General features: G+C 43.1%; 1 pseudogene; it reads left to right on the forward strand.

Annotated features, from left to right (window-relative positions):
* Window positions 1-8,736: 8,736 nt before the first annotated feature.
* On the forward strand, window positions 8,737-73,693 carry LOC132390581 (general transcription factor II-I repeat domain-containing protein 2-like; annotated as a pseudogene).
* The last annotated feature ends 70,486 nt before the right edge of the window (window positions 73,694-144,179 follow it).

The raw sequence follows: 144,179 nt of genomic DNA on the forward strand, positions 1-144,179 counted from the left end.
GTGTATGAGATTACGAGAGTCATTGATCGTGTGGATAATCAGAGGTTTTTTTCCCAGGGTAAAATGGCTAGCACGAGAGGGCATAGTTTTAAGCTCCTTGGAAGTAGGTCCAGATGAGATGTCAGGGGTAAGTTGCTTTTTTTTAATGTTGGGAATGGTGAGTGCGTGGAAAGGGCTGCCGGATGCAATGGTGGAGGCAGAAACGGTCGGGTTTTTTAGGAGAAACCTGGATGAATACATGGGTCTAAGAAATGTAGAGGGCTATGGCTAAGCATAATTAGTTCTGAGTTAGGGACATGCTCCACCCAGCTTAGGGACCTAGGGGCCTGTATTGTGTTGTCGGATTTCTATTGTTCCAGGTATCTGACAAACTGGGGTTTTACGGAGCTGCAGCATTTCCTCGTTGCCTGTGAACATCGGTGCACACATAGGAACAACAGCCACTTGCATATCAGCTAACTTTTTGAGAATTAAACAATATAATACACTTATATCTGAAGTATGATCCGCTCCTTGGTGTCTGGTGTCTTTTATGTAAGAGAGCGAAATGTTTCTCCGCCTTCTCAGTGGCGACATTAATCCCAATCTCCATTGCATGAGATGTTTCTAATTACTTTGAAGTCGCAATCCCTGGTGTGGAGTTCACGGCATCAGGCGATAAGACATGTGTGCAAAATTGATCCGTTCGGCCCATCAGGTCACCTCACCCTTTTCATCATGCTTGATTAATCTCAAGGCTTACTAATCAAGAACCTTTCAACACTCCGTTTTAACATCGGGCCTTATTTCATCTATCTATTCTATCTGGCCATTGAGGTCCCTTCTGGAGATGTGTACAACATTGAACCATCAGCCCAGTCGTTATCCTCACTTCGCTGTGCCACGCGGATATCAGACCGGCACGTGCTCTCTATATGAAATCCAGACATATCCTTGATTGAAATGGCCACAGCCGCGACTCTTAAATGCACTGTGCGGCTGCACAGGGCACTCCTGTACTTACCCTCACTTTCAATAAAGCATAGCGTAGCACATGTCTTCCTAACTGCTCGATGCTTCAGAGTCCTATAAGTCCTGTGGAAGGATTAGTGTCGGAGAAGGTCACTATTTCTGCCTTTCCATCGATGCTGGCTGACAGGCTTTGTTCCTCCAGCAAGTTATCCGTGTTACTCTTAATTACCAGTAGCTGCAGATTTTCCTGTGTTACCTGTATCCTTGTTTCGTGTACACGGACTCCTTCCACCTTTCTTTATCGTGACCTATTTATTTATTAGCATGCGTTTGTCTAGGGTAAGTCAGCCTCCGGCCTGGACAGACTGAGATATCTCGGTTTATCTGGACGATGCGTGATGTGTTGCCGGGTTACATATCCGAACCGCAATATATCAGACAGTACACCATATGCAAGTTAGCTTTATAATTCTTAATCTGTAGTTAAAATAAAAGAAAAAGGGAACTTATAGTGAAACAATCTGATATACACTTTGGATCTCAGCTGCCCATCCATTCAATCCCCATTCGTCTCCTCCGAGCGTTGTCGGCTCATGGATTCTCACTCCAAGTCCACTCCGTTCTGACGACAAGCGGCTCTCTCCACGCGCATCATCTCCCTTCATCTCTTGCTGACAAAAAGCCCGAGAATACCATCTGTCAGACGCACTGGAAAAAAGAAATACAATACGCCGCTCATTGTATGACACACATTCCAAAGCCCCCGTTATCTCTCGTCTTAACCCAGCCTCTGCTGCTACAGTGAAACCATTACAGTAGTAGTGAAACATTACAGAGAGACCATTACATTAACAGTGAAACCTTTCAGACCATTACTCTCACGTTATTACCAATCTGATTTTTGGTTTATAAAAATTGAGAGTAACATCTCAATTATCATGTCCACATCTGGCACGCATCTGGCAGATCAACAATCCTGAATGGACCATATCGTAGGCGCTTTGCGTCCTGCTCACTGTTCCCCATCCCACGAGCAACAGTGCAGTTTCATGCCGTCTGCAAACGGGGAATGTGTCCACACCAAGACACGGTAGTGTAGCGGTTTGCGTCAGACTAACAAAGCTGCCGCTGCAAGAACGGGATTCAATTCCCACAGCTAACGGCAAAGTATCTGTTCGTTTTACCCCTGTCCGCGTGGGTTTCCCCCGGTACTCCGATTTCCACCAGCAGACGAAAGTCGTACGGGTTCCGGTTAATGAGTTGTTGGCATGCTCTGTTGGTTACAAACACTTGAGGGCTGCCCCGGCACAACGTTCGCTGATTTGACTTGACGCAAATAGCGAATTTCACTTGATGTTTATATATATATATAAATATATATATATATGTAACAATATAAATCTAATCTTTAAATGCTGTACTTCAGCTTCAAAGTTATCGCCGTACCCTGCAAAAATCTATGCTGGGTACTGAACTCCGCAAAACCGAATTTGTCACTTCCTTCCATCCAGCAGAAAGCCCTCATTTTCCTCTTCCCTGCTTCATTCGGCTTATTCATCTAAAAATGCCACGTGTGGGTTCGTATTCATTCCCACAGTCCTTGCTGTACTCTATCCACGGAAACTTTCCAAAATCCTTTTGAGTCACAACTTTTGATTGAAGAAGTTCCGCCTTAACTATTTAATATTTCACCATTTATCTATGACCTGTGGCTTCAACCTCAATGGAAAAGGCTTGCTTGCACTAATACGGTTTATACCCCTCATAATTTCGTATCGCTGGTTTCCTCTAACTCGCTGGGTTTCCCGGTTCCTTTGTGAAACTATGAGATTACGTTTAACACACCCCGTTCTGCAAGAACGTCTGCAAACGCGAAAATATTTGGAAAATGTTCATCTACTCAAACCCAATTATCCATGGTCATTTTCCGTATCTCAGTACAAATTCCTATTGATAGAGCTGAATTTCAGTCATACAGAAACACAAGACTGGAGAAACAGGGATTAGCCACTCAGTTTATCATCACTCCTTATCCATTCAATTTCTATGCCAAACAGAATCTTTCACCGTCCGCTCTAAAGCTGTGATCTGTAGTCGTCGTTGGTCCTTACCTGAGAGGGGAAAGCTTGCAGGCAGTGACCTACATATACAGCCCTCATAACTTCCTGTACATCTAAATTTCCCCCCTCATTCTTCTGTTATTCATTAGTCGTCGTCTGTTCAAACCTGAGGGGGCAACGCTTGCAGGCAGTGACCCACATATACAGCCCTCATAACTTCCTGTACTTCTAAATATCTTCCCTCGCTCTTCTGCGCTCCAATGTCTGAAGTTCTAAAACGTATCAATCAAGGGGCTCGTCCAGGATTTGAACCCGAGACCTCCCGCATGCTCGCAAATTCAGGCCCAAAGCGAGAATCATACCACTAGACCAACGAGCCAGTTCTGTGTTTATGTCATAACACTGCTGCCTCTCACTTTCTTAGTCACCTTTGTCAATGCATCTGGTGGTAATTTTACGTCTAAAGTAGATCAAGGACCAATGTTCAATACAAGGCACTGCAGGATCTTCGGCCTAGGAAGCTCAGTTCACCAGTTTAGCTCTACTCTGTCGATATTATAACTATTCTCTCCTAAAGAGACCATAATCCGCTATTTTCACGACAGCCATCTGTCTATCCAATTATCTTTTTAATATTCCTATTGTGAAAACGACGAACAGCACGTTCCTGCGAACTGTGTGTGGGAACGGTGCGTTCCCAGAACCCACCACACTGTGTACAAAAAAAATCTACCTACCTCTGACCTAACCTTTCCTCCACTTATCTTAATCGTATGCCTTCTGCTGTTGTCCAACCTGTCTGTGTCTCTTGTAATCTTATACACCTCCATCTGTAGAATCGAACAGAAAAGTTCCAGCTTCCTCAATCTTCCCCCACAAGACGTGTTCTAATCGCGGCAACGTTCTGCTGAACCTGCGGTGCACCTTCTCTAAAGGAGTTTTTCGCGCCAGACAGTGGCTCCGATCACCCATTCTATTTAGTAGCACCACCGCTCCCCCAAGCCCCTTCTACCAATCACCCCAGTCCCTGAAACACGATGTAATCTATTAAAAGCACATTTGTATCATTTAACATGGTAAGTACACGCTAGTTTCTGTGTTATTTATGCTCATTCTGTTCTATATCCGTACTGTATCCTCGGCATTTAGATATATTTATGATTTATCATCGGGAATTGTTTTTTTCTGTCACATATCGTCCCAACACTCCACGTCAATTACCGAATACACGTAAATGTACCGGCAAAAACGTTAATCATTGATCCTTCATCACTGATCTTCCCTATTCTGAGACGAGCTGAACTGGACACGATCCTCCAGGCGTGGTCTAACCTGAGTCTGAGAGAGTTACTTCACCTCGCGGCACTTGAACTCAATCTCTGACTAATGAAAGTCAGCGCACGACGTGATTTCAGAACCAGTCTGTCAACTTGCGCCGTGACATGAGTCCAAGGTTGTTCTGGATGTCAAATATAATAGACTTATTACTCGTGGTCGAGACCTAACGGTTAATACTTCTTTTGTTCTCTGTCCAGCGGGTTTTTAGGGGACTGCACCGTCCCCTTAAAGCAAACAGGGAAATCATAGAGGTGGGGATCTGGAGAAAAGAGAATGGTTAACGTTGAGGATCGAGATACTGCTCATGCATATCGACCGTTCCATATCTTGCATAACCTGCTGAGTCCATCCGGTAGCTTGTCTTTCCGGCAGGCTCCAGTATCTGCCTTCTCCAACATTCCGTCTAAACTTTCCTGTGTTCAGCCATCCACCATCCATGTAACCTCCGTGGAACTTTCAAACATTCTCTCTAGAATTTCATTTCCTGGCAACCCTCAGGATCGATGTTTTATTCTTGCTGGTAATTTAATGTCGCCTCTTTGGATGAACAGCTACTTGATAGATATGTTTTAGATGATAAGAGGGAGAGATCGAGAGTGAGACCTGCTTCACAGGCGGAAATGAGTATTCCGAAAATGAATATATGAAATGGGGGACTGTATAGGGTATTTCAGAAAGAAGTTCTTTACGGAGATAGTGGTGGGCCCCTGGACCGCTCTGTCGGGATCATGATAATCACAGATAGGTTAAGGTATTTTAAGGTACTTTTAGATAGGGAAATGTAGAGGTATATATCAAGGAAGAGATTGATCGATCTTGTACTACGTTAAATCGTCGACATAACGTCATTGGGTTGATGACATGCTCTGTGCTGTACTATTCAATGTTCTATGTTACGGTGCCCGCTCCTACCTATGTCGCACCGTTCCTCTACCTTCCCCTTATGAGCCAACTCAAGTGTTCCTGCTGCTTTCACTTCAGTGTCACAGCTGAATGAGACTGCGGAATACACGCAAGATGCTGGAGCATCAAAGCGTTTAGTGAAAACTTCCAGCACAGGTTTGATTTTTCACAGCATTACAGCTCTCCCTGATCTACATAGAAGGCCATTTCACATTCTTCGGTACGCGAACCCAGCTGCTCAGGACTAACCTACAAATGTTGCGAATCTTCAGATGAATTTATTGTCAACCGACGTAATATTCCGCCTTCTGTCTGCTTACATTACCACCTAGTTTAGACTCGTCGGAATATTTAATTTATGTGCCTTGTACATTTTCATCAAAATCATTTTTCTGAACTAAGATACAGACACAATAATCACAGCAGAGATCCACGTAGTACATCACAATTCGTGAGCCTCCCGTCCTGAAAGCAATCTTCCACCATCATCCATAAAGCCGGTGTCGTGTCCAGTTGGCTAGTGCGTCCTATACCTGAAGCTCTCTCCATATCCGGAGAAGCCGTCCATGCAGCGCCACGTTAAAAGACATGCTTCAGTCCGTATACTGCCCTACACACATCGATCCTCGAGTGCATCTCTCCAAAGTAGTCTAACAGCTTTGTGAGAGCCGATTTGCTGCTAACACGACGGGGCTGACCATATTAACCCCCCCTCCCCCAGTAACTTATCCATCACGAATGTCAGGCTCACTGGCTTGAATTTCCTTGGTGTACCTGTGCTACCCGTAAATGGTACGACATGAGCCGTTCTGCAGGCCTCTGGTACATACCTTGGCCGAAAGATGAAGCAAATGTGGCCGCAAGTGATTTCGTTTTATTTTACCCCCGTCTTCTCACAAGATCAGAAGATGCATCGGGTCAGGACATGCGAGTATGTGACACAATGTAGGGTTTATAGGAAGCATGTAGAAGTTTTAGAGAGGAGAATGATCGGGATACTGCCCAGATTATGAGGATTGGCTAAGCGAGCTGTTTGGAGAGAAAGAGGATGTGAGGCCACTTGATGTCGATGGTAAGATGCATAGATCTCTGGATAGCCAGGGAATTTTCCTAGGGCAATGAATGGGATCATTTCTATGTGATTTGAGACCCTCTAAAATCGTCCATACTCTTCGTAACCTTTTTCGAACAACCAGCGGAATTCACGAGAGGCTTTTTTTCCGCTCGAAATTCATGCTGACCATTCCCAAAAAGAGTTCGCCTCTCCAAATTCAGGTAGATCGTGTCTCTGAGAATCAGATGCAGGTAGTTTCCAATCAGTAATGTTGGGATTAAGAACTAATTGAACACTGTGTTTTTCCTGTAGCCTATCGTAACTAAAATCAGAACTTTGGGCACTTTCCGGACTCCAGTACCCCAAGTATTTGGCGATAATACAATTACCTCCGCCTTTGTTCCATTCATTTCTTCTTTAGGTTCCCGGAATGCTCTAGATGCATTTGGTCGCACTATACATCTTATTTTTGCCTTTAAGGCGGCCAGCCCTCAACCTTTGCAATGAGCACATGGTTCAGGGCAGGGCCGTCGCCTTCCCTGAATTTTCCCGCTTCCCTGATATCCTCCACGCTAAATGCGGGTGGGAAGTTATCATTTGACTCCACGTCCAACATCTCTGGCTCCACACAGATTACGGCGCTGATCCATTCACTCCTTGATCATGCAGTTCCAGCAATATATTTATATAATCCCGGAGTATTTTCCTCTGCCGTTCTAGATAGATCGATACCGTACCCTATTTTTGCCCTCCGGCTTTTCCTGTTAAATATCCTCGCCGAAGGATCCACTTGATCCTGAATAACTCAAGCTGAACTACGTTTCCTGTTAAACACAGGGGACTCTGAACTATCGGGCGGAAACGTCGACTGTGTTGTATCCTCCTTTCCAGTCAGACTTTATGAGTTTCTGCAGCATTTGCTATCTGTTACTCCTTATCCTTTTATCCAGACCAGTGTCTCAATATCTCTCGTCAACCAATGTTCCGTACTGTTGCCAGCTATGTCCATCACTCTGTTTGGAACACGAACTACCTGAACTCCGGATATCTCACCTTGAAAAACAAATGTCTCTTTACCACAAAATAAAATTAGCCTCTTCTCAACCATAAATCCTTGCAAATCCCCGCCTAATCGCCCTCAAACTGGAACTTCACTAAATTTGCACCTTAACTGTCGACCAGTCCTAACATTCTGCAGACCTACTTTCAAGCTGATGGAATTATGTTCACGGGTCGTAAAATGATCTCTTTTTCACTCTCCAATGTATTCGTCCTTAAAGATAAACGATACAGATTAGCTTTATATGTCACATATAATATAGCAACAATTATTGGGTAGTTAGCTGATTGGGAAGCTGTTAAAATTAGCAAAAGCTGGAAATGAGAAATGGAAACCATGCGATAATATCAAATGTATTTTATTTTCAGATATATAAAAATGTTACAAAGACGCGAGAGTATATACATCGGAGCGCCTGAAAATGACAGTTGAATGTTAGAAAGGGGGGAACAAATAATTAATAGCTATCGTGCACCAGTCCACAGTGGAAGATACTAGCAGTATCCCAGATATTCTAGAGTGTTCCGGGTAAGAAGTGACTCAGGTTTCCATTACTAAGGAGGAGCTGCGCAGGAAGCTGAATATTCTGAATTTAAAAAGTCACGCGGATCTGATGGATTACACACCAGTTTTCTGAAAGACGCATCTGAAGGGATTGTAGAGTCCGTCATAATGATCGTTCAAATATCACCATAAACCTAAGACATTGAGTTCCAACTTAGGTGGGGAAGTCCTGCTTCCTTTCATCCTGGTTTTACTCCTAATTTAGATATCTGGTTTGCTCTAATTTCCTGTGATTCTCAGTTTCTCTGTGAAAGTGCGTGGTTACATTTTCCAAGCTCTGCTCGGCTAGAATGTCTCCAGACGTCAGAGAATGTTTGGCAGACGATTATCTACTCAAATACTATTTTACACGTCCACTATCTTTATTTCATTTCAATGTTGAGACTATGGCACTCACTACATATGTTACTATAGAGCATATATGTCAAACTCAAGGCCCGCGGGCCAAATCTGGCCCGAGGTGGAATTATATTTGGCCCGCGAGCTAATATCTAATTACTATTAAAGCTGGCCCCAGTAGTCGAAGCGCCTATGGCGTATGATATGGCTAATGCTGCGTTTCTTCAGGTACCAGGTTTTCAGGGTTTTTAGTGCTTATTCGGTTTCCCTGGGTTATTTCCTGAATATCATTAATGAATATTTTTTTTCTATTAGAGCTGGCCCGCCGGTATATTGCATGCACCACTAATACTACAAATCCCGCAATTCACTGCCAGTGCATTGCTCGCGCTTGCCTTCCTCTCTCATCAGCATCCATATGGCGCTAGTCACGTATGGTCAACTTTCAGCTATCCCTCACCCCAAAAATGGCTGAACGAAAGGTGGACTTTGAAAACAAGGGTTTTCAAGGCAGGTTGGAGGCAGAGTATATGTTCGCAGATATAAAGGGCAAACCTATTTGTCTTGTGTGTGGAGACGGTGTGGCTCTAATTATAGAATATAACGTAAGACGACACTATGAAACGAAACACCACGACAAATACACGCATCTGGACAAGAAACAGAAGCTCCAGAAGGGAGAAGAGTTGAAAAGAAGTCTGGCGTCACAGCAGGCTATGTTCACAAAAGCCAAAACACAAAGCACAAAACACAAACACAAAACACATAGTTTTATTGTGGCAGCAGAGATCGCTAAATCAGCCCGGCCCTTTACCGAGGGAGAATTTGTTAAGAACTGCATGATGAAAGATTGTGACGTCGTGTGCCCAGATAAAAGGCACCCATTTTCAAATGTGAGCCTGAGCAGAAACACCGTTGCTGACCGTGGACGAGAGCTTGCCACCAATCTACAACAGCCGGTGGGGAAGGGAAGAAATTTCATCGCATATTTCCTTGCTGTGGATGAGAGCAGGGACACTTCTGATACTGCCCAATTGTCAATTTTCATTCGTGGAGTGGACTAAAGTCTGTGTGTAACAGAGGAACTTTTGGATTAAGATCAATGCATGGCACAACTACTGGAAAAGATCTCTTTGATGAGGTATCCAGATGTGTAAATATAATGAGGCTGCCTTGGGATAAACTGGTTGGACTGACGACAGATGGAGCGCCCGCGATGTGCGGTCAAAAGACTGGATTGGTGTGCAGGATCCGGGAGAAGATGCGGGAGGAAAACGGCGCAGGTGAGTAGACAGCTTATCACTGTATCATCCACCAGGAATCGTTGTGTGGCAAGCCTTGAAAATGGAACATATAATGAACACCATAACACGAGCAGTTAACTTCATGAGAGACATGGGTTAAATCGCCGCGAGTTCAAGTCGTTTCTGGAGGAGTTGGGTTCAGAATATAATGATTTGCCCTATCACACAGAGGTGCGATGGTTAAGCCAAGGAAAATTGCTGAAAAGATGTTTCGAGTTGCGTGAGGAGATCTGTCAGTACATGGAAAGCAAAGGGAAAGACACAACAGAGCTCCGCGATAAAAAGTTGCTCTGTGAAATGGCGTTTCTGTGTGACATCACGAGCCATCTCAATGCGCTCAACCTGCAGCTTCAGGGGCGGGGTCGTGTGATCACAGACATGTACGCTGCAGTGAGGGCTTTTAAAACCAAGCTGCGCCTGTGGGAGACGCAGATGCAGCAAAAAAACTTGAGCCATTTTCCGTGTTGCCAAACTATGAAAGAGCAGGTGTTCCCACATGCAAAGTTTGCTGAAAATCTTAGCATACTTAGTGCCGAATTCACACGGCAATTTGCCGACTTTGAAGCCCAAAATGCAGGCTTGAACTGCTCAGTAATCCATTTGCAGCCTCAGCTGATTTTTTTATTTATTTAATGTTCAATGTTGTTTTAGTAGGCAATAACCTAAGCTTTGTTAGTTCCAGGTTAATATGTGTAATAAATTCATTTCAGTATGTTTTGCAATAAACGCTGAACCAGTCCGGCCCTCGACTTGTACCTTTTTTTTTAAATTATTTTGGCATTTATTTCACTTTAAATCAGTTTAAACTTAAATTTACTTTAGTTTAAAGATTGACATTTAAATCAGTTGCATTTATTTTTTATGGCTTTATCTGCAGCTTTTCCGGATTAATTTCTAATGAAAACAATTTTCCAAAGGCCAACACTCTGTGATTCACACTAGTCGAAGCCAGATACTTAGCATCTCATCTTGGATGCAAGTTCATCAATGTTTCGAGGCAGGCTCTGAGCTGAGTAAATCCTCAGAACTGAGTGAAGGTGTTCATCAGAAAGACGACTCCTGTGTGATGTTTTGTTTATCTTCATCAAAGAGAACAGTTGTTCACACAGATATGTGCTGCCAAACATAGGGAGCATTTGAGCAGCTTGGGTACGCAGCTGGGGCATTGTGTCGGGAATGAAACGTAGAAACTGTGCAGCGCCCACCGAGTCATACTTTGCCTTGAGTGTGTCACTACACTGGAGTTTCATCAGCTCCATTTGTATGTTGGTTGGTGCGCTTTCCACGTCAGCTGCAAATGGATTACTGAGCAGTTCAAACCTGGTAGGACACTTGTAACGCCTGCAGTGATAAGTGCCAGAAAGGAGATCAGTTGGAAGGGATCGTGGACATGGGAGTAACGTGAAACCTGCAGAAATCGCAGACGGGTCTGGGGGCCGTGCAAGTAATTTTACCCTCGTAAGATTCCCGTTGAGGACGGAGGAAGTTACGGAGAAGAAATGCAGGAAGTACTTTGGGTAACAGCAGGAAGATTTCATTTTCCCAAGCTATAGGAAGTATGTGGAAAACACAGAAAGGTTGCAGAGAAGATTTATAATGATGCTGCCTGGATTGGGGAGCATACCTTATGAGAATAGCTTGAGTCAGCTCGGCCTTTCTTTCCTTGGAGCGACGTTTGGTGACCTGACGGAGGTGTGTAAGTTGATCAGAGGCTTTGATCGTGTGGATAGTCAGAGGCTTTTTTCCTAGGGCTGGAATTGCTAGCACGAAAGGGCACATTCTATATGCTTGAAAGTAGGTACAGAGGAGTTGTCAGGGGTATTTTTTTTACCAGAGCGTGGTGAGTGTGTTTAATGGGTTGGCGGCTACGCTGGTGAATACGGATACTACAGGGTCTTTTGAGAAAGGTATCGATATCTATTTCTCACATTCTCCAGAAAGTGAGGCAAAGATGTTGAGAAATATTTACTCTTTCAGGGGCATAATGTCGTTCAGTCAATCGAACGTCAGGCAAATGATTTGTAAAATCAAACAATGAAACTTGAAAAAATGACGATCACGAGATGAAGTAAATGGGAATGCAGGAAAACGACCAATTTTCAAAAGTGAGGATGGGTTTTCAGTATCTTCAAATGGAGTTACATAAGGGCTCGAGATAAACGGTATATTTACCTGCTATGAAGTGTTGTTCTGCCAACTCTGCAACAAAATTCCAAATGGTGTCTCCCGGTGTGTATAATCACTGTCATTCCCATCATGAAAATACTGATTTTGTACTGGTCAAATAAATACCCTAAACAATTAATATGCTAAATAGCATCAGCTACCACCAGCATTGAAGTACTCGCGGCTCAGTGAAACTTGGCTCTTCCACCTTCAGTAACGCATATACATATCCTTCATTCTACCGGTTTGAAAAAGTAACTCCCTGTCCTTTACAGGGAACTATTGTGCTCTGCCAAAGCTCAGAGTTGTTACTTATTTAGTGCACGTTGTACAAGCTCAGAAAGAGACTAATTATTTATATTTTTCAAATTAGCAGCTCAAGTTTCGTGCCAAAGTAGAATCTGCAAGACCCATTTAAAAATGTTATAAACGGTAACTTATTTGCGCCTCTGGTGGCGGGCCTGTCGTACTCTACCTGAAAGCAGCTCATCCACTATTATTTCACTCCTGACGCTCAGCTCTTATCGGTGGCTCCGAGTAACTGTTTGTATCGGACAGTGGCAAACCCTGGTCCGGCGCTTCGACAGACGGGCTGAACCAGGTGAGTGTAGCCGGGAAACACAAACACCTGTGAGTTAGAGATTTGCTTAACCCAGCATGTGCAGATAGTTCCCGGACTCGGCGGATGAGATCGACTACATGATCAAACACCCCAGAAGGCGGTGCAGCAACGCTTCATGGACAGCGAAGGGCAAAGCAAGGTACAAAAAGCGTCATGAATATCCGCCACAGCCCAGGAAATCTCCAAGTTTTTTTTCCTGCAATTGGATCAAGCATCTTGAGGCCGAGAAAGCAGAACTGCCTCGGCACAACGGACTTTTTTCACTGTGAAATTCATCCCTCAAAAGTTAAATCATCGTCGGAAACGACGGACAATCAACACCGGTAAAAAAAAGGAATTAGAAATAAAAGAAGAAACAAAATCAGCTGGGACATAACCCATTGATATTCTTCCAGTATTTTACTTTGCACGATTTTAACAATCATTTCAAGTATACATCCGTTTGCTCGTTCTGATTCTGCATATTCCATGGAAATTGTCAGCACGGCTATTTCAAAGAAAGACGTTTTCTGTTCATTGCCAATGGGGGCATATGAATTGACGATTAGATACTGAAATAGATATATAGATTGAGAAGGAAACACCAATGAAAATCTGATTCTCTCTCTCGGCTGTGGGGAGTCAAAAGGTGTTATTTCCTTGCTTCCAAATAATCCATAACTGCAATGAACAGGACTGTCACAGGTCTACAAGAACATCACTGACCACATGGTGTTTTCAGTGCTTATTCTGACATGTCAGCTACCACGTGGATAATGTTTCTGCTTGTCCGGATCCACCAATTCTACAACGTTACTATCACATCCCATTCGATCGCAGGATCTCTCACACAGAGAGTATCACTGATTATTCAGAAACATCTCCAAGTCTGCTGGTAAAGTAATTGCTTGTCCAACATCATGATGGACGCAGCGAAAGCAAGATGTATGACCATTAAACCATATTAATATCTCTCTCTATATAAAAAAATGCTCTTCAGCAGAAACCACACTACCAGTGATGATGCCCTGCAATCAATAATGACACTGTCGCTGGATATCAGAACATATTGGTTCTGTATTTATTTGTCATTGCCCGCTCCCTTGCAGCAAATAAAATAAAACAGGAATTCCAGTCTGCAGAATCAAAACTGCACATGTCTAATTATTAATGACATTTATAGTAGCATGCACAGCGGAGGATGGCTATGTGATATGAACAGAATACCCGTGCAACTTATCGTTCAGAGGGGAGAGTTAGGGAAGGTCAACGTACCAACGAGTGACTGAAACATCAGTGAACATAAAGACATTTAACCTCGGTTTTTGTTGTTATTTTCATATTCATATCAGGTGTGACCCATCGGATAAGGAGAAATATTCACTGTATTTTTCGATCATCATATTAGGCCATGTTTATATTTCCGGGCACCCACACATTTTTATTATTGTCGCTTTAAAATAAATTCAGTGCTATTTATTTGCAAGTCCTGGTACACACTAATATTTAGTGGGTTCGCGGGTAAAGAAGCTCAATGACAAAAATGGATGCAGCTTGTTTTCAGTAGGTTTGGATAATGGAAATCACTGGGGAACCTGAGAATGGCGAGCTTTCATCACCTTTACACAGCCGATATGATTTCCTCTGATGTCTCATACCAGCAATAAAATGGTGAATATAATTGTTGAAATACCCTGTATACGTGTAAATATACGTTAGGTATTCTTAAACTTTGGGAAAAAAACGTGCTTTATGCGGCAAATAAATGTGTAAGCATTCTGATGCTTCAAGCAGATGCTGTAGAATAAGGGAGAATTATTGTACATCACTAGTCAGATTAATTACAGTCAAGGTGAGGTGTAGTTAACCCGTTATAGTTCGGAACTTGCAGAATTACGAGATACGCTCAGTTATATGTTTGTGTACAATAAAATTGAGACTTTTTAAAAATACATTGAAATATATATTTTTTAAAATATTGTTCAAATGAGACAAAACTTTGCAAGTACCAGAAGAAAGCGGTCTCTGCAGGATGATCTGTAACCTGAAACACAACCGGATGAATATAGAAAGTGAGTGATGAAAACAGGTGGAGGAAAGATCCCCTTTTCGTTCAGCTCTTTGCCTTTTCCGCCTGCCATTTCCCAGCTTCCGACATACATTGTCCTTTGTAAGACCTAACGGAGTTTGGTACATTACAACGAAGTCCTCTCACAAACATTGTATTGACTATCCGTTCTAAGTTAAATCTGGACTCGTATGAAGATCCGAGGAAACAGAATCGGAGGTTGTATAAACATATGCCGCTTGTATTCAATGGCTAGAAGTAATTGTCTGGGAATCAAGAAGCGTTTTCATTGAATCACTTACTGTGCAATGATGGGTAGCGCTTGATATTTCACAGTAAACCGAAGTTTACTGTGGTTTCCTGTCATGAAGAATATTTTAATTGCTGTTTTTCCAGAACAATTCGTGGTTTCCTGTCATGAAGAATATTTTAATTGCTGTTTTTCCAGAACAATTCGTAGATACATTCTGACAATGTCATTGCTGACCATGATGATGAAGACATTGATAATCCAGGCCCATCCCTGGCCAGACTACTAATACTGCATTGCTTCTGCTGACTTACCAGCGTCAAGCAGTTTAGAGAGAATCATTTACTAATGGACATTGATTTAATGTGACGAGAGAGAATTAATAGGAAGTGGAGATACCACTTTAACAGATTATGTGGGTAGGTAAATAGAAAGAAGTACCCGAGAATGTGTTTGAGGGAAAACACTTTCAGAGCATTAAAAATGTATTTGGACAGTCCATGGATAGGAATCCCTTAACGGTATAAGGTCCAGAGTGCGGCAAATGAAGATAGCTTAGATGACATGAACAGCTTGGGCCGCCGTTTCTCCATCACGTAACTAAGACTATTTACTTTAAGAACGAGAACATGAACAACTTCTGTGATTCTGTACCTGAGTTGTGCTTCATTTCTGATTCTCGGCACTTGCAACAGTTGCATTTCTGTGATCTTTCATGGAGGGCAAATTATGCAAAATCACAACAATCACATGAGTTTATTTTACTTGTCAATATATACAAGGTCAGTTCGAAGCTTGAGACTGATGCATTGGGATAAATCCTGTCCTCTTAGACTACTGGTTTGTATACATGAAAGCAGCACCAGGTGCCATACTCCGGAGTCCTCACCCCGGAAAGGGATACTGCTTCCGACGACGACGATTCAGATGTGTGGCACCGCTTTCCGTTCGCTAATTCCCCAATACCGGAAGTAGAGGCTCCTGGCCCTTCCTCTGCTGTTGAAGAGGAGGGAGGGTGTTGAGGGGCAGAATGAGATACAGCCAGCATTGGGGGAGAGAGAGTGGAGGGGCAGACTGAGGTACAGTCAGCAGTAGGGGGGGCGAGAGAAGGTGGAACTTGAACACAAAACAGTGGGCTCTCGGGTGAAGAGGGAACCAGTGAGGGTACAACAGGTAGACCTGGGATGTCCCCCGTGGTGTCTGAGCCGGAAGGGTCGGCAGTGGATGTACGGAAGTCTCCGAGAATTAGGGACTCCACGGAGCGATTGACATATGCAGCACCGGGAGAACTGAATGTTGTGATCTCTACCGCCCTGCGAAGTTATGTCACTGTTTTCTGCACCTTGGTTGGGTTTCGTGTCTTGCAACATACTTTGGGGAACTCTGTGAATGTCATGAGGGCATGGCTTTTGTTGCTGGGTGAAGAGAGCAGGGAGTTTCTTATTTTACTGCGTATGTTAATCAAAACGGCTTCTTTGTTAAGTTAAAGTAGGAATGCTTTCTGCTGAGAGAGTGCTTTCTCTCGCAACCTGTTTGGGTTATACTTACTGATAATCAAAATTGTATTCATTTGTTAACCAATTGGGATAGATGTTAGTCTTACTTTTGTGACTGTGAGCTGTTGTTGGCGGGTTTTGGGGGAGTTAGAGAGGAGATCTCGAGGAAGGCGGACGGTGCTGGATGCGCACTGGTCGACCGCCGAGGTTGGTCTCAGGCGCTCGGGTCGTGGAGGTCGGAGAAGATTGAAGAGCATATTCTAGATCTAGTTGTCAAGTGTACTGAAGATCATACCTTCATTGAAGGTCATCTCCACACACTGCCTCATCAGCCTTCCCTTGGTTCGCCAGTGCTGAATCTATGCAGCCTGGTCCCACTAGATCCCAGGCTCTCTGTCTTTGTGAATGCTTGCACCAGAGTTAAGCATCATAACAATTAATATTCCAAAACTCAACTGTTCTGCCTCTTTCATGGAAATTACTCTGGCTCATAAGGGACGACATGTCCTCACAAAACCATGTTGTCTATTCCCAACCAGAATACGTTTCTCCAGGTACTCATAAACCCTGTCTCTAAGAACCCTTTCTTATAGCTTTCCCACGATTGAACTCTCAGAAATGCATTAGATTTCTTGAGAAAAAAAGAGGAATAAATTTGCCAATATGGTTAGGGTTCGGTGATGACGCAAATGTCATGTCCTAAACCGCAACAATATCTTCACTCACTTTCTAGAAATACCTGAATTACAAAGCTTGTAGCACCTTGGAAAGATATATTTTCATTTTTATTCCAATGTTCCAGCTTGTAATTCTAAGCGTCTGCATGCTCCGGCACATCTGTCCTTTTACCCTGTATTCATATTCATCAATGTCGCACTCTCGGGAGAGAATCAAAGCAAAGTATAAGTACGGACCTTCACTGCCTCCTTGCACTCCAGACACATGCTTCTTCTTTCATCGCTGATCTCTCCCACTCTCTATCTCGTCATCCTCCTGTTTTACACGTACCTGAATGGGACTTGAATTCTCATGTCCCCTTCGAACTCTAATAAGTTCATTGTTAAATCCCTTCTGGAAGCACTGTGACTTTCCATAGCCCTGCCTGATCCTTTCTTCTCACGCTTTTATTTCTTTCTTCTTCTTGAAGAGGTGTTCTTTATCTCTTAACAACCAGGGTTACTTCAGGAGCAATCCGTCCCCTGCCAGAATTAAACAAGGCTATACTGCACCCCAATCTAGTGTTCCATTAACTATCTCAATATTTCCGTTGTGTATTTGAAGTAACAAACCACGTCCCATATTCCACTAGCAAGTTCCTACCTTATAGCATCAATTAAATACATTCCATACTGTCTCCTCCTATCCCAGTATAAGGTATCTGTAAATGTCGAATAGCTGCGCTCTTTCGTTTTGAAATACTGATCCGCGGATCTGTTTCACTTTCCAATACTAGATCTAGGATGGACGGTTCGCTAGTCTGCCTGCCCGCTCATTGTGATAGGACTCCTTCCGGACGTAACCGAGAATTTCTGTCACATCTAAACTTTTGTAAACAAAGGAAATGCCATGAATATGAGTGAAGTTGAAATTGTCTGCCACAACAGCTGTGTGAAAATGGTACCTGTCCAAAATCTATCTTCCGATCTGTCACTTTTTGGGTGTTTTCTTTTCGTTTTGGTGATGGGAGCCCTGTACAGAATATTCTCAAACGAGTGTTTCTTCCCTTCCTACATCTGAGTTTCACTCACAATCTATTATCGTACAATCCCGTCACAGTGTCCTCCCTTTCCTCAGCGGTGATACTATCACACTCTCCCTGTGTTGAAAAGGTGTTCATTTAAACTCTTTTTCCCGACTATAAACATTTTGAAACTTCTGTCCCCCGAGATGACGGGAAGTCATTCCTTCCCTGGTGATTGAATTGACATTATTTCCTCCACATATATGAGAAATAAAAGTATTTAGGTTACATCTTCGTCTAAATGTACAATGTGCAATGCCAATCATTTATAATAAGTTAATATCAATGGAAAAGTCAATGTAGCATAGAAAACCATTCGAATCAGCGTGAGTTAATCATTCTGATGGCATGGTGGCTGAAGCTGTCCCGGAGACTGTTAGTCGTGCCTTCTATGCTGCATTACCGTTTCCCGGATGATTGAAAAGTCTCTGTGATAGTTTGGAATCAATTTATTTCAGGATGACTCGGGACACGAATGTTTGAGTATATGACATAATTTCCAAATCTACTCCTTTTGAAACCGTTTTATTCGAAAGCTGCACTGAGTTGTAATTGGAGTGGGCATTATCTACATAGATGACCATTTAATGTAAACATATACTTCATTCCTTTCCTCAATTCCTTTCTGAATTTTCTCTGAGTCAGTGTATAGATACAAGTATTGGTGCACATACTCAGAATTTGCAAGATGAACCCAAATTGCTGTAGTATATATACCGGGGAACTCAAATATTTGTCCTCAAAAAAAAAAGTTTTCCGCTTGCCATTTCAGGGAATGAACTACATAGGGCATCCAAAATAATATGTAATTAGCTGATATAGCAAACAACAGAATCATCGATTTTCTGCGGTTTTCAATCTCGGCATCCTTCTGATTATCACTGCCGTTTCGAAGGCCTCTGCGGACTCTATTTGCCGCAATGATATGTCTTACTGTTAACCCATTGGAAACTAGAATTAAGCCAATTGGTAGCAACGGTGTTAAAATGCTATCCAGTAATTCTAATCCTTTCCACACGGGTAAAATAGCGTATTCATCTGTGAAGGCGCAACGCCAAGGTATGTTGTCAATCATGACATAAGTTTCAATGGCGAAGTAAAACGGGGCACTTCTCCCGCAGCTCACTATAACCACCGTCACCATAATCACCGTAGCTGTTCTCTCAGTGCGGTATCGTTGCCCGAGCTTTCGACAACATATTGCGATGAAACGATCTAAGGTAAAGCTGACCGTAAACCAAACTGAACAATCCATCGTCACAACATATAATACAACTGTCACTGCGCATACAGGAGTGATGAGCAAGGATCTGGAATAAATGTAGATATTGTTGGTCTGTTGCACAAAAGCGAAAACTATAACCACCATCAGATCCGCTGTTGCCATTCCAACCAGGTAACGGATGATGCATTTGGAGAGTCCGCATTTTCCCCGAGATAGGATCACAATCGCCGTTAAATTAACTACAAGAAATTAGAAACAAAACAGGATTCTCGTTAGCTGCAACTGTCGGAATGCCTACCATTCCTCCAATACTATGCACGGTATGTTTTCTGGAAGTGTAAAGCAAAGGTTCAAAGTGAGCCTGCTCCATTGCTAGACTCCTACTGGGGAACAACAATGGACAGGCGACTTTTCGACAGTTTCGAGCGAGGCATCTGATATCCACGACTCACCTACCGGTCAATCGCTCCAGAAAACATCACCATAAGCAGCGGCATTTCCATTATAAGAAGTGGGACAGCTGAAGTGATCATTTGTAGTGAAATTCAGGAGGTTTACAGCATAAGTCATAATTTAGTGACTTATGGAAGAACAGATCTGCGTGTCGATATTCGACTGGTCATCATTAGAAAAAACTGCCGATCTGGAAAAGCGGCTACTGTTGCTGCAGAAAGCTGAGCAAGGCCCAACGATGAAACTATCGGCAAAAGCATATTTCACAACAGAGAAGAAAAAAACATCGTACCTGGAAAATAAGGAAACTGAATTAAAAAGAAATATCAGATGCTTGAATTCTCAATTCTGGAAACAGAATTCATGCAATGGTACCATCCTTGGTGTTCTCCGAACAGCGCAGCGGAACAAAACCAAGACGACTGCGCTATACATCGAGTGCCCAGCTCCAGTATCTTACCCGGGACACCGATCGCTACAAGTGTAGGGTAGAAAACACCCGCGATGTAGTAAATCGTTGGATATCCCATATTCCGTCTGAAGCAATGTTCCCGTGTACGGAAAGTTCCAAAGGTTCATATGAACCGGTGATCTGTTTTACAGGGTTATATGCAATTTAGCATAATTCCACTGAGGCAATTAGTGTGGTTATCACATAAGTCTCATTAGGCACAACCAGCTACACAAACACATGCATTAAATAGTTTTTTTTTCACTCTGTCATAGTGCCATGAATTCGTGTCCCCAAAGTTGTTACAAGTTGTTAGCTTTTAAACATAAATTAACATGAGCGTTGCCAGTTTAAATTCCAAGGTCCCAGGCTTCAGCTGTTGAAATGAGACATTTCTGATTGTGTTGTTTCTAACAAAGACAATCATCCCGAACAAATAACATCGACAATCACCTTCCAAAAGAATAATTTTGACACATCGGCGGAGTGCACTCGGTCCCAACGTTGGGGTCGGGACAGTAGCTCGGCAGGTGAAATGGAGTACACGTTATTGAAGGGGAAGATAGGTTCATTTTTTCTCGCTCGTTCTAGTCACTTCCGGTCATTTGAATGACGAAAGTCACAATAATAGCTTGTGGCATGTTTCACAAGATGTCCTACGTATGTTCTTCTAAGCAGATAAACGACGTCGAGAACAATATTCCAGGGACATTTCATAATAAAAATTTACGCGCCCATACGACTATATCTGCGGCATGTGAACGGATTGACGAACGTTCTTCTCTGGATTAGCAGAGAGTAGATGGTTGATTCTTTGATGGTGACAGGTGCATTGCAGGGATTGGTGTTAAGTCCGTTGTTATGTATCATGTATTTTATTGACTTAGATGTAGAAAAATGAATCATAACAATAATTAGGATGAATCTTAGATTGTGGGCGTTGTTCCAGCCAGGCACTCTATCCAAGTTTATAGCTTGATGTTGACTGCCTGGAAAATGGGTTGAAAAACGGCAGACGGAACTTAATCGAGTCAAGTATGAGTTCGCCTGCATTGTGAAGATAGATACAACAGGTTAAGAAGCGCTTTGATTAGGTGGAATTTAGTTTGCAGAAGGAGACCTGGGGATACAGATCGATAATTTCAGGGAAGCAGCGTCACGGCAGATCGGCTTGTATTGAGCTCCAATCACATTTACCTTCACAGTCAGTTCACTGAGCACAGGAGTTGCGACGTTAGGTTGAAGCTGTACAACACGCCGTAGATCGTGTTCAATAAGCTTCAAAGTGTGCAGAGATAATTTGAAAGCTGGACTTCGGGAACTGAGAACAAGAATTAGAAGGAACTGTCGAATTGGAATTTATTCCCTTGACGGCAGGACAGTGAATGGAGATCTTACATAAATAACACATTTGTGAGAGTTACGGACAGGGTGAATGCTCGCAGATTTTCCACATCCTCTGAGTGAATCTTAAACAACTTCATAGATGCGGGGTGAAAGCTGAAGTATTCAATATTCAGCTGAAATATGTGTTAAAGCTGACTCGGTAAGAAGTTCAAGAAATGTGGAAGGATCTTCCAGCGTCAGTGGTAGATGCGGATTCAATTGTATCATTATAGGGAAGACTGTCTAGTTAAGAGCATGAGAGACGGACCGAGGGTGCAGATAAATGGGACGAGGCGAAGAATCACAGAGGGATGATCCAGATGAGCGAAAGAGCCTACTTCTCTGTAGTAACAATCTATGACTGCATGACTCTCTCTGTCCCATTTTTCCATTCAGTGTCTTCTGATTTTCGCTTCGTCACAGAATGACGCTAGTCAAACTAAAAGGACAACAAAACAACCTCTCTATCTTTCAAGCAACTGCATCCACAAGGGAAAGGTCAGAGGAAGAAATTGAAGCTTTCAACTACTCCCTAGACATATTACTAGAACAATGCAAATTATAAGAATTCATCATAATCATGGGCGACGTCAATGCAAAAGACGTTGCGAGAAGAGAAGACCATATTGTTGGAGACCAGAGATTGGGGGAAAGAAACGAAAGAGGAGAAAAGCTTATATCATGATGTAAAACAAACTATCAGATAACCACCAAGACTTGGGTTAACCAACATCCAAGAAGGAAATGGACATGGAGAAGTCCAGATGGGAAAAACAAAAATCAAATCATTACATAGCAATCCATAACAGATTCTGTGGGAGCACCCACATACTAGTCATTTGCAAAGAGAAAATAAAGATGAGAAAATTAAAGAAACCAAAAATATCAGAGTTAATGAATTATCAACAACTACAAAACACCCCTCATCTGAAAACAGAATACACAATCAAGGTGAAAACCCGTTTTCAGTACTGCAGAATGAAGGAGGCATATCTTCCTGGGACATACTGAAAGAATCCATAGTTAAAGCTGCAAAACAAACCATCCCACGAAAACAGCGGAAAATTAAGAAGATAACAGAAAATATAATACAATCGATGCACAAAAACAGACCATCAAACCCAGAGACATCGAAGAATACAAACAACTTGATAAGATAATAAAAAAGAAAATGCAAAGAAGTTAAAGAAAGATGGCTAAATGCGTAATGCTGAGAGTTAGAAATGCTACAAACCCATAACTCTGGAACAAAGATGATGCACAGTAAGATTAAAGAACTAACGTGGAAATTTCCTTGCTCAGCAATTGGATGCATCGAGGCAAATGACGGCAACTTAATTATGAGTAAAGATGAATTCCTAAGCAGATGGACAGGATATATAAAATAACTTCTTGAAGACGAAAAAGAAGAAAAGAAACTGAACATAAAGAAGAATCTTGAAGGTACTAACATTGTAAAATCAGAAACTTAAACAGCCATAATCATAACAGAGCAACTGGTCCAGGCAACATCGCTGTTGGAATGATATTGGCCTCAGAAGGGTTTGGAATAGGGAAAATTACAGAAATGGCAAATGCAATCTGTGATCATGGGGAGATACCTGATTGTTTATTTAAATCAATGTTCATCACACTTCCAAAGAAAGAGGGAGCCACAGTCTGTGAAATACAGCGTACAATAAGCCTGATGAGCCAAATGGCAAAAACTATTCTCATAGCAATCATGATGACAGCAACACGTTATATAAATCCTAATATCAGTATGGAACACTGCGGCTTTGTGGAAAACACTGGAACCAGAAATGCAATTTTCATGCTACGAATGATCTGTGAACGAGCCATCCAGGTACAAAAAGCAATCTACCTATGTTTCATCGACGCTACAATAGCTTTTGACACTGTCAGACATCAAGATCTCCTGCAAATGGTTCAAGATCCTGACATAGTTAGGAAAGAGATTCGTTTCTTAAGAAACTTATACTGGGACCAGACCAGTGTTTACGGACGTCAGCACTTCCACGTTGCGTTATTTCATTGCAATTACATACCGTTGTCGAATCATAAAGGGAAACTAAATAGATTTTAAAATATATTCTTTTCAGCGAAACCAGTACAAGACCCCACTCTACAGCCGTAAAAAAAATAGTTCCGGAGTCTGGCACCTGATGCTACTCGCTCAGATGCAGAGAAGTAGGATGAAAGGACACGATTTATCCAGATGCATCATTGCCTTTCTTCAAATTAACCTTGTACATATTACGAAACAAAATTACCTCATTTGTCATCGTTGTAATTCATCACAATTTGCCCTTCATGACAGATCACAGAAATCCAACTGCCCCACAAGTGAGTGAAATCGGAAACAATGCTCAACTTATGTACAGATTCTCTGGTTTTTAATGTTCCAGTTCTGAAAGTAAATAGTCTTAGTGAACGGATATGGAAACGGTGGCCCAAGCGGTTCATACCATCTGAGCTATACTCATTTGCTCCGTTTTTGACCTTAGCCCGTTAAAGCATTCCTATCTGTGGGCTGTCCAATTACATTTTGAATGTTTTGAAAGTGTGTACGTACCTCAAACACATTGTCCGGCATCTCGTCCCATAAACATACTCACTTTATTGGTCGAAAGTTGTCCCTCCACTTCCCATTAATTCTCGTTCGTCACCTTAAATCAATGACCATTATTAAATGATGCTCATTGGTAAGTCTGCAGAGACAACAGTATTATTAGTCTGGTCAGTGATGGGCCTGGATTACTAATGTCGTCATCATCATGGTCAGCAATAACATTGTCAGAGTGTGTGCAGTAATTGTTCTAGAAAAACACCAATTAAAATATTCATCATGACAGGAAACCGCGTTCAAGTTCAGTGGTACATTATAAAGCTCTACACACCATTGCGCAGTAAGTGATTCACTTTTCAATTCCCAGATCGGAACCATTACCTCTTGCCACTGAATATAAGTGACACATCTTTATGGAGCTCCCAATTTAGGTTCCACTGATCCGCACAGGAGCCCAGATTTGAATTTGAACTGATTTAAATGACTGTGAGAGTACATCGGTGTCAATCTACCATACTGCGTTTAATCTTAGAAAATAAAGAATGTGTCCGAAGCTGGGAAATGACAGGAGGAAAAGAGAAAGAGCTAAACAAGAAGGATATCTCCTCCACCTATTTTCATTTCTCACGTTCCTGAGCTTGTGCATATTTATGAGGTTGCGTTTTAGGTTGCAACTTATTACAAAATCCTTAAAAACTCTCTCTATTTTATTGTACACAAACATGCAATTGAGCGTATTTTGCAACTCTGCAAGTGCCGATCTATAACGAGTTAACGACATCTCACATGACTGTAATTAATCTGACTAGTAATGCACAATAATTCCCTCTTGTTTTTCTAAACTATCTGCTAGAAACAACAAAAAGCTTAAACGTTTATTCCCTGCCCAATAAACATGGGCCATTATGATGATAGAAAAAAAAGAGTGGAACTTTCTCCTTCTCCGCTGGGTCACACCTGATATGACTACGAAATGAGTAGAAAAGCCAATGTTAAATGGTCTTTATGTCTACTGATGTTTCGGTCTCTCCTTGGTACATTGAGCAGACAACTCTCTCCTTTAAAAGACAAGTTGCACAGAAATTCTGTCCACATCGCAGAGTCATCTCCTGTTGTTGAGGGTACTACGAATGTCATTAATGATTACATATTTTAGCCATTGATTCTGCAGTTAATAATTTGTGTGTTATCAGCACTTTACTTGCTGCAAGAGAGTGGAAGTTGAAGAATAAACACATAAATAATATGTTCTGATTTTCAGCGATAGTGCGATATCTGATTGCAGGGAATCACCGCTAATATAGTGATTGTGCTGAAGAGTATTCTTATAAACATGGATGTTGATATGATTTTATGGTAATGCACACTGTTTATGCTGTCCATTATGAGATTGGACAGGCAATGAATTCAGCAGAATACATGAAGATGGTTCTGAAGAAGCAGTGATATTCTCTGTGGGAGAGATCATCGGAATGAATGTGATGTGATAATAACATTGCAGATTTGAGGGATCTAGAAAAGAAGTGACGTGACATGTGCTCGGGTGGGCAGTGATGTTCCTGTAGTCCTGTTCATTGTAGTGCTGGATCCCTTGGAAGGCGGGAAATAACCTCAGTTCCTCCTCACAGCTCAGAAAAATCAAATTATCTGTCTCGTTAATCTAATCCTTCTCAATCCAACTGCCTATATATTTATGAAACTATCTATCTATTTATATAAGCCCATTGGCGATAAACTGAAAATTTATTTCTTTGAAATAGCTGAGGTGAGAATTTCTATGGAATATGCAGAATTATAACTGGAAAACAGATGTATTGTAGAGATGATTGTGAAAACCGTGCAAAGAAAAATTCTGAAAGATTTATTTATTTATTTATGCATTCATTCATCCATCCATCCATCCATCCATCCATCCATCCATCCATCCATCCATCCATCCATCCATCCATCCATCCATCCATCCATCCATCTATTTATCTATCCATCTATCTATCTATCTATCTATCTATCTATCTATCTATCTATCTATCTATCTATCTATCTATCTATGTATTTATTTGCCTATTTATCATCTATTTATTTATTTGTTTGTTTGTTTGTTTGGCACTGGTGTTTGTCTGTCTTTCCGCTGATGGCGTAATTTGTTAAGGAAGAATTTCATAGCCAAAAAGCTATTGCTTTGGGGCAGTTCCACGCTCTCGGCCTCAAAGGTAGAACACTACAGCACAGAAGCAGGCCATTCGACCCTTCTAGTCTGTGCCGAAACTTTATTCCGCTACTCCCATTGACAAGCACCCTGTTGATAACCCTCCAGACCTCTCCCATCCATATACCTGTCCACTTTGTTCTTAAAACTTAAAACAAGTTCAGCTCTAATAGTACGAAAAAAAACGTGAAGATTGGAGAATGCCTCGGTTGCAGTGGTAGCCATGACGCCTTCTGTGCCTTGTTTTGCCATTCGCTCTCCATGAAGCTTTCTGCACCGCCTTCCTGGTGAATGCATCTTGTAATTGGTCTCATCCACCGAGATAGGGAAATGCCTTCAAATGCTGTGCTAAGCAAATCCTTAAACCACGAGGGTTCAAGTATCCAGAATACTCTCACCTGGCTTAGCCTTCCTGTCGAAGCGCCGTAATAGGTGTTGTCGCTTTCAGATGCAAACAGTAACTCGGAGTCACAGTTAGGAGCTGGATTTTAGGAGGGGGCGAAAGTGGACGATCTGCCTCTGGGCAGAGTACCACAGGCCCGCCACCAGATGTGCAAATAAGTAACTGTTTATTACATTTTATATTCAAGAGTCTTGGAGATGTTATTTTGTTACAATACATAAGCTGCTAATGGGAGAATTATTAATCATTTGTAAATTACATAGCATGTATATCATGCTATGAACACTATCGCTTAGCATTCACCCTCTAATACCCATGCTTTCCGACGTTGGGAAATAAACGTGTAAACATTCCCCAGAGCTCCTATCCAGACTGATCTGCGGCCAGACTGTAAGAATGATCAGTGGATGCCAGTAGACTGGTAAAATGAGTTTCAAACTGCCTTGCAACAGGATGCATAGATGCACTAAGTAAATAAGTATCTAGTGCACAATGGCTCTTAGCTAATGACAGGGAGTTTCTTTAAGCGGGTAATATAAAGTAACTGTATATTGTGCAAAAACCAACAATGAAACCTGCAAAACAATGATGATCACTATCGCAATTAAAGGAGAATGCAGGAAACTGACCCATATTTCAAGCGTGTGATGGAAGTTGATCAGGATCATCAGATGGAGTTACCTAGGGACACAGTCTATTTACTTGCTAGAAAGTCCTGTTCTGCCAATTCTGCGACAAGATTCCAGATGGCGTCTCCCCGGTGAATACAATTACTCTCCTTCCACCTTCAGGAACATATATTCATGTACTACATTTTACCTGCTTTAAAAGAAACAACAACAACTCCCTTTCATTAACAGAGAGCCGGTGTAATGTGTTCCTGATGAAGGAAGACCCACGATACACGAGCCGTTAGTAATTCAATGCTGGTTGCAGTTGATAATATTTAGCATAATAAATGTTTACGTTATTTATTTGACCGGTACAAAAGCATTTTCAGGATGACAATGACAGCAATTGTATTCACCGGAGATAAACTACCTGGAAACTTGTAGCAGTTGGCAGAAGAACACGTTCTGGCAAGTAAATACACCTGTGTCCTTAGATAACTCCCATTCAAGATCCTGAACAACCATCCTCACACTCTTCAAATTTGGTGCAGGTTCCTACATTCTCATTTAATTCCGATAGTAATCATTATTATTCTGCCGTTTTCATTGTTTGATTTTGCAACCATTTGCCTGACCTTTGCTTTACTGAACGATATTATCACCCTGAAAAAGTGACTATTTCTCGACATCTATGTCTCATTCTCTAGAATTTACACTTACCTTCCTCCAGCGTCATAGAAACATAGAAAACCTAAAGCACATTACGGGCTCTTCCTCCCACAATGCTCTGCCGACATTGCCCTTACCTTGGAAATTACCTGGGGTTACATATAGCTCTCTATTATTCTAAGCTCCGTGGACCTGTCCAGGGGTCTCTGAAAGAGCATATCGTATCGGCCTCCACCACCGTCGCCGGCACCCCATTCCACGCACTCACCACTCTCTGGGGATAAAATGCCGCTGACATCTCCAAAGTACCTACTTCCAACATAAAACTATACCCCCCGTGCTAGCCATTTAAGTTCTGGGAAAACCTCTGACTATACACATGATCAATGCTTTTCTTCATTTCATACACCTCTATCACCTCTCATTTCAGTCGCTGTAAAGGAATAAAAGGACAAGTTCACTGAACCAAATTTTACAAGGCATGCTCCCTGCTCCAGGAAACATATTTGTAAATTCACTCTGCATGCTTTCTATGGTTTCCACCTCCTTCCTATAGCTGGAGAGAGAGAAAAAAAACATCTTCATGTTGTTACCCAACACATCTCCAGCATTCCTCCTTCGTAACACCCTCCGTCTTCAAACGACTCGAAATAACTAAAACCAGCGACAAAGAAAATGAACCTATCTTCTCCCTCAATAAATTGTACCTTCTTTCACCCTCCGAGCTGGTTACCCGCCCTCAATGTCAGAAGCGAATGTTTTCATCTGAATTGGACAAAATAAATATGTTTGAAGTTGATTCTCCCTGTTGATTATACAAGATGATTGTATATGTTAAAAATAAGACTGATCAGAAAATGTCCCAGTTCAGCAGTTGACATCAGATCTCTTGGAATGTACAATGGTAACGTCCATATTATCCTTTGTTTAAAAGTTAAGAACTTGTAAAATCTTTTGGGGATGCGAATTCATGGCACGGTGACAAAGTGAGAAAAACAATTTAATGTAACGGTCTGGGTAGCTAATTGCCCCTCACGCGGCTGATGTCATAACCACACTAACTGCCTCGGTGGAATTACTCCGAATTGCATATAACTTTTAAAACCTGCCACCAGTCCATATAAGCAGTGGGGAAGATCCGTCCAACTAACGCTGCATCAGACGGAATATGGGATATCCAGCGATTTACTACATCACCGGCGTATTCTATCCTGCAATGGTAGCGATCGGTATCCCTGGTAAGATATCTGGAGCTGGTCACTCTATGTATGTAGCCGCCGTCTCCTTGTTTTTGTTCCACTGCACTGTTTGAATCTTTACTGAGCACAAATGCTACTGTCGTCTGAAATGTGATTCTAGAATTGAGGTTTCAATTATTATCTGATAGGAATCAACTTCAAGGAGATTTTTCTTTCACATTCAGAGGAGCACATTCGCTTCTGACATTGAGGGCGGGACATCAGCTCGGAGGGTGAAATAGGGTTGAATTTATTGAGGGAGAAGATAGGATCACTTTCTCTGTCGCTTGTCCTGACGAAGAGTCTCGGTCCGAAAAGTCGATAGTGTTTCTCCTTATAGATGCTGCCTGACCTGCTGTGTTTCAACAGCATTGTGTGTGTGTTGCTAATAGTATTGTTATTCAGTTTCCTTATTTTTTACTATGTGATGCCTATTTTTTTTTCTTTTGTCAATTGCGTTGGTGCCGAAATTGCCTTAATTTCATAGTTTCACCTTACTCGGTTCTCTGAACCGATATTGGTAGATTTTCCAGATTGGAAGATTTTTCAGTTGACCGGCCCGTCGAATATCGGCTCTCAGGTCTGCTCTTCCAAAAGCCACTAAATTATAATTTATGCATTGAATCTCATATTTTCACTACAAATAATCCCGTCAGCTATTTTAACTCAAATGATGGAAATGGTGTTGTTTATGGAGAGACCGACCGTTTTTCTGGTACATGAGTCGTGGAGATCAGATCCCGGCCTCTAAACTGTCTGAAAATCGCCACTTCTCTTCATTATAGTCCACCGGCAGGAGTGCATTGACGGAGTCCGCACACATTGAATTTATGCTTTTCACAGCTAAAAATTCCATACCCTGCATAGCAATCAGGCATTTGGAGCTGACGATAATACTGTGTTGTATCTTTTTCTCCAAATTTCCTGTAGTTAATTTAACGGCGATTGTGATCCTATCTCGGGGAAAATGCGGACTCTCCAAATGCATCACGCGTTACCTGGTCGGAATGGCAACAGCGGATCTGATGGTGGTTATCGTTTTCGGTTTACTGGAACAGACCAACCATATCTACATTTATTCCAGATCCCTTCTCATCACTCCTGTATGCGCAGTGACAACTGTATTATTTATTATGACGAGGGACTGTTCTGTCTGGTTTACGGTCAGCTTTACCTTCGATCGTTTCATCGCAATATGTTGTCGAAAGCTACAGGAAAGATACTGCACTGAGAGAACAGCTACGGTGATTATGGTGACTGTGGTTATAGTGAGCTGCGGCAGAAGTGCCCCGTTTTATTTTGCAGTTGAACCTTATGTCATGATTGACAACATACCGTGGCGTTGCGTCTTCTCATACGAATACACTACTTCCTCCGTGTGGAAAGGATACGAATTACTGGATAGCATTTTAACACCGTTGCTACCAATCGGCTTAATTGTCGTGTTCAATGGGTTAACAGTAAGACATATAATTGCAGCAAATAGAGTCCGCAGAGGGCTTCGGAACAACAGCGATAAAGAGAAAGATACTGAGGTGGAAAACCGTAGAAAATCGATGATTTTATTGTTTGCAATTTCAGCTAATTTCATATTATTTTGGATTCCCTATGTAACTTTTTCCATGAATTGGCAAACCGTAAATTATTTTTACGAAGACAGGTATTTCAGTTCCCGGATATATATTTTACAACAATTTGGGCTCATGCTCCAACTTCTGAGTATGTGCACCAACACTTGTATCTATACACTGACACAGAGGAAATTTAGAAAAGAGCTGAAGAATGGAATAAATTATGTGTTTACATTAAATGGCCATCTGTGTAGATAACGACCACGTCCAATTGCAACTGAGAGGAGTTTTCGAATAAAACAGTTATAAATGTGTGTGAGTTGGTCAGATATTCAGTCTGTCATTTGCCTGATAATCTAGAAGTTGCAAAATCCACGGAAGATTGCATACCTCCTGCAGTTAAGGTAGGAATCTGGACGAGCGTTAATTGTTCTGGCTTGATTGTTACATATGTTGTGGTACACTCCAATCTATCACAGAGACTCGACAACCACAAGGGTGGAGATGGCTTCTGAACCTCCCCGGGTTCAGATGTTTCAAAATGCACAGAGTCGGGTAAAGAGTGTAAAGGGAGTGCCACTGAAATACAGGGAGAGTATGATATTAACACAGCGGCAGAAAGGGATGAAACTGTGGAGACATTGGCTATTGATTGGCTGTAAGTTGATCTTAGAAGGAGAATTCTGTAGAGACTCCACCCCCTACCATCCAATCAAAAAAAAATATAAGGAGAAGCGAGGAACTATTCGGCAGCTGACATACTAAACAGTGACATACAGAGACGGTTGCTGTTATAGGCAACAATCTCCCTAATATTCATTGGCACTTCCACAAGGGGAAAAGGGTTTAGGTATGACAGAATTTCTCAGCTGCGTCTCGGAAGGTATCCCTGGACAATAAGAGGACTGGCGAAATTGAAAACTGTCCATCCACGATCACGTACCAGAAAATGAAATGGATCAGGTGACAGGTCTCATCGCGGGTCAACTATTCGACATTTACTGTAAACTTACACTGGGATAGGAGCTGATAGTATGGAATGTATTTAATTGATGCTTCTAGGTAGGATCTTGGGAGCCCAAATTGCGAAGTGGACAACCGTGTAGAAACTTCCAGGTCCAATTTTATGAAAAAGTAAGCTTGGCAAATATGTCATAAGTTCAAGCAATCATGTGCTTGGGGATATTGAAATGAATAAATTCCAAACTATCGCAGAGACTTGACAACAGTCCGGGAAACGGTACCTCGGCATAAATGCCAGGACCAGCAGTCTTCGGGAGAGCTTCAATCACCTGGCCATCATACTATTTAACGCAGGCTGAATTGAGTGTTTTTATATGTTCCATTTATTGTTTTATTTATTATAAATGAAGATGACTGCACATAGTACCTTGAGACGGCGATGTACCGTAAAGAGCTTTATACCTCATGTACGTGACGGATGTAAGAAATAGTGTCAATTCAATCACAAAGGAAGGAATGACTCTCGGACTTTTCGGGGTTCAGATGTTTCAAAGTGGTCATAGTCGGGTACAACAGTGTGTAAGAAGTTTCTTTGAAACAGAGGGAGAGTGTGATAGTGTCACAGCTGTGGCAAGGGGGGACACTGTGGGGGGATTGTACATTAATAAACTGCGAGTGGAACTCAGAGGTAGGAAGGGAACAAACACTCGTTTGAAAGTATTCTGTACAGAGCTCCCATCACCAAAATGAAAAGATCAGACAGACACAGTGACAGATCGAGAGATAGATTTTGTTCAGGTGCCATTTTAACAGCGTTGCTCTGACAGGTAACATAAACATCACTAATATTCATTGGCACTTTCTCAAGTTAAGGGACTAGATGTAACCGAATTTCTCTGTTGTGTCCAGGAAGGGTTCCGGGCATAATATCCGGCCAGGCAGACAACCGATCAGTCTATCCTGGATCTAGTACCAGAAAGCAAAACAGGTCAGCATTTCAGAACGAGACGAAACAGCTATTCCACATTTACTAATAGCTTACACTGGGATAGGAGGAGACAGAAAGGAATATATTTAATTGATGCTATTAGGTACGAACTTGGGAGCCGAGTTTGGGAAATGATGTGTTCTCTCAAATGAACAACTGAAATATGGAGATTGCTAATGGAGCACTTGATTGGGGTTCAGCATTGGCTTGTCTCAGTGACCCGGTGAACGGATGGCCCCGTGACGTATCCCTGTTTGACAAGAGATATGGAGCATCTCTTCAAGAAGAAGAAAGGAAAATACTTAGGTTTGGGAAGAAAGGATCAGACAGGGCTATGGAAAGTCACAATGCAGCTAGAAGGGATACAACAATGGACTTGGAAGGGGACCTGATAAGGCCTAACAGCCCATTCAGATCGGTGAAGAACAGGAGATGACGAAAGAGGGAGAGTGCGAGAGATCAGCGATAAAGGAGGTAATATGTGTCTGGAGTACAAGAAGCAGTGTATTCTTACTGATATTTTTCTTCGGTATTCACAAGTGACCGAGAGCTTGATGATTTAAATCCTAGCAAGAGGCGGAGAGGGAAGAGGTAAAAGCTCGTAGAGAAGCTTTTTTTTAATGATCACAGCAATAAGTCTAGTCTGCCGCAGAGGCGTGAGGTAGCACGACAAAGGATTAAAAAGAAAGACCGCCATATACTGCGTCCATCGTCGGAGTGGACTAAAGCAGAATGGGTCGGCTTTGGCTCAATCAGGCTTTGGCGAGAACAGGCAGAGGCGAGGTTTTAACGGGGCACAACTGCTCAAGCGCGTGAAACTCGCCCCTTGAGGCAACTGGAGAATTTAAACAGCGAGCAGAGGCTGAGTACAAGCTTCACTCCAGGAGAGGTAAGGCCGGGTAAACTCCTTTAATTAATCTAATTAGATTAGGAGTAGTTAATGGAGGCAGCAGTTAGGGCTGTCGAGTGCTCCGTTTGAAGTGTGTGGGAAGTCAGGGCGAGCACTGTTGTCCCTGATGACCTACGACAGGTGCATCCAGCTGCAGCTCCTGACAAACCGAGTTAGGGAATTGGAGCTGAAGCTGGATGAAATTCCGATCATTCTGGCGGCAGAGGCAGAAGTAGACAGGAGTTTCAGGGAGATAGTCACACCCTAGGGGTCAGGAAGCAAGTAGTTGGGTGACTGTCAGGAGAGGGAAGCGGGATAGACAGGAAGATCAGAGCATCCCGTGGCCGTCCCCATCAACAATAATTATACCGTTTGGGATACTGTTGGTGGGGACGACCTACCAGGGACAAGTTGCAGTGGTTGCGTTTCTGGCACCGAGACTGGACCCTTTGCTCAGAAGAGAAGGAGGAAAAAGAGGATAGCATTAGTGATAGGGCATTCGATAGTTAGGGGGACAGTTAGTAGTTTCTGTGGAAGACATCGAGAATCCCGGATGGTCTGTAGCCTCCCTGGTGCCAGGGTCCGCGATATCTCTGATCGAGTTCTCAGTATTCTCAAGAGGGAGGGGGAGAAGCCGGATGTCGTGGTCCATGTAGGGAACAATGACGTGGGTAGGAAGAGCGAAGAGGTCCTAAAAGGTGAGTTTAGGGAGCTAGGTGCCAAGTTAAAGGACAGAACTTCCAGGATAGTGATCTCAGGATTGCTACAAGTTCCACGTGCAGGTGGGTTTAGAAATAATAAGAAAGTGCAGATCAACACGTGGCTGTAAATAGGACGGAGGGCTTCAGATTTATGGATGACTGGGCAATTTTCCAGAGAAGGTGGGACCTGTAACGGCGGGACGGTATACGTCTGAACTGGAGGGGGACAAATATTCTTGCTAGAGCGGCTCCAGTGGATTTAAACTAGATATGAGAGCGGATGGAAACCAAAGTGTAGGAAAAGATGTATGGGAAAGGAAGAAAAGGAAGACAGTAAAGTTTTATGTACTGTTGGAGATAAACAGAGCGGAAGAGGTGGGGAATATCTTAAATACATTTACTTTGAGGCTAGGAGCATTATATGAAAGGTGGATGAGCTTAGAACATGGATTGATACCTGGAAATATGATGTTTTAGCTATTAGTGAAACGTTGTTGCAGGACGGCTGTGATTGGCAACAAAATATTATTTGATTTTGTTGTATCACGTGTGATAGAATCGGAAGGACAAGAGGGGGAGTGTTGCAATGCTTGTCAGAGGAAATATTACAATTCTGCTCTGGCAGGAGAGATTGGAGGTCTCATCTAGGGAGACTATTTGGGTGGCTTTGAGGATTGGGAAAGTTGTAATATTTATAGGGGTGTATTATAGACCACTTAATGGTGAGCGAGAATTGGAGGAGCAAATTTGCAAGGAGATAGCAGATATGTGTAGTAAGCACAGGATTGTGATTTTAGGAGATTTTAATTTTCCACACATAGACTGGGAAGCCCATACTCTAAAAGCGATGGATAATTTGGAGTTTGTAAAATGTGCGCAGGTTAGTTTATTGAGGCAATACATAGAGTTACCAAATAGAGAAGGGACAGCTTTGGATCTTCTGTTAGGGAATGAAATAGGTCAGGTGACGGAGGTATGTGTTGGCGGGCACTTCGTGTCCTGTGATCGCAATGCCATTAGTTTCAATATAATTATATTGAAGGAAAGGACCGGACCCAGTGTCGATATTTTTGATTGGAGAAAGGTTAACATTGAGGCGATGCTAAAGGATTTAGAAGTAGTGTCTTGGGAAGATGTGTTTTATGGGAAGGATGTAATAGAGAAATGACGGTCATTTAAAGGTGAAATTTTGAGGGTACAGTATCTTTATGTTCCTGTTAGGTTGAAAGGAAATGTTAAAAATTTGAGAGAGCCATGGTTTAGGTTGCTTTGGCAAGTAAGGAGAAAATAAATTCAAAGGGTTTCTACAGTTACATTTATAGCAAAATAATAGTGAGGAATAAAATCGGTTCCTTAGAGAATCCGAGAGGACAGCTATGTGTGGAGCCGAAAGAGATGGGGGAGATTTTGATCAATTTCTTTTCTTCGGTATTCACTAAGGAGAAGGATATTGAATTATGTAAGGTAAGGGAAACAAGTAGGGAAGTTACGGAAACTATGACGATTAAAGAGGAGGAAGTACTGGCGCTTTTAAGGAATATAAAAGTGGATAAATCTCAGGATCCTGACAGAATATTCCCTAGGACCTTGAGGGAGATTAGTGTAGAAATAGCAGGTGCTCTGACAGAAATATTTCAAATGTCATTAGAATCGGCGATGGTGTCGGACGTGGTTCCATTGTTTGAAAGGGGTTCTAACAGAGTAGGTAAATTAATGAAAAGTATTCTCAGAAATTATTTATATAATTATCTGGATAGATATGATCTTATTAGGAACAGTCAATTTGAATTTGTGCGTGTAAGATCATGTTTGACAAATCTTGTTAAATTTTTTGAAGAGGTTAGGAGGAAAATTGATGAGGGTAAAACAGTGGATGTTGTCTATATTGACTTCAGAAAGGCCTTTGAAAAGGTTCCGCACGGAAGGTTAGTTTGGACGGTTCAATCTTTAGGTACTTCAATTAATATTGAAGTACAAACGTTTGTAGTGAAATGGATTCAACAGTGGCTTGATGGGAGACGCCACAGAGTAGTGGTGGATAACCGTTTGTCAGATTGGAGGCCGGTGACTAGTGGTGTGCCTCAGGGATTTGTATTGGGTCCAATGTTGTTTGTCATATACGTTAATGAACTGGATGATGGGGTTGTAAATTGGATTAGTAAGTATGCAGATGATACTAAGGTAGGTGGCGTTGTGGATAATGAAGTAAGGTTTTCTAAGTTTGCAGAGAGATTTAGGCCAGTTATAAGAGTGGGCTGAGCGATGTGCAGATAGAGTTTAATGCTGGTAAGTGTGAGGTGCTACATTTTGGTAGGAATAATCCAAATAGTAAATGGCAAGACACTGAAGAATGCAGTAGAACACATTGATCTAGGAATAATGGTGCATAGTTCCCTGAATGTTGAATCGCATGTGGATACGGTGTTGAAGAAAGCTTATGCTACGCTGGCCTTTATAAATCAGAGCATTGAGTATAGAAGTTGGGATGTAATGTTAAAATTTACAAGGCATTGGTAATGCCGACTTTGGAGTATTGTGTACAGTTCTGGTCACCGAACTGTAGGAAAGATGGCAACAACATAGAGAGAGTACAGAGAACATTTACTAGATTGTTGCCTGGGTTTCAGCACCTAAGTTACAGTGAAAGATTGAACAAGGTAGGTCTTTATTGTGTGGAGCGTAGAAGATTGAGGGGGGACTTGATAGAGGTATTTAAAATTAGGGGGGGATAGATAGAGTTGACGTGGATAGGTTTTTTTTCCGTTGAAAGTAGGGGAGATTCAAATAAGAGGACGTGAGTTGAGTCTTAAGGGGCAAAAGTTTAAGGGTAACATGATGGGGAAATTCGTTACAGAGAGTGGTAGCTATGTGGAATGAGCTTCCAAAGGAAGTGGTCGAGGCAGGTTCGTATTGGCATTTAAAGGAAAGTTGGATAGGTACATGGACAAGAAAGGAATGGAGGGTTATGGGCTGAGTGTGGGTCAGTTGGATTAGGTGAGAGTAGGACTAGAAGCGCCGAGATTACCTGTTTCCTTGGTGTCATTTTTATATGATTATATGATTATAATAGTGCATTAAAGCTTATTTTGCAAAATACAGATGGGAACGAAACCATATACTTACATGCTTAAGGAAGGGGAATTGTAGAGTCTTGTTCTGGAGTCTTAGATTGAATGGCGGAGCTGACTCGATAGACCTACTTCTGCCCCTTTATCTTACTGTCTTACTTACATTTTGTCTGATAACTCCTCATGGGCGTGTCGTTAAAGTTATTCGAATTAACGGTTTGGGTGAATTTGTGCCAGAAGAAATGTGTAACGTCCTGAGAAATGTTTTCGTGTTCTACAACAGACGCGGCGATAACATACAGGACTAAAACAGGCCATTTAGCGATTCCTTGGTGTGAATCGGCCAGATTCTAAACTAAGTTCTTTTCCTCGTTTTACATGTAGAGGACAACACTTACAACCTAATATTGAACACGCTGCACAAAGAAGTGTCCGTACTCATTGAGCAATAAAATGACACAACAAGCAAAAACAAAGTTAATTGTGCTTGGTCAGTGAATTGTGTCTGATTGCAATAATGAGTTGTTCCCCGGATTGTCCCAGTGGATCTCCCTTCTACTGTATAAAAGCTGGTTTAGCACTTTGCCAGAACGTAGGGCATTTCTAACAGCTTTGAAGAACTGCTCGCAGATTCTTACTGAAAATGCCGTACTTAACAATTTACAATGTAGCACGCATCTATTATCCGATCCTTGCAGCGCTCGGCATTCCAGGTAAGATATTGCGTCTAGTTGCTATTTGAGTGTTTTCATCGTCCTATTCCTCAGGGCACTTACAGCAATTTGACCAGGTTGCCGTCCAGTTGTCAATTTTACCACTTTAGTTCGTGGTAATGCTGAGTACTTTTTTCGATTACGAATCAGACTTGAAAATCGGAGAAACATTTTGGATGCATATCTTCAGTCTTGGTCCCCATTAAGGACGTAAAAATTGTTATTTTAGGGATAAATCATTAATATGCAACCATAGCAGAGCTAACAAACAGATTTACTGTTAGCTGCCGAATTGTGGATACATCTGCCGTAAAACAACAAATTATTCCTTCTTTCATCGCCGTCAGGTAACTACACAAGACCGAACTAAATTTCTACTAGATTGGCACTTCTCTTCCAAACTACGTCATTTCGAGTACAGAGGAATCCCGGTCGATATATCCATCCGTCAGACATACTCCGGGTTTGCTCGGGATGAAACATTGGATGCTTTGGACTTGTATGAAGTGGCAGACCTCCACAAACACGAAGATAGCCAAAACCATCATCTAACCTTGGTTCTCACTTACGGCGATCAAAGTGATCAGATCCGAGTGATCAGAGACAGTCCATCGTTTTCGAAAAGAAAATCAGAACATGGCAAATGCAAACAAAATGGAAATTAAAAAAAAAATGAAAAAACAAATGATATAGGAAGGAGAATGCAGAGTACACGAAACTTTTCAGATGGAAAAAGGACTAAGTGCTGGAGATGATAAACTTCGTCAGCACTGGTCAAGCGAGAAAACTTGTTTCCTGAACAGGAGAATGGAAAGATAAATGGGCTGATATTTTTGCATTAGGAAACACCAGGGCGACTGTAAATGAGGCTAGCCGATGATTTTGTTCACCGTGTTTTCTACAAATATGAAAACTTTAATGTTATTGCAAACACACAGTACAAGTAGAGTGCAAGTTAGAGGAATGTGACGGTTGTAAAATGCAGAGCTGCCGGATGTGCCTTTGACCGACCGTGCCAGTGGAGAGGGATAGCTGAGTGAATGTCACAGATAGATGAATGTTCATTAATATCAGATGGAGAATGGGACAATTTGCCGCTGAGTAGTAAAATCCTTTCCAGTGTTACATGCTATAGTTGTACGGTGGAGAGCATTTTGACAGGCTGGTATGGAGGGGCTACTGCACAGGACCGAGTGAAACTGCAGAAGATTGTAAATCTAGTGTGCTCTATCTTGGGCACTAGCCGACAATGTACCGAGGACGTCTTTATGGAGCGGTTCTTTAGAAAGGCAACGTCCTTTATTAAAGACATCCAGTACACAGGGTACGCCGTTTTCTCAAAATTACCATCAGGTAGGAGAGAGCGAAGCCTGAAGGCACACACTCAGCGATTCAGTAACAGCGTCTTCCACTCCGCCATCCGATTCCGAAATGCACATTGAAGCTTTGGACTCTACCTCACTTTTATTCTATGCACTAGTTCTGTTTTCTGCACATTTAAAAAATCTATTCAATACATGTAATACATTTACTTGTTTATTTCTTATAATGTTTTATTTTATTTATTTATTTTTATTTTTCTCTCTGCTAGAACCTGTATGGCAATGAACTGCTGCTGCTAAGTGGACACATTTCTTTTCTCATGCCGGTAATTATAAGCCTAATTCTGATTCTGACATTCTGTCTATTTCATATTTTGAAAATCTCTGTCTGTGGTGTCATGGCTCGTTTGGACGAGGCTCAACTGAAGCCACACCGTACCGGGAACAGCCGCAGCACATCTTCCGCTTCAGCAACACTACAGCCTTTACGAACAAATATGACATTTCTGATTCCAGTTCTCTCGGACTCCCGCCTATACCGCATTAATCTTTCTACCGCAGTCCGGTCACCTGCAATATTGAACCAGTTTCTTTCGTTTTCTTGCTCTATCAGCACAAACGCAATATCAGGTGAGTTGGCAGCTTTGTGTCCTGAAACTCTTGGAGTCGGTTTTTATTTTTAATTGTGTTTTCACAGCATTTAAACACTTTGAGAGCAAATGAACCTGTTCTGACAGTTCGGTTGAATCCACCAGACAAAAATATTCCTGCACCGTAGGCTTCACGGGGTCGAAGACACCCTCTCTAGGTCTTTTATTGCTCTCTCTAGCTCAACTTAATCCGGCTGTAAAAAAAGCAACGACACGTTTCCTATCGCTTCGTATTTTGTTCACGGATTTATCCCCTGAAACATTAGTCATTTATCAACATGAAATTAACCATTTATTGGACTTCAGAAATATTTTTCCGAAGGCCACCCCACTGCTCATTCTACAAACCCGTGTAACTAATCTCCACTTGAATTCGCATTAGCCACATCAGTTATTTGCATTCAGATTTCTTTGGCACAAATACGGCGGTAAAACAGGTGAGGATACTGCTACTGGCGTGCGCTCAGTGCAATCTGCATCTTTCTCATTTATCAATTGCGCGAAATGATTCGTTTGAACTTCTGGAAAAGTAAGCTATTTTTCCTCTTTATATATTGCAGTGAATTTAACAACGATTGTGATCCTGTCTCGGAGAAAATGCGGACTCTCCAAATATATCGCTCGCTCCCTGGTGGGAATGGCTGTGTCAGATCTCATAGTGGTTGTCATTGCAGTTATTGGGCAGGATATCAATAATCTCTACTTGTACGCCAACTTCTTGCACCTTACTCCGGTTTGCACTCTGACGCTTGTGCTTAAAATTGAAAGCCTGGACTGCTCCGTGTGGCTAACAGTTGTTTTTACAATCGCTCGCTACGTTACGATCTGCTGTCAAAATCTTCGGAAAGGATACTGTACCGAGTGAGCAGTAATCCTACCCCTGTCGTGTCCCCAGTCCTGGTTAATTCCATCACAAAAAGAAAACATTTGCATTCAGAATTAAAACTGTAACACACAAGGGTAAGCTGTGTGATGTGTTTCCATCAGTGTGCATTGGTTGATTTTGGTAGGTCAAATATGATAGCAGTGTGCAGGATCAGAGGGATCTTGAGTCCGATACATCAGGACGTTTAACGTAGCTGCGCTGGTTGACACTGAGTTTAAGTAGGCATACGGTGTATTGGCCTTCATCAATAGTAGAATTGAATTTAGAAGCCAAGAGGTAATGTTACTGCTATATAGGACCCTGGTCAGAAACCCTTGGAGTACTGTGCTCAGTTCTGGTCGCCTCACTACAGGAAGGATGTGGAAGCCATAGAAAGGCTGCAGAGGAGATTTACTAGGATTTGGCGGTATACCTTACGAAAACAGATGCCTTTTCTCCTTGGAGCGATGGAGGATGAGAGGGGACCTGATAGAGGTGTAGGAGATGATGAGAGGCATTGATCCTGTGAATGGCCAAAGGCTTTTTCCCAGGGCTGAAGTAGTTGCCAGAAGAGAACACAGATTTAAGGTTTTAGGGAGTAGGTATAATGGAGATGTCAGCAGTAAATTGTTTTTTTTTAATCAGGGAGTCATGAGTGTGTTGAATGGGCAGCCGGCAACGATGGTGGAGGCCAATACGACAGTATATTTTAAGAGACTTTCTGATAGGTACCTGGAGCTTAGGAAAGTAGAGGGCGATGTGTAAGTTTGTAATTTTATGGTAGGGACATGTTCAGCACAACTTTGTGGGCCGAAGGGCATGTATTTTGCTGTAGGTTTTCTATGTTTCTCTGTTTAATATGTACTCATATTTCCTGCTTAAATTTTATAATATCGTTGTCCATTTTTTCTCTTTGGTTTTTGTTACACTATACAACGCAGCTTCCGAATTTTCTTTCAACTCAAGATTTTCATTTTTCCTCACCCAATTTTGTTACAGGATGGGAGAGAGAGCTCTGGCATATTCTCTATTCCTTTTATTTCTTGAAAAAAAATGCCGTTGTTCGCTGACGAGGAAACTGATAAAAACATCACCTTGATAGGATCTGTCTCCATCTTCTTGGAAGAGTTGCTCCATCCTGGATACTCCCGAATCGGGACATTATACATATCAATTTATATGTGTCAATGCTGATAATTGCATGAAGCAGTGTACTGTCAGAATCGTAAGCGGAATAAGTTGCTCTTACTTCCGAAATTTTGTACCGCCCAGAAAACAGCTAGCACCTTTTTCACATATTGTATACCCCTATTCTACGGGAGAGAGCATGCCCACCTTATTGGTCTGAAATTCCCAAGTGTTTCCCGAAATAGCACCGCTGAGAGAATGCTATCAGGTGTGCCCCCCTGCAAAGATTCGGGATTTTTAGCGCAGGAGGAGTGGCCAATTACTTCTTCAGAGCTATAATAGCCAGGGTGTGATCTGATTTCCAATCCCATGACACATTACTTTTCAGTGGCTCCATTAAAGCAGCGTTGTTAGTGGAAAATAAATCAATGTGATTCTTTCAGTATCCTGGAAAACCTTGAAAAGACCGCAGCCCTTTCACATCTCAGGGAATTGCTTGTGGCTTAACCTCTTGTAATCTACGCTTTTCATTTTCTCATGTCAAGGTCATTTCCAAATAACTAGTTTCCTGCTTCATCACATGCGCTTTTTGAGGGTTTACCTTTCGTCCCAACGCAAGTAATTATCGCAACAGTTCTGTCAATAGCTAATAATGCTTCTGCTTGCTTTCAATCTTCAGGAGTTGATAATCTACCAATTGTACCAAACAATGGGGTTTGAAAACTGTTTTAAACCTTCCCCAAAGCACTCGTGAAACATAGATGGGGAATTATCGATCTGCAGTAGGGAAGTCCCTGTATATTGCTGTCCCTGAAAGGTAAACACAAATGTGCTCTGACACTCTCGTTCCAGCGGGATAGACTGAAACCCATTACTTATGTTTAGAACTGTGAATTATTGCTCTCTTTCATTCTGTTTGACTACTGTTTCTGTGTAAGTTGCTCCAGTTGCACTCACTAACAATGCTATTTAATTCAGTTTTCGATAGCCTGTTGTCCATGTCCGGATACCATCTGGATTCCATTCTGGCTAAATGATTGAGTTGTTAATAGAGGGTAACGATATTAATACCCCTTATAGGACAAGACTCTACTGCCTTACCTACAACTTCCTTTGTTCTTTTTGTGAAAACCATATTATTTTTGTGCTTTCTGGTCTGTACCTTGTATGGACACACTACTAGCCATCTTTCCGCAGACATGCTTGTGCCTTGCAAATGTACTTGAGTACTTTGTAATTATTTGATGGATCTTCTGAACATTACACATTTCTTGAGGTTTTATTCAGTTTTCACCCATTATGCATATATTTCCTGATATTCTTCTTGTGGGTCCTCCGTATGGTAGACGTTATTCATGCAAGTTGGCTAGTGCCAAATCGTACAATTAATTAAATCAAAACAAAACCCAATTTTAGTCATGTAATCACTCCCCAGTAATTCCTTGGGTAATTCAACTAGTACTATTGAATCTTCGCATGTTATGTTTCCGATTTAAACTTCAAATGGTGCACTCAGATGTCCCACTTGTGAATGTCCTGTGAATTCACCAAAGATTATTTTACCTTGTATATCCCAGCTTGCTTTATTTATGATGGCGAGTCAGGATCCTTCATTGTCCCATAAAAAGGAAACAGAGTGGCCACCAAATGGACCAAACCCCAGAGGTCTTCCGGTTTCGTCCCACCTATTATCACACACCCACGTTGATGAGCCTGAGATGGTCATTGAGGCTCAGCGTGAAACGCCCTGCTGGTGGCGTTTCCACCTTGTTATTTTGTGGGCTCAACACAAAGGACACTGCAGATGCTGTGGTAAAAGCAATATGAACAACAGCCTGGAGGAACTCAGCAGGTACAGCAACATCCGTGGAAACGAACAGTCAACATTTCGGGTTGAGTCTGAAGAACTGAAGAAGGAGGGGGCAAGGGCACTAAAAGAAGGTGGGGGGGTGTGGGAAGAAGAGGCTGGTAGGTGCCAGGTGAAAAACCAATCAGATGAAAGATCAAGGAGTGGAGGAGTGGAAGCAGGGAGGGGATAGGCAGGAAAGGTGAAGAAGGAATGTAAGAGGTAAGGGGTAGTAGAAGAAGGCAGAATTCTGAGACAGGTGATTGGCAGCTGGAAGAGGAAGCAGAGTGAAAGTGGGATGGGGGATGTAAGAAGGAGGGAATCGCCGGAAGTTGGAGAATTCGATGTTCATACCAAGGGGCTGGAGACAACCCAGACGGTATATGAAGTGTTGCTCCTCCACCCTGCGTCTGCAGCCAAACCTGAGACCAGATGACTCCGCAGAAAGCAAAATGATTCCAACGTGTTGGCATCCGCATATGCACTCAGCTTTCCCCAGATACAGAACGATATAATGGCGGGGAAATTGAGGAATTACATAATGCAACATTAACGGTTATTGGTATTAACTTGAGGCAAGGGACCCTGCAGCCAAAATCACCAGGGCTTTGGAGAGGTGAACCAATTATGCAAGGATGTATGGAACAGCATTGCATTGAAAAAAATTACGGTCCCAGGGCTCAAATAAATGGTTGAAAGCATCCAAGACTGCAGTGAAAATGTGAACCTACAGATACAGAGATATGGTTACTGAGGAAAACGTGCAGATCATGGGAAAAGGAGACACAGCTACCAAATAAACTCTCTGTTGGTGAAGTAGTGCTTATTAAAAGACAGGCGACTGCTTGAAGAAGTATGTTTAGGGGCCTCCTCTTATTGTGGACACTTCCCCAACACTGTTCTGGAGGTATCCCCTCTAATCAAGAAAATGCAGGTACTTCGGAATTGCAGGATTTCCAGAATATTTCGTTCTTGGTCAGTAGCCGTTAACTACCCAGCAGCAGATCATTTTGCCCCTCCCCAACGTTTTCCGATTCTGTTATCCCGCTGAACGAATAGATTTACCATCGAATCCCGTTAGGGGCGCCAATTCCATGATCTACCCGTTAGTAAAACAAATGCTCAGAGAGGCACAGAACGAATTTGTGTTTGCCATAAAATACCCTTCATTACCTAAGCTAAAAACCCCGTGTGCATCCACACTAGAATGTTCCTCTCACTCCATGGAAACTAAATGAAGTGAAGAGGTTTTACCCGGGCAAGGAGTCTGCGGGTTCCTTCTGGTTCTGATCTCCACGTGTCAGTACGATCCGCCTCTTATGCAAAGGTTGTTCTCTGGTTATTGAAGATTCACCGCTGTTAAGTATTTGGAAATTCTGATCCATATAGGATTCCCCAGTAGCTGAACTGGTGTATCACCATCCCAATGTTTCAATGTCATCAGAACTACCTGGGACTCCACGTACTGCTTCTAGTCCAGGGGGACAATCAACGGAGTCTCTGGTTTCTTCTGCTAGAATTGTGCCTTTGTTAAATTCAAATGTGACCGTTTAAAACACTAAGTAAATCAAACGCTGTCTAACGAGATTACCGGTCAATTCCATCGTAGGTGTTACCATTTTACATAATGGTTATCCCAGATCAAGAATCGGTTCATAAGGGGGAAATAAAAATAATTACTTTGGCTGCTACAACTGATTCATCGGAATCCACTAATTTGTAGCCTTTAGTTCCTTTTGTCGACTTCCACTGTCCCGATGTTGTCAAATCTACCAATTTGTGCACTGTGGCTCTTTCTGGACAACAAAATTGCAATGCTCGGCGAAGTATTAATTAATTTGAAAGTTCTCGCCCGGAAACATCGAAGTTTATTAATTTACATTGATGCTAGACTGTTGAGCACTTCCAAACTTTAGTGTATGTTGCCGTTAATTTAATACGAGTGGTATGCGTTCAGTATCTTCGTAAGCCAGCATGCTCTATTTCATTAAGATTCTTCATTATATTTATAGAACGTAAAGTCAACATGCTCTTTTAATATATTACTATGGCAAAATGTGTAACGAGACTCGTCTCAGAGTGAAACACAGCAGCCCAGTGACAGGAGAGCACTGGTCTCTGTTAACAAAGTCTGTGGGGTCAAGGAATGAAGAAGCTCAACAAGATAAATTATGAAACAGAGAGGTGAATCTGAGAGTGCTTGTCAACAATTCTCACACACATCTCAAATCGTTGTTTTTCGTCTTCAAGACTTTGCAATTTTGTGTCATGCTGTGCATACCACATCACAATTGGGATTGTATCTGAATAACACCATATTTATTTTTACCCGAACTGCTGGAAGACACGTCAGCCTTCTGTAGTATTGAATACTCAGTGTATCGGAGCGAATATAAATTAATAACCGTAGATATCCATCAGCTCAGAGTTTCTTCAGCAACATCGCGGGTAGTTAAAAAGACGGAGTCAACTTCAGACACCATGCTTGAAATTTTTTACAGTGTGCGAAATATATATTACATGATAATTGCCGTTATTGGTATTCCTGGTAAGAACAGAGGCGATTTGCGGCGCTGTATTTGCGGTCTTTATGCTTGTTCATTTACGGATAACATTTAGATGCCGATGTATCAGTAAGTGCCGTTGCAGGCATTGTGACAAAACTCTGTGTTTAAGAAATTGTGTTGTAGTTTCATACGTGGTTTCAGTTGCTAATAAATTGTCAGGTGAGACAGACGTGAAGTTGAACATCCCGGAAATGGATTAATTTTGTGGACTAATGACAGGCAGTTTTGATTTATCAACGCAAAGCCGCTGTCGAATTAAACTCCAATAACCCCGTTCGCTCGATCCCTTCACTGGCTACTTGGTGCTATTCTGTATCAATAACGCAATTGCAATTTAAACATGTTGCATTGTTTTAAGAAATGGTTGCAAGTTTGAAGGGAACGCAGAAAGCAAATCACCGATATGAATCAGGGAATAGTGTTAGTAACAACTTGTGAGTTAGATTCCGAACCATCGGGAGTTACGAAAATTCAAGTAAGCGTTTCCACGCTTACTTAATGATAATGCTAATGATTCGTTTCAACGCATCATTATCTCCGAAGTGATAAGGTAGTCAAGAATCAACCAGCGGTGTCTATTAGAGGTCAGACGGGGTAAGGTACATGCGAAACTTCACTCTGGAATAATAAGGTCGAAATATTCGGAATGATGCTACATTAATTTGAAGCAACTTCTAAAGATGTTTCAAACTTTCTTTAATAACTTTCCTTTGGAAATTGGATGGGTTAAGCACCAGTGTGCAAAATAACTGAAACGTTCAGAGGTATGCGCTGAATTTTTATACGCGAAAATGAGAAAGTCAGATCGAATTCCTTACCACAGCTTGACGGAATCCCGAGTAGGTACAGTTGCAGAAATTAAAAGAAGCTTATCAAGCAGCGCAGATATAGGCAGGTGACTACCGGGGAGCGGAGGAGGTGACGAGGACATGCGACAAGGGGAGATATTTTTCATTTGGATTATGAACTTGTAAATGGACAGATGGCGTAGGAGCGGGGCTTCTTTCTATGTCAAGCGTGTCAGAACTTCGTTGGCAATCACCGCCGCTGATAAAGATATCCATGCTTTGATATCAGACGAAAGCCTAATGGAAGGAGATTTATTTTGATTTCTCCAAAGCGACCTCGGTGATCAGCAGACACTGCCTCTTCCCAATTGCTGCTCCTCTTCCAGTGCCGAGTACCGTGCCCCTTCACCCAGCATGTACATGTAATACAACAGCGACAACCGCTTTACATATTTTAAAGCTCCAGAACTGAATTGACCTCAGAGTTTTATTGTTCTTAATTCTCAGATTATCTCTGCACTAAGAACCACGGAGCGCAGAGATAGTAATTAGTTCATTCTTTTTACTGTTCCCCTAGTGAATTTGTCGGCGATTGTGATCCTATCCCGGGGAAAGTGCGGCCTCTCCACCTGCACTACTCTCTACCTGGTGGCCATGGCAACTACGGATCTATTGACCATTACTTGTGGGGTCGTATTGTGGCGGATTAGTTATTATTACTTCCCAGGGACGTTCCTGGACATCACCCCCGTGTGCAGTGTGATCTCTGCGTTGGGTCTGGCAGCCACGGATTGTTCTGTCTGGTTCACCGTCACTTTTACGTTTGACCGGTTTGTCACCATCCGTTCTCAGAAGTGGAAAGCAAAGTATCGGACGAGGAAAACTGCTGCTGTGGTTCTGTCAATAACCGGTGTTCGGCTCTGTTTTAAAAATGTCCCCATCTTTTTTTTATGTATCATCCTTTGAGAGTGATTGACAACATACCCTGGGATTGTCTCACAGAAGCCGGTTACTATAGGGATCCCGGGTGGGAGGGATATGAGTGGCTTACTAGCGCTCTGACGCCGTTGCTCCCGTTCGTGTTAATATTACTGCTCAATGCTTTGACAGGCAGACACATTTGAGAAACTAGTCGCGTCCGTAAGGGGCTAAAGGGACAGAGCAAGGCGAAAAACAGCAGTGACCCAGAGACAGAGAGCAGGAGGAGGTCTGTGATCCTGCTTGTCACCATCTCTGGGAGCTTCATCATCCTGTGGTCGCTAGAATTTACTGGAAATACTGCGCGGACTGACAGAGCGGTCGGAATTAACAGTGAGCTCGCCGGAGATCAGATCTGACCTGATCCATCTCCGAGACAGTTGGCAGGACCGCAAAACGATTCTGCTGATAGCATCCAACATCTACACTTCTCTGAACACGCGATGTGCAGCGAACACCCACGTGTTCAGAGACCTTAACTTTAACGGTGAGTGTACTTGTTTCAAATGAGTTGGTATCAGTTTTGTGAGATGTGTACCAGCACAGGGAATGTCTCAATGATTTTCATTTGCCTTCTGTGGAAAGTCAATTTCTAAAGGTGGCTGTTATGCCATTGCGAGGAAGGAGTCTATCTTCCTCATTTCCCTGTCTACGGAGATGTTGAATTTAATTGTACGTGTACCTGTGTCACTAAGTTGGTATCAACACTATCACGAAAAAATCTGCAGATCCAGGAAATGCAAGGAAACAAACACAAACTGCTGGAGAAACTCAGCAGGCCAGACAGCATTTCTGGAAAATGAGTCTCAGCCCGAAACGCCAAATGTTTATTCTTTTCAATGGAAGTTGTTTGGCCCGCTAGGTCCCTCCAGCGTTATTTGTGTGTTGTGTTATGTTGGTATCAAGTTAGTCGGAAGTTCAGATGCACAGAGAGTGCGTCGACAATGTTCAATCGACGTCTGCATGAAGTCTATTTTAAAGGTGTTTTGCATGACTTAGTGAGGGAGGAGTTTCTTCCTGTTTGTCTTGACGGTTTTTTTTCATGTAGTAGAAAAGAAACATAATGAACGCAACATTGCAGAAGCTGCCGAAAGACATTTTATGAAGGCTCTGGGAGAAGGCCCGATACTTCATTCAGACTGTCGAATGACATGCCACTAAAACACAGGATATAAAATTGGGCTATTCGTTCCATCGAGCTCTTCTGCCGTTATTTTGTTTCTCAAACCTTATTTCCTTCCTTACCCAAGAAACTGTTAACCCCCTCACCAATAAATAACCTGTTAACTATCTTCTTAACTACACCCAATGACTTGTCCTCCAGCCAATCTCTGCATATAATTCAAGTAATCGGGAAATGAATGCCACTATTGAATTTATCTCTTTTGCTACTGAATTGATCTGCATGCTGGCATTCGGTATATCCATTGCACGGACTCATGTTCATTTGAATCTCTTATTTTAGAAACTTTTTTGTGCAGTAATCCTTCTTTCCAAAGCCCTTCCCACACCTCTATACGCGATATCCACATGCCACTTCCCGACCACTGTCAAACTGACCGCCTGCCACCGACGCCTCTTGTTTCTGCAAGTAAATTCTGCTCATGCGAATCTCATCGGTTCCCTCCCCGCTATAAAGCTCATCTAGCAGTAGTTCCCTGACTTCCCGATGTAACGACGAAACGTTAGCTATCTGCCTGAATCATCTCAATCCCGCAATGGTTAGCTTACACTCCTGTTCTTCTTCCAACCGGATATCTGTAACGGCTCTAAGTGTGTCTGCCTTAACTGTATCCACCCTGCTGTGAAATAAACACGCTTCTGGCCCGCGGGACCACCGTGCTCATAAGCGCGTGGCCCCACATCGAATTCATTTTGCCATTCCTCGTCCGCGTCTCTACTTTCCTCTCAATGCTCTTTGCTGAATAGTAGCATTGGTCTCACTGCACACCACACACTGCCCACCCCCGCATGCCACAGACACACAATTGGAATTTAGTGAGGCAAGAGTCCCAACAATAGACTCAGGCAGCAAGACTGGAGGCCAGGGATTGATGGAAACTTGACATACTGAATTTGGAACTATCTTGCCCGGAGAATAAGGGACTAACGCTAAATGTGATCTGTTCTGTAACCATGCTCTTTCTGATTTTTGTAAACGACTTGAACGAGGAACTGAATATGTGTGTCGGTAAATTGCAGGTTTGGACGCCACGTGACGTAGCAGTGACAGCGGCACTATTCCAGCTCGGGAGGATGGAGTTCAGTTACGGTTTCATCTGTACAGAGTTCGTTCATCCTCCTCCTGACACCTGCGGGTTTCTCCCAAGTCCGACAACGGGGGATTAATCGTTTATTATAAATTGTACTGCCATTGGGCTAAGGTTAAATTGACGAAGGGCGCCGCCGCTCCTTGTCACTGCTGCATCTCTAAATAAAGTAAATTACACGAAAGGGGTGTTTTTGTGTGGATAGTGTAGAGTCTGTTCATAGATTACAATCGGATATCGACACGGTGCAGAGGTGGTATGAATAGTGGCAGATGGATTTTCCAACCGGAAAAGAGTGAGGTGATCCACAATAAAACAAATCTAACTACATTACAGAGTATAAATGGGACATCTCATCGCAATGTGGAGAAACAAGGGTCTCGTGCTGTGCCAACCCGAGATCCCTCAAAATTACCAAGCAATCAACTGAATGTTTAAGACGGTTTATAGGCTGAGAGGTACGAACACCGGGGTTTTGACCTCGGATTACCTCCGACGTCACAATATTGCCAAAGTAAGAGATAGTGAGTTACCACAGTTAAATATGTGGCTAACTATCCGGTGCAATAGAGAGGGTATTAGGCACACAGATCACGGTGCTCTCTACCAGGATAGATGGAGGATGAGTGAAAACTGTACTGAAGTGGAGATAATTCCCTCACTCAGCGAAGTTTTCGGGAGTTGCGTTGGGATAAGCTTAATCTATGGCATGCCCGGAGAAGGGAGTGTGCGGTGTGCAGGGAGAACAATGCTACATTTCAGCAAATGTCGTTGAGCGGAAAATAGAGACGTGGACGAGGCTTGCCAAAATGAAGTCGAAGTGGGGCCGTGCGTTTATGACCACGGCGATCCCGCGGGCCAGAAGTGTGTTTATTTCACAGCAGGGTGGATAACATTTAAGGCAATTACATTTAGAACCATTACAGATATCCGGTGCAAAGCAGGTCAGGACTGGTAGCTAAACATTGCGGGATTGAGATGATTCGGACAGTTCACAGTGAGGTATAGCAGTTTGGGCTGCTTCCCTGCTGATCAGGCAGTACGACACAGGGGCACGGTCATCCCACAGGCTCAATCAGTATGCCTAGGTGGGTAGAGCTCAAAAATAAGAAAGATGAAGTCGCTATTATGTGATTATACTAGTAGTCCTCCCAATATCCTGTAAGAGAGAGGAACCGATATGTCAGCAGTTTATGGACTGATTTAAGAATAATTTAGGACGTGAATAACCTTCGGTGAATGAATAGGAATCCCCGTCTACTGAGGCCTGGATGGGGCTTTATGAGTTCGATGTTTTCAGGAAGTTTTCCTGAAACAGCATGTAAATGAACCACAACGGAGGGAGAGCCACGATCTTGTATTGGGAAAAAAAAAGATTAGCGACTTGATTGGACTTTCGTTGGGAATTCTGGAGGTATTCAAATGTTTATTGATAAGGAATAGACTAGACCTGTAGTCGAATAAATGCAAATTTGGAGAAGACTAATTACAGAAGAAATAGTTTGGAATCGCAGAGAGCACTCTGGTTGCCGGTGTTATGTCAGACATGTGAGAGTCACTTACCGTCAAGCCGGTCAGACTTCAGTACTCGCCCGTTGCTTTGAAGAAATTGGAGAATGATGGGTTATTCAGGAACTTAGGATGATATGGTATTCAGGTCAACAATTAAGCCGAGTCATATGCAAGCCTTGGAATCTGAGACTGTGTATGTTTTTGTAGGAACATTTAGGAACCCAGAAACAAGTCCCACAGTGAATCAGGAGACTGAGCAGTCAGCAGGAGATGTCACAGAGAATCGTGGGTACGTGGAATGCACTGCCGGTAGCGGTGGTGAAAGCTGATACAATCCGGCTTTTTAAGAACCTATTCAGTAGTTCATCGAGTTTGGGAAACTAGATGGTTGTGCGCTAGGGAAATTCTACGCAGGCTGTAGATCAGGTTACATGGTTGGCACTACATTGTAGGCGGAATGTTTCTATGTTCTATGATCACCGTGAAGAGGATTAACTTGAGTCCCAAAGCAACGTATGTATACTGCGAAAACAACAGTTTACTGGGAGAGTTTACAGGACAAAGCAAGAACAAAAATGGAGTCTATGCCTGCTGACAGGGTTAACATGTCATGTAAAAAATTTATTCATTTGCACTCGTTGATGTTCACTACGGAGAATGACATGGAGGAAAGCGAGATCAGGGATGTGATGTGGTGATATGTTCAGACGGACAGATACTGTGGAGGAGATGGTGCTGTGCATTAAGATGTGCAAATCCTGTGGGTGATTCAGTCCACTAGGGACACACGCTACATTCAGGCAAACATGCTGTATTAATGTTCATCATGGTCTGCTCACAGACAGTGTGCAGAAGGGGTTTGTTCCTGAGCTGTACTGTTCACAGTTTATTGCTCAATGAATTGCAGCCCAGTGGGCAAAAGGAAGAATGGGGCCTGTGACAGTGGTTTTCGACTGGGACACAGTGGCTGTAGGGTTGGGTGAACAAACAATCAGAGGAAATGTGCACGTTCTTCAGGAAAATAAACCTGTCATGCTCTCCGAAGAAAGTGGGGAACTGGACGGTAGGAATGTTGTAGCAGGAGCTAGTATGGGTTTGATAGGCTGGATGATCTACCCCGCCCGCAGTGATCTCGTGGCTACCAATGATATCAACACTTAGTCCGATCTCCTGGAGAATTGTAAACTATCTGTGCCTGCAAGATCAGTTTATTAAATAAGGGCACACCTCTATAAATTTTCTTACACTGTATTCGAAGCATACCCAGCTGCCAGAGGATGCACCCTTCAGTAAGGGCACAGACCAGTACAAGAGTCCAATACAAGGGAGAATTTTTTAAAAGCATAACACTGAATACCAATATCTGGACAATCTCTGTTTTGCACTGCAACTGGGATTAAAAAAAGAAACACCATCAGTATTGTGTTGTAATGGCACAAGCCTTTGCAACATCATGCACGATGTGGGAAGAACACAGACATCTAAAAGAGCTGACACCAGACTAAAGACAGCCATCTCTGCAATAGTCGCCAAAATTCTGTAAGGCCATTGATCCTTACAACAGTTTGCCCCGCACTGCAAGGTACACATGTTTACAGCAAATGACAACGTTCTGTAAGGACAGAGATCTTTACTACAACGGCATCTTAATATAAGAGTTGAGACCTTACTAATACCAGCACCATGCCCCAAGGGCTGACACCTCGGCAAGAGCTGGCACTGGACTGTAAGGTGAGAGATCTTTTTAATTGTTGACAACATGTTCTGAGTTGACGGACCTTTACAACAACTAGACAGAAAATGTCTTGCACAGCCGCGGATAAGGTGGATGCGCGACGATATTTCTAGTGGTGGGTGTGTCCCGAACTAAACGGGACAACCTCAGAATTGAGAGGCTAACTTTTACAAAGGACGTAAGGAGGACATTTTTATTGAGACAGTAGTAAATGTGTGGATCACCCTATCACAGACAGGTGCATAGCCCAGGTCCGTAGGTAAATTTAAAGCAAAAAGCCGGCAGTTTACTGAATCGTCAGGGCATCAAATTTCATGGAGAGAAGACAGGAGTTTGGAAGGAGCGAGGTATGGAATCAACCATGATGGAATGGATGAGCGGACTCGATGGGCTAAATCGATATGGCCTGTTCCTATGTTTCAAAAGCTTCTTCAAAGGAAAATGTAATGATAGAGAATTTCATATAATATACATACTGAAATCCTTTTTCTTCGCAAACATTCACGAAAAATGGAATCCCCCAAAGAATAAAAGACATTCAAATGTTAGAATCCCAAAGTCTCCACGTATAATCGGGAGCAAACAACGACCAACCTCTTCCACACCAGCAAAAAGTACATCGCACCGGCGACCGAGCACTCAAGCGTGAGCAAAGTAACAGCAAAGACACAGACTTGCAGTACACCAAAGATGCTCGTTCACCCGGTATTCAACGTATCAGTTTCTCTCTCTCCCCCAAGAAAGGAGAAGGGTGTCTCCGATCCGCAGCTAGAGGGGGGATATAACAAACAGCTCGATGGTTTACGAGATAAAAGTCGGTTGCGTCGTTTGTTGGTTTGTTTTTCTTTTCCACGAGTTCTGCGCCCAAAGAACTCGGGTCTCTCTGGGCACACAGACTTGTAACTTCTATCTCCCACTGCAAAACAGTCTCCAGCCTGGACACCGACCTCCGATTCCCCGTCTCCAGTGCCACTAAATCCCGAACCACACAGATGTATCCCCTGATATTGTCCCTGATTAAAAGTCCAGCTCCTCGTTCTTCTACATTGACCTCTGTGTTTTATAAACTTAGAAAAACCTGTTACAGTCATCATACATTCTAGCCCTCCTCTCCACCTGGGCTCTGTAATGTAATCGCTTTAAATTGCAAATTTAAAACAAATTTGCATCCTAATTGAACTTTGCCCTCTGAGAATTTCCCTTACATCTGTCGTTTTTCTTTTTTCTTTGATCTGGTGCCCTGGTTCGTAGCCCACGGGAAAATTAGTTTAAACCCTCCCTCAATAAGCACTATCTAACCTTCCGGCCAGGATATTAGTTCCCCTCCAGTTCAGATGCAACCCGTCCCACTTGCACGAATCACTCATTCCCCGAAGAGAAAGTGCTCCAATGACCCAAGGACTTGACACCCTGCAGCCGGCACCATCATCTCCTCAGCCACCCATCCATACCATCCCTACTTGCGCTAGCTCTTGCCAGCGGAAGTAATCCGGAGATAAGTTCCTTGCTGGTCCTTCTCTTCAGTCACTTTCCTAACTCTATATACTCACTCCGTGAAGCTCTTCCTCATTTTGCCTGTATGCCACTCATGCCAACTGTTCAGCCTTCATCTTGAAAATACCCTTGAGCTACTCCAATGCACTTATAGACAATAGACAATAGGTGCAGAAGTAGAGCATTCGGCCCTTCGAGCCTGCACCGCAATTTTGAGATCATGGCTGATCATCTACTATAAAGACCCGGTTCCTGTCTTGTCCCCATATCCCTTGATTCCCTTATCCATAAGATACCTGTCCAGCTCCTTCTTGAAAGCATGCAGAGAATTGGCCTCCACTGCCTTCCGAGGCAGTACATTCCAGATCCCCACAAGTCTCTGGGAGAAGAAGTTTTTCATTAACTCTGTCCTAAATGACCTGCCCCTTATTCTCAAACCATGCCCTCTGGTACTGGACTCTCCCAGTATCTGGAACATATTTCCTACCTCTATCTTGCCCAATCCCTTAATAATCTTATATGTTGCAATCAGATCCCCTCTCAATCATCTTAATTCCAGCGTGTACAAGCCCAGTCTCTCTAACCTTTCTGCGTAATACTGTCCTGATATCCCAGGAATTAGGCTTTTGTATCTACGTTGCACTTCCTCTACACCAGGATGTCCTTCCTTAACCCTGATAAACAAAACTGTACACAATACTCCAGGTGTGGTCTCACTAGGGCGCTGTACAAATGCAAGAGGATTTCCTTGCTCTTGTACTCAATTCCCTTTTTAATAAAGACCAACATTCCATCAGCCTTCTGCACAGCCTGCTGCATTTTCTCATTCACCTTCAGTGACTGATGAACAAGGACTGCTGGATCTCTTTGTATTTCTACATTACCTAACTTTACACCGTTCAGATAATAATCTGCCTTCCTGTTCTGACACCCAAAGTGGATAATCTCACACTTATTCACACTTGTGCCCTGATGGTCCCTGATAGGTGACAGAAGAAGGAAAGTGGCGATGGGCGATAGGGAAATTACCGTGTTCAGCGTCAGAGCCATATCCGTGGCTGTTATGTCCTTCTGAGACGGAGACCCTGTTCATGTTCAGAATCGAACCTTTTCTCTTGTATGCGGAGCAGCAAGAGCCGGTGCCAGATTCCAGGAACAACTTTTTGCAATTCCGGGACCAGGTGAATTGCTCCACTGTGGCTGAATGGGACTGGTGTACTGGGAATGCGATTCATTCACAGTGGGTTGTTCTGCCATTCCGCCACCTGTGTGGAAAGGAGCTCTCCGTAGAACGAAAACTATTCCTCATTTCTAATCAATCCTGTTGGAACAGTAACTTCGTTATCAAGAGTCCTGTGAGATTATGTTACATTGGAAAGAGATGTTTAGATCTCCCACTCAGTATGTACAACTTACAACAACTCGCTGCTTTTCTGATCGCAGGGTCCTTTTGCCTACCGTCACGGGAGCTCGCAGCTTTTGCCTACTCGCCATGCACTATGACAGAATTCAACCATCTTGCAAACACCATCTATATAGGGCAATGTAGACGGGCTGAATTACATTCCCTCCAAAAGGTGATCTTTCAGAGTTAGTATTCTGATATGATATGAATTTTAATATTTGAGTATTATTCGCCAAGTGATAGTTTGTTTTTTTTGGAGAGGAGGAGGGTATGGTCGATGTTTGAAATTTTAAAAACGTCATGAAGATCACAGATAGAAGTAAAACGAGAAACTTTTTCCAATGAATCTGGAGGATACATGACAATGCAAAAGTGAGGCAATGCAGGCAAAATGTCTACGTTAGGCCAGGAGATCCATATCAAATGGTGGAGTATGAAGAAAGAAGGTGGGCTGGAGGGATCCCGGAAAGCACGTGGACAGATCTCTGAAGACAGGGGCCTAGTTCGGTCGGAAACTCAGCAGACGAATGGAGATCTGATTCTGTTGACTGACGGTACTGAATGCCAGAGAGGTAGCTCTGCAGGCTGTATAGAAACACTTGTCTGCATAATCTGCATAAAGTGTTGTGCGCAGTCCTGTCCATTACGCCAAAGGTACATACAGACATAGAAACATTAAAATTAGGAGTATGAGATGTGCAAGCGCACTTCTACTTTCAATGTCAAGCATGAATTCACAAGAATCCAAACTCGATATCCCGATATACATTCTGAAAACGTTTAACACTTTATTTGTGAAATATCTGCTGACAGCTGTCTGAAAATACACAAATCAACGCTCTTTTCTCTATTTTGTGAGGGAAAATCAAAGATATAGAAGTGAACATGACATCACCCTGAAAACACGTATTACGGAGCTTAATTACAACATTTCTTGCACTATGATAGGATTAGTATTTTATGATGTGCTGTTGGCTTCACAATCTACCTAACTATGAAGTTGCACCTTCTCATCTACCTTTCTCTACAGCGGTTATACTTCACTTTGCATTCCGTTATTGTTTCAACTACTACGACCACAGTTACATAATTGAATAGTGTAGAACTGTTGCGAAACTTTTTCTTTCTTTCCCAGGGCGGAAATGCCTGAACCAGAAGGCATAGTTTGATGGTGCTTGGAAGGAGGTACAGATGAGATGTTAGTTGTTTTTTTATGCAAAAAGCGGCGATTGCGGGGAATGGGCTGCCAGCGGCGGTGGTGGAGGCGGAAACGATAGGTTCTTTTAAGAGTTTCCTGGATAGGTGCATGGAACTTAGAAAATTTGAGAGCTATGGGTAAGCCTAGGCAATTACTAAGTTAAGGATATGTTCGGCACAGCTTTGAGGGCTGATTTGCCTGTCGGTTGTGCTGTAGGTTTTCTATGTTTCTATGTTTGTCGTTTCATGGTTACGAACACTGTGAAATGTATTCTATTATGTCTATATCTGACACTGTGACATACACGGGACTGTGGCACCGAGATCATTGCAGGACACAGAATTCCTCTGGTGATGGATTCTATGGGATGAGTCATGTCTGTCTGTGCGGCTGGGTCAGACTGCGCTGTCTCTGTTGGAATCAGTCAATGTTCGTTTGCAAACTGTGAGACGGCAAATTGGGGAATAGGAAACACACACGGGGAATTCGAAAAGCACTACGCTCCAGACAGCCCGTATGGAAAGAGAAACCAGTTAACACTCGGGTCAGCTTTCTGTCCGAGAACAATTCTGAGAAAGGACTCTTTACCTCGTTTTCAACATATTCTGTTTTTTCTGGATGAGTGTTCCCAGCATTTCCTGTTTTTTTTTTTTTTTTTTTTTTGTTCATTCCTTCGGCTGTTCTGTTGCTGACAGGGAGCGTCAAGGAAAATGAAGGATGTGAAATAGAAAACTCTCACCATCATCTTCGGATTTATTGATTTCATACACACGAGATTCGGAATGTGCCTACATGAAGTGGTTCATTTAGCATTGACTACAGAAAGTAGTTTCCCAGTTTTCACTGTCCTTGCCACTTCACATTTCCGTCATCAGTGAGAAATCTGTAATCAGACTGTACTAATTTTACTTTACTGATAAACTTCCGTGTCTCCGCCCGCTCTGCATTCTGTATCGATCCACAACCGCTAAATGCAACAATAAAGCGGAAATATTACACGATCCACTCAAACCGTTGCATTCGCTGCTGCTCAATATTTTCTGAACTTTTCCAACGAACCTGGTGGCGATTCTGATCCTGTCCCGGGGAAAGTGCGGTCTCTCCAAATGTGTCACTCGCTACCTGGTGGGAATGGCCGCGGCCGGTCTATTGGCCGTTATTTTGAATCCGCTGTTGAAGTGGACTGCTGGGATTTACTTTCCCAGATGATGCCTGCGGATCACTGCGGATTACAGGTGTGTGTAGACCGCTTATGGTTAAGTTTTGCCAGCACTGTGACCTCCGTCTGGGTGACTGTCGCTTTCACCGTCGATTGATTTGTGACTATATGCTATGAGAAGCTGAAAACAAAATATTGCACCGAGAGAACGGCGGTTGTGGTTGTAGGGACTGTGAGTATGCTGGATTGTTTGGAGAGTGTCCCCTGGGGCTTTGCATACGAGCCTGAAGAAATAATTGACGGTGTTCCCTGGGGCTGTGTTGCTACAGCGAGCTACAGAAACTCTCCTTCAAGGTTGGCATTTACACTGATTTACTGCATTTTAACCCCTTGTGTACCATATATTCTGATCTTGCTGTTCAATATTCAGACTGTCAGGAGGATTCCAGCGGCAAGTCGAGCCCGTAGAGGGCTCCGGGGACAAAAGAGTGGGAGAGAATAACAGGGACCGGGAGATTGAGACCCGTCGCAAATCCATTATTTTACTCTTCTCCAATTCTCTGACATCATTGGATAAAAGAACTGTTTCTTTCCCTAATTATTCACTAACTTGAACGCTGACTCTCAATGACTTGTTTCCAAGCACCCTATGTACCTCTGAACCGTTATCCCTTCCCCAAAGTTAAAAACAAACAAAAAAAATCCAGTTTGTTCCTCTCGGAGTGGATGGAATCACGTTTTCCCACATGCTGTCGAATTGGAGTTGCTCACTCAATCACTTCTGTCTGCATCCACACACTCTCACTACCTATCGCAATACTGATTCTGACACCAAGCTCTGTAACTACAGGAGACACAAATATAATACACTTGGCCCCATATCCAAACTTCGATGTCGACAGCAAACAGTTGGGGACCAAGACCCAATCCACCAGTTTCCGTTCTAACCACAGAATCCCAAATTGAAAGAGCCCCTTTTATTCCCATTTCTGCCTTTGAACTGCTGCTAGTTGTCAGTCCACACAAACGCCTTATCCAGAACACCATGTGCATGTCAGTATCTTTCCACTCACACCTGAAACATCGTTTCCCAATTTCCCATCTGATTGTCCTTTCCTGCACCGCACTGACACTACGAAACCTCGCGTGGGTAAATGGTGTCCAGGTCTGTGTCTCCTCCTGTAGGACACTGGTATGGTATACAATGAAAATAATTGCCACCTCTGTTTGCGTGTAACAGCTGTATTAAAAACGTGCATCTGGTGTTTGTGCTCAGTGTGGGACTGAATATCTCTTCTGTCTGTGAATGTGCAACCCATGAGCTGTCAGCACTTCTCTGTTCTCTAACACACCTTGCCAGTGAGAGAGGGGAGGCTGTTCTGTGCCTTGGGCCTCGATCGGAGGAAAGTCGGAGGTGGGTGGGAGAAGGAAACAGGGCCAGCGAGGGAGCAGGTAATAGTCAGACGGTTCTGCGAAGTGGACACTGCAGTCAATGCAAGAGTCAACCTGTCTGTCTCTTTGACGCTGTCTTCTGTCCCTGAATCTATTCATCTCCACATATAGAGTACCATTTTTATTAATTAATCGGACTACCATTTCTCTGCCGGTTGAAAGAAATATTTTCAATGTTCGTTTGACCTCTGGCTGATTTGAGACGCTCATGAAAGTCTGTTAGATCAGCAACGTCAAAAAGGGCGAGAGGAACCGCAGAGTTTATGCAGCATTCTGTGTCTTTTTGTTGTCCACAATTCCAGGATCTGCAGATTTTATCCAACATGGTCATCTGACCGTTGCTGTGACGACATTGTTCCGTCTATTTTATCTCTGTTCGCGCGCGCGCGCGCGTGTGTGTGTGTGTGTGTGTGTGTGTGTGTACGTGAGTGTGTGTGATGTGTGTCTTTCTATCTTCGTGCACGTGTATGTGTGTTGTACAATGTGTGTGGCCAGGAGGGATGTGAAGTACTGAAGGAGAGTTTAAACTGGGGAATCGCAAAGAAAGACGTTAGGGATCGGACAGTATTGGTGAATTCCTTACAGATGAATATCAAACATCAAAAGCGTGAACTCAGTGAACGTGGCTGCTTGGTGACAACACTCAGCCTTTGGCATTAAAGCTCCACCACATGAGTGGAAAATGGCCAAGGTAACGCCCGCGAATTTTGATGCGCTTATCTTCAATCAGCCCGGTATTTACATCAGAGTCAATGGTGCAGAATTCAAGTGTTCGTTCAAGTGACTGTAACGAAATGAAATAGTCAGGGGCATAATCGTATCTCTGGAGACCGATCCTCTGTATAAATCGAGGTGTTTGGAAAGGATCAGCTCAGAGTGTCTGCCGGAGCTGTAGATTCAGCGCCCACACATTCTCACGGAAATGGTGTATCCAGTCATCTGGCGGATAGAGGGCGTCTACTATCCTTTTATTTCAGCCTTTGGAATTCCCGGTAAGCCGCAGTGGTAGCAATTCTAATATTGTGATTACTTCTGTCGCTGGTTTCTACTGTTTCCACAGTTCGCAAATATTCCAATTTTCAGGAATTGAATGTAAGCACAAAGAATGTGGATTGTGGCATTTGGATCTGAAGACCGCTGCAGAAATGTCGCTATTCCCCCAAAACCTGTGGAACGCAACGGGTCAGGCAGTGATCTCTCAGTTGCCTGTGTTCGATGGTCGTTTTTTGTAGCAGGTGACCTGCATTTGGAAATATCGTTCCGCATAGATTATACCATCAGTAGGAATCTGTATTCAGATCATATTCTTCTTATTTTACTGCATAAACTCCTCTCCGTCTCCGTCAGTTCTGCGACTTCACTCCACCTTCCCACCGGTAAAGGCAACAATAAAGTGAAAACATGAAAGGATCCGGTCACACTGCTGCATTGCTCTTTGTTCAGTATATTCCCTACAAACTTTTCCCTGTTTCTTTTCCAGTAAACTTGGTGGCGATTGTGATCCTGTCCCGGGGAAAGTGCGGTCTCTCCAAATGTGTCACTCGGTACATGGTTGGAATGGCAGCGGCCGATCTCCTGGTCGTTATCTCCGACCCGCTGCTGAGGTGGACAGCTTTGATTTATTTTCCCCGTTCATTCCTGGACATCACTCCTGTGTGTAGACTCGGTGAATGGTTGATATTTGCGAGCACTGCGACCTCTGTCTGGCTGACTGTCGCTTTCACCGTCGATCGATTTGTGGCTATTTGCTGTGAGAAGCTGAAAACAAAATATTGCACCGAGAGAACGGCGGCCGTGGTTATCGGGGCAGTGAGTGTGCTGGCCTGTTTGGAGTGTGTTCCCTGGGGCTTTATACACGAGCCTAGAGAGATAGTTGATGGTGTTCCCTGGTACTGTGTTTATACCGCGAGCTACAAATCCTCTCCCTCATGGACGGTATTTACGATGTTTCACCGCATTTTAACCCCTTGTGTCCCATTCTTTCTGATTTTACTGTTCAATATTCTGACTGTCAGGCGGATTCTAGCGGCCAGTCGAGCCCGCAGGGTGCTGCGGGGACAAAAGAGTGGAGAGAATGACAAGGACCGGGAGATGGAGAACAGACGCAAATCCATTATTTTGCTCTTCAGCATAACCGGTAGTTTCATTATGTTGTGGGTTACACAGCTGGTATTTTATATCTATCAACAAATTTCAAGGAGTTTTGTTTACTCTGTCACGGATCCCCGTTACGTCACAGAACACACATCGGGAATGCTGCAGGTTCTCATTTCCTGCATCAACACGTGTATTTATGCCCTGACTCAGAGCAAATTCCGAGGGGAACTGAAGAATACGGTGAAATACCCAATAAGTCGGATTTTGAAATTCATTAAACATTAGAAACAAATGGTGTACGTTATGAGGTTTCAGCTACTATCCTGTCCCCTATTCTGCATCCCCAACCCCCCACTAACGGGTAAATAAATATATAACCATTTAACCATCACAGGCCATCTCGGCCCTCCTAGTCTGTGCCGAACTCTTAATCTCACCTAGTCCCACCTACCCGCTCTCAGCCCATAACCCTCCACTCCTTTCCTGTCCATATACCTATCCAATTTTTCCTTAAATGACACAACTGAACTGGCCTCTACTGCTTCTACAGGAAGCTCATTCCACAAAGCTATCACTCTCTGAGTAAATAAATACCCCCTCGTGTTCCCCTTAACTTTCTGCCCCCGAACTCTCAAATCATGTCCTCTCGTTTGAATCTCCCCTACTCTCAATGGAAACAGCCTATTCACGTCAACTCTATCTATCCCTCTCAAAATTTTAAATACCTCGATCAAATCCCCCCTCAACCTTCTACGCCCCAATGAATAGAGACATAACTTTCCAACCTTTCTCTGTAACTTATGTGCTGAAACCCAGGTAACATCCTAGTAAATCGTCTCTGCACTCGCTCTAATTTATTGATATATTTCCTATAAATTTTATTGATATCTTTCCTATAAAATGTATTGATATATTTTCTATAAAATTTATTGATATCTTTCCTATAAACAATGTAAACAATTTGATGAACAGTACAACACAACAAACACGAGAAAATCTGCAGATGCTCCAAATGCAAAATAACGCACACAGTCAGAGTCCTGCTGAGGCGTCTCGACCCGAAACGTCGACTGTGTTCTCTTCTCAACAGCTACTGCGTTGTCTGATGAATTTCCTCAGCATTTTGGGTGTGTGGATTAGAGTTTGCAATGACTGTTAACAGCCGATCCCGACGGTGTCACTGGCCCTAGAATCCCAGAGTAATTTCCTACCCCCACCAAACACGCCCCCCCCCGCAAACTTCCGATCCAATTAAATTGAAGTTTGAATCTAACCCTATACCGTTGATTCACAGTTCTATTGAAGCTGCCTGATCTGCAGATTATTTCCGTCTGTAACGAGTGCTCCTACTCACGCCTGGGCGGTTCCTTCTTGCAGACACTCCTTATCCTCTTGCTGTATCTGCAGGCTTTTCTTCTCTCTCAACTTGGTGTCAGCCAGAAATAGAATTCAGAGCTTCAACTGGTTTATACATGTCGAGAGAGAGAGAGAGAGAGAGAGAGAGAGAGAGAGAGAGAGAGAGAGAGAGAGAGAGAGAGAGAGAGAGAGAGAGAGAGAGAATGAAATTTGTCTTCAATGGGTTCTTTGTTTCCTGACGGACTGCATAGAGACGGATTTCAAGGATGCATATAGAAAATATTCTTTGAAAATAAATTTACTTTGAACATTTGAAATCTGATTTTGTTCTTTTTTAATTTAAAAGCCAAACATATCGCTTCCCACCTTATACTGTTTTTGCAATTTATATGCCCCCAATTTTAACTGACATATCTCAACTCTGTCTTCTGCAATAATCCCAGGAATTCCAACAGTGACGTACACTGAATCACTGAAGGTGCACAAACAAGTGGAAAGAATGAAGGCATCCAATGGGATACCTGTCTTCTGTTGCCGGGCACAAGAAGATGAGTGTGAGTTTCTGTGGCGTTCCGAGGAATGTATGCTTCATAAAGTAAAAATCCGGAACACAGAGCCTTTGCGGATTATGCAGACAGGTATTTAAGGACCATTTTCTTGAACACTTGATTCATCAAAATAGCTGGCAACAGACCAAATGCTGAATTGAAAGAGAGAGATTTTCGATGATCAGCTTTCACACGATGGGCTCTGTCTCTGCATTGGGAATCTGCAACAGAGAACTTCAACCGAACTGACCTGAAACATTCGAAAACATTGTAATAAATTTCTATTGATCGAGGGTAAAATAATGAAACATCATTTTACATGGGAAAGGGGTGAGGCATAGTGGATAATACTGGAGAGAATTCTGAAAGATTGGTCAACGGATGGGATCAACCACTGTACAGCATAGAAACAGGCCCATCGGTCAATCATATGTGTGCGCCCACTATCAGATCTATCTATACTAATTAATTCCTTGCTCATTGAAATGTCTGTGCAAATGCTTCAAGAGTTGTAGGGTCATAAAACACTACTGCATATAACCATGCACATTATCCTACCTAGAAACCCCGAAGTATTAATCTGTCAACTCCTATCAACTGGAGCCGATCCAGAGAGCGAGCGAGAGAGTGAGAGATCGTAAGGTAGAACTCAAGGTAGAGAAAACGAGTTTGGGAGCTAAAGTGAAAGAGCGAGAGAGAGAGAGAGAAAGAGAGAGAGACAGAGGGAGAGAGAGGGGAGAGACAGAGAAAATTTCAGAGGCAGACGGACAGGCAGCCAAATGGACAAACAGATATTAATGTTTTGAACCTAACAACAACATACACCGTTTAGGGAAATAGGACCTAATCTGATCTTATCCTGATATCTATCAATATGATATTTGGCTGTGCCAACACTGTTCCTATGCAAAGAACTCTTGAATAGTGGCTAAAAATACTGTAAAAATATAGCAAAAATAAAACAGAAGCAGAAACGTGATGACAAACAAGAGAAAATCTGTAGACGGCATAAATTCGAGCAACTCACACAAAATGCTGAAGGAGCTCAGCAGGCCAGGCAGCATCTAGGTAAATTTATCAAATGCACGGAAAATCCGCTGAGTACCTCCAGCATTTTGTGTGTTACAACAGAAACAAAATAATTAATGAAACAGCGTTTCTGTTAATTCTGAAATCATGTTCGTTGGAGGATAATTAGAAAGAAGTCACAAAAAGCAACGATTTATATACAGAACGACCTGCTCGAGATGAAAGTGATTTGAGGAAAAGTTCTAACACGAGGGCAGGGTGAAAGTTAGAGGCATAGTTAATGAAGTCAACGAGCTCAGCATGCGTGCATGAGGCAGCACCAATGCTGTCGTCGCCTCTTTCTATTTTTTCTTTTCAGCTAGTCCTGACGAAGAGTCTCGGCCCGAAACGTCGATAGTGCTTCTCCCTATAGATACTGCCTAGCCCAGGCATGGGCAAACTACGGCCCGCGGGCCATATGCGGCCCGTTAAGCTTTTTAATCCGGCCCGCAGAACTTGATGAAATTATATTAATAAACCTTGTTAACATTTTTTCCACGCAATTCTGGCGTTTTCCCAACGGATGACGCACTCTATATACATTGACCTTTGTTGAGGTGCAGCGTATGACTCCACATTTGCGCTTTACTCTTGTTCGGCTCGACCTATTTGTGTGAACAGGCGTTCAGCGTCATGAACATCAACAAAGCTAGCCACAGATCCAAGTTAACAGACCAAAACCTCAGATCCATACTGAGAATCGCCACAACAATACTAAATCCAGACTTTGATGCGCTGGCTAAAAAGGGAGATCAACAACACTATTCCCACTGAAATTAAAAATAAGTTTATTCGTTGTGTTATGTAAAAAATGCATTTGAAAATATCTTTTTCAATAAGTCTTACATGTTACATGTCATTTCTGTTAAGTGATGGACATGAGTAGTGTGCAGGTGCACGTACGTTCTCAAAATAAAAAAATGCGCTCCAGATCAAATAATGCGCTCCGCATACTGGCACACTATCATCGTTCTGTCTTTGTGCTGGTCGTTGTTGAGTTTTGGCACAGGGGACAATTGAATAAGAAGGAGCAGGACAAGTAGACCTGCATCTCCTACCGTATTTGAAATAAAGACAGTCAGGAGGAGAGTGATGATGATAAAATCTTGAAGGACAACAGAACTTTCAGTGCATTAAAATAATAACTGTTACTATTTTAAAAAGCTGTATTTTATTCATTTAATTTTCAGTGTTTTAAAAGTCATTTCAATAAATAGCTAAATACCATGGGACTTCAAAGACAGATATTTTGTTGTAATGCTTTTATTCATTTTCAATTGAAATTAAAGCACATGTTTTCTACATATCCCATGATATTTTAGTTTCTCTTATGAGGTGTATTTCCAAAACACTCCGTCCATCTGCTCCTGGTCCGGCCCCCCTGTCAAATTTTAGAACCCTTTGTGGCCCACACGTCAAGGATACACATTATACCGAAGGATAGGCAGAAAGATAGAGGGACGGCTTTGTTCTGTTGTCTAAAGATTAAATCAAATCATTAGAAAGAGGACCTATAGAATCGGAAGGTGTCGATTTATTTTAGATAGACCTGTGATCGAATTCATCCTGAAACAAGAAGGAAAAGCTGATGACGGATGTATCAGAATGTCAGTGGAACAAAGGAAATTACAGACGCACGAGAGGAGTTACCAGAATTGATTGGGGGGGGGGGATTCTAACAGTCGTACCAATGACTGCTATTACGGAAAGGTTTTAGAAGGCACGCAATACATGTGTTACAAAGAGAAGAAGTATCATAAAGGGGAAATGACAGAACTGTGTCGAAAAAGAGAAGACAAAGCCAACTTATTAGTCAAACACTAGTCACGTAAAAGAGAAAGAATTAGTGGGGTTAGAGAACTGGGATGTTCTTAAACTGAAGGCAACCCAAAAAAGTCAATAAGAAGGCATTGAACAAATAAGAAATTACGCCAGCCAATCATATTAAAGGAGATACCAGCATTTATTTCGATATACAAAGTGAAAGCGAAAGAGTCGAGAGTAGATATCGGACAGCTGTAAAGCGATGCTGCACAGACAGTAAATGGGAACAATGAAATGGCGGTCGCGCTTTAACATATTGCATGAGTTTTCGCCGTGGAAGACAGTAACAGTGTGGTGGAAGTTCCAGATGTCAGGATTCATGAAAAATTCCACAATCAGAGTTGTTATGTTTCATTATGTTCTGCATACGTACGAGTAATTTTCCTGTCACATTAGACGTACTTCAATGCTACCTGATCCTTCATGGCAGCAATCGTTTAGTAGTCTCTTTATCATAGTAGGACATTAGCTGGTGCTCGGTGTTTAGCCCTCTGAGATTTAGGATATTTAGAAATGCTTTCCGCAGACATGCCAAGGGAAAGGACTCAGCGACTAAGAATAGGAAGCAAGTGTTCGGAAATAGAGCGGGTAAATTGGACAGCAGGGTGGAAGCTGTTGACTTGTCCGTGCTCCACATGGGTGCCGGAAGTAGCATCAATAGAGCCGTCGATATACCGCTGAAGAATTTTGTAATGTCACGAGTGTAGGCCTGGAACATGGACTGCCCCACCTAACCAATGAAACCAGGACATTACTGAAGCCCATGCGGTGACCATGGTGTGAAGAAGGTTAATGAAGCAGAAGGCAAATTTAGAGTTGGAAATAGTTCTCGCAGAACAAGAAGTGTTGGCCATGAAGAAATGAAAATATGGTGGAAGAAGACATAAAGCTGGAATCAGGAAAGGAAGGTCGATGTAGACTAAGAAAATATCTTTGGTTTTGCCATCTTATTGGATAAAATAGGGATCCGAAATTATTCAGACTGTGATGCAATCTTCATTTTCTGATCTGTCTTTTGATCTGTCTATTTACATATACTCTGTCCAGCCGGCTGACTGTTTGAAAATGTTCCTTTTATTCTTGTGAATACAGACAACAAAACATGAGAATTTTACCTGTGTTCTGGCTGGTGCTGAACCTAGAGAAAACGGGAATAAATGCTGCACTGGAAGCTGGGTCAGTGAATGTTTGGAGATCTTGACTCTTGCTGAATACTGGGTGTTCAGTACTTTCTCAGCAACTGGGGTTGAGACGGCGCAAAGCAGGGGCCTGGTCCTGGGCGGGTGGGCTGAGCTCAGTTCGCAGCTTTTTTTTTTAAGAACCGGACTACTGAGGTGACTGGATCTTTCAACGAGCTCTTTCACTGCTCCCTGAACACGGACTGAGTCACTGCGTAGTTAAAGGTATCGGTGCTGTAACTTAAGTTCGCTAACACGTAGCCAACTTGTGTCAAAATATTTCCGGAACCAATGCTCTCCTCTTTTGCCCATTTGCGCGGTTACAGACGAATTATACGACAACCGTCAGCCACAGGAGGTTAAAGCTTCCAGAGAGGGTGAAGAGCAAAACCACAGACCTCTTCCTGTTCTCCATCTCTGGGTCTCTACTGTTCGCTCATTTACTCTGACCTCTGAGTCCCCTCGGGACACGACTGGCGACTAATAAGTGCCTGACCATCAGAATTATAGCGAATGGCAGCAGTGGTGTTAAAGCGGTATCGAACTAGTCAGGTCCAACACTACATTTGTCAGTGAAATAACTTGGCTTGGGATCGCAGTATCACGGGATATTTTCAATAATTCCCCATGTTCCGTTGTGAAGTAAAACGGAATATTTTTCAAATAATTATTCCAGTTGTTGTTTGCAAAACAGCCGCAGTTTTCTCGGTGCAACTTTTAGTTTTCAGCTTCTGGCAACGTATGGCACAAATCGATCAAATGTAAAAGTGACGGTGAACCAGACTGAGCAATTTGTGGTTATTGGACTCAATATGGGTATAACAACGCACACTGGAGTGATGTCCAGGAAACTCAGTGAGAAGTAATGATAATTAATTTGAATCAAGATAACTTCAGTAACAATGACCAACAGATCCGCCACCTCCATGTCCACCAGGTAGCGTCTGCAGATACCGCATTTACCCCGGGACAGGATGATAAACGCCATTAAATTTATTGGGGTGTCAAAAACGAAAAAAAAAACAGACATCTGTTGAACTGTCATTCATTGGATCTGAGGGCACATTCAGATCTCTTTGTGAAATAATATGCATCAGTGCAGGAAGTATTTTAGTTCAGAAATACCAAGGTGTCATTGGTATGTTGGACTTATAGCCAAAGGGAGAAGATGAATGCTTTGATCGAATCAGCAGAAAGCATCAATAATTACAATGGGTCAGAGGGGCAGCTTCAATACTAACAAGAGGTTACAGGGAAAGCACGAATATATGATGCAGTTCATTTAATATTTAATATTTATTGAGATTCAGTATGACAGCATCAAAATGTAAACGGGGGAGAGCGAGAGAGAGAGAGTGAGAGAGAGAGAGAGAGAGAGAGAGAGAGAGAGAGAGAGAGAGAGAGAGAGAGAGAGAGAGAGAGAGAGAGAGAGAGAGAGAGAGAGAGAGAGAGAGAGAGAGAGAGAGAGAGAGAGAGAGAGAGAGAAAGAGAGATGGGAGTGAATATTTAAAGTACGTCAGAAGGAGATCGCAAGTCAACGAGATAGCGTAAATATTTCTGAGGGCTCACCGTGAAAGGGTCAATGTTTAGGGGCAGTCCGGAATGAGCGTTAAAATATACAACTGTTCACAGAGTGCGTATCAACATTTTCAGGGGATTACCCAGACAACGCTGATCTTTACTGACTGTCATCGGGAACACAACAACTTTCAGACGGCATTACCCTGGAGAGCGACAATATATGCAGACAGGGAAGATGCTGTGAGCAACCTATGCATCAGAGAATGACATGTGATGGTCTGGGGAGAGACAAATGTCCTTACACAGCCGCAGAACATAGGGACGTCCCTTTAGAACGGAGAGGATGAAGAATTTAATTAGCCAGAGAGTGGAGAATCTGTGGAACTCTTTGCCACGGTCAGCTGTGGAATTCAACTTGTTGTATATATTTACGGTAGATTTGGAGAGATTTTTGATTGTTCAGGGCATGGATGGATACGGGAAGAAGGCGGATAGATTAGAGTCGAGAGAAAGCTTAAATCAGCCAGAATGAAAAGGCGAATGCAGACTTATTGGGCCAAATGGCCTGATTCTGCTCCTATACCTTATGGTCAAACAATGAGCTCAGATCAGCTGGCATATCCAGAGGTTGCAAAAGGAAAAGGGTAAGGTTGAAGAGCGGGTATTTACTGGGGTCTCACGATCAGAAATGATCTACAGGAGCTGTCTGATAAATCGTTTTAATTGATGTTTATAATTTCACAGGAGGAAACTGAGGAAGAGTTTTGTTGAGAAGAAGAGTGATCCAGGAGGATACCCAGAAGTGAGCAAATCAGACATGGTATCAGGAGAGTGACCGTGACGTGGTTTCCTGTGTCACGGGTACAGACAGTCGTCCCAAGTGAGGAGTTCGTGTGGAGATGCAGCTTCCCTGGAGGTGGAGGAAAGAGAACACACCAACAGATGGTACCAGCTGTGAGAAAGCTTGTCAGCTTTGACCACGAGCCAAATGTACCATAACCTTCAGAATTAATTAAAAAATCATTCTGAGTGTTTTTGAAATTTCAGAAGCAGGAGAGATGTGATCACATGTGCAGAGGGCAGGGGTTGGGTCTCCACCAGACCCTCAGTGAGATGGTTCAAGTTTATATATTACCTGGACAGAAACAGAATTTAGCAGTGGCGACAAATGATGCAGTCTGGTTTATTCCAAGTTGGGGAGGGGTGTGGAATTGGAACTCAATGCCTTGCAGTACCACCATCGTTAATTTGTCATGTCCGGAGTGGTGGATCGCACAGCATGGAAATAGGCCTTTGGCCGTCCATACCTGTTCTGACCATCCTCTTACTGTCTACACTGGTCCTGTTTATCAGCACTGGGTTCATAGCCCACTGCTCCTCTGCAGGTTAAATGCCCTTTCACGGCTTCCCCCACCACCTCGGGTAGATTGTTCTAAATTTTAACTACCCTTTGGCTAAAAGTTTTTATCCTCAGCTCCTCTGCTTAAATCTATTCTCTTTGACGTTGAGACCCTGCAGGAATATGGCTTATATGGCAGCGGTGAGGCCTTTGGTAACGTGTAGCATGAAAAGTTGCTGTTGAAAGTCAGATGGCATGGGGTCCAGGGAGAGGTGGATAACTGGATGCACAGTTGGCTTGATGGTAGGAAGCAGAGAGTGATGGTGGGAAATTGTCTATTGGATTTGAAACCTGTGCCTATTGATGCTTCCCAGCGTTACGCCCATTGCTACTTATCATCTATATCACTAATTTGGTTGTGAATGTTCCGGGTATGGGCAGTAGGTTTGCAGTAAGTAAGCTCAAGTATTTTTTTTTTTTTGAAATATGGTAAGTATAAACAAACCGTTCGGTTTCCCTCTCCACACTTGGCCTCTTCCTTTCTCTACCATTATCTCGTCCTTCCGGCACCTGCCCCTCGACACCCGCTTTCTTTTTCAAACCATCTTCTACCTTCTTCCTCCAGATTAGTATGGATGTGATTTATTTTAAGGGAAATTGAGGAGGGAGCTTCTTCACTCAAAGCTGGTGAGAGTGCGGAATGAGCTCCCTGTGGAAATGGTGGATGCGGGTTCGATTTCGACACTTCAGAGAACGTCAGGTAAGCACATTGATGGGAGGTGGCGAGAGGACCTTTGTGCAGGCAGATGGGACGAGGCAGAAAATCAATTCGGCATTAATCAGAAGGATCGAAGGGTGTGTTTCTGTGAGTTTGTGCTCTGTGACTCTAATAATATTCTGATTTGTAATTTCCACAGTTCTTTGTTGCTAATGACTGAACCCAGAAATTTACAGAATAGGTGAGAAGGCTGCCCAGTGACTGTTCCTGTGCTCAAAGTCCGACGTCCCATCACTGAGCTGATATTTGTTTTTTAATTTCCATTTTTCTTCACTCTGTCTTTCACTCAACAAGTTCATTGTTCACAGGAAATCACAGAGCTCACAGAGAAGGGAACCCCGACAGAGGATTCCCGGCTCTTCCTCGGCCTGGTGATGGGGAAAGGTTCCCAGTCGCTGGAGTTGACTTGGGTGTGGAAATCGTTTCTGGAAGTGAGGAATGGGTCGGCAAAGTTGAACAAAATGCTGAAAGAAGTTTTGGAGTTCCGTATGGCAAACAATAAAAATAACACATGCTGAACTGAATATCGCATTGAAACATTGTAAAGTGAACAATGTTACAGAACATAGTCATAGAACATGTATCTGCCTCAACACCACACCTGGTGCGTATTCCAGCCACCCAACATTATGTGTCAAAGAACTTGCCTCATCCATCCTTTGAGCGTATCTCCTCTCATATAAAATTCCTGGCTTCTGGTAGTAGATATTTCAACACTGGGAACAAATTAGCGTTTGTCTACTTTGTCTATGTCTCTCAAACATCGTTAAAACCTCTTCCAAAACTACCCGCATTCCCCACTACGCCACTTCGAGAAAAGAACGTAAGTTTGGCCAAACAATCATTATAGCATGCGCCCTCCAATCCAGGCAACATACTGGTAAATCTCATCGAGAACCCTCTCCAAACCCTTGACATTTATATATAATGGGGTGAGGAGAACTGTATGAAATACTGCAGATGTGACGTAACTTCAGTTTTATAAATCTGCAACATAAACTCCTGACAATTAAACTCAATTTCTTGACTAGCAAATGCGAAGATGCTATATGTCTTCTTCACCACTTGATCAAATGATGTAGCCACTTAAAGGGAATTATGAACTTGGTCATTGAACTTGATCTTTCTGCTCATCACCACTTTTAAGATTCTTTCATTTAACAGAGTAATGTCTCTTCACACTTGCTATAAGTAGTAGTAGACAGGCGTCGGTCCCAGGGGACAGTCGGGTAGCGTCTCTGGTGTATTGTGTGCTCTCCAGGGCGCAAGCCTGGGCTGGAAGTTTGGACACGCAGGGTCCTCCCCCTTTGCACATCGCTGATGTAGTCCAAGGGAAAGGCAGGCGTCGGTACAGCTTGGCACCAGTGTCATCGCAGAGGCTAATGTTGTAGGTAACATAAATCTGCCTTAGGGACCCCGGCTCCGGATTTCTTCCTCGGGGTTTAATCCCGAATAGTTTCTCACGGGTGGGTGTGGCTGTAAGGATGCAGAGTTTTAAAATCAGCGTTCTTCTCCTAGGCGGGCTGCTGCCCAAGGCTGACAAGCCGCATTTTCCCGAAGTAAATGGTTTTGAGGTGCCAGTGGTCCGTCTTTGCCTCTTCTCTTGTCAGCAGTAACAATTCCACCGGGCCTAATAACTAAGTCAAACGTTGAGACTAAGAGTACATAGAGGCTGTTAGTGACGCACGCCAGTTGGAACACTTTATAGGTAATGGGAGCTTATCCCCACTATGACTCCCGGCTCTGAGAATCCGTGTCGAATTGCAACGTTTAATATTTGGCTAGGTACTACTCCAACTGCCACTTCCCCAACAATATCTGCAACTGCAGAGGTTCCAAATCAGATCCCTTCGGAACACTACTAACCACAGACCTGCAGCTCGAATAAGTCAATTCGTTTACATCCCTCTGTCTGTTTCGGCATCGCCAGTTATGAATCCAAATGGCCAACACATCTTACATGTTTGGTTGAGGCTCTGATATCACTGGCCACAGAAGTAGCTTCAGAGATTTCGAGCGTGGAACATATTAGACCTTGGTTCACAAAAGGCTGTAGGAATAAGCTTGTAAATTAATGCCCAGTGAGTCTTACTTCAATGTTGACAAAATATTGAACAGTATTCCTAGAAATAGGATTTCCGACAATTTGGAGAACCATAACCTGATTATGGATAGTTAGTGCTGCTTTGCGAAAGCAGGTTATGCTTTGCACACTCGCTGAATTCTCTGACGTTTTGACAAAGCATAGAACCATAGAACACTACAACACAGAATAGACCCTTCAGCACTCCATGTTGTGCCGACCAATATAATAATTAAAAATTGTACTAAACCCACACTACCTCATAAACCTCCATTTCTCTTTCATCCATGTTGGATGACCCAGGGTAAGACAAGTGAAGGGATTGCTGGGGACTTGCTCAATTTCTATATGACCTCTCTAGCCACCGGCGAGTTACGTAAGGACTCGTGAGAACCCATCCATTATTCCAAACGGGAATGAGGGAAAAACCTGCAAAATACAAAAAGGTTGAGTTGTCGTCAGTGCTAGGGAAGTTATAAAGCACTGGTGAGGCCTCACCTTGAGTGTTGTGATCACATTCGGGCCCCTCGTCTTAGAAAAGTTGTGCTGCCATTTGAGAGGGTCCAGAGGAGGTTCACAAAGATGATTGCAGGAATAAACAGGTTATCATATGAGGAACTTTGATGGTTCGCGCTCTGTTTCTCCTCATCCTTCTGAATGCCCGTGAACACAGGCCCAGAGCCATCAAGCGCAGTCTGACAAGGCCTTTTCTTGGCCCTTTCTGGCTCTCCTAATATCATTCTTAAGCTCCTTCCTGCAAACCTTATAATCTTCTAGATTCATATCATTAACTAGTTTTCTAAACTTTTCGTAAGTTCTTCTTTTCTTCTTGACTAGATTTGCAACAACCTTTGTGCACCACGGATCTTGTACCGTACCATCCTTTCGATGTCTTATTGGAACGTACCTGTTCAGAACCCCAGGCAAATATCCCCTGAAGAGTTGCCACATTTCTTCGATACGTTTCCCTGGGAATATTTGTTTCCAATTTAAGCTTCCATGTTCCTGCCTGATAGCCTCATATTTCCCCTTACTCCAATTAAACTTTTTCCCTAATTTGTCTGCTCATATCCCTCTCCAATGCTATGGTAAAGGAGAGAGAATTGTGATCAATCTCTCAACAATGCTTACTCACGGACAGAGTATTGACACCTGACCAAATTCATCTCCCAATACCAGATCAAGTGCAGCCTCTCATCTTGTAGTCCAATCTACCTATTGTGTCAAGAAACCTTCGTGAACGCACCTAACAAACTCTACCCCTTCTAACACAATCACTCAATGGAGATGCCCATCAATATTTTGGAAATTAAAATCTCCAAGCACAGCAACCCTGTTGTTATTACTATTCCTTTCGAGAATCTCTCTCCCCCTCTGCTCCTCGATATCCCTGTTCGGGTTGTCTATAGAAAACACCCAGTTGAGTTATTGACACCTTCCTATTCGTAACATTCGCCCATAGAGACTCCATAGACAACCGCTACATGACTTCCGCCTTTTCTGCAACCATGACACTGTCCCTGATCAACAGTGCCACGCCCGTACCTCTATTGCCTCCCTCCCTATCCATCCTGAAATATTTAAAGTCTGGCATTTGAAGTAACCATTCCAGCCGCTGAACCATCCAAGACTCCGTGATGACAGCAACTTCATAGCTCTAAGCGCTGATGCACGCTCTGAGCTCATCCGCTTTATTCACAACACTCCTCGCATTACGATAGACACATCTCAAACCATCGGAATGAGCTCGCCCCTTCTCTATCACCTGCCTATCCTCCCTTTCGCACTGTCTCCAAACCTTCTCTGTGAGCCAAGCTCCCTCTCCACCGTCACTGCAGTTCGGTTCCCAGCTCCCAGAAATTCCAGTATAACCTCAACCCAATAGCCTTAGCAAAGCTTCCCGCAGGGGTATTTACCCCTGAGATTTAACTGCAACCCGTCTTTTTTGTAAGATCACATCTGTACGAGAAGGGGTCCCAATCGTTTAGAAATCTGAATCCCTGCCCTCCGCTCCAATCCCTCAGAAATGCATTTATACTCCACCACGTTTTATTCCAATACTCACTGTTAGGTGGCACAGGCAGCAATTTCGAGATTACTACCTGTAAGGTTTGCTTCTCAACTTCTTTCCTAACTCTCTGTAGTCTTTTTTTCAGGACCTCCTCTATTTTCCTACCCATGTCGTTGGTATCAATATGTACCACGACCTCTGGTTGTTGTCTTTCCTACTTTAATATTCTGTGGACGCGATCAGAAACATCCCGGATCCTGGCAGGATTATCGCTGTATTGCAGCTGGTGCTGTTCTGCTGGGTGTAAAGTGTCGGTTATATTTAAAATTGTCCTTCCCGGATTCTGATCGATGGCAGAACCGGCTTTAATCTAGGGGCATCATTGGCAAGCAAAGGTGACGCTCTAACTTTGAACAATTTAGCCTCCGTTGAAGATCACAGAAAAACAAACCCAAAAAAAAACACCAGAGTTCTAAAGCAGTTATTAGGATAAGTGTGTTATTCTGTTAATTGAGCAGTAACCTATTCACATCTTATTTGTAAATACTTGCTAACTGGTCTTGTTTTCATTTTCTCCAGACTAATACCATAGCATATCTGCGAGCGTGCAGAGATCGAAAAGAAACTGGTGAAGCACATCTCCTCTGGACAATTATTAATCTCTTTTGTGGTTTGCAATGAGCTGCTGTTAAATCATAGGAATGTCGAAAGTGCGGAGGTGTCACATTGATTGGATTTGTTCTTCGCAATATATTTGAAAGAAAGGTTTTTAAAGGGGCTAAATGTTTGTTTGAAAGTATATAGGTTACATTAAAATATATTTCTTTTTCACACAAAATGTCAGGCAAGCGGCGTTGTGTAATGTTCTATAGATCATTCCACAGTCAGAGTCGAAGTAAAGATATTGTTAGATTCTCCTGTCGGATTCTTCCCCAACATCTTGGGAGTTTACTGATATTCTTGTGAAAACAAAATAAAATCATATAATCTTAATGTTAATGCGCTAGAAATCTCGTCAGTGATGCCAGATTTGAGGCATCGTCTGTGCAGTTTTGTATTATTGCTAAACGAATAATCGTTATATTTGCTGGTGTGAGCGGGCATTAACAATTCAATATAATACGAATGTTGTCACACTAACCGTGCATAACGGGCGAAAATGCGATCAATGATAATTGAAAGCAATCAAGAGGAAATCTGCAGATGCTGGAAATTCAAGCAACACACACATAATGCTGGTGGAACACAGCAGGCCAGGCAGAATCTATAGGGAGAAGCGCTGTCAATGATAATTGAAAATCGACTTTGGTTTTATAGTTGTGCTGAGTGACGTGTTTACAGACAGACTTTCACTTTGTAACTGATGGTGATCGAGTAGCAGCGACATTACTAGAAAGCTGTCACGTTTTGATTATTTCTACCACTAATAATGCTTATCCCGTGTACACGATTATGCTACAGGCGTGGATATTGCAATATTGACTGCACAGAAGCTAAATTAGAAATGTTCAACCTCTGTGCCTCCAAATTACATTACTGCGTTCTTCAGTCGCTCTGATCCGCCGTCCGAGCGATAAAAACAAGTTATTTCTCTTGGTGTTCATATCATGCAGTTCCCGCTCTGCTGTGTAGTGTCTTACCCATATGGAAACCAGACCAGATGCAGACCAGATGCATATCACTGAGACCACGACGTAGCCTGGAAGACCACTTCGCCTAGCACCTACATTCCGTCTGCCCGAACAGGCGGGATCACCAAGTGGCAAACCATTTTAATTCTCCTTCCCATTCTGATATGTCCATCCATGACTTCGTAACTGTCGCGTTAAGGCCACACTTACGTTGGAGGAAGAATAGCTAATATTCCGTTTGGGAAGGTTTCAACCTGATGGAATGAATATTGATTTCTCAAAGTTCCAGTAATGCCTCCCCCTTCAACATTTCCAGCCTTTCTCCCTCAGACATATTAGCTCCTTACACGCCACACCTCCCTCTGGTCCTCATCCCCACACCCGTTTTTGTCTTTCTTCCATGGCCTTCTGCCTTTCCACCAATCAACTTCCTATCTCTTTACTTCATCCCTCCACCTACAAGTTTCACCTATTGTCTGTCGTTTCTGTTTCCCCTCATCCCACCTTTCGAATCTACTCAGCATATTTTACCTCCAGTCTTGTCGAAGGGTTTCGGCCCGAAATGTCGACTGTACTCTATACCATAGATATTGCCTGGCCTGCTGATATTTCCATAATTTTGTTTGTGCTGCTGGGATTTCAGCATCTGCAGACTTTCTCTTGTGCAGGTGCATTTTGACAAATTGCAATCTATTGGCTTTGCAGCAAAAACACATCAGTTGCACCTTTAACATAAATAAAGCAAACTGGTGTACGGCGTAAGCGGTGATCCTGCCTTTGAGATTAGCGCTGAAGCTATAGGAGAGTAGCATTTGGACTAATTCTCCCACTGTTTTGTGAACTATTCAGTTATATGGGGCAGTAATACACAGAATACAGGACGGCATTTACTGGCGACTTTGATCCAGTTCATCATTATCAGCTGAATGAAGGAGATGCTTAATCTCCAATTGAATTTCATGCACAGGGGAGGGCTTTAAAATGTGGGTGTCTAAGGAATGCATTTCAGTGAATGATAGGGACATGCTGTTCCATCATCATTGTGGTCAGTAGTAAGGCTCCAGAGACAAATCATTGTGGTCAGTATTAAGGCTCCAGAGACAACAACGTTATCATCGTCACGATGGACGTCGGTATCTTGACCGGTCAAGATTTCATCATCTCAGCTCACTGAGCTGGCTGACTTCCAAAATTACAATGACAACATCGGTACGGTCGGTGACGTGTTTTCAAAGTGCAGACCATTCTACACATCGCATACAATAACCCGTCATTGTTCTGACTTACCAGCATTGCATTCAATGTGCCTGTTCGTGTCCGCTGTTCGGCAGTTCCATTCCAGGGATTGACTCTCCTGGAGGCCAGAGAAATGACTCTGAGTGTGATTAATGGAGATTTCGGGCAGATTCATCAAGGCTGTGTCTCAAATCCGTCCCCATCTGCAGAGAACTCTGCATTGAAATGTTTACTCCTATTGGACCAAGTATTTCAAATTATTGCAAAATCTTTAATAATCACATCTCTTATTGTCATCTTATAGGAGCACGTGGCGTATTACATATTTCTGCCTGTGCAGGACTACAATTAGTTAACTGCATCTATTTCTGACTGCAATTAATCGGATTTGCGATGTGCAATAATTCTCTTTGTTGTTGTACACAGCCTGGTTGAAACAACACAGCCCTGAACAATTATTTGCGGCAATCGTTTCAATATTTTAAGTGTTTATGTATGTTTCAGGGCATAGAGTATATTTAGACAATTCTGTTTACTGTGGTACTGCCATTTTGTGAGATCAGAATAAGCAGCAGCTCTATAAAGCTGCAGGTGCTGGAGACTCAATATTCTTCGGATCCCCAGTGTGTTCCATTATCCGCATCACTGAATACAAGCTGCACCTCTTTTCATACTTTCTCTTCTTCATCCACTCTGAGAAAAAGTTCGAAATTATTTTGAGCAGATAGACCAAATAAAAATGTTGTAAATCGCTGCTTCACTCTGCTAGCCTTCAGGTGACACTTGAGCAAGCTGTAGCCCCTGATCATGGAAAAACCCCAGACCACCAGTCACGTCCACGTGCAGCCATGGGAGCTGATGAAGGATGGCCGTTGTTCTACATATCACAAGTACTGGGTTAACGACCACTGACGCCAGACAGACAGTCTCTGTAGGGTCCTAAACATCGCTCGGGTCATCGAACACAGGGGTGATTTGTTTCCGTATTGATCAGCGGCATTAACGATTTTGAATGAGATTGTGGAGGCGATTCGTGGTAGGGTACGACCAGGACAAAAGGGACGGGTTACTCTTGAACCCGCGAGGTGAAACGTCCTTTGTTAGAACGTTGTCTGATTGGTCGGAGGCAGAGAGTGGGAATAAAAGGATCCTTTTCTATTTGGCTGCCATTGACTAGTCGTGTTCCGCAGGTGGCGTTGTTGGGACCGCTTTTTTTATACTGTATATAAATGATTTAGATGATGGAATTGTTGCCGCGTTTGTGGAGGATACGAGGATTGGTGAAGGGTCATGCAGTTTTGAGGAAACAGGATGCAAAAGATTAGGAGAATGGGCAAGAATGTGACAAAAGGAACATATTCAGGGCATGCATGGTCATGCACTTTAATAGTAGAAATAGCCGTGCGGGCCACTGTCTTCACGGGGAATCTGAGATGCAGAGGGAATTGCGAGTCCTTGAGCAGAACTCCCTGCACGGGAACTTGCAAGTTGAGTCGGTGGTGAAGAAGGCGTATGCCATGTTAGCAGTGATTTCAAGAGCTCTCGAATATAAGAGCAACAGCGTGATGCTGAGGCTTTATAAGACATGGCTGAGGCCTCAACTGGAGGATCGTGAACAGTTTTGTTACCCAAATCTTAGACAAGATGCGCTGGCGTTGGAGAGCGTCCAGCGAATATTCACATGAATGATTCCAGGATTGAAAGAGTTATCATACGAGGAACGTTTGAAAGCTCTGGGTCGGTACTCGCTGGAAATCAGAAAGATGGTAAATAGGATCAGCCACGATTGAATAGCGAAGCACACTCGGTGGGCCAGATTACCTAATTCTGCTCCTATCTTTTATTGGTCTGATAACCTTGCGGGCAGGTAGGCCGTCTGTTTTGTGCGGGTTTCAGTTAATTTGTCAGTGGACTGTGAACCGCCATGATAATGCTGAAGAAACAGTAGTAATTTGACAAATCAGATGGAGTGTATAGTGAGACCCCGAACAAGGAAGTGCTGTTGTTTCGGCAAATTGCAAGCAAGGGGATGAGTTGAAACTTAATAGTTGGACAAAATCGAAATGGCAGACTTAAGGCGTGAAATTTGAATGCGCGAGTTATACAAAACATGGCAGAAGATCTTGTAACACAGTCACAGACTGGCGTACGTGCATGTGATGTTGTATGTTTCAGGAGAAAATAGCTAGGAGCTATATGCCTCAAATCGTTGTTTTTTACACACTGGATATACTACCCGTGTTGGTGCCGCCTTTCATTGTTTCTACAATGGTTAATGGTTTGATTGAATATGCTGGCCAGCAAATGTATCTCACTCTTCTACATTTATGGTGACATACATGTTCATTGTTAATAAGTTTACATTGTAATTTTAAATATCGTAAAATTGCAATTTGGGTGATTCATTTTTAAATTGGACAGAGAAGAGAGGGTCGTTTTCTCCATAGATATATCTTCTGTAAACAACCATGAAGTCCTCCACAGTCACGCGTGAAACACTTCCCCTCACTTAATTTAACCTTTAGCTTCATGTTCATATCCTGGAAGCCTGAGATGCCAATCGTGTGCATACATCAACCATACCTCCACAAAAAAAGTACCCGCAATTGTTATAACTCACAAACGCCTGAAGATTTCGGAGGATTCACTGATCAAACTCTCTCGGTGATGAAGAAAATAACGTTAGTAGTCTCAAGAAAAGCAAGGGCAATAAAGTACTGTAAATAATTGCAGGATCTTAAAAGCACGATGAGTGTAAGGACACTTTACTTTCAATACAGAGACCAGGCTGCAGGGTGTGCAGGATTGGGAATTAAATAGTCAGGGATATTGGTCAATACGGAAGGACAGACAGGAATTAAGTGAAGTGGGTAAGTGCGGTTAATTAAAGATGAGTTTGGGGCGGTGATGAGAGACCATATAAGAACTAAGGAGCAGAATGTTGATTCCATTTGGGTGGAGATTAGGAATAGTAAAGCAAAAAAAAACAAACAAACAAACACCGGTGGGTGTTGTCCATTGGTCACCGAATAATTACATTACAATGGCACAGGGAATAGACGGAGAAATATATGAAACATTTAAAATTTGAATGGATGGTATCATTGGGGCTTCAACTTGCACATAGATAGGGGAGGGACGTCTTGAAGAGGACTTCATAGAATGCGTCCGTGATAGCTTTCTTGAACAGCATGTGACTGAACCTACAAGATCATAGATCTGGCCCGTGAAATGAGACAGATATTATTAGAGATGATCTAGTTAGGGATCCTGTTGGAAAGTGTGATCACAGTATGATTGATATTCGCAGGCAAATGGAATGTGTAATAGTCCGATCAAAAGCCAATGTATTAAGACTAAACACAGGAGGCACCAATGGGATGAGGAGGGCTTTGGTTAGAGTGGACTGGGAACACAGTCTATATGCTGGGAATTCTGAGGAACAGAGGAAGTCATTCGCAGAGAGTTTTATCGCTGCTCAAGAAAAGTATATTCCAGTTAGAAGCAAGAATATCAAGGCTGGGCAGGGACAGACTTGGATAAGTAAGGAAATAAAAGAAAGCATCGAATTAAGAGCTCTTGTATCCAAAGTCGCAAAGAGTATTGAGAAATTGGAGTATTGGCAAAACCTAAAAAAGCAACAGAGAAGACAAAGTAAGCAATAAAAAAAGCTAGATTATGAAAATAACTCGCAGAAATATTCTTATGAATATATAAAGCCGGAAAGGGTTTTAAATGTGAACATAGGTTCCTTGGAAGACGAGTACGGGAACTGATATTGGGTAATGAAAAAAATGACAGAGGCTTTGAATGACTATTTAATGTCGGTTTTCACGGTAGACGAAACGTCCACCATGCAAATGGAGATGTTATGGATGTTATGATGAGGTAGTTCCTCAGCAAACTTGTAGGTCAGTTAATACATAAAGCCCCTGATCCTTTTCGAGTGCATCGGAGAATACTGAAAGAAGTGGCAGAAGTTACAGTGGAGGCTTTATTGATAATTCACGATTTAAATTAACCATCTGGAAGAGGAGTCCGACTGTAGTATATCTAAGTTTGATGATGATACAAAATTGAGTGCAAATTCAAATTGTACAGAAGATAGGGATTTTCTGCAGAGAGATATAGATAGGTTGTTAGTGGGCAAGGGTCTGTTAGATGAAGTGAATATTTAAATAGTGAATAGATGAAGTGTTGACGTGAATAGGCTGTTTGTTGACGTGAATAGGCAGTTTAGTTGACGTGAATAGGCTGTAAGTTGACGTGAATAAGCTGTTTCCATTGAGAGTAGGGGAGATTCAAACGAGAGGACGTGATTTGAGAGTTGGGGGCAGAAGTTTAAGGGAAACACGAGGGGGTATTTATCTACTCAGAGAGTGATAGCTGTGTGGAATGTGCTTCCTATAGATTTAGTAGAGGTCAGTTCAGTTGTGTCATTTAAGGTAAAATTGGATAGGTATATGGACAGGAAAGGAATGGAGGGTTATGGGCTGAGTGCGGGTAGGTGGGACTAGGTGAGATTAAGGTTCGGCACGGATAAGGAGGGCCGAGATGGCTTGTTTCCGTGCTGTGATTGTTATATGGTTATATGGCTATAAGTACAATATTGGTAACTGCGAAGTCATCCATCTTGATAGGAAACATGAAAGAGCATATTATTGTTAAATGTTAAAAGAAAATGAACCATGTCGATGTGCTGGGGACTTGCGAGTGGTTGTGCATGAATCACAAGAGGTTGGTTTGCCGCTGTAATGGACTATCAAGAAGGTAAGCGAAACCATCCTCGCATTTTTGTACTAAATATATTAACTAATTTTACCAAGATTTTCTTGATTTATAGTTTGAATTGTTATGTATTGCAAAGTACTGCTGCCGCCTAACAACACATTTCACAACAAATGCCACTGAGATTAAACATCATTGTAGTTCTAATTTTGCATATTTAGCGATTTGCATCTGAGATCCGGGGCTGATAGAATTATTGATATGGAAGATCCGTTTACGAAATAATCTACGCCCGTGAAAGCTGTCAGGTTCCCGAAGGGAAAGCAAGTTGCCTTTCTCCTACTTGGTAACCTTCCCAATTGAATATTTCTCAGTAGTTTGTGTTCACCCGCTACAACATTCACTTTATTCTTTGCGTTCCAGTTTACTTCTGACCCATGTTTAGAAAAGATTTTCCTCAGAGCCCTCTATAGTATCAATTCCTTTGCACAATTTTATTGTCTAAACACGTCTCGCAGGGTGAGAATGCTGTCCCGTGTTGATTATTTCCACCGCCGGATATGATGAAGAAAATGTTGATTATGATTTATCTAGTGCATAAGTTTATGGAACACACGTAGAGTTTGAAACATTATCGGAGCGGAGGCTAAAGTTGAAATGAGTAACGTGTCTACAACAAATTGCATTACTGCGATCTTCAGTCATTTGTTCCGTCGTCGATCTGTAAAAGCATGATCAATCTATTGTTATTCATTTGATATAATTTCAGAACTATTCCGTCGTTGTTTATCTATATAGAAACAACAACAGATGCATTTTGGCAAATTACAATCTATTGGCATCATAATACCCCAAATGAGTTGCACCTTCAAGGTAAAAGCCACAATAGCATATAGGTTGTATCCTACTTCAGAGATTAGTGGCGAAGCGGCAGTACAGCAGCATCTGGAATAATTTTCTAACGGTGTTGCTAGTTACATTGTCATTTTGGGTCGTTTTGCCATTGCAGTCCACGCAGTGAACAACGAAAGAAGTAATGTACAGAAAACAGTATTACACTTAGCTTATCACTTTTATCTGGATAATCGAACATCAGCTGGCTGCAGGGATCACAAAAGGAGAGGATAATTCTCCAACTAAATTCTGTGCACGGAGGTGAAATTTAAAATATTGGTGCCTTTGGAAGGCATTTCAGTCAGTGACCAGGATACGTTGTGACATAATCACTGTGGTCAGATTTATGACTCCAGAGACAACAACATCATTAACATGGTCAACGATGGTCGGGGAATAGCAATGACGTCAGCAGATTGGCCAGTTCTCAGATTATCATTTCTGTACAATGGGCTAAGGTCCTACATCAGTGAGAGTGATGTTGTCATTGAAGCAATGACAACATTAGTGTGAGCAGTGGCCTGTTTTGAAAGTACAGAATATTTTGCTTATTGAAATCAAGAACCAGTAATCGGAACCATAATCGTAATTCCGCTGTCCTCTAGTTCCATTCTAGGGAGTGACTGTCCAAGAGGTTGGAGAGATGTGTCTGATAGTGATTAGCGGAGACTTCGGTCCGATTCATCAAGGCTGTGTTTCACATCCTGCCCCTTTTGCAGAGACCTCTTCATAGGAATATTTATTCCTATTAGAGCAAAAATATTGATTATTGCAAACTCTTTATAATAATGTATGTTATTTTATTTCATACACGTGTGGCGTATTCCATATTTCTGCATGTGCTGAACTAGAACGGGATAACTACATTTATTTCTGACTGTAATTAAACTGATTTGTAACGTTCAGTAATTCTGTCTGTTGTTGTACACGGCCTGGTTGAAGCAACGCGAACCTGAATATTTATTTGTAGCATTCCCCACAATATTGCGTGTTTGAATGAGTTAAACGTTTTTACATGCATTCTGTATTTGTTATCAACTATAATTACTATATTAATGACAGCTCGGAAAATCTTATAATAATACATCTCATAAAGCTGTGAGTGAGGTGGACTCCAAATTCTTACGTTCCCCGGGGTGTTCCATTACCTGCACCACTGAATACAAGCTGCACCTCATCTCAGACTTTAGGTTATCTATCCACTTATCCACTGACCAATGTCCGGAATTATTTTTCTGCAAATAGACCAAATAAAAGAGATGCAGGGCGCTCCTTTCCTCCGCTGTCCTGCAGGTCACACTTGAACATGGTTAACCCACTACTTCCATCAAGTTCACATGCGGTCATGGAGGGTGCTGGAGGATGGCCGTATGAGCAGCTGGTACATACCACACGTCATGGTTACGCGATCATTGAATGCAGACGGCAATTATTGCTGGGGTCCTCGAACACAGAGGCAATTTATTGCCGATTTGCTCATTGACATTACAGATTAAAGTGCGATTATATGTGAGGTTGTGCAGGAGATTCTCGAGAGATGACAACCTGTACCAAAGGAACGTACATTTCAACGGAATCCAAAGGGTCTAATGTCCTTTGCGGCCAGGTAGGCTGGAGTTTTCCGGTGGGTTTAAACAAAATTGCATTCAAGAAGATGAGTCGTAATGTAAAAGCAGGACAAAACAGAAATGAGTGAATACTGGACTGAAGGCCTTATATTTGAATGCACGTACTATCCCGGATATGGTTGAAGAAATTCTAGCACTGTTGCGTATTGGCATACGAGTTTAAGGTGTTTGCAAGAATCATTGAATTCTTTCTGAAAGAAGGTTATAGCTAGGAGCTTAATGTCAATGATACACATTGGAGCAAAAGGCCAGGCAAGAAGTTATTTTGGGCGGTGTTACTCTGATAGTTCAAAATGTAATCCTATCATTGCAAAGCCTTAAAAACATTGAATCAGTGCGAATGAAGCTAACGAAGTGTAAGGGCTAAAGACTTTGATGTGAGTTAGATACAGACCATCCAAATAAGAGTAAGAATGCGGTCTAGAAATTACAAAATGAGATAGAAGATGTCTACCAAAAGGGCAATTTATTAAGGGTCTTTGGTGAAAATGATCACAATGTGTTCGAATTCAATCTGGAATTTGAGAAACAGGTGCTGAAGTGGAATGCATCAAAATTACAGTAGAGTAGAGGGAATCATCAAGCCACCAGAGAGGAGTTGGCCAGAATTCATTGGAAAAGAACACTGGCAGCTGTGACAGTAGAACAAAGTTGGCTGTAATTTTCGAAAGGAATTTGAAAGCACAGGATATATACTTCCGAAAGAAAAGATGAGTTTTAACGGCAAGATGATAAAACTGTGACGAAGAAGAGAAGTCAAAGCCAACGTAATAGGCATAGAAAAATAATGCAACAGAGGAGGAATTTGTGCGAAGCCAGATGACCGGCACATTTGTAAATGCTAACAGAAGGCAACTGTTAAAAGTCATAAAGAATTTAGAGAATGAGTAGGAAGTTATGCTCGCCAATAATACTGAAGAGGATGTCAAAGGATTCTTTAGATATAGACGGTGTAAAAGAGAGGCGAGAGTGCATATTGGACGGCTGGAAAGCGATGATCGAGAGTTAGTAATGAGTGATAATGAAATGACGGACAGACTAAATAAGTATTTTGCATAGAAGTGGTATGATGGAAATTACAGGTGTCAGGGATCATGAAGAGAAACAAACACTGTACACAATAATGCCAAAATCAGAGCTACTGAGCGATAATTTTCTGCATACCTACGAATACATATCCTGTCACATTACGAACACTGCAGTGCAACCTGAACCGTCATGGTAGCGATCGTTCAGTAGTCCCTTTATCATAGTAGCTCATTAGCTAATGCATGGGTTATTAAATTTGCAGATGTTGTGAAGATTTATTCGAACGGAGAACATTATATATTGGATAGCCCATTCGGTGCATGATGCTTTGCCTTCGATGGCACCAATTTATACTGCGTGAAGGATTGTCCCTTAATGATAATGATCAGTTAGGCAGAGACACATTCTGTACTTACTGTATCAACTAAAACACAAGTCCGTTTACACAACCGAAAAGCTGTATATACAACTACTAATTTACCCAGACGCACTCTTCCCTCCCCCCAGCAATAATCAGCTAAAGAATAGAAAATATAATACCTGGCGAAGATGTATACGCTGGCCAGGTACCCTTCCTTGACCCGAACTAATACCCATGTGGCCAATCTGTGTTGCTTTACCTGAGGAGAGGTGTTGCTCCTTTGCATTCGAAGCCTCTCTCTGGAATCTACACTAACTGGAGACAGAGGATGGAGGTAACATGCCACCAGCGGAATCCTGTTTCGTTTGCTCTATCACAGAAGGAGGTTCACCTGCGACGCTGGTGAAATAAGAGCACAAATAACTAGATATATCTGCCGAATAGATATATCAGCCAGCTATACTTCAATCGCCAGTGGTAATTACGTTTTCCTGTGTCCGGAGCCTTGGTCCCCAGCTGGACATCAACGTCCACCCCAAAAAAAAAATAGTTGGAGTCCTTGACTCCGTGGTGAATCCTACCGAGTCTGCTTAAAGATGATTAACTTTGTACCCATACTTTTCTCAGATTCTGCCTTGCAATCAATGATCCTCGTTGAAAGCTTTCTCTTTGTCAACGCTATGCATTGCCCTGACAGATATATTTGTATTGCAGCGAGCTGACAACGGCAAACGTTATCCTGTGTCTGAATGTCCCATTCTACTCATGTACTGGGCTTCAAAATGATGTTCTGACTTTTCATTTCTGATATCACTCATCCCTCACCAACGCTCACTCCACTGCTAACCATCCAATAACTGTACTGGACCAGCAACTAGAAATGTCGCTCGGCCACGCACGTTTGTGCTTATTGTGAAGTTGCTAAATATCATGGGTCAGGGAGTGATGACCGTGCCACGTAAGGTTAAAATCTCTTAGCAGCGTTGCTTTGAATTTAGTTCAATAATTTTAATTGAATAATCTAGTCTCAGAAACAGCGAAAAATCTCCTCGTAAAAGTCCTCGAATGCGGCCAACTATAGTTTCGTTTGTGCGTTTTCGGCATTATTTTTCCCTCTTTCATCAATCTGTACCTTTCTGTGACTACAACCCTATATCATTTCTCAAGATTTGGGATTGGTTATTGCCATTCCTCAGCCCACGAGCGTTAAGGAAAACGAAACGGGTATTACTCGAAACCGATGAGCTTTATAAAGTACATTACGTATAAAACCACAATAAATGCAAAATATAAACGCAATACTATAAAATACAGTGTAGAAGTCACTCTTAATGTGCTGTTAAATACATTAGATTAACTATATAAATAGACTGATTGTACGTACACAACGGTTCAAAAGTGGGGAAAACTTACGTTCAAATAGTACTAGCAGAGTTATCTGCTCCATCAATCAGTGCCGTCACCCAACAAGGACAAATTTCCATCCTTCTGCTGAGGGACAGACCGAACAATACCCGGATTTACAGAAATCTGTCCACGTGCTTCCCAGGGTTCCTCGGGTCCTCCAAATTTCTTCACATTACACCATGTGTTCGGTGCCACGCAGCCTTTCGTAGATTTTCTGCCAACATCACCTCACTTCTGCAGAGACATTTACCCTCCTGATTTAAATGGAAGGGGCTCCCATTATCCTTCTAGCTATGAAGTTCACGCCTCGTTCAATCTCAAACATCACCATACGAAGTCACAGAATAGACCGTCTATTAAAATATTAATTAGTAGCACATCAGTAATGATAATAAAATACTTGTACAGAATGAGAACGGGGAAGGTGAAAATTTAATTCAGCCCCTGTCCATCGCCCTGTATAAATGGCGGTTGCGTCGTGTCCGAAATGTGGGATAGTACATGACCAGCAGGAAGAAGCCGCGAGTTCGAGTGACCGTGGGTAAAGTGACGAAGTAACCATAAGACCAGCAAACGTAAGAGCAGATTGAGGATATGTAATACATCGTGTCTGCTCCGCTGTTCCGTCATGCCTAGTCCCGGAACCCACTCAAAACCCATGCTCCTGCCTTGTCGCCAGGTCTTTCGATACACTGACCAATCAGGAAACGAACCACTTCCGCTTTAAGTCTACCCACGTATTTCGCGGAATTGGCATTCGCCGCCGACTGTGGCAGAGAATTTCACTATTCTGCGGCTATAAAAAAAAACTCTCAATTCTGAGGCTGTGTTCAGTATATCTGAACACAACACCATACATTGGAAACAACCTCTCGATATCCATCTCATCGTGTCCTTTCTGCATACCAGAAGTTTCAGTGAGACACTCCTGAACATATTCTTCTACATTCCAGTGACTACGGGCGCAACGTTGCCTAACGTCCTTCACATGTTCACAATTTTATTCCCAGAATCGTCCTCGTGACACCCCTCTGGAATGTGTACAATGACAATACATCCTTTCTGAGATATGCGGTCCAAAACCAGTTAACAATACTTCAACTGTGACCTGACTGGTGTCTTATAACATCTCAGCATTATCTCCTTGCCCTTATCTCATGTTCCTCTTGATATACATTAGAACATTTCATTTGCCTTCTTTACCACAGACTTAATTTGTAAATTTAACTTACTGGAGTCCTGTACGAGGACTCCTAGGTCACTCCAGCTGTCTGATGTTTGTAAATTCACCCCATTTAGATAATAGTCCGCACCATTGTTCCATTTACCAAAATACATAATCTTACATTTTCCTACACTGTATTCCATCTGCCACTTTCTGACCGTACTTCCAATAAGTCCTTCTGCGATCGCATTTTTCTCAGCACGACCTAAAACTCCAACTATATCGGTATCGTCTGCAAACATTGCCACAAAGCCAGCTATTCGATTATCTAAATCATGAACGAACAACGTGAAAATTTGCGGTCCCAATACTGACCACTGAGGAACACCACTATTCACCGGCAGCCAACAAGAAAAGGCCACTTCACTCACACCCGCTGCCTCCGGCCTGTCCGCTATTCCGATACCTGAGCCAGTAACATTGCTCTAACGCCGCAAGAAGCAGGCTCATGTGCGGCACCTTATCAATTACCTTCTGAAAGTCCAAGTAAATGACATCCGCTGCCTCGTCTTTTTGCTTTCTGTTTATCAATTCCTCGAAGAACTCTAACTTAATATTCAGACAAGATTTCCTTTTACATAAACAATTCTGACCTCGACTTATTGTACCATTACTTTCCAAGTTCCCCGAATCCTCATCCTTAATGATAGACTCCTACAGTTTCCCAAGCAGTGAGGTGAAGCTGTGGCCAGTAATTTCCTTTCTTTTGACTTTCTCTCTGCTTAAAGAGTGCAGTGACATTTAAAATTCTCCAGTCCTCCGGGAACCTGCCATAATCAAATGTTTCCGGAGAGGCCATGACCAGTGCACCAGTTAGCTCTTCAAAACCCTCTCTCAGGACTCCGGAATTCTGTCGATCTGTTCTAATAGACCTTTGAGTTTGCCTCACACAATTTCCCGTTGTGATAGCACTGGCACTCACTGCTGTGAAGGCAAGTGTAAAGTACCCACGAGGAAATTTGCAGATGCAGGAAATTCGAACGATACACTCAAAATGCTTGTGGAACACAGCAGGCCAGGCAGCATCTAAAAGGAAAGATACTAAGAGATTTGAAAAAAAGGAGGGGGGGGGGAATGCGAAAAGATAGGAGAAGAACGGAGGGGGTGGGATGAAGCTAAATGCTGGAAAGGTGATTGACAAAAGTGATACAGAGCTGGAGAAGGTAAAGGATCATGGGACGTGAGGCCCAGTGAGAATGAAAGGGGGACGGGAGCACCAGAGGGAGATGGCGAACAGGCAGAGTGATGGGCAGAGAGACAAAAAAAAAACAACTAAATATGTCAGGGATGGGGTAAGAAGGGGAGGAGGGTCATTAATGGAAGTTAGAGAAGTCAATGTACATGCCATTATGTTGGAGGCTACGCAGCCGGTATATAAGGTGCCGTTCCTCCACACCGAGTGTGACTTCATCTTGATAGTGGAGGAGGCCATAAATAGACATATCGATGGGAATGAGACGAGAAAATAAAATGTGTGGCCACTGGAAGATCCTGCTTTCTCTGCCGGACAGAGCGTAGATGTTCAGCGAAACGGTCTCCCTGTTATGGTCCGGTCGGGAGACGGCATTCCGGGACTTGTTCCGGTCAGCGGACTCCGGACTCCGGGTCTTGCATACGTCAGTCCTGTCACCATTAAGCCAAATAGGATCATCTTGGCTTACGAAGGCGCACCTGTGGCCTATCAGCTGGCAGGTGAATATAAGGGACTCAGCGACTGAGTCCAGTTGGGGGGTGGGGGCGGGGTCGTGCTGCTCTGAACCTATTTTGTCCTGTTTGCCACGTTCTGACGTTCTGATCTGTGTCGTCCGAATGGCTTTGTTCGTTCCGGTCGTACCGGCTTGGAGTGCCCCACTGTTCATCGTCAGGCTCGGAGTCATCCTGGACCTAGTTCCCTTCCGTTCCCTTTCCTCTATCGGGTAAGCAGGCCGGACTGCCGTTGCCAGGCGGGGCGATTCTGACCCTTTCCTACCCCTCTCCTCTGGAGGGTTGACCACTGCAGCTGCCCAGTTTTTCCGCACCTTGCCCAGGCCTCCGTGTTCTTGCCTGTGAGGCGGCCCTGCAGTCCACACTGAGGTTTCTGCCCCTTCCTAACCCTTGCTCCCGACGGGTTGTCCCCGGTCCTGCGCAGGTGTTCCGCATCTTCCCGGGCCTCCTTGTTCCCGCCAGCGAGGTGACCCTGCTCAGGAGTTATGCGGCCACCCGGGGGGATCTCCTGCATTGCCTCGGACTCCGAGTTCCTGCCTTGCCCGGAACTCTCTATGAACCCCAGGATTACCTGGTCTCCACATCAGGTTCTACACTTTATTCATTCCTGTCCAGCCGCTAGTACTTCAGTGCTACGTCCTGCACTTGAGTCCAGCCTCCTGTCCCCCGTGACGCAACGACCCCCCCCCCCCCCAGCATGGACCAAACAACGCAGGCACTGGAGTCTATATCCCGTCACCCTGGGGTCTCTCTGATCTGAACATTCCCCCCCAGCCACACACCCGTAACGTCCCTAGCCCTACAAACCCTCTTTGGTCAATAGGAGGCGCCATTTGATGGGGCGGCTGTGGGGATATACTATCCTGGTCCGGTCCGATGCCCGCATTCCTGTTCTTGATCCGGTCCGTGATCCAGGACTCCCGATTTTGCAGCCGTTCCTACCGTCACCCTTAAGCCAATTAGGATCCTTTCGGCTTAAGGAGGCACACCTGTTGCCTATTCCGCTGGCTAGTGTTTATTAGTGTCCTGGAACTGAACCCAGGCGGGGCTGTGGGATGGGTGTTTGTCCTGCTCTGGAACTGTTACCCTTCTCGGAACCTGTTCGCACGTTTGTCCCGTATGCAGTGATCCCGCTGCTAGTTCCGGTTCGCCTAAAGTGCGCCGCTCGCTTGTCTGCCCTGTTCCAACCCTGGTAGTCCTTTTCGCGCTGGTCGCCCAGTTTCTGCGCTGCCTGAACTCCGAGGTCCAGCCTCGTCTGACTAAACCCAAGCATTACCCCTGCACGCTACGTCCCCCCTGCACGCCATGGTCTCCCCATCTTGTTCGATCCTTCAGTTGTTCCTGTCCTGCCCCTAGTACATCAGTATCTGCGCCCTGCACTTCGGTCCGGTCCATGTCTCCATGTGACACACTCATACCTACAATTCCCGCTGACCGTAAAGCTCTGCACAAATCTCAACAGGTCACGCAAATCCCCATACGTTTTCTCTGAGACCATAATGACTGTGCGTTCAAAAGAACATCACAGGTCTTCTGCCAGTCCCCAGTGGCCCCACATATCTCCAAGTCTCAACGACCCCACATGTGTCCTGCAGTTCCCATTGACCCCACATTGCTCCATTTCCCCAATAACATAAACCCACTAGTCTTCCCGCTGAGCACATAATTCCTGAATGTTCCAATTAAAACTATATCTCCACCAGCAGTTCCCAATGATACCACATGTTTCTACGTTTCCAATGACGTCACACATTCAACGTATTTCGCGCTGACCAAGGCCCAGAATGACGCGTTATCCTCCACTAGCTCCTATTGACATGACACTTTCCTCGCATTATACCGGCACCACACCACTACCATGGGCCCCCAGTGACCTCACAGATTTCCACGTCCCCAGTGATCGTACTACATCCTAGCAGTTTCCACTGCTTCTAAACCTCCCACACGGTCCCATTGCCTTCACAATATTTCCACGGACCTCACTTCTCCACGTTTCCAGCGTCTACTCGTCTCCTATGCTCTATCGGTGTACACTACTCCACATCAACTCACACTGCGACCATATCTCCCGAGCAGACCAGGACGCTCTCTGGCGTCTGACATTGACCACGCATCCATTCAGCCTTTACCTCGACCCACAGATTTAAATGGTTTCCATTGCTCCCCAGCAATACTACAGCTGTACATCAGCTCCCGCGTTGTGAGTACCAGCGGAACAGGACTACTGTTCCTAACAATCCCATGCCCCCATACGTCACCATAAGCCGCTCCGTGACACTAAGTAAACGCCTCGTACTCAGTAACCAGAAACTCCCACAGGGATCTTTAACATCAGCAGAAATTCAAAACACTAACCTTTCCGCTCCCCGGCCCAGTACAACACACACACACAACACTTACCTAACTTACCTGCACTGCCCTCTTCGAATCTGATATATGTCAATGCTTGAGAGGATGCCTCTCGCTATTTTCACTTGGTGCTGATTTGCGCGGCATTCTGCGAATCTCATATCGGCAGTAGAAACCAACGCCGATTGGATGAGCATAAACCAGGTATAGCAAAGCGATTAAAGAGAGACTAACCCAATTCGGAATTGGGATAAAGATGACAAAGAGAGAAGGTCAATTTTCCGTCGCAGCACACAATCGCATCGAGAATACGGATCGAGCAGCGTCTGCAGAGGGAAAAAGAATGCCGACGTTTTCAATCGCATCCCGGTTTCAGGACTGAGGATTCATCACGATTTATGTTGTTCACATCTGTTGACTTACCTTTTTCCTTGCCGACATATCAAAATTCTCGCGCTCTGGGTCTGGTGGATACGGAATTATTTGAGATAGACGAAGTTCTTTGTATTATGTAAATCACTCACAATCCTTCTTTCTGGATGTCAGTTTGCGGCGTGTCTCTAAGGAAAGTCTCAATTTTCAGGATTAAACTCAGCGGATTGTTACGTAATGGTCCATTGAAGAGGATGAGACTGGAACGCAGAGACCACGGCCTCCAGAGCCCGCGCTGTTTGCCAAATTGACAAGGAGAGAAACTGTCACGACTGGGAAGGAAGAGGTTCGGACAATTGCATCTTTACCACACCCACGACGGTTTATTTTTCCCACCTTGTGTCCACTCTCCAGAAGTGCCGAGTCCCTCTTTGACATCAGCTCTACCTGATTATGTCTCCTTTCCAAACTGATCTCAATCTCCTGGCGACAATGACTTCCCGGGCTGGGGTGCGATTCAGCGTCTCGCAACTCAGGGGTGTGGAGTCACCTTGTTTTCTCATAGACTATTGAATCTATTTGGGCATTTGTGGTCGGAATCCCAGATTCATGATGCTGGTTTAGGGGAATAAGCACTAACCTGCTTCCAAGTGTGACAGGTTTACTAACCTGACAGCAATGTACGCTGACAGGCCGCTGTGCAGGAAGGCGAGGCTGATGCTCTGCAGGATGATGGTCAGGTTATGTAGATACTGCACAGGAATCGCGACACACAGGGAAAAGAGCGCGAGGGGCGTGAAGGTGACGACGAGAGAGTGTACGTCGCACGTCAGCCAGTCTCTGGGTGCGGGGCAGCCGAGCCTGAGCAATAGAGGTGAGAAGCACAGATGGACGGCGGTTGGCAATTCCGAAGAATGGTAGAGGAAGGATTCAGAAAGAGACGGACCACCATGAGGCACGTGAGACAGAAATACGGAGAACCAGAGACTGGCGATACCTAAAAGCATAAAGACCGATCCAGTCGAAAGAAACGAGGGAAAAATAAAGAAAGAGTCGTTCCGTCAACATAATGCATGAAATATGCCTTTGATTTTATTCTGACAAAATATTTGCGAAATTGTAATCCTCGAAGATGTGGCATGAGTGTGGGAGAGCACAGGGGGATTCTTTGCTGGGAGACGACTAGCAATATTTATGTGCAGAGGCTGAGGTACCTGATGAGGACGGGTTAGGACGCAAAGCGCTAGATTGGGACATCACACCGCAAAGCGAATCGGGATATAGATCTTTTGCTTGGTAAACATATCTGAATGTGGAGTTGCGTTTGTGATTGTTGAGGATGGGAATGAGGGAATTTATTTCGACAGGGCCACATATCTACCGTACATTCTCCCACATTACACTTGCCTTGCACGCAAATCACAACTTCCTCACCAGCTTATCATTAGCGTTTGGCCACAGGGGCCTTATCTTGCTCGTGATCACAGTTCGACAGGGAGTCCAGCATCGAATTCATGGTCCTGATAAACAGGATAAATCACAACTTGATAACTTGATGAACGAGGACCAAGGGGAGTACGAGGAAGAACCTGAAAGAAATACAATTCCGAAAGGACTGAACTTCCTCCTTCTTTCTGGTCACTGACACAGCGAATGCGGAAACATGGAGAAATTCTCAAATAAAAGCACCGACTCGTCAACAAGGACAATTTTTCTGTGTTCCAGTATTAACAATCAATCACAATAACAATTACAATCAATCACAGCACGGAAACAGGCCATCTTGGCCCTCCTAGTCCGTGCCGAACCCTTAATCTCACCTAGTCCCACCTACCCGCACTCAGCCCATAACCCTCCACTCCTTTCCTGTCCATATACCTATCCAATTTTACCTTAAATGACACAACTGAACTGGCCTCTACTACTTCTACAGGAAGCTCATTCCACACAGCTATCACTCTCTGAGTAAAACAATACCCCCTCGTGTTTCCCTTAGACTTCTGCCCCCTAATTCTCAAATCATGTCCTCTAGTTTGAATCTCCCCTACTCTCAATGGAAACAGCCTGTTCACGTCAACTCTATCTATCCCTCTCAAAATTTTAAATACTTCGATCAAATCCCCCCTCAACCTTCTACGCTCCAATGAATAGAGACCTAACTTGTTCAACCTTTCTCTGTAACTTAAGTGCTGAAACCCAGGTAACATCCTAGTAAATCTTCTCCGCACTCTCTCTAATTTATTGATATCTTTCCTATAATTCGGTGACCAGAACTGCACACAATATTCCAAATTTGGCCTTACCAATGCCTTGTACAACTTTAGCATTACATCCCAACTTCTGTACTCAATGCTTTGATTTATAAAGGCCAGCGTTCCAAAAGCCCTCTTCTCCACCCTATCTACATGAGACTCCACTTTCAGGGAACTATGCACAGTTATTCCTAGATCTCTCTGTTCCTCTGCATTCCTCAATGCCCTACCATTTACTCTGTATGTTCTATTTGGATTATTCCTGCCAAAATGTAGAACCTCACACTTCTCAGCATTAAACTCCATCTGCCAACGTTCAGTCCATTCTTCTAACCGGCATAAATCTCCCTGCAAGCTTTGAAAATCCACCTCATTATCTACAACACCTCCTACCTTAGTATCATCGCCATACATACTAATCCAATTTACCACCCCATCATCCAGATCATTTATGTATATTACAAACAACATTGGGCCCAAAACAGATCCCTGAGGCACCCCGCCAGTCACCGGCCTCCATCCCGATAAACAATTAACCACCACTACTCTCTGGCATCTCCCATCTAGCCACTGTTGAATCCATTTTGTTACTCCAGCATTAATACCTAACGACTGAACCTTCTTAACTAACCTTCCATGTGGAACTTTGTCAAAGGCTTTGCTGAAGTCCATATAGACTGCCTTACATCCACTGACTTACCCTCGTCAACATTCCTCGTAACTTCTTCAAACAATTCAATAAGGTTTGTCAAACATGACCTTCCACGCACAAATCCATGCTGGCTACATCTAATCAGATCCCGTTTATCCGGATAATTATAAATACTATCTCTTAGAATAATTTCCATTAATATACCCACCACTGATGTCAAACTGACAGGTCTATAATTGCTAGGCTTCCTTATAGAACCCTTTTTAAACAATGGAACCACATGAGCAATACGCCAATCCTCCGGCACAATCGCCGTTTCTAATGACATATTAATGATCTCCGTCAGAGCTCCTGCTATTTCTACACAAACTTCCCTCAAGGTCCTGGGGAATATCCTGTCATGTCCCGGAGATTTATCCACTTTTAAATTTCTTAAAAGCGCCAGTACCTCCACCTCTTTAATTGTCATAGGTTCCATAACTTCCTTACTTGTTTCCCACACCTTAGTCAATTCAATATCCTTCTCCTTAGTGAATACCGAAGAGAAGAAATCATTCAAAATCTCTCCCATCTCCTTCGGTTCCACACATAGCTGACCACTTTGATTCTCTAAGGGGCCAATTTTATCCCTCACTATCCTCTTGTTTTTAATATAACTGTAGAAACCTTTCGGATTTACTTTCACCTTATTTGCCAAACCAACCTCGTATCTTCTTTTAGCTTTTCTAATCTCCTTCTTAAGATTCCTTTTACATTCTTTATATTCCTCGAACAATTCCTTTACTCCATGCTGCCTATATCTATTGTAGACATCCCTCTTCTTTCTGAACCAAATTTCTAATATCCCTTGAAAATCATGGTGCTCTCAAACCTTTAACCTTTCCTTTCACCCTAACAGGATCATAAAGATTCTGTACCCTCATAATTTCACCCTTAAATGACCTCCATTTCTCTATTACATCCTTCCCATAAAACAACTTGACCCAATCCACTCTCTCTAAATCCCTTCGCATCCCCTTAAAGTTAGCCTTTCTCCAATCAAAAATCTCAACTCTAGGTCCCGTCCTGTCTTACTCCATAATTATATTGAAGCTAATGCTATTGTGATCACTGGACCCGAAGTGCTCCCCAGCATATACATCTGTCAGCTGACCTATCGCATTCCCTAACAGGAGATCCAACACTGCCCCATCTCGAGTCGGTACTTCTATGTATTGTTGCAAAAAGCTATCCTGCACACATTTCACAAACTCTAAACCATCCAGCCCTTTTACAGAATGAGCTTCCCAGTCTACGTGTGGAAAATTAAAATCTCCCACAATCCAGCTAATCCAGTATTCCAGCTAAACATTTCAGTCGATGATGAATGGTGCTTGTTCTGTGAGGCTGTCAGTGCGTTCGGCACGTGATTGGTGCGCGCGCATGCCTGTGTGCCGGTGAGTGACTGTCATGAGGTGTGGAATTTGTAGCGTTTGTGTGTGTTGCGTTTATCTATGCCTGTGTATTGCAGTATGGAGAGAGGGGGGAGGGAAGGACGGAGAGAGAGAGAGAGAGAGAGAGAGAGAGAGAGAGACGGAAACACAGAAATATAATTCTCTATGACTAATGTTGTCTACAAGAATATGCAATTTCACCATTAAAATGCTGTCATCTCTGTCTATCAATCAATTAAAGAAAAACTCTGACCTACGCCCTGCCCCAACTCCTCGAAAAAATGTTTATATCCCAGACATCACAGGCTTGCGAATCTATTTTCAGGAACCTAACGCATGCAATTGGATCCAAGGCTGTGACTCTTTTAACCTAAGCCGACCTTGATCAGTTTACAGGCTGTGATGCAAGTTCGCCCGTATTTCCATACCTTCCCATTCTTCGTCCTGGTCACGGTTATTGCGAACGCAGAGGCGCTTCTGTACTCACTGATGATGCCAGCTTCCTTCAGCTTCTATAGATGATACCGAATGTCTTCCTGCTCTGTAGGAGCCTGTTGCCGCGACCTTTCGCTGAACGGGGTGTCCTCGGTTATCCGGAGACGTGGAGAGTGCTCTTGGAAGAACCCACATCAGACTCGTCAAAGAAATTACACTTTCCAGGCTCAAAATCTTCTTTCAAACTCCTGGTAGCCGGGAGTCACAAAAGCTGAATGACTAGGGAATCAACTTTTCGTTTTTCGGTAAGGTTTTCTCCCTGGCTTGTCTCACAGAGACGTTAGACATTTCCGTAACCAGAAACAGAGGTGCCAAAGGCATCCCCCTCCTGAGTCTGCCGTTCCTCTCAGAAGTCTTCCTGACAATCACTGCCATCCCGTTCACCTGTTTAACCGAGGGCTTCTGCCGTATTCCATCCGGTAAGCATGAGCCCTCTTCGTGGTCTTTTGGAGCATCCAAGAAGAGGACCTCGGCGTCAGGGTATTCCGGGAGATTTGGGTTTTCCAGTCACTGTAGCTACAGTACTTCCCCAGACCGTAACACGACCGATTGGGACTGAGTGTTTCACAGAATCCCCCCTTTATGCTCATCATCCTGCCTAGCAAATCCACGCAATTCCTCAAAAGCAGCTCGGAACACAGGGTGATGGAGAATGTTTTCAGAAAGTTCTCTCCAACTTCCTCCTGAAGCTTGTCCTGAAACCCACTGGGCTTCCTGTCGCGCCAAACACGCTGTCTATCGCTTCCATGTAGCTTGCAGAGGTAGCAAAGGTTTTCTGTGTCTGTACGATTCTCCCTCCGTCAGCAGCCGGCCCATTTCAAACTTTCAACCAATCGCTGTGTTTGATGTCATTAGAGCACTGTCACTCAACCGGCTTCTGATAGGTCTGCTCCGTCCAAGTCTCAGACTCCTCTTCCCCCTCGGGGGAAGTCTTCACTATTGAGAACATAAAGGCTTTTATAGCTAGGATTCAAGGCATGTGCAATTAGCCTTTTATGGGCCAAGGAGGTAAGGGCTGACTCCAACTCAGAATCCTCATTCCTCGTTCGAGATTTATTCGACATTCTAAATCAGACCATTCCTTCCCCTCGCTCCGGCAAATAAACGAGAGCAACCTGTCTTTGAAATCCGGTTCCCCGCTATGGGAGACTCGGCTTGTGATTCCGCACGCTCGCCAACACTCCCTTCCTCATGGGAATTATAGTCAGCTGATGACCCTTCCCTTCCTGCAGCATCCATAACCACGTATCGGAGAAATTAACGGAGGATAGTTTAACATAGGGTTAAACACACAACACACTCTATCAATGCTCAGGGCGATCACAAATTATCGAACTAAATTGATCCCGGACAAACCCCCTGGTTTCCTTGGCTTCCTAAGGCTAGGGAATACCGTCTTCCGGTCCGGAACAACTGGAGAGATTGAGACAGTCCTCACATTAAACATCGGTTTGCGTAGATGCTATGTAATGTGCTACTTGTTACAAATTAGTGGAACAAAATAACAGACAGGACACTGCATACGATTAAAGAAATTATATTTATGAATCTTAAATTAAGGGTCAGTAAATAAAGGACAAAATAAAAGGAACTATTAAAAACAGTCAAATATTTACAAGTACGAGCTCATCGTGAACGACTCGGCACTCACGGACTGGTCCGTCGGTTGCGTGAAAGTTCATACCACCTTCCCAAAGTCGGTCGCAATCCATCTCGAACAAACGGGGTCGTATCCTACGATCGGTTTTCCCCAGCGTTTTCTCTCTTCATGTCCCACCGAAAAAAAACCTCAAGACCGACCCTAGTGGCCCTGAACAAAAATCTCCCTCCAGTTCTTGCATCGTATTTGGATGGCCCAGATTCCTCATCATCCCTTACTTTCAACAGTAAACCAAACAGGTTGGAAGCAGAAGAGACTGTTCTTACAAACTAATAAAGTAAATATATATATATTAGAAGTTGGGGGAAAGACAGGAAGAATCGCAGGGGATATATGAAACCAGGATGCGGGCATTGGAGAGGTAAAGATCTGGGAGTTGATCGCTGAAAGTAGTGCAGGGTGGAGAAGGGGAGTCTATTAGGAGAGGATACAATACCATTTAAGAAAGAAAAGGGGGAGAGGAAACCAGAGAGGGGTGACGGGCAGTTGTGGAGATAAGTTTAGAGAGGGAAATGGGAATAGGAACTGCTGAAGACGGAGAACATTACTGGTAATTCGAGAAACTGACGTTCCTGCCATCACGTTGGATGCGCCCCATATAGAATATAAGGTGATGGTCCACCAAAACGACTGTGGCCTCATCCCGAGGGTAGAGAAGTCCATGGACAGACATGTCGGAATGGGAATGGTAGTGAAATTTAAGTGGGAGGTCTCCCTTTTTCTGATGGACGAAGCGTATGTTCTCGGTGAAGCAGTCTCCTAATAAACGTCGTGTCACACCGACATACAGGAGATCACACCGAAGCAGCATATACAATCGATGACCACAACAGACTCAGAGTTGAAGTGTCGTCTCACCTGGAAGGACAGTTTGATGACCTAAATGTCAGTCAGAGACAGGGTGTATGTAGGGGTAGGTGTAGCACTTGTTTAGCTTGCAAGGATAATCGACAGGAGGGAGTTCAGTGGCGAGGGGCGAATGGACAACGGAGTCTCATCCCTGTGGAAATCGAAGATTGTGGAGGGGGAAGGGAAGATGCGCATGGCGGTGTGATTCCGTTGGAGATGACTGAAGTTACGGATAATTATGTGCTGGACGCCGAGGCTGGAGGGATGGCCGGTGAGGACAAGCTGTTCCTGTCCTAGGTGGGGCAGCGGCAGGGTGGCAGTGAAAGGGGCTGGCATTTTCACAAGTAACAGAATGGGAAGAGGTATAGTCCAAGTAGCTGTGAGAGACGATGGATTTACAGTAGACAACGGTAGATATGATGTCTCTGGAAATAGAGACAGAGACCGAGAAAAGGACGGGAGATATCGGAAATGGGCCAAGTAAATTTGAGGCCAGGGTCTAAGTTGGAGGCGAAGTTGATGACGATGAGCTCCGCATGCATGCAGCAGACAGACCAATGCAGTAGCCGATGCAGCGCAGGACAGTTGGGGAGTAACACCAGTGTAGCTCGGAACAGACACTGTTCCACGTAGCCGACCAAGTGGAAGGCATACCTGAGATCCATGTGAGTGTCCATGCTACAATGGTATTCCCAGTGTGGGGGAGTGAATACTTCTACAGGCACTGTACTTGTTACCGGATAAGCCAGAATTGCAAATTCAATACATTTAATCGAAAATAATCTGAGTTGGGACTGGAGAACCAGTGTCATTCCTGCTGGTGATATCTGCGATACGTCTTTAGTAGTATTGTTCAGCTGTCGGACGTGTTTAAACTAAGATATTGTCGTTATGTTAGTGATGCGACAGGATAAGGAGCAACGTTATTGTGAAGACCAAAAATATTACAGCGAGATTTTCTGTCAGCCGTCAAGGTCATTCCCGATAATATTTCAATAACAAAAGTGAATGATAATTGCCTCTATCTTCCTCAGTAAGTGAGGTCACTCGATGGGGCCCTTGTCCCTAATTAACTCTCTCTAAGCTCATGACGACTTTCAGAACAACTTTGTCCGCGGCCCCGATTATATTTTGGTCTGACAGGGATTATAAATGACATAATTGCTCATAATGGGTTTTGTAGATTGTAGCTGGATGGATAATCGACATTTTAATTTTCGCAAAGGAGCAAACGCTGTAAATGAGTTGTGTTACCAATGTGGTCTCCGTTATTCTTCAATAGCCAGAGCCCGTGTGGAAATAATGTCTAGAGAATGGAGACAGGAATAGGTGAGAATAGTGGACAACTACGAGTAAACAGTGGGGTCATGTGGAGAGCGATCTTCGGAGAAGGATGTAGGGGAGGGAATGTCGTGCCTAGTGGTAGAGTCGCTATGGAGGTGGTGGACGTTACGTGACAATATTTTTCATGCAGAGACTTGTGACTTGTTGACTGAAGGCAAAGAAATCCAATCCCTTCTATTATTCTGGGTGGGATGGAGTGATGTTACCTGCAGGAAGCGCAACAGACGTTGCTGAAGGCAGCATTGATCGGGCTGAAGGGAGCCACCGTTTACTATAAAATATCTTGAGAGGATATGCTCATCCAAGGAAATGATAGAATGGAACAGCACTTGGGCGATTGTCCATGTGGCTGGTGGTATCGTCACTATAACTGTGGGAGTCGGTAGCTTGGCTTTGTTAAAGATGTCTTGAATGATCTATCTCTGGAATTGGGGACAGAGAGATTGAGAGACAAGAGCGGAGAAAAAATAGGACAGACTGATCTGAGGGCGGTGTGGGAAGTTGTAAGCAACGTAAATGAAATTGACAAGCTCAGCGTGGGTGCAGGGAGCTGCACTAATTGAGTCTTCAATGGTTTGTCGTACCAATTCAGTCACCACTGTCGAGAATGAACGGGTTGTTTCGGGAACACTGAAGCCCTCGCAAGAGTACGGCATTTGCAGATAGACCAATGTATCCGGGCAGTCAGAAGTGGGGAAAAATGTACTGAGATCTGTTGGGCAGAAATGGGAGGATGGACGGGCGAATGAGGGAAGTGCATTGTGCACCTGCTATGTTATGGGCCCTTGAGAGAAGTGAATGGAAGAAGGACAACGCCGGTTCCAGAGGAACAGGAAGTCGCCACAATATATGGAACTTTGGTTGGAATTGGGGCAGGGAGGCATTGGGCGGGTTGGGTGTCGGGAGACACCGCTAAGTCACCACTTCCTCACTACAAAGAGAGCGAACGGAGATTTTACCACATTAGTTAGTTGCACCCTGAACTTGGTCTGTGTAAAGGCGTAAAGGGCCGTGTTTGTACAGCAGCTCAGAAGCTGCAAAATGATGCCAATTTCTCGCAGAGATTCAGGCGGAAGCACAAAATTGGTAAGATCGCATATCCGATCCCACGCAGAGAACACAGTGAAAGGTGCCCACAGCAGGATGAAATTACCCGAGACGATCAGCAATAAAACGAGGGATTTCCTGCGTTTCTCCATCTCCGGGTCTCTGACACTCTGTCCGTTTCCGGGAACCCTGAGTCTCCTGCGAGTTCTGCTCGTGACCAAGACGTGCCTGACGGTGAAAGCATTCGTTACTAGAACCAGCAGAAATGGGAATACAGGGGTGAGGAAGTAATAAAATAAGTCAACCTGAAAAGTGAAATCCAAATAATCATCTCTCTCTTTACAAATGAATGGATTGATTGCCCATGTGTATATTTCTGAGAGCCGAAAATACCAGTAAATATTCTTCAAACAGCTGATTGCAGTAACTGTCCCCAAAACGACAGCCGCAGTTTTCCCGGTGCAATATTTTGTTTTCAGCTTTTGGCAACAAATGGCGATAAACCGATCAAAGGTGAACGTGACGGTGAACCAGACTGAACAGTCGGTGACGGTGTAAATCAGAGCAGCGTGGATATTGCACACCTTGGGCATTGAGAAGATGAAAACGAGGAATGGCGTGTACATAAGTGGAATCTTGCTCAATGTCAGGTCCAGAATAAGAACCAGAAGATCCGCCACTGCCATCGCAATCAGGTAGCAAGTGACAACTCTGGAGAGGCCGCACTTTCCCCGAGACAGAATAAATATGGTCACCGTGTTGACTGCCAAGCAAAATAAACAATCACTGTAAACACAGAAGGCAGAGTTCTCTTAAAGCAAGTATATAACGTGTACTAATGTTAGAAATGTGTCTACTTGACAGAATAACATAATTGTAAAGAATACCAATCAATAAATCTAAACGGTTTGGCAAAGCAGCGGAAACTCAGTTCAATTTGATCGATCGAATATCGGCAGCGAAACAGACAGCGACAAACACAGATGAAGACGGCTGATGATTGGGAAATTCCGTCCGTGTTGAGGGGAAAGAGCTGAATGATACATCTGCGGAATCTCTGAAATCTCACATCGTGAAATAAGTGTCATTGACACCTACCAGATTTAGCTGAAGCGCAGATCCCCGTCCCTGATCGTTTCCCGCGGACGGCTGGATTAGCAAATGGGGTAGCAGACCAGAGCCTTATTATTGCATCTCTAATCATGTTTGGCGACATCACCTTCAAGTCACACCGCGAGTCTTACGGTTTGCATCTTGTACTTTCGCCTTTACATTTGAATGTCATTCATTGAAGTCTCGATGATGCGTTATTTTTTCAGCAACAATGAAGGTGATTTGTCACCGACACAAGTCATGATCACCGACAGGCTGCTGTGTGCAACGATTGTCTATAAGTGAACTCATCAGCAATTTAACCATTGCATCCGCAGCATTTACTAAGGCAGCCTCACCAAGCATGCGATCATAAGCCATTCAACCATTATTGATATATTTCATCCCAACACTGTTCTCTTGCCTTCTCTCCATAAACTTTGATATCCCTGTTAATTACGTACCTATTAACCTCTGTTTGAAATACACCCAATCATTTGGCCTCGGCAACCGTCCAAGGCAATGAGATCCACAGACACACTGCCTCTGCAAATAGAAATTTCTCGGCAGCTCTCTTCCAAGTGGAATTCATCCGTGTTGAGTTTGCGCTGTCTGGCCCTAGACTCTCACACTGTTGGACGCATCTTTGGCGCGACGGCTCAATCTGAGACTTTCAGCTACAGGTAAGCTTCCCCAATCTTTCTGCCCTATTCCCATAAACTCCTGCTAATCCAGGCAATAGGCTATCAAACACGCTTCAAACATTAAATGTTTTATTTTCTGAGTCATTCTCGTAAACCTGATCTGGATCATCACAACTGTCAGAACATATTTTCTTAGACAGGTATCATCAGAACAGTAAAATGCCAAAGATCATAGGGTAATGATTTGCTTAATCAACAGCTGGGATGTCCGACAGCAGCCTTAATTATTATTATGAAAGGAAAACGTGACAAGGAAAACGTGCGGTTCAATGCTGTTTCATAAGTTATCTTTGGAAAGAGACTCACCGGGAAGAGCAATGATAGCGAGGACGGGGAAGAAAATCACTTGAATGGTGATAAACACATTCATCATTCGAAAATCTACCGTTAGTGAATCATCATCTGCCAAAATATGTGGAACCATCCAGAAAATATTTTTCTCATTTCTTGTTATATTCCAAGCTGTCCATTCCGGTGTGTGATCCATGACAGAACCAAACAGTCTGTTCTAACTGTCCCACTTGGTGCCGCCCCGGATCTCTGTCCGTGGCAGGAGAGGCTGCTCTCGCTGAAACTGGGGGAACTGAGTGAAAGGGACTCTTATTAATAAGAGAGAGAACTCCCCGCTGACTTCAGCAGCCAACCCTGAATTGACGCAATTTATTTTCCACGAAATGACAATAACAGTTAACTGTTGTTTTACCCAGTAGCTGAGGGAGATGTGTGTAGATAAGTTCTGCTGTTATCACATATATTGGAATTACAAAAGAAAACAAATCACACGGTATTTCGGTAGCTTTTACTGTTTAAAGCAGAACAACATGTTCCTTAAATAAGAAATACATATGTATTTTCTTTAGAAGTCCGTTGTATGGAAAGAAGTAAATTAGTTAAAAATCACATATGAATCCGCTTTGGCGGGCGTAAAATGAGAAACTCAAAACGGTGGTGCTGAAACAGAGCTGCATTAGCTTGGAACGTGGAACATAGAACATAGAATAGTACAGCACATTACAGGACCTCGGCCCACAATGTTGTGCCGACCCTCAAACCCTGCCTCCCATATAACCCCCCCACCTTAAATTCCTCCATATACCCGTCTAATAGGCTCTTAAAATTCACTAGTTTATCTGCATCCACCACTGACTCAGGCTGTGCATTCCACGCACCAAACACTCTGAGTGAACAGCCTTCCTCTCATATCCCCCTTGGTCTTCCCTCCCCTTGCCTCAAAGCCATGTCTTCTTATACTGGGCAGTGAAGCCCTGGGAAAGAGGCGCTGGCTATCCATGCTATCTATTCCTCTTAATATTTTGTAAACCTCTATAAAATCTCCTCCCATCCTCCTTCTCTCCAAAGGATAAAGCCTTAGCTTCCTTAATCTCTGATCATAATCCATACAGATTAAACCAGGTAGCATCCTGGTAAATCTACTCTGTACCCTTTCCAATGCTTCCACATCCTTCCTATAGTGAGACGACCAGAACTGGACACAGTGCTCCAAGTGTGGTCTAACCATTGTTTTGTAGAGCTGCATCATTACATGGCGTCTCTTAAAATATATCCCTTGACTTATGAAAGCTAACACCCCATAATCTTTCTTAACTAAGATATCTACTTGTGAAGCAACTTTCAAGGATCTGTGGACATGTACCACCCAGATCCCTCTGCTCTTCTGCACTCCCAAGTACTGTGTACTCTCGCCATGGCTTTTGACCTTTTAAGGTGCACCACCTCACACTTCCCTGGGTTGAACTCCATCTGCCACTTCTCAGCCCACTTCTGCATCCTATCAATGTCTCTCTGCAATCATCGACAATCCTCCACACTATCTACAACGCCACAAACATTTGTGTTGTCTGCAAACCTGCCAGCCCTCCCTTCGGACTTCAAGTTCAGGTCGTTAATAAAAATCACTAAAAGGACAGGTCCCAGAGCAGATCCTTGTGGGACACCACTACTCACAACCATCTAATCGGAATGTACTCCCTCCACCACAACCCTCTGACCTCTTCAGGCAAACATATTCTGAATCCACCTGGCTAAACTACCCTGGAGCCCATGTCCTCTGACTTTCTGAATAAGCCTACAGCGTGGAACTTTGTCAAATGTCTTAATAAAATCCATGTGGATCACATGCACTGCACTACCCCAATCTATATGCCTGGTCACCTCCTCAATGGACTCTATCAGGCTTCTTTGACACGTTCTGCCCTTCACAAAGCCATGCTGGCTGTCCCTGATTAGACCATGATTCTCTGAATTCCCATCGATCCTAACTCCAGGAATCTTTTCCAACAGCTTCTCCACCACAGACGTGAGGCTCACTGGTCTATAATTACCCAGGCTAACCTCACTAACTTTTTTGAACAAGGTGACAACATTCGCCTTCCTCCAGTCCTCCGGTACCATTCTCGTGGACAACGAGGACATAAAGATCCTAGCCAGAGGCTCAGAAATCTCTTCCTTCGCCTCGTGGAGCAGCCTGGGGAGTATTCCGTCAGGCCTTGGGGTCTTATCCGTCCTAATGTATTTTAATAAATCCAACACCTCCTCTCCTTCAATATCAACATGCTCCAGAACATCAAGCTCAGTCATATTGTCCTCACCGTCATCAAGTACCTTCTCATTGTTGAATACCGAAGAGAAGTATTCACTGAGGACCTCGCTCACTTCCACAGCCTCCAGGCACCTCTTCCCACTTTTATCTCTAATCGTTCCTATCTTCACTCCTGTCATCATTTTGTTCTTCACATAACTGGAGAATGCCTTGGGGTTTTCCCTTACCCTACTCGCCAAGGCCTTCTCATGCACCCTTCTTGCTCTTCTCAGACCCTTCTTAAGCTCCTTTCTTGCTACCCTATATTACTCAATAGACCCATCTGATCATTGCTTCCTAAACCTCAGGTATGCTGCCTTCTTCCAGCTGACTGGATTTTCCACCTCACTTGCACCAATGCTTCCTTCAGCCAGCATTCTTTATCTTCCTCATCGGGACAAATTTATCCCTAACTTCCTGAAAGTGATCCTTAAACATCGACCACATGTCCATAGTACATTTTCCTGCAGAAACATCATCCCAATTCACACCCGCAAGTTCCAGCCTGATAACCTTTTAATTTGCCATTCTGCAATTAATTTTATACTGTTTTCTTTGATTCTATCCTTTTCCATGATAATGCTAAAGGCCAGGGAGCGGTGATCACTGTCCCCCCGATGCTCACCCACTGAGAGATCCGTGACCAGACCCGGTTCGTTACCTAATACTAGATCTAATATGGCATTCACCCTAGTCGGCCCGTCAACATATTGTGACAGGAATCTTTCCTGGACACACTTAACAAACTCTGTCCCATCTAAACACTTGGAACTTATCAGGTGCCAATGAATATTAGGGAAGTTACAGTCACCCATGATAATAACCCTGTTATGTTTGCATCTTTCTAAACTCTGCCTCTCAATCTGCTCCACTGTATCTCTGCTGTTATCAGCGGGCCGATAGAATACCCACAGCAGAGTAACTGCTCTTTTCCTGTTCCTGTCGTCCACCCATACTGACTCAAAAGAGCATCCCGCTACGTTACCCACTCTTTCTGTAGCTGTAATAGTATCCCTGACCAATAATACCACATCTCCTCCCCTTCCCGCCCCCCATCTCTTGTAAAGCACTGAAATCCAGGAATATTTTAAATCCATTCCTGCCCTGGTGCCAGCCAAGTCTATGTAATGGCCACTACATCATACTTCCATGTATGTATCCAAGCTCTCAGTAAATCACCTTTGTTCCTGTTGCTTCTTGCATTGAAGAAAACACACTTCTGCCCTTCTAACTTACTAACTTTACAACCTTTATTCTGCTTCTCTTTCCTCAAAGCCTCTCCATATGTTAGATCTGGCTTTACTCCATGCACTTCTTTCACTGCTCTATCTCTCCGTGTCCCACCCCACTTGCAAATTAGTTTAAACCTTCCCGAAACATGCTAGCAAACCTACCTACAAGGATGTCCCTCCCCCTCGAGTTCAGGTGCAACCCATCAAATCTGTACAGGTCCCACCTTTCCCAGAAGAGATCCCAATGCTCCAAAAATCGAAAATCCTGCCCCCTGCACCAACTCCTCAGCCACGCATCTAAATGCCATCTCCTCCAATTCTTACCATCACTATGACGTAGCATTGGCAGCAATCCTGAGAACGCCACCCTTGAGGTCCTTTTCTTCAGCTTTCTACCTAGTTCCCGAACCTCGTACATCAGGACCTCATCCCTATCTTGCGTATTTCGTTGGTACCAACATGTATCACGACTTCAGGTTGCTTTTGCTCTCGTACCAGGAAGTCATGCACCCGGTCAGAGACATGCCGGACCGTGGCACCCATTCGGATGTCCTTCCCACATCCACAAAATCTCCTGTCTGCTCCCCTGTCTATCGAGTCTCCATTCATAACATAACCTTCAATACCAGGGCTCAGACATATAAAACGCCGAACATAGTGCAATGAGCACATAGATCTATGCACGCCCAATACACTGCGCCGAAGCTAAACACTAGTATAAACACAAACCTTCAAGGATTGAGACCTATTTAACCCTGACACTGAAGTGTAATTCATGGACACCGTCAATAACGTGCCTCCCTCTGGGCATCTTTCAAGATGTAACGTAGAGTTGATAAAGGGGAGCTTTGAAATGCTGTGTGCCTCAATTTCCAAATGTTTTGAAGTGCAAGCAGGAGAAATAGGAACAGAAGCGTAGGCAGGTTATGGAAAGTTGTAAAAGTACCAGAGTGGTGTGTGACTATAATTTCCCCAAAATGGACTTGGATTCTTAGTGTAGAGGCTTTAAAGTTCAGAATCGGTTTGCAGTAATACTGCTTGCAGTATCCTAGGAAGGTTTACCAGCACTTACAGATTATTTATGTCATTTTGTGCAGATTTTCCATGTCGTCCTGACTGGTCGCCTCTTGGTCCCGTTGGGAAATAACAATGCTCTTGAGTGGAATAACCATGGAATAGCTTTTGATACCGTGAGTCCATCACAGGTACAGATCTCCCTACCAATGAGTCCATCGACAAGAACTCTCGCTCAGAAGTAATTGACACTCTTGTAAAAGTTTGATCATGCACCGAATGTAAGATGCAAAAACAACGTCATGCAAAGTTGTATGTCTTGTTATCTAAATAAGGGCTATGTATAACCTAGAAACCAGAGCTCTGGTGGCGGTGGAGACCGCTGCAGACTCTCCATGACATCGTATCAATAAACTATTAAAACGAAACTCGAAGTCTTTCTGGTGTCCTTAGTTAAAATTTCCACGACAGAATCTGGCGACGTGGAAGGGATCTCCATTAAACGAGATCCGAATAAAGGCTAGCTAAGAGAGCAGAGTTCAATAGGGACAGCTCTAGCTGAAAGGAGATAGCGTCCGAATTACTACAGTCCTGTTCTAGCAGGAACGGGGTAGTTGCCAGAGACCTCCCTGTGAGGAGAGGAGATAATCGATAGCCTGGCGTCCGGCCGGTGACTCAGAATAAGCCAAGACGCCTGCACGGCTGAGGCTGGTGGGACACCTCAGTCAAGCGAGGATTACAAAAGGAAAAAAAAACACGGAAGGAAAAATGTAGGAGGAGCTTTCGTCTACCCAGATTGAGATTCAGTGGGCGCTCATTGTGAACATAATCTGTATAAAGAAACGTTCTGTCTTAACTGTAATTGAAATCATAAACATGAAACGCCAGGAGTCGGCCAGCTAGCGTTGATCCTGCCAATAAACCGACAAGGTTCGGAAGTAAGGAGAAGATTTTGAACACAATTGCAGGCAGGAAAGAACACCGCCAAAAAGATTAAGACGAGAAAGCGGCCCCGACGTCCAGAGAGTTTCCACCTCCGGCTGCGGGATCAGCAAATTTTCCTTTTAGTCGGCCTAGGGGTGCCGCGGAGAAATTTGTACAGCCGGTGGTGATCAGTTTGTCCAAGAAAATGAAAGAAGAACCCATGACCTCTGTAAGAATAGGGAATAGTTATTTGAATTGTCGGATTGATACGGGTGCCACGATGCCCTCTGTAAGCCATTCCATGGACATCCTCTTGAGTGATACAATTGTTGAAACCACTGAATTTCCATGACTGAGCCTATCTCAACGACAGCCTTACTGCAGGTGAAGAGTAAGTTTTTAGCAAACACCTTCATTATATCTAAAACAGATCCGCTTCACCTGTTGGGTCGACAGACCCTTTGTGAATTAGGGGGAAAAGTGCACTGCACGGCTAAAGGTACATATATGGAGTTTTCCTCAAATTAGGGACGGTAAAATTAAAGAAAGGTCGGGCAATGGAAAGAACAGCACTCAGGTTATACTGTTACAGCTGGATAGCAATCCACATGCTATGCAAGTCCGGATACCGTATGACACAATCTTAGGACAAGCAAAATCAGCAATATTTGATTAATTGAAGCCGAGAAAAGAAGCAGCTCCATTGTACATTGCAAACTGACGGGCACTGCAATCATGCTGTACACCATTATTTAAACGGTAAAGAAAAGCTTAAGGCAACAGCTCATGTGTATTTTGGACCCGAGGTATTAGGAGTCCTGAAGACTTAGTGGAGGATCGGGATGTCAGATTCCGACTAGGGCACTCTTCAAACCCTCATTTGACAGTGGCCATAAAGCCACCAGCAAAACCCAATGGTATCGGGACGATCACAAGACAAACAAACTAATGCTGTTTCTACTACAGCTCTGCCCGTACTGGGTCAAAAAGCGTGAATAGATTTGACGAAAAGGAGTGACAGATTATGTTAAGGACCTAGAGCTGGAAAGCACCTGTTGAAAAACAGCAGCCACCAGCATGAAGACCCCTTACTGCTCCCTACAGCCTTAGCGCGGGAACCAGTGGAGCTATGGGCCCAATATAAAATTCATGTGGGAAAATTCCAAACAGTTCCGGAGAATAAAGTTACTCCACAACGAATTGTTCCACTGCCCTGCATTAAACAGTACCGTATAGCTAGTGAAGCCTAAGAAGGTATCACTCCAGCAACTAAGTGATACTTATTAAGAACCATTAATAAGATAGTCATCCCTATCGCTTCGCTGGTGCCGGACAGCAACACTATTCTTACTTCCATACCTGCAGAAACTAATACCTTTATAGTAATCAATCTGTGCTCAGCATTTTCTCCAGCCCTTTGCACAAGGATAGCCCGTATTTATTTGCCTTTAATGATAAGAACCAGCAACATACGTAGACACGTCTGCCACCGGGGTATACCGAAAGCCCGCAGTTTATGCCGCAGCAGTTAAAACTGATTGGGCCGAATGCCAGCTGTCCGAATATTCAACGCTCATTCTGTATGCAGACGATATCCTGATAGCTTCTGTTACAGGGCCATATTGTCTGCCGGACTATTAAATACTCCTTGAAAATTTGACGAGAATTGGGCACGAGGAGTCTTTGGAGGAATTGTGGTTTTGCCGTCTGTCCAGAACCTTAGTCTCCAGCTCAGTGAAGGTTCTACTGCCCCAAAGTGGTCCCAATGATTCAGAAATCTGAATCGCTGTCCACTGCTCCAATCCCTCGTTCACGCATTGATCCTGCACCTATACTCACCTTCACGCGGCACAGACAGTAATCCAGAGATTACTACCTTTGAGGTCCTGCTTCTCAACTACCTTCCTAACTCCCTGTAATCTGTTTGCAGGTTCATTCTCCCTTTTCCTACCTATGTCGTTGGTACCAATATGTACCACGACCTCTGGCTGTCTCCCTCCCATTTCACGATATCGTGGACGCGATCAGAAACATACTAGACCCCGGCAACTGGGAGTCTGACTACCATCCCTGTTACTTTCCTGCGTCCACAGGATCGCCACAGAACATAACTAAGGCTACGCCGTCGTTCTGCAAGCGCCGAACTACGTCACAGCTTGACTGTAATTCATCTGACCAGCGATGTGCAATAATTCCCTCCTGTTGTTCCAGACCGCTTGCTTGAAACTATATAAACCATGCACTTTTATTCGCAGCAACCCGCACAATTTTTCAAAGGTTAAGTATACCTGGCGTAAGATCACATGTACACATGTATTAACAATGATATTTACTATTTTATTCTTGGTATGAGATATCAGAGAATAACATATCGTTTGTGTAAGTGATGAAGGCGCGGTACTCTGACTTTTCCCGGTGGTTTCCTTCATCTGAATCCACTGAATGCAAGTTGAACCTATTCTCGTCATTGAAGTTCTTTATCTGCGAAACCACTGAACATGATTTGTGCGGTCTGACTAAATGAAAGTGTGTCTTAAGACTTGCAAATAAATAACACCGAATTTTATTTGATACATGAAAATAAAAAAAAGGGCTTCGAAGTATAAACACATCCCAATGTGATTAATGAAAAAGAAAGGAGCGAATATCTCTCCTTAACCTTCGGGTCACTCTTGATATCAGTATGAAAATAACAACAAAACCCAAGGTTCAATGTTTCTTTTATGTTCCACTGCTGTTTCGGTGACTCGTTGGTACTTTCACTGTACGTCTGAACTGCATCACAGTTAAAATGAAATCCAAAATGATACGAAGCACATAAAATCTGTTCACATCAGGTAGCTGTCCACTGCTCAGCAGTGTACTGTGAGTGGCATTATTGACTGCACATTTGAGCTATTGATTCTGCAGTTTGTAATCTGCATTTCATTTGCTCCAAGGGAGCGGCCATTTGCAAATAAAGACATGAGTAATATGCTCTGATATCCAGTGACAGTGTAGCCAGGGGTGTTTGGGCATCATCACTGGCAGTGCTATTGTGCTGAGGAACATTTCTTTAAAGAGGGGTATTGTTAGGGTTTAGGATCTTTTGGTCGTACTTGTTTTCGTTGTGTCCATGTTAAGGCTGGAAAAACAATGAGATTTTCAGCATACTTATTGATGGCTCTAAATGAAGTGATATTCTCTGTGTGAGGTGCCGTGGGACCGAATGAGCTGAGATAATAACATTGCAATATTGAGTGGACTGGCGAAGCTAAGCCGTTATCCATGTTGTCGGTGGCATGTCAGAGTAAGCGCTGATAACATCAGTGTGGTCAGTGATGTGCCGGTAGACCTGTTATAGTCTTGTTACTTGCAGTCATGGATCGCTAGTGAGGAGGGAATACCCCATTGGCCTATATATCTATCTATTTATACAGGTGCCTTGGCGATAAACTGAAAACTCTTCCCTTGAAATAGACATGGTGACAATTTATTCGGAATATATGGGATCACAACTAGAAAATAAATGCATACCAGCATGATTCTGAAAATCATGCAAGATGAAATACCGGGTTTATCAATGTTAGCACTTCGTATTTTTCCAAACTGGTTTGATCTGTTATTTTATTTCTATTTCATCTTAAATTATTCTTTGCTGGTGTTGGTTGTCCCTCATGGCCAATGATGAGGTGGGGAAGAATTTCATAGTGAAAAAGCCGCACTGAGGCAGTTCCACTCTCGACCTCAAAAACATTGACCCACTGGCACGAAAAATCGTCGAGATTGGAGACTACCTCAGCGTCAGTGAATAGCCATGACATTCTATAGCATTCTGTGCATTGTTTTACCCTACGCCCACTACTAATCGTTGCAGCACAGCATTCCGGGGCGTTAGATCTTGCGGTTGATCTCATCCGCACCTTCCGGGATCTGGTATTGCATGTTAAGTTAAGGAATTCCCTCTCTCTCCAGGTTTGAATGTTCCCGGCTACTGTCACCTGGTTTAGCCCACATGTCGAAGTGGCGTACCAGGGTGTTGCCATAGTAGCATGCAAACAGTTACTTGGAACCACAACTGAGAGCTCGGTGACAGGTGGGGAACAAAGCCCGCCACAGGAAGTGCCAAACAAAATATTGCCTATAACAATTTTAAAAACGGAAGGTATTGGAGGTTTTATTTTGACACTGAGCATAAGCTGCCAAATTTGAGAAATTTTAATAGTCATTTTTATAACATGAACAATCAGCAACAAATGAGTATCAGTTCTTCTCTTTGAAAGAGCACAATGGATCTCTGTTAGAGGAAGTAAAGCTTTTGGCAGGTAAAATGAAGTAAATGAAAACCTGTTCCTGAAAGTGGAATACACTGAGCCGTCATTAATTCAATGCCGGTTGTAGTTGATGATATTTAGCTTAATAAATATTTATGGTATTTACCTGACCAGTACAAGATCAATATATACACGCCGTCAATGAAAGTAATATATTCGACGCCAGATACACCACCTGAAAATTTTGCAGAGTTGGCAGAACAACACACTCTTGCAATAAGTTGGCCAGTCGGTCAGAAACACTTTCATATCTCCTATTGAGATCCACACAAACCATTCTCTCACGCGTGAGTTTGGCGCGGTCGACGGTACTTTCATCCAAGTGACTCGAAATGACTAGAACAAGCGAAAGAAAAAATGATCCTATCTCCCCCTTAAATAAAGTGAACCCCATTTCACCCGCCGATCTAATCCCCGGCCCTCCATGTCAGAAGCGAATGTGCTCTGCGAATGTGACAAAATAAATCTGTTTAAAGTTTATTGCCTTCGTTGATTACTCAGGAGGATTGTCTATGAAGAGAAACAACACTGATCAGAAAACAACACGTCAGCAACTGAATCCGGGTGTCTTGGAAATTAAATTGGCAATCCTCATGTTTTGCTTAAAAATTAAAAACCTGTAACATCCTTTCGGGAGACAGAGTGAGAAAAACATTTTAATTTATGTTTGTGTGTAGCTGAATGTTCCTAATAGAACTGACGTGATAAACACACTAATTACCTCAGTGGAATTACTCTGAGTTGTATATAATTCTGTAAAATCGATCGCCGGTCCAGATGAACATTTGGAAAGTTCCGTACACCTGAACGCTACCTCTGATGGAATATGGGATATCCAGCGATTTACTACATCGCGGGTGTTTTCTATCCTGCAATTGTAGCGATCAGTATCCCTGGTAAGATACTGGAGCTGGTCACCATGTGTTGGGTGCCGTGGTTTTGCTTTTGTTCTGCTGCACTGTTCGGACTTTTAATCAACACAGATGCAAACGTCGCCTGAAATGTGTTTGCAGAATTCACTATTCAAGGATCCGAAAGGTTCTTTGTTTTACATTTTCCATATTTTTTCAATGTGATGTGGGTTTTTTTTGTCAATTACATTGTTGCCGATATTAGCATACTTTCATATTTGACACTTCACATCTTTCTTAAACGACACTGGTCGCTTTTCCAGATCGGCAGCTTTTTCAACTGACCGCCCTGTCAAATATCGACACGCAGGTCAGTTCTTCCATAATCACACAATTATAACCCATGACTTAAAATTTGTTGATCTCATTACAAATAAACCATACAACAGTTTCACCTCTAATGATGGAAATGGCGTTGTTCATGGATCGATCGACCACTCACCGGTGGGTGAGTCGAGGAAAGCAGATGCCCAGTTCTAAACTGTCGGAAAGTCGCCAGTCCATTATGGTCCTCCAGCAGGAGTGTACCATTGGGGCCGGCACACATTGAATTTCACCTTCATTTGAAGAACGGTCAGCATTCAGACATTTGTAAAGAACGATAATTCTTTTTTTTTTCTTCCAAATTTCCTGTAGTTAATTTAACGGCGATCGTGATCCTATCGCGTGGAAAATGCGGACTCTCCAAATGCATCACCCGTTATCTGGTTGGAATGGCAACAGCGGATCTGATGGTGGTTATATTTTTCGCATTAGTGGAACAGACCAATAATAATTATATATATTCTAGATCCCTGCTCATCACTCCTGTATGCGCTCTGACAGTTGTACTTAGGTTTGTAGCTTCGGACTGTTCTGTTTGGTTTACAGTCAGTTTTACCTTCGATCGCTTCATCGCAATATGTTGTCGAAAGCTGCGGGAGCGACACTGCATGGAGAGAACAGCAACGGTGGTTATGGTGACGGTGGTTATAGTGAGTTGCGGGAGAAGTGTCCCGTATTACTTTGCTTTTGAACCTTACATCATAATTGACAACGTGCCGTGGCGTTGCGCCGTCACACATGAATACGCTACTTTACCCGTGTGGAAAGGACTCGAATTGTTGGACAGCATTTTATCACCGTTGCTACCAATCGGCTTAATTCTAGTGTTCAACGGGTTAACAGTCAGGCATATAATTGCGGCAAATAGAGTCCGCAGAGGGCTTCGAAACAGCAGTGATAATCAGAAAGATACCGAGGTGGAAAACCGTAGAAAATCGATGATGTTGTTGTTTGCAATATCAGCTAATTTCATATTATTTTGGATGCCCTATTTAGTTCATTCCCTGAAATGGCAAGTGGAAAATTACTTTTACCAGGACAGATATTTCAGTTCTCCGCAACAATTTGGGTCAATGTTGCAAATACTGAGTATGTGCACAATACTTGTATCTATACACTGACACAGAGGAATTTCAGACAAGAGCTGAAGGATGGAATGAAGTATGTTTTCACGTTAAATGGACGTCTGCGTAGATAACGCCCACTCCAATTGCAATTCAGAGCAATTTTTGAATAAAAGAGTTTTAAAAATCATTAAGTTTGTCAAATATGTCATAATTTCAAATAACTATGTGCCTGGCGATCCTTTAATCGCAAAATCCACGGACGATTGCACACTTCATTAGGTTCAAGTAGGAAAAGGGGCAAATGGTCAATGAGCTGCTGTAATTGTTAGATTGGGTGAATAAGTTCCAAACTATCTCAAAGACTTGACAATCACAAGGGGAAGAATAGCATCTGAACCTTTTGGTGCCATATTCACACGGTATTATTCAATATTTCAAAGTCTTCAGCAACATCTTTTGAGGCTCCCCAAATGAACCAGACTCCCAAAATGCCAATTTCAAATTCCCAATTCAAGTGCACACGAATTTGCCTTACTGTCAATTACTGTCAACAGTGGGTTCATCGCACACGGTATAGATACACTCATATCTGGATCCCTCTCGCCTTGATTTCACATGGCCAGTGTCGAATCCATTTCTCCCACTGTAATCACTACCAAGGCAAAGAAACAAGAACAATATACAGTTATACAGTTAATTACCAGAGTGAATATCCTTACTAAGTATTCTAAAGAACAAATGGAAAACATTTGTGTGTTGTTGCGGACCCTATATACTATGACTTTATACAATTTCGGAAAGAGAAGCAGCCTCTGGAATGCACATCAGTAGCTGCACGTTTACCGCATGCACGGAAACAGGCATTTGCAGACAATGAGAACCTATTGTGTAAAAGAGGATTAATTTGATCATTTTGTCAATACAGGCCTCACAAGCACATGACTGCCTTCTGCTCGTTCACGCACGAATTACCTCTCTTTCTCTTTCAAGGGATCTCACAAATGTCAAGTACTGGGGAAATATTGTATATTCACAATGCATCCACACTGAAAACTCTCGGAGAACACGCCATTCGTTTAAGTATTGAATAGTTCACAAATAATCTATAATAAAAATCATACAACTACAAGCTTCACAAATTACTAACTGTATGTTAACTGCTAACTGCATATATAAAATGGCTGTTCTGTAGAGTTATAATGAAATTGCTTCTTTGTGGGTAACTGTTTAGTTGCAATGTTTGGGTTATAATTATTGATAACAGAGCAACTAACCAATGTCAGCAATGTTGTTCTATCTGTATGTGTGGGCACCTGGAGTGAGTGAGCGGGCTTTTTAGGAAGGAGACCCGGGAGAGGACGGACGTGCTGGATGCGCTCTGGTCGACCACCGAGGTTGGCCCCACGCGGCTGGTCGAGCAGGTCCGAGAAGATCGAAGAGTGGACTGAAGTCTTCGGTAATTGAGCTCCAACGGTTGTGCTCGAATAAATTGAACTCTCATAAGCTTGGCAACTTTTCTTTTCTTTTCATACTGTATCACTATTAAATACCTAGTTGTAGTAAGATTTATAAAGTGTACTCTGTAAACGTACATGGAGTACGGTCTGATAATATGTGCGCGAGTCTGGATCAATCTGCATTTCACAGCATCCACGCAAACGGCGCAGGCGTCGGGTGCAGGAATGCAGGGGTGTGGCTAACTTCGGAGATTTTATCATTTATCCTAGTGGAGTTCTTGTTTCGTTGGGTTATACTGTAAAGATACTCTGATATTAAATGGATCTTTGAAACTTTGAATAATTTCTCCTGCCCCGTTAAGTGGAAGCTCCGGAGCTGAATCCCACCTGTACTTTTACTTCACAAGCCGATCCGTATTTCTTTCCTTACATAAGCAATGCAAAATGCGACCTATTCGGATGTTCTGCTGATTGCTCTGTCACTGCTGTACCCAAAGCAGCATGAAATTACAGATAGCTATTGCTATACCTCACGAAATTCAGCCTCCCTTCGACTTACATAAGGGTTTAGTATTTTTTAATATTTACTGGAGTACTACTACTACTACTACCACTACTACTACTATTACTACTACTACTACTACTACTACTACTACGACGACGACGACGACGACGACGACGTCGACTCAGGCCTAAGGCGCCGGGATCTGGCACGGTGAAGGACTCATTAACTTCATTGCACTCAATTTGCACTTTTGTCAGTAGCCCCTGTGCTTCCTCCGTCTGGTCAGAGAGCAGGATTATGTCATCTACAAAACCGGGATCTCTGAGCGTAACTGCTCTGACCCTTTTGGTTTGTCCGGGTTTTAAGGTAAAACCAAGCTTGTCATGATCTTTGGTAGCTTGACGTAGAACGTAATCAAGGACGGTTATAAAGATGTAGGGTGCCAGAGTGTCTGGTTGCAGCACACCAGCTAGGTGCTCGAACACTGCTGTTTCTCTGTCTGGTGATACAACTTTCGCCATGGTCTCGGTATAGCTGGACTCTGTTGCTCTCAGTAGACGGTCTGGCACTCCGTAAGCGTTCAGGATCTTCAACATTTAAATGCATTTAAGAATTCTCCTCAGAATTACTCTCTGTTTATCACTATATGGTGCAAACAACTTTACGATCTTCTTTTTCTTCCTTCTCCCATACATCTGTTCCTGCATTCTGGTTCCCCTCCTCCCTTGTATCTAGTTTACATCACTGGAGTCTCTCTAGGGAAACTAACTGCAAGAATATTTGTCCCACTCCAGTTCAGATGTTAATAGTACCGCCGGAACATGTCCCACCTTCACTGGAAAACAGGCCAATTATCTGTAAATCTGAAGCCCTCCCTCCTGCACCATGTATTCAGCCACGTGTTTTCTGCGCTATCTTATTATTTCCAAACACGTCTGCACGTGACACTGGTAACAATCCTGAGATTGCTATTCTGTCCTTTAACCTGGCGCCTAACTCCCTAAAGTCACCTTTCAGGACCTCGTCACTCTTCCTACCCACGTCATTGGTCTCTATATGGACCACGACATACGGCTGTTCACGCAGCCTCTTGAGAATACCGAGAACTCGATCCGAGATATCGCGGACACTGGCACCAGGGAGGCAACTGACCATCAGAGATCCTCGATCTCTTCCACAAAACCCCTTATATGTCCCTCTAACTATCGAATTCCGTATCGCTACTGCTTTCCTCTTTACCCTGCATCCCTTCTAAGCTGAAGGTCCAGTGTCGGTGCCAGCGACGCAACCACAGCAACTAGTCGCCGATAGGTCGTCCCCGCCCACAGTATCCAAAACGGTATGCTTATTATTACTGGGAACGGCCACAGGGGTTCTCTGCTCATTCTGTCTAAACCCCTTCCCTTTCCTCACAGTCATCCAGCTACCCATCTCCTGATTCTGTGATTATCTCCCTCTAACTCCTGTTTATTTCTGCCCCTGCCTCCCAAATTATCTGGTTCCTCTAGCTCCAGCTCAATCTCGGGACGAGTGGACTTACTCCCATTGTGACTGAGTGGGTTGGGACTGGTTTTCTGGAAATGCAGATAACAATCACAGATTGCTGTTCTGCTATTCTGACCCTGGTTCTGGGAAGAAGCTCTCATTGGATTTCTGGTCAGTCTTGTAGGAACAGTAACTTCGATGTTGAGAGTCCTGGATAATGGTACATTGGAAGCAGGTGTTTAGATCCCCCATACAAAAAGTACAAATCACAGGAACTCGCAGTTTTTCTGACAGCACTTCCTTTTGCCCAACGTCACGGGAGTTCGCAACTTCTACTCGTCTAGCACTCTGACAGAAATCAGCCATTTTAAAAATACTACCTTATGCAAGGCAAAAGACAGGGGCTCTGTTACATTATCCTCTTCCTGTGATCATTCCGAACAAACATTGCCTTACATTTCTGATAAGATAAGAAATAATATTCGATTAGATTTCGACTTGTATGACCTTGTTCTTTCTTGGAGGAGAGGATGGTGTGGGTGATGTTTGAGATTCAAAAAGTCGTGAAGGTCAGAGATAGATCGATTACGGTTAACTTTCTCATTTGAATCTGAAGGGTAAATAATTATGCGCAAGATACAGGCAAAATGTGAAAGCAAGGCCAGGAGACACAGAGCAATTTGTGGAATCGGATCCCAAATGGTGTGGGGGGGGGGAGGGTCTCTAGAGGAAACCTGGAAAGCACTTCCACAGAGTTCTGTATGTAAGGTCTGATTAGGTCGGAGATTTGACGATATTAGCTAAAGGTACACAATTCCAGAAGAGGTAGCTCTGCTGGATCTGTAGAAACAAAAGTTTGGACAAAATTGAAGCGTTGTGTACAGTCTGGTCCATTACACTAACCGGACATACAGACACACCGATATTAAAAATAGGTCTCCCATCCGCTACGCAAGCGCAATTCTACTTTCAATATATGCCATAGACACATAATAATCCCAACTCCATATCCCTATATAACTGCGGGATATCAAATACCTTATACCTTTATTATCAAATACCTGCACACCGCTCTCTGAAGAATATTCAAATCTACGCTCACGTCTCTCCTTTCCGGGAAAAAAATCTAAGGTCAGAGGATGATTACGAAACCGACGTGATGCACGTATCACGGGGATTAATGACAACAGTCATTGCGCATTTATAGAATTAGTATTACATGAAGGAGACTTGGCTTCACACTGTACCTCTTTATGATCCTACACCTGATCATGCTTCTTTCTCCGCAGATGTTATACTTTATTCTGCATTACGTTATTGCTTTTAACTTTTACAACAACAAATAACTGATCATTATTGCATCGTATGAATTTTTTTTTTCAGTGCATCTCTGTACATGTGCCAAAAACAACGGATCTGAATACAACAGAGTAATTAATAATCAAATGTGTGCTTGATCATTGCGTGCCGGTTTTCTATTTCGGACTGAATAAATCTTGAAGTATTAATCTAACATAATCAGCATCGTCCAAACTGTCACTGCGTATAATGCATTAAAGTATCACCTTGAGGTAGTTTAACATTGTCGTGCAAAATGTACTTCGAATAAAAAAAAAATGATCCCCTTAGTCTGACGGTACAGCAGACGTTGAAAGTTACAGAAAGAACCCCACTCTCACCTCCTGTACAAGAGACTGACAGAAGCAGAATTTACCCGAAGCTCACACATTGTACAATGAATCCCAGTCTCCCACACTATACAAGAGATTGACAGGTACAGAATTAACCCCAGACTCTCACAGCGCACCAGAGTCTGACAGGTTCACAATGAACCCAACACTCTCACACTGTGATGGACACTGACGGGTGGAGAATGAACCTCACATTCTCACATTCTACCAGATTAGTAGGTACAGGATTAACCCGTCATTCATACACTGCACCAAAGACGAGGAGATACAAGAGGATTATCACAAACCTACTCATCTGTCACTGGCTTTCTGTCTGGCTTTCTTTCCGTCTGTCGGACTCGCTCAGTCTGTCTCATATCTAACATTGCATCTAATGCTTGTCTTTCATTCAATTCCTGCTATCCTGCATCAATTCATTTCCGAATTTGGAGGACCATTTTTTTGTTAGTTAACGGGTCTTCCCATTTCTTTGCAGATTGAAACATTTCTCAAAATTTCCTTTTGTCCTCTGGCAGATTGGGATTCTCGCAAACAGCACAAAATGCTTTTGCAGCACGCACTTGTTCCCACCGTTATAAATAGGTACATATCTGGGATTGTGTGTGTGTGTGTGTGTGTGTGTGTGTGTGTGTGTGTGTGTGTGTGTGTGTGTGAGTTACCTAGCGTGAGCGGGTGCCTCATGCTGACATATTTGTAAATACTTGCAGAAGTATTGAAGCCATGATCATCCAGCTCCAGCTGCAGTGGCTGGCGCACGTGATAAGGATGCCCCCATGGCGGCTACCCCGCTGAGTGTTAGACGGCCAGCTACATCATGGTCGATGCTCAGCTTGAGGGCAGAAGAAGCGCTTTAATGACCAGAGAAGAATGTTTTAAGGAAGTGAAAGGTCAGTTCCGAGGACCTGAAGGATTTTGCTGCTGACCGTAACACATAGCGACAGCTGTGTAGGGAGCGGGTTCGTATTCTGGGGATGGAAAGAACAACCAGAAGACAGGAAGAAAGCCAGGAGAAATGCAGCCATGGTTGCCACCACTACCACACGTATATGCCCAAACTGCAATAGAACCTGTGGGTCCAGGATAGGACTGTACAGTCATCAAATATCTCACCGTTAAAGGAGTCGTTAGATTTCGATGGACAACCGAAGAGAGGGTGTGTCTACTGTAATTCAATTAAGCTGCGAAATGAGACAGTTCTGAGTTAATGCCCAAGAATGTTGATGTACTTGAGTTCAATCGAATCAATATTCATCAGACAAAATGGTGTTGAATTAAAGTGTTTATTCAAGTGACTGTAATTAATGAAGCTAGTCAGTGGTATAAGCGTCTCTCTGGAGACAGAACCTCTGTATAAATCAGAACCTTTTGGAATGCATCAGCTCAGATTCCCTGCCGGAGCTGTGAATTCACGACCAACAGAAGTTACGGATGCCCTCTGCAATGGCGTATCCAATCATCTGGCGGATACAAGATGTTTATTATCCTTTTGTTTCAACCTTTGGAATTCTCGGTAAGTCACCGTGTGTGTTGCCGCTGGTGGGCATTGGATTCAATTCCAATGGTATTATTGCTTCTATGGCTGGTTTCCACGACCACATCTCTAATCCTAGTATCCGCATGGGCAGGCAGGGTAATACTGAGATCTGGATTTTAAAAAAAATACCATATCACCTCAGGAATTCTGTGATGTTTTGTCAAACCGCGCTGTGTCGGTTGGAATCAGTCACTGTTCTGTTGTAAAGTCAGTGAGGTGGCAATTGCTGAAATAGGAAACAAGCATGGGAATGCTGGAAGCCCTAAGCCCCAAGCAACTTGGATGGAGATAGAATGCAGTTAACACTCGTGTAGGGGCTTTTCTGCGAATAGTTCTGAACGGAGACACTTTAAGTGTTGCTTACCAATATTTTGTTTTATCTGGATGGTTGTTTCAGCATTTCCTGTTTTTCTTCCGTCCTCCGCTGACAGGAAGCACAATGTAAGGTGATGATTGTCTAACGGATGAATAGCGATATCAGCGTCCGTATTTATACATTTCATCCGTAGGAGACGTGCAAGGAGCCAGTAGGAAATTTTCCATCCAGTCTTGTACCTGAGAAGGTAGTTAATCAGGTTGAATTTTCTTCTGCCACTTCAGATTTACATTATGAGTAAGTAATACATATTCAGACTATATTAAGTTAATTTCATTGTGTAAACAGCTTCTCTGTCTCCGTCAGCTTTGCGTCCTCTCTTGACCCATCCCGCAGTAAATGCGACAATAACGTGGAAAAATCACAGGATCCTGTCAATTCGCTGCATTGGCTTATGTTCAGTATCTTCTCAACTTAGTGTTCCCTCTCTCTCTTCCAGCGAACTTGGTAGCGATTGTTATCCTGTCCCGGGGAAAGTGCGGTCTTTCCAAATGTGTCACTCTCTACATGATGGGAATGGCAGCGGCCGATCTCCTGGTCGTTATTTCCGATCCGCTGCTGACATGGACAGCTTGGCTTTATTTTCCACCATCATTACTGGACATCACTCCTGTGTGCAGCCTCATTGGATGGTTGGTTTATGCGAGCACTGCAACTTCTGTCTGGCTGACTGTCGCTTTCACCGTCGATCGGTTTGTGGCTATATGCAGTGAGCAGCTAAAAATAAACTATTGCACCGAGCGAACGGCGGCTGTGATTATCGGGACAGTCAGTGTGCTGGCGTGTTTGGAGTGTATCCCCTGGGGCTGTATATACGAGCCATTTGTAATAATTGACGGTGTTCCCTGGCATTGCGTTTATATGCCGAGCTTCCAAAACTCTTCAGCTTGGGCGGCATTTGAGATAGTTCACCGTATGTTAACCCCTTGTGTCCCGTTCTTTCTGATTTTACTGTTCAATATTCTGACTGTCAGGCGGATTCTCGCGGCCAGTCGAGCTCGCAGGGGGCTCCGGGGACAAAAGGGAGGAGAGAATGACAAGGACAGGGAAATGAAGAACCGACGTAAATCCATTGCTTTGCTCTTCAGCATAAGCGGTAGTTTCATATTGTTGTGGATAACTCAGGTGGTATTTTATATCTATCAACGGATTTCAATGAGTGCTTTTTATTATCCTGTAACGGATCCCCGTTATACAACAGAAGAGGCATCGGCAATGTTGCAGCAATTCAGTGCCTGCACCAATACATGCATTTACGCCCTGACGCAGAGCAAATTCCGACAGGAACTGAAGAAAGTGGTGAAATACCCAATACATATAGTGGGACTGCGGAAGTAAATGCTGCAAGTTGTTAGAATTCGCCTGTCTCCATGCTCCTGATGCTGCACCCCCTGCCCCACTTGTGGGGAAAATGAAAACAAAGTGCTGAACAGAGATACAAAACGAAGACGAGTTAGCCTGCAGATGCTCGGAATACAAAACCACACACATAAAGTTATACTGCTGTTGCAGGCTGCCGGCCGGAAATGTCGACTGTTTAACCTTTTCCATTGTCTCTACTTGGCCTGCAATGTTTCTCCGACATTTTGCATGTGTTGCCTCAGAGCTGCAAAACAGCTCTTTCTGGCTGATCTCTCCGTGATCTATGACCTCAGCGTTCTGTTCTCACCTCATCTGCGGCATTGAATCCCGGGGCAAATCTGCTTTCCCCACTTGCGCTTCTTCCAGAATTGCCTGACCTTCGAGTATATTGTCGTCTGTATCAAGCCCTCGTGCTCCAGTCATAACCCGACTGTCTCTTCGCCCTTTATCTCTTTTTCATTTTTTTCCTATTTGTCAGTTCTGCTCTCTCCTACCTGGGACTATCTTCTAAAAGGGTTTTAACTGTTTTACAAATGACTGCACGGTACCATTCCGAGAAAAGCTCACGAATGCGGGAAAATATCTACCGGTTTTGATAGTAATTAAGGTTTGCCAATAAATGTTGTAGAGTATTACTATTCAGCTGCCTTCATGCTTCTATTCTGGACCTCTACTTGTGGGTAACTTTAAACTATATCAGGAACAGAGTTAAAAAAAAAACAACATGAGAAAATCTGCAGATTCTGGACATAAACGACGCCCACAAAGTCAAAGTCCTGATAAAGAGTGCAGACCTGGAACGTTGACTGTTCACTTCTAGTCGCTGCCCGGTCTGCTGAGTTCCTGCCTCATTTTGTGTTTTACATTAGAGCTACAAATTAGCTCTTTACAGCTGATTCCGACATCATCACTCACCTCATTATCCCACGGAAATTCCCTTTGCACCTTAACACCCGCCGCAATTAAGTTGTAGCTTGAGCAGACCCTATTCCCCAGCTTCCCGGTATCGACAATTCTCCCTGATTTTGTGGGAAAAAAATCGTCTGTACTAGCCACTCCAGCTCGCGTCACAAGCTGCCCTTTCTTTGACTCTATATTCTTTTCCTCTTTCTCCACCTGTAAGTTCTCCTTCTTCCTGAAACCATGATATCAACCGGAACATAATTTCACTGATTTATAAATCTATGCTCCATTACCCCTACCCCTACCCGTGGCCGTAAGACAGAGGAAGAGAGAGAGCGTGCTGGACAGAGAACGAGATTGAGATAGAAATAAAGAGAGAGAGAGAGAGAGAGAGAGAGAGAGAGAGAGAGAGAGAGAGAGAGAGAGAGAGAGAGAGAGAGAGAGAGAGAGAGAGAGAGAGAGAGAGAGAGAGAGAGAGAGAGAGAGAAATAAAGAGAGAGAGAGAGAGAGAGAGAGAGAGAGAGAGAGAGAGATGATTATTTGGATTAATCCTGCTCTGTAGCAACGTATTATTCGACGGTGCATACACACAGCTGACCCTAGATACATAACAAGCGAAAAATGGATCAGACGTTCAGGCTGATTGCTAAAAGAAGAACCGGACGCGTGATTATTCACGGAACAATGATTCAGGGAATTATGAAATCACAGAAGGGTCACTCTACAGTGTAATATTATTATTTGTGCAGTCGTGGCGGCTCGCCCACATGGTAAGCCAACCGGTTCCAGCAGTCCCGGGAGAGTCCGAAGCCAGCGGCAACAGAGAATGCTCTGAATGCGGCGCAGACCTCGGCCCGGAAGCCGACATCAATTCTGCCCCGGAAAGAGCGGGGGATGCTGGAAGCGGGCACTTCAGCGCGCACTGATTGAAACAGTAAACAGATCAACCAGACCTTGCTCGACTCAGTGTGTTGCTTTCACTCGTTGAGTTTGAGAACGAATACACAGTCTTTTATAAGAAATAAGCTGGAGGTTACTCGGTCGATATGACCTGATCTTCAGAGGTTGGTCCATGAGCACAATTTATTTCATTGAGAGCGGGTAAGATCTAAAGATAAAGTATAAATACGCAGTGAACGGTGTACAAAGAGGACGAAACTGGCAGAAATTGACAAAAATGTTAAGACACTTGGCAGTGTGGAGATCAGCGGGGTCTTGTGCTCCGTGTCCATAGGACTCAAAGCTGCTACGTAGGTTTACTCCGTGGTTATTACGGTGTATTGGGCTTCATTAACCGTGGGATTGAGTTTAAGAGCCGAGAGGTAATTTTGCAACTACTTCGGACCCTGGTCGGACCCCAGCTGTTGTACTGTTCTATTCTGGTCGTCTGACTAAAGGAACGACGTGGAAGTCATAGAAAGGTGCAGAAGAGGTTTATAATGATGTTGATTTGATTGGGGAACATGCCTTCTGAGAATAGGTTGAGCAAACTCGGCCTTTTCACTTGGAGCGACGGAGGATGAGAGGTGTAATGAAAGGTATTCATTGTTAGGATAGCAGACGTTTTCTCCCTGGCTTAAATGGCTATCAACAGAGGGCATATTTTTAAGGTGCTTGGAAGTACGTATAGAGGAGATGTCAGTGGTAAGTTTATTTTTATGCAAGGACTAGTGAGTGCGTGGAATGGTTGCGGGAGGCGGTGGTGGAGTCTGATACAATCGGTCTTTTAAGAGACTCCTGGAATTGTGGACTCCTGGAACTTAACAAAATAGAGGGTTTTGGGTCACGCCTAGGTAGTTCTGAGGTAAGGACATGTTGGGCACGGTTTTGTAGGCTGAAGGACTCGCTGAGTGGGTGATCTGACGTTGCTGCACCAAATGTTGTAATCAGCAACGGAAATGTTAACTGTGCAGAAGGTATTCCATTGAAATAATTACTGCAAGGTACTTTACCCTTCAGGAACACCTGCCCTTGTTAGCGGTATTTTCCTCCATTCTAATGCATTTTATTCATCCTGTTGAGATATTATTCACCCGCACCGATAATTCACTTTATCACCAAACCAACGCATCCACAGTTGGAATATCGTTGCCTTTTCGTCATCTTTCAGTTTGCAGTTAATGTTATCCCTTTTGAACAAGGATTGAGCTCACAGTCAAACGCAAAAGCCGCTATTAATAACTAATCATTTTCAGGACATTTTTGAATCGCAATCGGATAATACTACCCGTTTTCATCAGCGTCTACGGTAAATCACAGAGCTCACAGTCAAATAGAAACACATTAAAACTGTAACAACAGGACATTTTATAATTGTTGAATTCCAATCGTAGACAGAAATTTGATACAGGCAACGTGTTGGCGAGGATGTCAGAGGAGGGCTCGTGACTGCGAGGATACTTTTAATGGAGATATGGGTCCAAGTATGATCGCTTTCCATATGTGGAGCAAAAATTTAGATGGTATTCAAGGCATAATTCCAAAGCTGAGCGATGACGCCGAGATTATGTTGTTGACAGTAGGATGAATATTGTTTAAAAGGCAAAGAGAATGAGAGACCAGAGTGCTGACCTTATTGTACGATCACATTGAAATATCACATACTTTGATGTTATTCATTAATATAAGGGTTTCTGGAAATACAATACAACAAAGCCTAAGTTCCACATTTCCTAAATTTTATTTCTTGCTGCATTTAATTTCAGCTGGCCTGGAACACGTTAATGCGAGGCGCACACCCGTAAAATTTACAGGGAACAGAGTAAATCAAGTTACACATTATTGTACTGGGTATGCAGTGATCGCATACATCACGCCAGTTACACATTTGTTAGGCAGTAACCTTGGGATTAATGATGTACCTGCACTGTTCCTTACATTTTTATTTGGGTTGTAATGAAAACGCAGATAACAAGTGAAAGTGATAATGTACTATACAGGATTACTGGATCAAGTTTGTTGGGACCTTTGAACTTGTTGGAGTCATGTTTAATATTATTTAACGATATACCTGCATACCGTCACACGAGGCAACGTCACACCGAATCAGGCTGTATATCACTGCAGCATAGAGAACACATATAATTCACAATAACTTCTGTGATTGTAGGTAAGTGCAGCAATCACACGGGATCTTTGCTAAATGTTAAACTAGCTTGCATTGAGACACCGAAGGCAATGCCATTACTGTGTTGGATTAGGAATTTCTTCGTCACAGTGGTCAACAGTAAACGGCTAGTAAACCGTCAAAGCCCATATTGCTTTTGCCAGAGGAATTCCCTTAAACTTTCTCCATTCTCCCAATCTGTTCTGAGGTAAACTCTCTGCTTTCGCAACACTGTCTGTTCCTCCACCCAGTATCATTTTGTCAGCAAACCTTTGCATAACGTCAGCAGTTCTGACATCCACATCATTGATATATATCGGGAAACAAATTGGTCCAAAATATCTACATCTGTGTAACATCACTGTCCTCCGGCATCGTTAAGATGCACCCTTTATGCTGACTCTTTGTCTCTTGCCAGTCAGCCAATGTTCCAACCATTCTTGTATATTTATATTACTACAATGGTCTCTTGTCTTGTTTAGCAATGTCATGTTGTTACCTTATCAAAGTCCTTCTGAAAATCCAAATTAAAAACAATAAACGCACATGCAGTGATTCTCTTCTGTCTCTCCTGCCTGTTATTTCCTTCAAGAATTCAAAGTTTCGTCAGTCAGTTTTTTCCCCTTTAAAGAGCCAATGCAGTCTTTAACCTATTATATTATTTGCATCCACGTGCCCCGAAATTATATCGTTTACAACGGAGTCCAGCATCTTCCCAACAACTGAAATCAGACGAATTGGCGTATCATTTCATTTCACCTCTCCCACTCCCTTCACAAAGTGTGGAGTAATTTTGTTAATTTCCATTCCTTCGGAAAAAATTCAAAATTGGTGATTCTTCAAAACTTTGCTATTATCTCCACAACCACTTCAGTTAGCTTTTTCATAACCCACTCCATCTGGTTGAAGTGACGCATCAAACTTCAGAATTCCAACTTCCCAAGAGGTTTCTCTTTGACAACTCGCCAGTTACCGGCATTCTGCTGTTTCCGAGGGAAGGCAAGTATAAGTTCATCTGCAATTTCATTGCTCCCGTTACTAGCTCTCCAGTGTCATTTCGCTGCGGTCAGATATGCCCTCCTGCCTCTCCTTAACTCCTTCTATATCTGAAAAAAAAAATTCAAATCCCTTTTATATATTGTGCAGCTTACCTGCATATTACATCTTTTCTCCCCATTTGGCTTTTTAAATCTACTGTTTTTTAACTTTACCATTCCTCTAACTTCCCTCTAATTGATGCTATATTATATGTTTTCTGCTTTGCTTTTATACTGCCTTTGAATTCGTTTTTTATCCAAGGATGGGGACACCTGACCGAATACTCCTTTGGGTCGTCTCTGTCCTGCAAAACTGCCCTCAGGAAATCCAGCAATTGTTTTTCTACCGTCATTCAGACAAGTGTCTCCACCCAGAAAGCTTAATCCAGAACCCCTCTGATGCCTCCGCAATTTATTTCCCAACACTCTACATCTGACGTTATCTACCCCCTCTCAAACTGCACAGTTAATTTTATCTTATCACTATCACTACCACCCAAGACTTCTTTTACCACACGATCCCTAAACAAACCTGGTTCTATATAACACCCAATCCCGAATTACCCTTCCCATTGCGCTCAACCAAAACCTGTTCAGAAAACCCATCTCGTTGGCATCTGCAACGTTCTTTCGGGTATCCAGTACCAAGCAGATTTACCCAGTCTATCTGTATATTTAAGTCCCTCATGACTGTCGGATCCTTGCCCTCAGCTGTATTCTGTTGCAGTTTATATCTCACATCTAGGCTGTTGCTACTCTTTCACATATTAGGTTTTTTATTCACTTATCCAACACATTGTTCATACATAACCTCGAGGAAATAACAATGTGTCCAGAATACACTGGACCTCTCCCGTTTGCTCAAAGTGTAACACAGCCCAATGCAATGATAGTAAACATAGCGAGCATAGTAAATTTACCGTAAATGCCTACATCATTAGTGATGACGTTCCAAAGTTATAACACAATTTGATGCTTAATTCCTGTAGTTTACTCTGCTAGACAATCCACAGGGTTCTGTCCTGTCTCCCTTTCTCTTCACTCCAACTACTGCACAGAGACTTGTCATCTTCAGAAGTTTTCTGACGACTCTACCATAGTTTGATGCATCAGTTAGGGAGATGAGGCTGAGTACAGGGCTACGGTGGGAAACTTTGTCACATGGTGTGAGCAGAATCATCTGCAGCTTAATGTGAAAAAGTCTAAGGAGCTGGTGGTAGAACTGAGGAGGGCTAAGGCACCGCTGACCCAGTTTCCATCGAAGGGGTCAGTGTGGACATGGTGGAGGATTACACATACTGGGGATATGAATTGACAATAAACTGGACTGGTCAAAGAACAGTGAGGCTGCCTACAAGAAGGGTTAGAGCCGCCTCTATATCATGAGGAGACTGAGATCCTTTAACATCTGCCGGACGATGCTGAGGATGTTCTGCGAGTCTGTGGTGGCCAGTGCTATCATGTTTGCTGTTGTGTGCTGGGCAGCAGGCTGAGGGTAGCAGACACCAACAGAATCAACTAACTCATTCGTAAGGCCAGTGATGTTGTGGGGGTGGAACTGGGCTCTCTGATGGTGGTGTCTGAAAAGAAGACGCTGTCCAAGTTGCATGCCATCTTGGACAATGACTCCCATCCACTCCATTATGTACTGATTAGGCACAGGAGTACATTCAGCCAGAGACTCATCCCAGGTGTAACACTGAGCTTCATAGGAAGTCATCCCTGCCTGTGGCCATCAAACTTTATTCATCCTCCCTCCGGAGTGGCGGACACCCTTCCCCAATAGACTGGTCCTAGACTTATTTCCACTTGACATAATTAACTTATTAATATTTATTTATGGTTTTATATTGCTATATTTCTGCACTGTCCTTGCATGGTGGCGCTGTAACGAAACCCAGCTTCCCTCAGGATAAATAAGGTATGTCTTATTTAGTTAGTACCCTAATTATTCACACCTTCATTCCCTGTTGAAATATTATTTTCCTTAGAACCATAGAACATTATAGCACAATATAGGATCTTCAGCCCACCATGTGCCGCGGCATATAATGCTTAAAGAATTACTAAATCCACACTACCCCATAGCCCTCTATTGTTCTTTCATCCATGTGCCTGTCCAAGAGGCTCTTAAATACCCCTAACGTTATTGCCTCCAACACCATTCCTGGCAAGTCATTCCAGGTACTCACAAACCTCTGTATAATAAACTCACCCCTGATATCTTCACTCCCTTAATTTTGTACATATTCACTTCAAATGCAAGTGATCAAAAACGATGATAAATTGTACGTGACTTTCGTCCCATGTATTTGGTAATCAACGGCTGTATAGAAAACTATAAATACCTTCAGTGTATGTGACTGCAGATGTTTTGGTGGTGCATGTTGTTACTTATTAACAAAGAGAATGCTTCACTCCTGGGATGAGGGCAGGTATTGGCAATTGAATAGTTTACGACGAAGTTCTGAGCTGGTCCTGTTTAATAAGTCGTAATTGCGGCCACTGTCGTCTGGGCATTGTGTAAGGAGAGGACAGCAAGTGTGTATTTGTGGTTGGGGGCGCCTCTTATTGGCAGGGGAAGCAACTTTATTGAAGTGCATTGCTAGCTCCACTGCAAAGTGGAACAGCAATGTCTCTGTTCGAGCCCGTTAACGCTTTAAAACGAGAATGTACATATTAGGTTGATACACTTCCTTCGTATCTTCGATATACTATTATTCGTAGGGAATCATGTGTTTGCACTGAGAACATCAAGGACTAGATAAAACTGCTGCGGAATTATTTCTAGAGTAAATGAATTAAAAATAAATTTTGGAATGGATTTAAATGAATGTCCATGATCCCCTTTGACATCATCATAGTGGTCAGTGTCGAATTGCAGAAGCAGCAACATTGAGCCTGGGTTATGAATGACTTACGCAGCATGGTCAGTACTGTTATTTTCATCTCTGCTCAGTGATCATTGTGGAAAAGTACCTATAACGACACTGTACTGGCTTACGTCTTTGTAGAGGCATAGACTAATCTATTTATTGACACAACGTGGCTCAATTACAGTCGAATATATGCCTGTGAAGTCTGCCAGTCTCCAGCGTTGTTTTTCTTGTAATGTATACATCGGTTATAAACCTCAAAGCCGGTAATAACACAGCAGGACGTCACATTGATGGAGAGCTTGGGCATATCCAATAGGAAATGGCTCACACCCACTCCTTCGACAAATCTTCCTTTGCTCGGTTCCTTGCAAAGTACAAGCTTTCACAAACATTTTAGAGCCAGTGTTATAGGAATTGTGCTTTACTTGCAAAGTCTGGGTTCCCTTCGCACATGCGTTGTTCAGCAGTCCATTTTGTTCAAGGACAACTTTCCTCGGTAAGTTAAACAAATTTATTTTCTCCTTTTCTCCTGCTAGTTTCTGCCCACAATGCAACTTGGTACTAAATGGAAAAATATTGATACTTTGAAGATGAACATTGTGATGTTTTGTACTTTGAGAACGATAACTTTTTACGAAAAATATCAGAAATGATATTTTTATCGTTTCATTTTCATTTTGCAAAAGTCAGAAACAAAGTGCCGAAACGCAACGGGTTAATGGCATCACTTTTTGTTGTAACTAATTCCAGTGGGATTTCCAGTATATATGCTTCCTATGGTTGTTTTTGCAGCCTGCACAAAAAATAAATAGATAAAATAATGCACTGGTATTCGTAGTAGTCGTCACAGCGTGTTCATTCTGTCAAACGTCTGTGTAGTTTTTTGTAACATAGTTTTTGAAGTGCGAAGTGAAAACCCTGGGATGAGACCTCAGAGAAGGACAGATGTGTTTGCGATGAGATTTTCTCATTATGAGATTTCCTGACCTCCACTATGGCCAAGTTATTGGAAACAAGTTGCAGTTACATCACATTTGAGGATGGGTATCAAATGTTCCACGCAATAATCTCCAGATATAATATAATAAATACCCAGATATAATAGAGCGCCGAAGTGAATGCGAGAGCTCATGGGAACTTTGTCTTCCAGATTATTTTCCATTAACAGCAATAAAAAAGTATGAAGGTTAATTCCAGTTTTCCCTAAACCGTCGAAGTGCCAAGACGACTGAAGATGATGTTAAAAAAATAAAGAACCAACGACATATTTTCTTGGCAATCGCCTGGGCTTTCTTGACGTTATTGCCACAATAATAGCATAACGATGCTTAATGACCCCATTCCATTATTTGTTTGGTCACTTTTGGTCCTCTCTCCGTTCTACTATTAGCTTGTTTAATCTCAGGCCGTCTTTTGGTTCCACTATTAGTCTGGCCACCGTTTGGCGCTCTCTCCGGTAATGCTCAGTAGCAACAATATTAGTACCACCACAATAATCCTGAACTTCATAGAAATTGAGATATGAGCCTGCTTAGCTTTGGCCACACCTCAATACCTACCAGCTTGATCTAAAAAAAAAGGAAAGAAAATAAATAAACAAACAATAAATAAATGTATAAATGTATAAATAAATAGATAGATAAATAAATGAAGAAGAAGAAGAAGAAGAAGAAGAAGAAGAAGAAGAAGAAGAAGAAGAAGAAGAAGAAGAAGAAGAAGAAGAAGAAGAAGAAGAAGAAGAAGAAGAAGAAGAAGAAGAAGAAGAAGAAGAAGAAGAAGAAGAAGAAGGACAAGAAGAAGAAAAAGAAGCGATTTCTGCAACGTTTGGCATGTCCAACAGATCTTGAAAGAAAAATGTTCAATATCGAAATCGATTCTGATGAAAACTTTGGAATAACACTTTAAAGCTTTAGACCAGATGTCATTGTGATAGATCTGGCGCCCAACCATATTTTTCTCTGTGTTTCTTAAAAGCTGTCTTTTCTTCAATATTTCATGCATATCTTTATTCATCCACGTACTCTTCTATAGATTTGTCAAGTATACCCACAGGAATAGAATCTCAGGGTTCTTTGTGGTGTCACATCTTTACTCTGTAATAAATTTTACACTGAACTTTGAATATTGATCTACTGTTTGATTCCTTATCCGGACCATGGGTAAGAGCATTTCCTGCATCGCGCGTGTTGTTACCTCTTTAGATCGACGCAATTTTTGTTGCACTAACTCAATGTCAAGAAGTTCCTTCCAGTTCAACTCCTAATGTCTTCGCTGCATCTTCTCAAACATTGACTTTTTGAAATTTACATTACTTGTTTTGGCTTTTGCTGATATACCTCAGCCAAAAAAAAAAAACTTCGAGACGAGCCAAGTTATTATCACTTATTCTAATGGATCAAAAACTTCTGTTCTCAAAATTCCATCTTGATTGCCTCAGGATATCAAATCCAGGTCGAACTATCTTCTTGTTGGTGCATAAACATACTGGATCAAAAAAATAAATCCTTTATCTTCTCAATAAATTTACAGCCCTGTAATCTTTTAGTCACTGTGTTCTTCCACGCAGTAGTTGGAAAATTAATGTCACCCATAACCAATCAACACACTCAGAACTTATTTCTGTAATGTTCTGATCAGGAAGTACATAACGTGGAATTGTACTCAGTGTGGAGACTATTCTCGTCATGGAGGTATGAAAGAGAAGAAAAACGCTATGATAATTCTACTGGCCTTCAGAGGCCTAGGATCCCGGGGCTCTGGTGATTGGTGGATTAAAGTTCGGCGTCACGGCAGGAGATCCTTGTGACGTCGGGGGATACGGAAGTTCTTCGGCTGTGCGCACAGCGACACGACATCTTTGGGCACCGAGATCGTAAGGAGCGACGTAACTGTCTTTAGTAAATCAGTGAGTTGTGTATTATGTATTATGTCTCCCCTCCCGATGTGAAATAGAGACACTTTTTTCTCAGTTATTTGGGAGAGGGAGAGACTCCGGGAAGACGAATGTCGGTGAATAATGCAGTCTTTGAAGTACTGCAAATCTGTGTTTTTATTGTTACTTTGCTCACGCTCGATGGCGCGTGCCATATATAACCATATAAGCACACAACAATTATACACGGAGACAGGCCATCTCAGCCCTTCTAGTCCGTGCCGAACGCTTACTATTACCAGTCACAACGACCTGCAATCAGACCATAACCCTCCATTCCGTTCCTGTCCGTATGCCTATCCGTTTTACTTTAGATGACAATATCGAACCTGCCTCTACCACTTTTACTGATAGGTCGTTTCACACAGCTACCACTCTCTGAGTAAAGCAATCCCTCCTCGTGTTACCCCTAAACGTTTGCCCCCTAACTCTCTACTCATGTCCTCTTGTTTTTATCTACCCTACTCTCAATGGAAAAAAGCCTATTCCCGTCAACTCTATCTGCTCCCCTCATAATTTTAGATACATCTATCAAGAACCCCCTCAAGCTCCTACGCTACAAATAATGACCTAACCTGTTCAACCTTTTTCTGTAACTTAGGTGCTGAAACCCAGGTAACATTCCAATCAATCTCCTGTGTACATCTCTCTATTTTCATGACATCTTTCCTATCATTCTTTGACCAGAACTCTACACAATAATCCAAATTACCAATGCCTTGTGAATTTTAACGTTACATCCCAACTCCTGTACTCATTGCTCTGATTTATAAAAAGCTTTCCAAAAAGCATACCAAAAGCTTTCTTCACCACCTATCAACACGAGATTCCACCTTCAGAGAAGTATGCACCATTATTCCTATATCACTATGTTCTGCTACATTTTCATTGTCCTACTATTAATCATGCCGCGGCTGCATTTTTGGATGTGGGGCAGGGCGGATTGCGGGAGGGAGGGAGGACTTTGGGGTTCTAACAAATAACTGTCGTTCATTCTTTGACACTCCTCTGTTTTTGTGGATATTTATGAAGGAAAAGCATTTCAGGATGCATGCTGTATACATTTCTCTGACGTTAACTGTACCTTAAAAGCCTTTCAAAAGAAACCTAACACTAGACATCGCATGAAGTGTCTAAAACTGTTAGAATGTCTGCAGGGCTAACGCTCCCATCAGATTGAAATAATATAGACTTTTGGATCTGAGATAGGAGGGTAGGTTCGTGATGGGCGTACTGACGCTGCTCCGTAATGTTAGGACGATGATAAGCAACCTCGTTCCAAACATCTCCTTCCAGCATAGAAATGGCAGAACCCCCCATCGCAGTCGGCGCAGACTGAAATGATACAATTGAATCCGTATCCACCAGTTACGCTTGCAGTTCCTTTCCCACTCGCTCGATCCTTTGAGTGAACACCTTCTGCTACATTCACTTCTTGCATATTTCAACTTTCTCCCCAAGCCCATGAGCTCTAGTTTTAGATTCATTCAAAGGATAGAACACAAAGAACACAAGGATAGAAATCTACAAGCCCTTCGGTCCACAATGCTGTGCCAAATATGTAACATAATGTAGACACTCCATAGACTTTCCGGAGCGCATAGCTCTGTATTTCTCTGAGCTCCATGCCCCTGTACAAAAGGCTTGTAAAACAACCTATTGTACCGCTTTCACCACAGCCGCCGGTAGTGCATTCAATGCACACAACTCTCTGTGTGGAAGAAAAACACTTGCCCCCCAGTATGCTATATGTTCCTAGGCCCAAGCACCGTAAAACTGTACCCCCTTTTGCTATTCATTTCAGCCCGGGGAGAATAAAAGAACCACTTACTATCCACATGATCAATGCCTTTCATCACCTTATACAACACTATCAGGTCACCTCTCTTCCTCCATCAGTACAGGGACAAAAGTCCAAGTATACTCAGACTGTTCACCCAAGTTACGCCCTATAATCCTGGAAACTTCCTTGTAAATCTATGCTGCACTGTCTCTCTGGTATCCACACTCCCTCTTCATAGTGTCTGTAGTATAGACGCTGGATGGAGAAAATCTGCGTGAATTCACCCTGTTCATTTCCCCCACTCTTCCTTTCAAATTATCGCGGCACAGCTTAAAGCTTATTGATATTTCAAAACTGTAAGTTGGTGGCCAGAACAGCCTAGGATGTTCTATCTATGACCTCACCAACGTGTTGTACAGCTTGAACACATTGTCCCGACTGGAGTACTCCGAGATCTGATTGTGAAAGTCACTGTGATTAGAGCTCAGTCCGATCCTATCTGCCTGTGAAGCCGCTTTCCTGGAGTTATCGATCTCTATCGACTGTTTTTTTTAAAATTTTGTTTGAATACTGTACACTAAACACCACATATTCAATATGCGTGACTTAACCTGTTGTATCTTAATTCGCAATGCATACCTGCCTGTATTAAATTAAATCTTCCATATTTGAACCAATTTCCCAGCCAGTCAACATCAAACTACAAGCTTAGATAGAGTTCCACGCTGGAACAACGCCCCCAACCTAGGATTCGTCCGCAATTCTCCTGAATCCGTTTTCGACATCGATATCTGAGTCGTTAACATTCATGATAAATATCAGCGGGCCTAACATCAATCCCCGCAGCAGCCTTCTCAGAGTCTACGAATCACCCATCCCCTCTCTGCTACTCCAGAAAAAAAGCGTTCACCAGTCCGTCCACAAGACGCTTCTAAATTCGTGTGGGTGCGAATTTTTTTATTATCAAAGGTCCCTGGAATATTGTTCTCTATCTCTTTTATATGCCCAGAACATAAGCATAACGTGTTTTATTGTGATACAAGCCATCAGGTGATACTGTGAAATTCGAAATGACTGGAACAAAAATGATCTTATCTTCCCAGCAAACTTTAACGCCTTACGTTATTGAATTTGTTTTTGTTTTTTTTTTATTGTGTTAGTTTCCTCTCTGAACCTCCAAGAGAGGGAGAGAGAGAGAGAGAGAGAGAGAGAGAGAGAGAGAGAGAGAGAGAGAGAGAGAGAGAGAGAGAGAGAGAGAGAGAGAGAGAGAGAGAGAGAGAGAGAGTTATTGCTTGGTTGGTGGAAGGGAATTGGTGCGTTTTACTACAATAAACGGTGGAGGGACGGTCGATACTTTGCTGCTGCTTGTGCGTGTGGGGGCGAATACGGTGACTCCTGATGGTTATTTTTTTGTTTAACTTTCTCTCATCTTTTGCCGTAGGCACCGGTTTCACTGGATGTGTGTTAAGAATAAGAATTTGATGTTCTATATTGTTTAGCTTCTCTGATATTAAATGGAACAATTGATCTACCGACTGAAATTTTGTAGTTTCACAAGAAACTAAGGTAAACCACATGTCTAGCTAGACTCTCCTACACTCTGACAATGCTCCGCGTTGGCGCCGCTGCAAGTTTTGCCTTAGAATTCTTTTCTCTTCGATTCTGCTCATTGAACAGTTCTCCGTCTTGCAATACACTAAGTAGAATAATACGATAAAATACATAAAAACTGGAATTAGTCAGGGGGACATTAATCACCTTGTTTTCATGTCAGTTTTTTTCTCAACAACAATCAGGATTCTTGATAGAATGGTGCAAGTTGTAACAGCGGGCAAGAAATAGAACGGTACACATGGAAAACATGGCTTGACTTTCATTTTTCTTGGTGAATGTCAAAATAATCCTGCAAGGAGGCATTATCAAAAATTTTGGCCCTTCACTGAATTTAGTGTGGGTAAATGCTTAAATAACGATATTTGCACAGGAAGTGAGGGGCGTGAGCAGGTTTCCCTTTGTTCAATTATATCTGCGGGGAATTATGGTCGGGATCTGAAAACCTGGCGAAAAAGCGGACAAAATGATTCACAAATGCTGAGTAACATGAACTTGCCCGATAGAGTGAAGTGCAATATTATGGATTGCTTCTGCTCACAATATCCAGGTCAGGATAATAAAATTTACTGTAATTTCGGGATCTTTCTTACGATTTTCCGACCATCAGGAAATGTCTAAATTTCACCCTATATCCAGACATAATAAAACAAATGCACAAATTAACCAAAGATAACCTGTACTTGCGTGAGCGTGGCGAATTCTGTTAAGCACATGGCATCAGATTAAATTCAAAATCCCATGAAATATTCCCAATTTTTGTCAGAGTTTGAAATATAAGCAAGTAGCGGATGTTCTCCAACGAAATCAGGATCTGTCTTCCTGCTGCAAGGAATGTCACAGTTCTTGCTGTTGGTAAGTGAATGAGTTTTGAGCTTTTAGTAATCACTGTCTTCTGTCTCACTTGCAAAACACCTGATCTCCTCCTTCGAGGCAGCACCTAATCAATGAATCGTTCATCACTGAGTTCTAACAGACTCATCCATATCGGCTAAGGCCGTAGGGGACCGGCCATGGAGTGTGCTGGTGTTGGGGCATCTATCAGGCCTGCTCACACTGACAAATTCTTTTCTCCACCAAGCTGATAAAATTCAACAGCCACCCGTTCCATAAACATGATCTGCAGCCTACTTAACCAGTTCTCAAAGACCATACTTGTTCATTTATGGAACAGGTTGGCCTCAAACAGTAATTTTTAGCTTTCACCCGACCTGCAGAACATTTTCTAATTGCAAAAGGCGTTTAATTTCCCTTGCCCCTGCTTTATTACTTTGTGATTTGTCATGGAAGTTATCGTTTCCTGCTGAATCCCCTCCGCTGCTCTCATTTTGCCTCAAGCGTCCTCTGTATTTCCTGACAGACTAAAGGGTAATCGTGCTAATTGGAGAAGACATCCCTCCGGTGCTATTACTTCAACCCCTGAAATGGCGTTATTCATATTCCATGAAATGACATGAAATACTCTTCCCTGAGTGGAAGAGTAGTGGAGCAAAATTTGGGAGGATTACACACAAAACGTATCGGGACACATATGAACGCAGATATGATCACATTTAACATAGAATAAAATTGTAATTAAAGGAAGAATGCAATATGTCATTTTTCAATTTTCACTTACGACCTTGGAAATTGGAAATTAGTCAAAAGTCACATTTGTGTTTACCTGTTACGTCTAAAAATAGGTAACGAAACCTGGTGGCAGGAACACATAGTGGCAATTGCGTAAATGTGCTTTGACGAGTTTAGCTTTCTTCAAGTGGTTTCCCTCCAGTCTTCAATGGGCCAGTTCACCGCATGGCCGATAGGTATTCTTTACAACCTTTCTTTCCCTGATTTGCTTCAAGTGGATGATGAGGAGATTGCATGTCATCCTGATAAAATATAATTTTATAGACTTCACCACTTCCACCGTGCCTTATTTCATTGTAAATACATGCAGCTGTTGATTCAGAAATGAAAATGAAATGGGTTTAAAATGCTTTCTTTACAACAGACCTGGTACATGATCCCACACCACAAAAAGCTCCGGAGTATAGCACCTGATGCTTCTCCCTTGGATGCAAAGATGTAGGGTAAGAGGACAGGTTTTCTCCAGATGCATCTTTAAACGGACCTTGTATATTGTGATAAGTAACATAACCCCAGCTGTAACCGCTGTGATTTTTCATAATTTGCCCTCCATGAAAGATCACAGAAAACCAGCTGTTGCAAATGTCCGAAATCGGAACTCGGACGCAGAATCGCAGAAGGGATTAACGTTCCAATTGTTAAATAAAGAATTTTAGTTAGAAACGGCGGCCCAAGCGGTTCGTACCAGCTAAGCTACCCTCAACTATTCCTTTCTGAGCCTGATCCCGTTAAATACTTCCTATCCACGGACTGTCAAATTACATTTTGAATGTTGTTAAAATGTATACGTCAAACTAATCCTCGGGTCGCTCTTTCCATATACTTACACACTTACTCGGTCTCTCCGCTCCCTATTAATTCTCTCTCGTCGCTTTAAATCAATGTCCATTCGTAAATGATTCTACAAACTGTTTGTCACTGGTAAGTCTGCAGAGACAATGCATTATTATTAGTCTGGTCAGTGATGGGCCTGGATTAACAATGTCGTCATTATCACGGTGAGCAATGACATTGTCTGTGTGTGGCAGTAATTACTTTGGAAAACAGCGATTAAAATATTCATAATGACAGAAAACCGCAGTAAAGTTCGGTTGTACAATATAAGGCTCTACACATCATTGCACAGCAAGTGATTCAATGAAAACACTTTTCTGTTCTCAGATCATTACTTCTAGCCATTTAATACAAGTCGCAGATATTGATGCAACTCCCGATTCTTTCCATGGATCCGTGATTACGAGA

The sequence above is a fragment of the Hypanus sabinus genome, unplaced genomic scaffold (assembly GCF_030144855.1).
Source record: "Hypanus sabinus isolate sHypSab1 unplaced genomic scaffold, sHypSab1.hap1 scaffold_965, whole genome shotgun sequence".
Classification (NCBI taxonomy): domain Eukaryota; kingdom Metazoa; phylum Chordata; class Chondrichthyes; order Myliobatiformes; family Dasyatidae; genus Hypanus; species Hypanus sabinus.